The sequence below is a fragment of the Ochlerotatus camptorhynchus genome, unplaced genomic scaffold, assembly GCF_037179485.1.
Source record: "Ochlerotatus camptorhynchus isolate MF236.1 unplaced genomic scaffold, CSIRO-AGI_Acam_v1.1 ptg000137l, whole genome shotgun sequence".
Taxonomy (NCBI): Eukaryota; Metazoa; Arthropoda; class Insecta; order Diptera; family Culicidae; genus Ochlerotatus; species Ochlerotatus camptorhynchus.
The window spans coordinates 1587411-1709306 of record NW_027040627.1 but is presented as its reverse complement, the minus strand read 5'-3'; the positions used below and the strand labels follow the sequence as shown (position 1 = coordinate 1709306).

General features: G+C 38.7%; 2 protein-coding genes across 2 annotated transcripts; both read right to left on the bottom strand.

Moving 5' to 3' along the window:
- Positions 1–12064: 12064 nt before the first annotated feature.
- Positions 12065–96891, bottom strand: LOC135700506 (E3 ubiquitin-protein ligase RNF181). The gene is made up of 3 exons (XM_065221055.1): positions 96436–96891; positions 12384–12693; positions 12065–12305 (listed from the first exon to the last, which is right to left on the bottom strand). The coding sequence occupies exons 2-3, from the start codon at positions 12690–12692 to the stop codon at positions 12171–12173; spliced, it is 444 nt and encodes a 147-aa protein (XP_065077127.1). The 5' UTR covers position 12693; positions 96436–96891; the 3' UTR covers positions 12065–12170.
- fray (frayed) lies at positions 83003–96516 on the bottom strand. The gene is made up of 2 exons (XM_065221039.1): positions 96432–96516; positions 83003–85582 (listed from the first exon to the last, which is right to left on the bottom strand). Exon 2 carries the CDS (start codon positions 85408–85410, stop codon positions 83827–83829), a length of 1584 nt encoding a protein of 527 aa, XP_065077111.1. The 5' UTR covers positions 85411–85582; positions 96432–96516; the 3' UTR covers positions 83003–83826.
- Positions 96892–121896: the final 25005 nt, after the last annotated feature.

Here is a 121896-nt window from a genome sequence, read left to right as displayed (position 1 = left end):
GAACCCGCATGCAAAAGTTATGAATTGGTGCGTGTCTGATCTATTCTGGACAAATTATTTTTGTCGAGAAAAAAAATTCTATGGTTTTGACAGTTTGGATCACTGCACATTCAAATCGGCCGTATACAATTTTTGGGCGTAAGTCAGAATTAAGTGTCATGTCAGTTTGTCGGTGGGCTAGCTGCACGCATGCTGAGTATAGTCGCTATATTCATAGTCTGGCGGATAGAATCTCGGGAACCAATTGAACTGTCAAATAACGGAACCAATCGAGCAAATCACGATCAACAACAGAAAAGAGCACATCAGCTATTGCGAACAAAACTTCGGAAACCGTTTTCTCGTGATTCAAGGCTTGCCTACGCAAACTAACACTATCTTTGCGTTGGGGAAAGATTCCCCTATCCGGTGATGCCGGTAATTTGCGTTCGATTGTCGAGGAAAGAATAATCAACGTTTTGTTTATGATTGTTGATAGGACCTTTTCAATTGTTGGGCTACAATATATTGAATTGGTTCCGCTCTTTGATAGATCGAAATTCTATCCGCCAGACTATGAATATAGCGACTATAATGCTGAGTAGATAGAAAGAAGATTTATGACGATTCTGAAAATTTCCTGATGCTGCGCGATGCAATTAGATGCGAGAAATGATAGGAGATTTTTCGAAGATTGATTCGCTAGTTTGAGGATTTTTTGAGCATCTATAATTGAGATGTAGATGTGTCGCCCCCCTCGGAAAGAGGATGATGTATCCAGTATTTTACGAGCGCTTATGGCCGCCACAATTTGGCTGAGTTTTTGGTAGGGAACATAAGATTTGAAGCTTGGCTTGTGTCGTTTGACGTGTAAAACGACACAACCCAAACGTCAAATCATATGTTCCCTACTAAAAACTCAGCCAGATTGTGGCGGCCATAAGCGCTCGTAAAATGCTGGATAGACCAAGATTTTAAGAACCAGTTACACTAATCAATATATGGATAAAATTGGGGAAATATTGTCAATAATATTGATGTCATTATTATTGTCAATCTCCATATATTGAAGAAATCAGCCCAATGGCAGGCGCACAGGCAACATGTTATACGGTACGGTGACAGCGAGCCCAGCACAGATTCGGGTGAATCCAGTGCGTTCAATAAGGAAAATGTAAAGGAACACGGGATCAGTGACTTCACGGCACGGAAGATCGTAAAGGAAGATTGCGGGGCGAAGTCGAGGGCACGAAAAAAAAAACTCACCTGATTACCAACCGCATCCGGGAGCTACGAGTCGAACGATGCAAGAAAATCTTGAACATCCTTAAGCGAAAAAATCCGGTAATCCTGTTCACCGACGAGAGCATGTTTACCGTCGATCCCGTATCAAATTCCAGAACCAACCGGTATATTAGTTCTCTTCCGGTAAAAGACGTGGCGGACGAGCACAAGAACGTGTATCTGACCAAGCATCCTGCTAGCGTTATGGTGTTTGGGTTGGTGGCTTGACCCGGTTTTCATTCCAGAAGGCGACAAGGTCAACACGGAGGTCTACATCTGGATTTTAAGTAAGTATGTTCTTCCGTGGATCAAAGAACAGTACGGTCCGAAGCCAAACAAGATGGGGCTCCGTGCCACATCTCGAACCGCACTCAGAAGTGGTTGCAGGAACATCTTCCGTTCTGGGTGAAGGATATGTAGCCGCCATCCAGCCCGATCTTAATCCGCTGGATTACTCAATATGGCACGTCATGAAGGCCAAGGCCTGTTCTAAACGCCACCCTAGTACAGCAAGCCTCAGAGTCAGACAAACATTGACCCGTACCTGGAGAGAAATGGATCCAGACTACATTATTGGAACCTACCGTGCATTCTGGAAGCGTGTGGAGACCGTTATTGCAGCAAGTGGAAACTCGATCGATGATTAACATAGTTTAAGACTCTGAGAAACATTCCCTCTTTGAATAAATAAAAAAACTCGAAAACGAAATTTTTGAGATTTTTTTTAATTTTGACATTGTCTAATGGTGCAAACATTATCACGCATACGGTATATACCAAGGTTATGCGAATTAAGGTCGGCGCACAATGGATACGTTTTCAGGTTATTTGACAGTTAGCGCATGCATTACCTGTCAAAAAAACCGAAAACGTATGCATTGTGCGCCGGCTTTTAGGGTACGGCTAGGGTAGCCGCGATTCGCGACCAGTTCAAAAGAATCTTAATATTTATTATTATTCCTTGCGTGAGTCGCATCGCGTCGCGTGTTGCGTCTACCCTGACCACGGCCTTACTCAGCTTGTGGACAAAAGCAGCGTGGGTGTACGCTATTTCTAAACAACCCAAATTTCAGTAGGATCAACTTAAAGAGCCTGAATTTATAAAGAGACGACATGTCAAAATTGGAACAATCGATTATCTGTCAAAGTCAAAGTTATTCCTATCGAGCAGAAGACCTGTCAAATGGATAAGGTGTCGGCTCTTTACCCAATTCAGTCTCTTTAGATCTACTCATATCCATCAAAAGTAGGGCTACCCAAAATTGAGTAAATAATGCTACACACAAAGTAAACTCGTTGCTAAAATTAGAAAATCCATTGATATAATTAAAAATTTGCGTTGGTTCTTTTTGGAAGAAAGTCGTTAGCTTTCAAACCGAAAGTCAGTTAACTGTCAAATCAACAAGTTGCTCCCACGCTACTCTTAAAAGTTGAAACTTTCGAATTGAATTGTACTACTGTCAAATGAAAATGTTAAAATTAAAAACGGATTAAGTTTGCTTCAAAACAAACTTTTGGTTTGAAATTGTTGTACAGTTGAAATGACAGGTGTCATTTTGAATTAAAAAAAAACAATAAATTTTAATTTAAAGACAAGCATTTTCCTCTCATTTTTAACTTTATAACCGTTATTTATTTTTCTAAAGGGAAAAAAAACATAAAATTTATTATATTTTTTTAATCTGTTCTGCAGATTCTGCTGCTCTGTCATAACATCCTTCAACTGATAAAAAATTTCAATGCTTCCATACCGTTTGTTCACACGAGCTTAGTGGAGCCGTTGCCATTGATGTACCCAACGCTTCACCTTGTCCAAAGATCTCCCGTTCAATACAACATCTTGACTCGCATTCTGGTCCCATCGTCCGGTACTATCTTTTTCTTCCTGCGAAACTGTTATGCCAACAGCATCGTTAGTTTTGGCCACCTTTATTTCTTCCACCCGGCTGATGTTGAAGAAATCCAATCCCTGCATGTGATACTTTTCCAGCCGGAAGATGAATCGTTGCACCAAGATCAACACGGAAAGCAGATCGATTCATCATTTGGTATGGAACTGTAAAAGTAATCGGATCGTCCATTTTGAAATCTTTATCATACATATGAATCGTTTAGCTTCTTAAGCCATTCGCAATGCTGAGTTTCAAAATTGTTTCAAACTACTCGACAGTTCAAAAATCGAAACTATCAGAAATGAAACTGCAACGCGATCAGTGCAACGTACAGTTTTAAAAGGTGTTTGGTATTGATCCCTGCGTTTGTTTGCTTCGATGATTTTAGCACGAGTATGAACCTGATGGCCTTTGAAATAATTTCTTAGCAACCTGGTATCATAAGAGAATATCTGAGAGACGTGATATACGGACAGTAGAAGATCTTCAGAATAATTGATCTACCAGAAGTATTAAAAAAAATATCCAGCGAAGCTTTTGAAGTTCTCTGATCACCTGTAGATCTTTGGAAAAAATAGGATGTCCTGTTTTCCTGAGAGAATATATGAGAGACATTATTTGAACTGTTGGACAGTTTGGGATCTTCAGAATAGTACCTGACCAACCTGAAGACTTGGACAAATATCCTGAGTACTTTATGGAGATCTATGATCACATGAAGGGTTATGAAACAATTTCTGAATCGCTTAGTATCATAAGAGAAAATATATTAGGAATGTGATTTGGATTGTTGATTATTCATGGTCTTTGGAAGCATTTCCCGGGGAACCTGGTATCGTGAGCGAATATTTGAGAGACGTGATTTTGGTGGACAGTTGAAGATAATCTTGATTGATATACTTGATCAACCAGAAGACTTGAAAAAAATATCACGAGAAGTTTTGGGGATCTCTAATCACCTGAAAGTCTTTGGAATATACACACTTAGATTTTTTCGCCGAGATGGGCACCACCGAGCAGGTCGGCATATTATGTTGCTGCATCTCAGTGATAAACCTGCCGAGATTCAGCTAACAAACGGGAATTTTGCCGAGATCTCAGCTAACAAACATGTTTTTTGCTGAATTTCCAGCAAAATAAAATGCCGAGCTGCTCGGTGATGCCCATCTCGGCAAAAAAAATCTAAGTGTGTATGCTGAGTCACCTGGTATCATGAGATAATATCTGGAAGATGTGATTTGAATGGTTGGACAGTTTGAAAGAGTAGTACCTGATCAACAAGAAGTCTTGAAAAAGTATCCAGAGGACTTTATGTAAATCTTAAAATACATGATGGTCTTTGGAATAATTTCTGAGCTGCCAAGTATCATATGATAGAATATCTGAGAGATATGATTTGGATTGTTCTTCTTCTTCTTCTTCTTCTTCTTCTTCTTCTTCTTCTTCTTCTTCTTCGCATTTCAAGCTTATTGCATATCGCATATTAGCTTATCGCGTGCTCTCAACTTAAAGGGCGAACACGAAATTATTGCGACACATTCAACAGGGCATAACTTTTTTACCATTGGGTAAAAATCAACCAAATTTTGAACACTTTCTCATTGTTGTGTATTGTGTACATGCTGTCAAACTCGAAGTCGTGTTTTTCGATTCAATGAAAATGGAGGTGAACCAACGCGAGTTGAGAGAACAAATTCTTTCCAAACACCTGGAATTTCTTGACCTGTCGCACCGGCAGTTGGGAAAAATGTTGAACATTCACCATTCAACCGTCTCCAGAGTGTTGAAGCGGTTCCAGGAGCGGTTGACGTTGGACCACGGCAAAGGAGCTGGAAGAAAACCGGGACCGGAGAACAAAAAGACGGAGGGAAAGGTGAAGCGGATGATTAAAGTAAATCCCAACGTCTCAAGCCGTGATTTGGCTAAAAAGATCGGCATGTCGCAGAGCTACGTCCAGAATGCAAAGAAGAGAGCTGGACTACATACATACAAGGTACAGAACTTCCCAAACCGCGATGAGCGGCAACAATCGACGGCTAAAACTCGAGCACGGAAGCTCTACGAGAAGATGCTGACAAAATATGGCTGATGTGTGATGGACGACGAAACGTATATAAAAGCCGATTTTAAGCAAATTCCGGGGTTGGAGTTTTTCACCGGCAAGAGCAAGTTCGATGTGGACGACACATTTAAGAAGAAGAAAATGTCGAAGTTCGCCTCCAAATATCTCATTTGGCAGGCCATCTGCTCTTGCGGACTGAGGAGTGAGCCTTTCGTGACATAGGGCGAGATCTACAAATCTGAGTGCCTCGAGAAGCGCCTTTTGCCGTTCTTGCAGCAGCACGACGAAGCTCCGCTATTTTGGCCAGATTTGGCATCATGCCACTATTCTAAAAGTGTCCTGGAGTAGTATGAGGCCAATTCTGTCCATTTTGTTCCAAAGGACATGAATCCACCAAACTGTCCGGAGCTGCGCCCGGTGGAGCAGTACTGGGCAATAATGAAGCGGGAACTTCGGAAGAGCAAGAAGACAGTCAAAGACGAGAAGGACATGTTAAGAAAATGGAAAAAAAAACTGAGAAACTGGTACCGGATGACACTGTAAAGACTTTGATGGAGGGCATCAAGCGAAAATGCGTTCAATTTTACACTCAAGGCTCTATCGATTAACTTTTCTTTTGATTTTTGAAGTAAATATATGTATAAAACTACCCTAAAATTTTGGTTTGATTCTAAACATTATAAGAAAATTGGCATGATATTTTCGGTGTCGCAATAATTTCGTGTTCGCCCTTTAGTGTTCTAGATGCACTTCCACAGTTATTAATTGAGAGCTTTCGATGCCTGTACCATTTTTGCATTGATATGATTGTGTGGCAAAGTCCAATCATACTTCTATGCCCAGGGAAGTCGAGAAATTTTCCAACCCGAAAAATTCCTAGACCGGACCGGGAATCGAACCCAGCCGCCTCCAGCATGGTCTTGCTTTGTAGCTGCGCCTTTACCGACTGAGCTAAGGGATTGTTGGCCGTGAAAATATTCACAGAACGATACCTGATCAATCTGAAATCTTGAAAAGGTAACCTAAGGCTATCACCTGATGGTCTACGGAATAATTTATGAGCAACCTGGTATCATGAGAGAACATATAATAAACGTGATTTGAATTGATGGATAGTTGAAGATCTTTAGAATAATACCTGATCAACCTCAAGTCTTGACAAAAAAAAACATAAAGAGGACTTCATAGAGATCTTAGAACAGCTGAAGATTCTTGGAATAATTTCTGAGCAGCCTGTTATTATATGAGAGAATATCTGACGCAAAGTGCTTTCTGTGAAGATCCATAAAATTCACTTTTCTCTATGAAGTTCTTCGATTTTTTGTGAAGCTCTTTGTATTTTTATGACGTTCCCCAAACTTCTCAGAAGATCCCAAAACTTCTATAAAATTCTCGAATTTCTTTTAAATACTCTCAACTGCTATGAAGTTCTCTCAAGATTTACGATATACATTTTTTAACACATCCAAAGAAATTTGAAACAGAGCTCGATTCGTGTTTCAAACCTGCTCAGAAATAAAACAGAATAGTCTTTTTTTATGTTTGTTAATTTATTTGATAAGGCTCAACCGAATTAACTTTACAGAGCCGAGGATTCTTGGTCACTATACAATACATCTTAAAACTATAGTCAAAAGGTACAACACAATAAACACTTTATCTTCCGCTATCCAAAAAGCCTCCTCCATCAGAACTGGAGCCGCTTCCAGTGGTTTCATTGTATGGCAGTTACGCCATCGTGGGGCAAAGCGCTTCCATTGCAGCAATGGACGCAAAACGTGGTCAGCACTCACACACTCATCACGAAACGGTTGCTTTCCAAAGTCGACGACGCATCGACCGAAAGAACTGCTGATGAAGAACAATGAGGAGGACCACACAATGGTTGCTGCCGTGAAAACAGACGATCGCGTAGCACACATCGAGAGTGGCCTGCTTTTGTCGACAGCCGAGTGAACACTGATAAAACAGAATAGTCTAGCAGTTGCGAATTGGTGCAAAATAGTGCTCGAATAATGAGACTGCTACTCAGCATCAGTGATGCGTGCTGTCAACAATGTCAATTGACGTAAGATATTAGTCCAGCACTGAATTTCACTTCCGACATTGATATTCGTAAACAGCAAAAATAAATTTTAATATTACATCCAAGAGGATGTACTTCAATCTAGTAGAAAATCACATGTAATTTTTATGGCCACAACATTAAACAAATGCAGTAAAAGCAGCGTAATGTCAGATCATATACATATCAATGTTGCTGATTGATGAGCCGCGATTTGAAACCGACAATAATCTCCACGGGAGAGAACTACAAACCAAAACTGTCTCTGTTCATCAGTCACCTACCGCTTCAAGAGAAGAGCGAAAGAGTGCCCTTAAGGTTTACGCCTTTATCCGTTCATTCTATGAAATGCACAAATCCAAGCCGATACCGAGGAAACTCGGGCACTGAGTGAGTGCCGCTCGAGTTTCAGGTGGCTTGAATCACTGATTGACTGAGTCAATGGTTGAGCAAGATTTTACTCGTTATTATGTACGGATACGGAGACACGACAAAGAGAGAGAAAGGAAGTTTCTTTTTCTCTCTGCCTGCCACAGTCCGCGTTCTGTTTCATTGGTGAAACACCTAAATTTTGCTGCGGGGAGGCGAAATAGTTTGCAACAAATGGATGGTTTTGCGCTAACGAGGCAACTTGAGTTCAGTGAGGGAAAGATGGTCACTTTCTGTTTTAATTCAAAAAATAGTGTCGCATAAAATTGAATGTACTAAAATTAGTGCTTGAGCTCACGAAGTGCTCTGTTTTTAATTTATGAAATGTTGCCCACATGCAGAGTTTATAGTTACCGGAAATCCGTATATGTCACGATGCAAATCAGGGCTAGAGATTGTTTTTGGATTTATAAACAATAATAATTAAATAGGGGCTCTTCATTAACTACATGGACTGTTTTGGGGGTTCTACACAGTTAACGTTTTTAGTGCATATTTTTATTGAAAATTGTGTGAACTGTGGACATTTGCCATATCTCTTGTCCTATAGATAACTACAGTAGTCTGGGGGCAAATAGATCACCGGGGTAAAATTGATCACAATGAGATGTATTTTTGGTTAGCTTATAGTATATTTTTGGTGGTAGATATCAAGACAATCATGATAGCATTTCATTGTGAGACTCCAATAACTGCTTTGACGAGTTTTTCAAAACATACATGTTTTTCTGCATAAATTTCAGATTTATTGAAAAGATGTAAAAAATCATCAAATTTCGTCATTCAAACAAGTACAATAGAAATTGATGCCACTGCACAGTGTTGCTTTTTGCCGTTTACGTGCGCTTTTTTAATAACTTCTCAAACATTGATTTAAGAGGTATAGTTTGTTCAAAGATGTTTTTGCATATGTTAATCCACTTCTTTTGATGTAGACGGTTTGGTGATTAATCTACCTTAAAGTGAGATCGAAAAAATATTTTTTTATCTGATTTAGATAGAGACTTAACGTCTTGCATAAAGTTGTAGCAAATGTTATTTTAAGCAACTTTGTTTAACACTCAAAATTTCTAGCTCTTATAAATTACGAGATATGTATCATTTTTCGTGAAATGCGCCTTTAAATCATACTTTTTAATATAACTGATTTTCTAGGCATCCTACAATTTTAGTTTCTTCTACATTTATATTTTGCATGTTTAAACACATGCTTTTGCTGAACATTGTAAATAATTATCTCTTGAAACAAAAAAGTTATTCTTGAATAATCGATATTTTTAGGGGTATTTGCTCCTCAAATAACTATTTCCGGCGCAAATTGGCGCAAAATTCTAGGAAGGATTCTGAATCTATACTTATTTTACTGCCGAAAAGTTTTAAAAACATGTGGCAGCACGTGATATTTTAGGTGTTTTTTAATAACTAAAAAACTCCTGCAAATGTCTAATTTTTGAATACACTGGAGTCGCTTTTTACGCGGTTTTTTTTACACGGTTTTTTTCACGCGGTTTTTTTTTGCGGATTTCGGAATTTACACGGTTTTTTTTTATCCGGATTTCGGAATTTACGCGTTTGGTTTTTTTACGCCGATTTCAGAATTAACACGGTTTATTGTTATACACTAGAGTCGCTTTTAACGCGATTTTTTTACACGGTTTTTTTACGCGGATTTCGGAATTTACGCGATTTTTTTTACGCGGTTTTTTTACGCGGGACGTATCACCCGCGTAAAAAGCGACTCCAGTGTACATATTTTAATTTTAAAAGATAGCATGTTACAATGTTCAGCAAAAATATGTATTTTTTTTTCCTTTGGTTTGTTTTTTCCGTCGATCTTGTTTTCCGTGCTGAGCACCAATGCTACCGACGTGCCAGGAAGGCAGCTCCCACACCTGGACCCTACCTATCGACCCATCAACTCATGAACCGGGGACCAACGGCTTTACTTCCCATCCGGAGGAAGGCGTGATCAGAGATGTTATGCCTCAGAACATCCCGGCGGCGCCTACTGGTATTGAACCCAGGCCTGCTGGGGTGAGAGGTAATCACGCTTACCACTACACCACCGGCGCCGTTTGAATATGTAATTTTGTATGGCAAACAACTATGTAGAATATGTTAAATATACAGTTTTCATTTCGGTGGCACTCTTGTTCCATCTGGCCCTATATTACCCGCCCCCTACGTAATAATAAGTAACGAAAAATCACCCTTTCCCCACATACGTTACATAATTTGTAATGCAAATCATAAAAGATTTTTTTATATTTCTTTTTCAGTTTTAAAAATAATTGTTTCTGTACTTACCCGAATGAATAATTTCAACATTCTCATTCTCATCCATGCATTGTGCGTTTATTGCAAAAATGTGGCGACCCCGACATGACACTGAATCTATTTTCAGGTTCAACAGTCGCCCCTATGCACGCTTACTATAAAGTTGTTTTATTTCCCTTGCCCCTTTATCAACGTACCCAGGTACATCTGCTTCAACAAACATGTAGACTCACTCTAACTCAATTTGTCTCTATCAGCACACTCTGACTCAGACCTCGAGTTAGAAGCATGGTGAATCAGAACGACTAAGCTCAATTACTGAGAGAGAGAAAGTCTGGTTAGATGAACACATTCTCAGCATTTGTCTGTTCTCCCACTGAGTTGAGTCGGAATATTTTTGTTATTGCCTCTGTCCTATTCGTAGTGAGAGCCTGGATGGAAAGTGAACATTGTGAGTTGTATCTCTCAAATAATGGTACTGAGTTTTCATTGATGCGAAAATTTGCAACATTGATACATATATATAAAAGTTTCTCGAATTTGGTAGTTTCAACTGCGAATATTTTCAAAATGAATTGTTTTTCTTTGGTTTGAAAGTTTTAAAGTTTATGTAATTTTAAATGTTCATACTTTTAAAATAAAAATTGAACAACTGTCAAAATCACCTCTTGAAAAGCTCATTGTCATGGTCCAAAAATCCAATAGGGCATAAAGTATGAGACACTAGAATCAAACCGCAGAAAATCAATCGTGCATCGTGCAGTTCCGGGAACCGATTCCGGTACCGGAGGCAATGAGAAAGAATAAAGTTTTTGCGAAGGTAAGATTGCAACTACTGTCTAGATATTTTGAGGGTGGTTTTGAAAAACAAGATGATTATTTTCCCGATCGCCAGCATATTAGGACGTTAGAGCACACTGCAGAGATGCTTTCGGTGGCTATCAATAGCGTTTGCAATGTATCGCTGGAGGGATTACAGATTCCGTTCTTTTCTATAGGACACTGGTAAGATTTAGCCGCACCAGGTTTCGCTGCTTATCGTCGGCCAGCTGTGAAAACAAGTTGTCCATCGAACAATCATTTAACGGTCAATTTAAAAGAATCGTAGTTGGTAGTACCGCCACGTGTGGCGCGCATAGCTAGTTCCCTTGCGTTTGACGTTTACACACTATCGCCATCTGTTCAGTGTACTACCCACCACAGTGTACTCAACAGATGGCGGTAATGTTTTAGCGACGATGTTTTATAGTGAGACATATTTAATACGTTATGTCTGCTTGTCTGTGACATTACTATCCATATGAATATCACTAGGGAATAGATGAAAATCTCACTTTTATCGCAACAAATCAACTTTTTTTTTATAACCGTTGCATTGCTTTAATATTACTGATGTGTTTTCTAAAGATCGGTACTCGATTAGCTGGAGTATATAAGAAAAATGTGGTAGAACTTTGAATAGCAGTAGTTCCTTTACGATGTCAATGTCATTTGTGCACTGATATTGAGGCGAATGACATTGATATTCTAACTGTGTGAACTGATATTAACATAATGTGTTTAGTGAAATTCAGCATTTTGTAGGTACTGATATTGATATTGCGAACGGCTTATGCTTTTTGCAGTTTACTCACCTAGTTGATCTCATACTTAAAGTCTGTAAAACAACAAAACACTTAAAATCTGTAAAATGCACTTTTACACATATGGATGTCACCTGTTAATAACTCTGCGCTCTCTTGACGAAACATGGCTTTTTATTCAAGCAACTATTAAAAAAGAATATCAGACTCTAAAACACAGTAAATTTGTATTCAGGCGGAAAACTGTGCCTTCGATGAGAAAACTCATTGTTTTATGACACTCTATGCGTGTCTACAGAGAATTCTGATCCTACTTTATCGATTGCTTAAAGTAAAACTAGGTTTCATCAACTGAGTGAAACGTTATAAACAGAAGAGCAATTTGTAGAAAAAGAGCATGCCAACCCTGCGCATTCACGTTAGTTAAATGAAGTTTCGGAATTTAAAAACAAGATATTTGATTTCATTTAAATCTATTCCATTATATCCTTGATGCCCACAAATTGAAACGTACTGAACCCCATTTTAACCCTTGATTGAAATGTATGTGTGTATGCTTTGTTTAGAAAACTCATTAACACCCAAATCTTAAAGTTAATTCAACCATACATAGAATTATGCAGATCTTCAATCTCTTGCTCCCTTCGAGCTGCCCTTTCTCGAAACTTCTTCTGCTCTTCATAGTTTTCATCATCGGTCAAAAGTTCTTGTCGGCACAAGGGACAACTGTTTGTCTGAAGAAAAAAGAAAAGTAAAAGAAACAATAGACAATTGCTTAACAATCGAAGCTTGCTTTTCAAATAGTCACTCACCTTCTCCAACCAAGGCAAAATGCAGGATTTGTGGAAGTCATGCTTGCAGGGCAGTACCAAAAACACCTCGTTCTCGTCTTCGTTCGGCTTGATACAGATGGTACACCGTTCGTCGTCCTTGGTCACGACCTTTTCCGGTAGATTCTTTACCACTTGCTTCGAGGCGGGCGGCGGCAGCGATTCCGATCGGAATTCATCGGAAAAGAACCCGTTCTGCTGCAGGAAGCGAACCATCAGCATCAGCTGGTGGTTTTCGGTTTGTTCCGCAGCGATCGGTTCGCATCCAAGTTCATCGAAATAGTCCGCCATGCTGTTAAAGAGAGACAGAATTAAGAAATCGAAACTGGTTGAATGAAATTATTGCAACACCACTTGAAGAATGCAAGTGGCAAGGACATCAATAAAGTGATCAATTGACCCAAACGGAGTGTGATACGACAAATGAGGCGTATATAATGGTACCGTTGATGGTAACGGTCACATCCAATTAGACGTATACTTCAGATCTTCAAAGAGCGCACCTGAAAAGGGGGGTGGATTGCAATCACTGTTTAATTACACACATCCGCGCTCGTGAGTGTCTCACTTTCATGCGTCATCAAACGCACAATCGGAAAGGAAAAGGAACACGTCCAGTGCTGGTGCAGTGAGGAATTAACGGTCCGTGAAATATCCGGCGAAATCGTGATTGCAACTATTAATCAGCGTAGTTTACAACTTGCAGCTGGAGCTACAAATTTTCTCGGTTATGTAGCACATCCCACGAAATGCCATCTGTCTAGTAGGTTCCTACAGTGGACTCTCGAGAACAGGGTGATTGTTTTTGTGTCAGCGTGCAATTATCCTCGTCACCGTCCATTCTGGCCGCGTGTGTGCAGAAACGATAGATTCCGATTGAAACACATATGTAGGTACGTCAGAGACAGAGCGACACATCCCCCACGATCATGCATAATTAGTACGTGAATTGCGACGTGTCGTGGATGATAGCGAGCCTAGCGCTATGATTTTCGCGTTCCACGAGAGCTTTGTATATACGGAATGGTGGCAAATCAAACATCAACGGGCAGTGAGCTCACAGCTGTCGCGTCTAGGAACATGTTCGGCTATATTTTTACAAAAAGCTGCAAAACTATTTTCCTTGAAAGCGCCAACGAGCGATTTTCGGACGAATGGTCTTTTGCGTGCACTTTTGCCACGATTGACAGACAATGTAACATTAAAATTTCCCCAACGAGTGCAGTAGTGTCATCTATGATTAATTGCTATCCTCGGTTCGGAGTGTCCATTCCACATATCCCGCTGGTGACGGGGACGGATTCTTCTATACGTACAGTCAATCGAACCGCAACAGTCAGCCACGGTGCTGAAAATGTTTTTCGAAACAAAGGATAGTCCACCAGATTAGGGCTCGATTTACCATAACATTGACACTGATGATGGAGGACGCGGTTTAGATTTAGGCACATATTCAATTACCACTGGTGTGCACAAGGAGGGACGCAGGGAGCACAACCGGGTGAACTGTTGATGATGAATTTACCAGGTATTCACTTAAATGTTATTTGGTATAAACATAATTGAGTACATTGGAGTAATTCAAAATATCGATTTTGCTCCACCAAGCTGATTAGATTTCAATACAGGTCCTGTTAATTCTCCCAAAATTTGAGATCATTTGGAAGCGAACTCATACTGCACAGGTTCTTTGAAGGTTATATGGTAATTACTATGGGTAAAGCACAGAGAACAGACGTTGAGTCTCGAACTAACTTTCTGTAAAAACTTGTGTAAAGATTCATATTCGACTTAAGCGCCACCAACGCTGACTTCCCTACTTAAAAACCTTCTTTGACAACATGATGGCTAAGTGCCGGTAGGACCGAGTGGTAATTTTCAACCAAAAATTTATCAATATTAGCGCCCAATTGGTCGAAAGTGGAAAATTTATAGAGGAAATCAGGAGATGCTACGTAACGGCGACGTTCCCACTTATTTCTACACAAGTTTCTGGTGCAAGTTGGACGTCTGTTCTCGTGGGAAAAGTGAACTTTTTGTTCTCATCGTTCTAGCCTTTCGCTTTAATGATCTACGAAAAAGATTGCTATCTGTGTTAATGTGAAATTTTCTCAGCTGCAATTTTGTTCAAGACCACATTTGAATTGAACGTTTGCACTTCTCAGTGCTAAATATTGCAAATGTTCTACCTTGTTCGATTCTCATTCCTCTTCGATCCTTGTTTGGACCCTACCTGAGGTAGTCCTGCTTGGATATCCATGCCCTTCCCACGGAACTTTTGAATTTCGTTAAATTCAAGTTTTCACTTCAAATTGGCCGTCGCGCAAGGGTAAATGCCGTGTTTTGGTTGAAACCTTGGACTGATTCAAGCTCCTTACTAAGAAGCAACACATTTTTTTTCATTTACGACACCAAAACTGAACGTCTGTTGAAGGTTGTCTTGAAGGGTCTGTCCAGTGGTTAATCCCTGGATCAGGTCAAAGATGAATTGACAAAATTTTTGGAGTTGAGCTAGTCCAAGCAATCAAAATGAAAATTAAATCCCGTTCTGGTGATTCGCGCTTCTGGATTTTTATTTAGTTCACTTCAAGTCAAGTGAACTAAGCAAGGTTAAGGTCTTAGAAAAAAGCTAGCCTTATACTCCATGTCCGAGTGAAGTGAGAACACTTCAGGAAGACTGGAGGAAATTTCCGAAACCTCATCAAGTGCCGTAGGTGCCAGGAATGGGGTCACAGAACAAAAAAAAAATGGTTCATGCCAACTAAATGCATGAATTTTGGTGATTCCTCTCAGGCAAAAAACGACTGTCCTGTGAAGGAAGATCGTAAGCAATTTAAATGTTCAAATTGTGGTGAAAACCACAAATCCATTTTTTTTTAATGTAAGACTCGCAAAGCGATCCGACAATCTCGTTCTAAGCGACAGGTAGGAAACGATCCACGTTCCCGACCAGATTCCTCTGCTGTTAACAACGGTAAGCGAGGAACAAATTCTACATTCGTATCCGTAGGTACAAATAGCTCCCCTGCTTAAAATTCATCATCTATACCTGTTGCCCTCGCTGCTAGCAATGTTCAGCAAGTAAATGGAGCTACCTATGCTGCTATTGCACGGGTAGAAATCAAAATACTAGACGTATCAAACATCAAATTCTTTCTACGTTTGACCCCAAAGTTTTTGAAACATTTTCGCCATTTTAAAATCCGGTTCACCATCTTGGATTCCAAAATGGCCTCGGACATCGATTTTCGAGTTCTACCAATCAAGCCCGATCCATACCTGATGGTACCAGAGGCGTAATTGTCATATGGTCGCCGTCTTCAAATTCAATCCACGATATTGGACTCCAAAATGGCGTCGGAAATTGATTTTCCAGTTCCGATCGATAGAAACCTATATTGCCCGATTTCAAGGATATCATTGTCGTCATACGGCCGCTACAAAAGTTCAAGGAGCCATAACTTTTTCGGATATCCATGAAATATTCTGAAACCTTGATTGCTGATTATTTGTTTGAAATATATCGTGTTGTATCGCATATGAATTATTACTGGCAACACGGGAGCTGGGGTCAAAAAAGTGTATAGAGGAAAAGAAAAGAAAGTATAAAATATTATTTAACCAAATGGTTGATAGTGTTTTGTCGTAAAGAAAGAAATCGTTTCTTCGTGGCCTTTTCCGGTTACAACATTTGGCGACGACCTAAATCGACGGTGGAATCGAATAAGGATCGTTTACAAACGGATGGTGATTGAATTCGAGTGAGAAAAATCGGTAAAACGGAGGAAAAGTTTTGCAAAGGTAAACAACAGTGAGAACAACAGTAGCAAACAATGGGAAAGAAGAAGTGCACGAAACGGACTGGAAAAACAGTTCCTTCGGAAAATCGATAATCCTGGCGGTTCCAACATCCAGAAAATCGACCCGGCAGACACCTGTACAGTATAGTGTCGATGGAAAAGTGGAAGCGGAGTTTTGTTATCTTTTTGGAGGTAAACAATGTGACGAATGCAGCTCTCAAGCGCTCCTACCTGCTGCATTATGCCGGTAGTGACGAGCAGGGCATCTTCTTAAATTTGCGGGGAGTAAAAGAGGTGACGGTTCCGAATGACTCGGACATCTACAAGCAGTTAGTCAAGCTGTTCGATGATTACTTTCTTCCGCTTCAAATGCTTACCGAGAGAACGAGCAAGGAAGCCTCTGTGAGTATAGTGAGTGCCTGCAAGAAAACATTAAGGAGCAGATTGTTGAGCGAGGATACTCAGATGAGTTGCGAGCGAAGATTCTTACCAAGGGAAACATGACGCTGGCTGAATTCCAAACTATCACGGTTGCCAAGAAGTTGTTTACCTACGGCGGCCCCAGGCTTTCGATCGAAGGATTGTTCATCGCAGAAATATCCACTAAACAGTCTTCTATCAGCGACAGGGTGTACGTTGTGAAGGAGGGCGGTGCGAATCTTCTTGGGAGAAAAGCAGCCACCAAACTTGGAATCCTGAAAATTGATACCTACATTTGTGCTCTACACTCGGTGGAGAAGATGATCGGAAAAGTGAAAGGTGAGGTGGTCACTGTTCAAGTAGATCCTCAGGTAAAACCGATTCAACATTACTCATAGTCGTGTTCCTGTCCCGCTGCAACCAAAAGTAGAGAAAGAACTTGAAAAACTGCTAAAGGAGAATATAATTGAACCGGCTCCTCGTGACTCGCCGTGGATATCACGTTTGCTAGTTCGACCGAAGGCATGTAATTTGCTTCGCAAAAATGGCTACTTCCGATATAAGCGTCTTACATTCGGAATGAGTTGTGCATCGGAAGTTTTTCAAAACATCATAGAACGAGTGCTAGTTGGGATTAAATGAGTAATTTTTTTTATTGATGACTTCATGATCTTTGGACGTAACAATAGGAGCACTACCGGGCACTGCAGGCCGTTTTGGATCGCCCGAAAGATTACGGAATAACAATGAATGAAAAGAAGTATGAATTCCAGTTGAGCAGTGAAGGAATCAGTCCAGCAGAAGAGAAGGTGGGCACCATCCGGTAACCCTGAAACGGTTGAAGAGCTGAGGAGCTTCCTTGGGCTTATCAACTATCTTGGTATGTTCATACCAAATCTATCTACCTTAACTACGCCTTTGAGAGAGCTGTTGCACAAAAATGCTCGATTCAAATGGGAACGGCAACACACTGATGCTTTCGAAGCGGGAAAGAAGGTGTTAGCAGACCCGAGAAATATTGGGTATTACACACCTTACGACGATACAATCCTGATATCAGATGCCAGTCCTTTTGGTATCGGGGCAGTTATGTTGCAGGAGATCTGCTACGTTAGCAAGGGCTTATCGCCCGCAGAAAGAGCTTATGCGCAAAATGAGAGAGAGAGAGAGAGACGTTGGCGCTTGTATGGGCAACTGAGAGATTTGAAACATATTTGCGTTGTTTAGAATTTATGTTGGTCACCGATCATGAACGACTGAAGGTGATATTTGGTTCTAAAGGAAAACAGTGTCCAAGGATCGAACGGTGGGCGCTGCAGCTGCAATCGATGAGGTACAGAATCGTCCACGTCTCTGGGAGAGTAAACATCACCGATCCTTTGTCAAGGCTGCCGAGATTTGCAGAGTGTTCCACATACGATCAAAATTGAGGGTCGATGCTTCTTACCATTTTGGAGTCTGCTAAACCAACTGCTCTGACAATTAAGGAACTGGTTGAGGAAACAGTCAACGACATCGAGCTTGCTGCAGTCAAGGAGGCGTTGAACACAGGCCGATGGCTGGACAAGCTGAAGCAGTATTTTCCGTTTCGCGAAGAACTGGGAATTGTGAATGCGATTGTTATGAGGAGTGACCGAATCGTAGTACCGGTGAATCTACGCAAACGTATACTGGCTCACATTGGGCACTCTGGGACTGAGAGGACGAAGCAACGGATCCGGGGCAAAGTTTGTTGGCCGAACGTTGACAATAAGGTGCAAAGGGCAGTAAAATCAACCAGTGGAAACTGACGATTTTAAATAGGCTCACACTGGACTAGGCTATCGGTCCCAAGTTCACCGATGAACGTACCTCATTTGTTTTGATTCGCTATGAAAGTTTGACAGATAAAATGAGGGGTTCGTGGATTTTCATATGTTTCGAGGGGTGCATCGATTAGCTTGGGACCGAAGATAGTACCATAGCTGAGCCAAAAAGTTGAGCACGTTTCTTCGGAACCTTCTGGTCTTAGAGTTACCTCTATGGTAAAATCATATCTGGCATGTTAGTTGGTTAGCAATTCGTCACCCCCACAACCTATGTCTGTAAGGGAACTTTCACAAAAGCCGTGGCAGGTGCTTGCAATGGATATGCTGGGTCCACTTCCTTCGGGTGACTCCGTATTAGTTGTGATTGACCTGTACAGCCGTTACCGTATAACCGAGGTTCTTCCACCAACAACAACCACAACCTATGACATCGTTGAGAGACTGACTGGATAAAGTGTTCATGAGAATGGGGCTGCCTGCAGTATTTGTGTCGGACAACGCACGGAACTTCTCAAGTCGAAAAATGGAGGAATTCTGTAATACTTTTGGGATCGAACTTCGGCACACTACTCCGTACTGGCCGCCAAAACCGCTCTATTTTGAAAACACTGAGAATTGCCGAGCTAAACGGAATTGATTTGAAGAAGGATTTGCATGAGACTAACTACGTCTACCAGCAACTGGTCGTTGGCCAGCAGAATAGACCATGATAAGATCTATAAGCATGGGGCATGAAGTAGTTCACCTCCTCGTGGTGTGCCCTGGAAACGTTAATTATCGAACCCAAGGGAGAGATATTGCGGCTAAACGAACTACCGCAGAGAAGCCCTGCACAAACCCTCGTTGTGCAAAGGCAGGAGTGACGCCGGGTTCTTAGTGCTTAGCACAAGCAGCTGGTAAGCGGTCACATCTGTCCTAAGCTACCCTGTTGGACAGTTGGCTGGCTATCACGTCTGCTTAGAACCGAGGCGAACAACGATCAACGAACAACAAGAGGAGGTTGAGAAGCCCTGCACAAACCCTCGTTGTGCAAAGGCAGGAGTGACGCCGGGTTCTTAGAGTGCTTAGCACACGCAGCTGGTAAGCGGTCACATCTGTCCTGTACGGGCCCTGGACAGTTGGCTGGCTATCACGTCTGCTCTAGAACTCAGGCGAACAACGAACAGCGAGCAACAAGAGGAAGGCCCTGCACAGCTGCTCACTGTGCAGTAGCGAGTGTCACGTCGGACACAACACCTAGTGATGCGCCATAGCGCAACCGGCCCCCTCCCATGACGTAATGCTTTCGGGCGGTTCCGGGGAGGGCAAGGGCCTAGAGCACAGGGTAAGGTTTAGTGGGTCGGGAGAGCTACTTCTCCCATCCCCACACCCTGAGTTATCTTCTCAGGTGTCTGGGAGCAGATTCCCCCCTGTATAAAAAAAAAAAAAGATCTATAAGCAGTCAGCAAAAACCTACTTTGATACTAAACACAATGCTCAGCAGTCGGGTCTTCAGGTTCAGAATTGAGTCTTGATGCAGAACTTGTTGCCGCAGAATAAGTTATCATCGATGTATCTTCCTGAGCCAGCAGTAGTTAAGTCAGCGGTGCCGGTGGTGTAGTGGTAAGCGTGATTACCTATCACCCCAGCATGTGCTTTAAGTTTGACTGACATCCAAAAAAGTTACAGCTCTTTGAAATTTTAAGCGACGAATCAAAATTGCGTTGTTGTATACATACTTATGTCCGGTGCTTAGATAGATATATCCAGTAATAACCCAGATAATTGTCCTCAAATAAATTATAATGATATTTATGCAGAAAACATATTTTTTAGTTCAGAAAATCGGTTCCTACAAATCACATAAATATTGCGCGAAAGAAAGTTTGAAATTTTTACTAAAAGTTTATGTTCTACGATTTTGTCTGTCCATTGTGTCCATTTCAGAAAAATTAATACTTTTGATGATCTTTCAAATAATCATTAGGACTTAATTTTTAGTAATGAAGTTATTACCATTTTTTTAATTTTTTTATTCAAGTTTGTTATTTTTTTTCAGTGTGTTTTTTTCTGTAAAGGCAATCTAGTTTCCTACAACTTTGCCTCAGGCGTAATTTCGATTAGATGATCCGTTTTCGTGCTATGATTTATTGAACAATATCAAATACACCTTTTCAAAAAAATTGGCGTGGGTCAAAATGACCGAATCCCAGCACAATTTCAATCTTACACTCAGCATTTTTTTCACTTAGATGTTACTTTAAAACATACATAGATTTTTTCCATCTAGTTTTTCATCATATATGTTTACTGTAAGAATATTAACCTTAGGTTGTAAGTTTGATTAACCTTGTGTTTAGTTTGTATTTTGTACGTGTGGGTTTTTTTTTCAATGTTTGTTTTCAAGATGAATAGAAATAATTTCATGCTTTAGGATTAATTAAATAGTTGTATCGTAAACCACATTTCAAACCTCTTTCTTCCCTTTTCCCATCCAAAAAGTTGTAAATCTCCACTAACCCCGAGACAACCGCGAGTACTAGGTCCAGTTCCTTTAACTTTAAATATAAGACAGTAATAATGTATAACGGAAAGGATAACTCGGCTCTGTAAAGTTTATTCGATTGAGCCTGTACAAATAAAGTAATTAGTTAAAAAAAATCTAGTTTTTCATGTAAATTTTACGTTTTTCATATGTAGATCGGTTTGAAAGTTCTAATTTAAATTCCACATACAACTCTTATAGGTAGTATAGGCTTTGGAAGTAAATTTCACTTTATTTTCATGTAGCATCTAAGTGAAAATTACTCAAAGTGAAAAGACCTTTGCCCAATCCACTAGAAAGCAACATAGATTTATGGTACTTTCTAAGTAAATTTTATTATGTTTTCACTTAAATTTTAGTAAATTTCTTCCAACCATCGTTGAGAATTTTAAAATTATTTTTCGAAATAATAAAAATTGTATTGTTCAGAAAGCTGATCATATGTCTTATGTGTCCCAGCTACCTCCGGCAAGCTGCACTTTCTCTGCCAACCCTAATAAACAAATACCATAAACGAACTGTATCCCGGATGGGTAAACTATCCCACAAATTGTTTGGATGATACCCCGAACACGTCGTTATGCTCTCTTTTATGTTTATTTTTATTAGGGAATCTTTCGGGTGAGATCATTCCTCGTCCATCGATTCCTTGTTCTAAAACCATACCATAAATAAATGGTGTATCATGACAAAAATAAAACATCATACATATCAGAAAATTCAACAAATCCAATGGTATTTGTGAATTCAGCAACAACTCGTCAAAAATGCACCGTCCGGACGCCATGTTAGGTTTTGTTTGTGCCATCACCACTCAGAAATTTTGACACTATAAATTCATGTAGAATCTAAGTGAAATTATCTTACATGAAATTCACTTGAAACTTATATACATTTATCTAAGTTTCAAAGCTTATTACATTGCTTTTAATAAGATTTGTAATGAATTTTATTAACGTCATGTACTTTACAGACAATTTTTAATATCTGAAGGTTACGTGTTTTTTCCAGTGAAATTTATGTGACAAATTTTTTGAGTGTACCTATAATTTGTGTTGCCATCTCTTTTTCTCTCACTGAAATGTTAACCATAATTTAAAGTTAAGTGGCGCTGCTCAAATTTTGAGTAGTTACCCGAATTTTGGGTAAGATTGAAACAGTGTATAGCGAAGATTTATGCGAAGTTTCATGGAATTCTGAGAGATAACATATAAAATTTGTTTATTTTTTAGGCCTGGAACTGCTCATAAAAATATTTATTTATATTTCTCAGTTCAAACTTGGGAGTCAAACAATCTTGTCAAACAACGCTGAATCACTTCCAAATCATCCCTCTAACGCCCTTACTCGGCATACGCCTACGTCATCCTCCGTCCGGCACTGAGGGTTTTCTGTTCTAACAAATTCAACTTCCCGTTTGGGTAAGCTTTCGCAAAGCGAAACCAACGCGACGTGACTTGGTGGATCCGCAGCTGGACGGTTGGTGATAATTGACGCGTGGTGTTCAAAATGATGACACCATCAAATATTACTTTCCCTCTAAAGTGTGCGACAGCGCTCAACACTTTCGACGAGAGCAGTGGAATAGTTGTACCACTTCGTTCCATAGCAACCGTAAATCGCACACCAAACCTCAGGTACCGTGGAAAATTCTTGCTGCAAGCAGAAAAACTTTTACAACCCTCGCAAATTTGCGCTGGAACGTTTCGCGATGCCAACTAACAAGCCATAGTCGTCTCTTCCGCGATGCGAAGGAAGCGACCACGTGGTCGAGTCGGTTAGCCGAAATTGAAAGCAGTTTTTGGAAAATGAATTAGTTCCAGCCGGTTTCATTGCACCGCTTTTTGGCTTAGTCAGAGAACCAAGCTCCGATCGACCGACCGACCGACCAACAATCCATCCCATGATGGCCATTCAGTCTGTACACGGGACCTGATGCAGCACTCGTTCATGAAACCGGTTGTCCTAGCTCGTTTTGATAAATTTTATCAAACACAGTCGAAATTCAATAGTTCAATTATCTTCCCTCAGTTCTCAGCCCTCAGCCCAGCCAGGTTTCATCCAGGGGGGAAAAGCACATCCCAATTGTATCCATCCATTTTTGTGGGGCCAACCAAATGTGTACTAAATTAATTAAACAATGTATTGTCCTCTTTTACGGCAAGCGCGCATATTTGGTTGGCCACCAGCACCAGCGAGCGTTCACATTAGGCAAGCTGGGCCATTTTACAGAGAATTGTCACATCACTACATAATCAACCGTAAACTGGGCTTTTGGGGGCGCGCTTTGATCAGTTTCCCAGTCCCAGGATTGGATATGTATGGAGGTGGTGATAATGTGGCTCTCATCAGTGATTGACTTTATATTCGCACGGTGTTGGTGAGTTTAGTTTGGATAGTGCGGTGCTCCTCATTTGAAGTGACAATTTGCACTTTTATTTTCGATTGATTTCGGACGGCATTTGCTTTGCTCTGTCGGTAGTGTTGGTGAGTAAACAAAATACCGGAATTTCAGCAGCTCGCTCTGTGAAGTAGCACTAGAAAATAAGAAGTAGGTTTCCTTTGACTTTGACCGAGGAAAAGTACCTAACAGAGTGAGGGTACACGGGGTGTTTGCGGACCAATGGTATAAAATTTTTATATTAGGTTTAAGATCTTATTTCCGTAATACTAAGCACAACCCGCACTTTACCTCTCTTTTTCGAACGGGTTTGAAGAAAACATTGAATGTTTCTATCAAAGATGACTTATACATTCATTTACCTTTCCGTACGTATCGTTGGATTTGACGTCACAAATTGTTGAGATATTGGGTAACAATTTAACACTGCTTCTTGCTTCCAATTCCGTCATTGAAACTCGTAAGTTTCAATTTCATCCAAACACATTGAAACATCATTGGATTCACTGGCATTCAAATCCAATAGAATAATTAAAAAATAAAAAAATCCAATAGTCAAGCATGAGTCAAAAAAGTTGCGCGTCTACCAAATTAGATTCTAGTTTCAACTTATTTTTTCATAACAGGTGGAGTCGGTTCTTTTTCTTCGACTCCGACTCCTTATGCTCATAGCTGCGTCCGACTCCTAAGCCTTGGAAATACCAATGAAAATTGATTCCAAAGCAGTGGCGTCGTCCTAACCTCAATCTATTTCAATTTCAATTTCAATAACTCTCCAAACGTAAATTAATAAAACAATATTGGTTTCAATGAATACAAACCCGTGAAAATAGAAGACTCTGAGGACATAACATATATGGAATTCGATCAAAAATCGACCCCATTTCAGTGATTTTAAGTGGTATAGTAGGACCTCGATCTGTCAAACTGATTATACCAGCTGTAAAATGAGAAAGGAGATCAAGGGGGTAGTCAATTATATTAAAATAATCCTAACGAGGTTTTTGATTCTATGTCTTCTTAGAACTCTTGAACTCATGTCTTTGTATTGCCTTCACGCAGCATAACATAAATTAACGTTTGCATAAACAAGTTGATATTTTTTGCCGATTTTTTAAGCGATGACCTGCCACATAACAATGTAATTTCAAGCTGCCATGTGTTAACTGTTTACAATTCAGTTTTGAAAGCGATACGCATTGCTTTTTTTGTAATTTTGACCAGAACTGGAGAAACTCCAAGCGAATACTTGTTTATTTCTTTAAATTTGCGTGGGTATTTTTTTTCTCAATTTTCTATCTTTATGATAAACTTAGATAACAAATCTATCCACCTTTTTCTCATTAAATAGCTGTGGTGGAACTTTTTCTTCTTGGCATTAATTCGTAAAACAGACATAAATCTCTGGATATAGTGTTTTGAGCTGACCTTGCATCTTTCCATTCGCAAGAATTTTGCAAGAAGAACAAAATAAATCGAGCTCTTATCCTGTGACACCCAAGGTTTCAATCCTCTCTATGTTTCTCAATTGCGTACAATTGAATGTTTCTGCTCAAATCCCAACACAAAGATCTACTGACTGGTTATCTACAATATGACTGGTTTACAACGTGCTTGATTAACTTCTGTACGACTTGAAAACACGCGTTAATAAATCCTTTGATAAGCCCCCTGTGCTCTAAAGCTCGTCTAAACAAGAATGGCCGCATTACCTTGACAAGTCGCATTTTCGGTCACTCTGTAACTATTTACTCCTATGGAAAAATGCGAACGTCAGTCTGTGCATGAAATACGACATTTCCTTAACCTTTCACATCACTCTTGAAAAATCCCATCTTAATCTTTGCATAAAGTGGAGTGAAAAGAAAAGACAAAATCCGCTATTGAAAGCACAGATTGACAGATTGGATTTTATCATAGGAGTAAAGAGTCAATGACGTTTATATAAGGTCTGGGCCAAAGGGCTTATTGGTGTTAGTGAAATGTGCAAATGGTTAGTGGTGTTCGTATTATATTGCAATGTTAATCTTTTTACACGAAACAGCTGTTGGCAGTGACGTATTTCTATCTGTTCTCAGTATGTTGGCAGTGACGTATATCTATCTGTTCGCAGATGTTCAGCAATGTTTACAACATTTTTGCTTCTAACACCAGCAAGCTGCCTGTTGGCCCAGACCTTATATAAATGTCATTGGTAAAGAGTTACAGAGCCGCACTCAACGTCAATACTTACGCGTTATTTCAAAACTACTAAAATTTGGGGTAAACTATGTTGGGAGTGAAAAATTAACAAATGGACAACATTGGCATGGATCCGACCGACGTTGTTCAGTTGTTAACCTGTCACTCCCAACATTGTTTACCAATTTTTTTATAGGTTCAGTTTTGATCGGTGGATTTGACTCAAATTTGGGTAGTTTTCAATTAGCGTGTACAGAGCATGCAACCAAATATCTGCTTTTCTTTCATAACGACCAATGTCACAAACGTAAACACTGACTTTTCCACGAATTTCTTGAGAAGGAAAACTCGCTCAAGATGGCCACCACGACGGTTGTGTATAGGGAAAGTCCCCATAGCTAATATAATTGCTGAGTTACATGGATTGGCTTTGAATTACAAGATGTTTACGAAAGAAGCCATTGCTTACGTTTACGACATTGGCCCACATGAACGCTCAGTGTCGAATCACGAAAATTTAATTTTGACAGATCGATGTACGACTATACCAGTTATACCACTGAGGCAACACAAAAAAGAGGTCAACTTTTAGTCATCAGTTTTTCATGAAGTTCCACATATGTTATGTGCCCTGAGCCTTTTGAAATTGATTTGAATGTAAGCCTGACTCTTAATAACGTTTTCAAAGTTATTGAACAGGTAAAAAGTGATTGTTTTCAAGCTTATCGGTATTTATCGGTATTCACTATTTTAATTAATTTAATATTTTTTCAAACTTTTGGACTAAGATCGAAAAATGTACTTTCCATGTAAGTCGAAAGAAATTTCCGGGAAATATTTGAATTAGTCTCCTAATGATACCGAAAAAACTTTCAGAGAAAGTATAAAAAAGATGTTGTGGATGAAGTTTGAAGGAAGTTCTAAGAAATGTCGGAAAAACATCCGATGAGGATCTTCCAAGACAAATATTGAGAAACCGGATGCCACATCCAGAGGAAGCCAGAAAAGTTTTAGAAATCGGAAGCCAGTCCCAGGAGTAGCCATTTCCATAGGAAGTCAGGAGAAACTCAGAAAAACCTTCCAATAGAAGTCGAAAAAAAAACCTACGGCGAAACTTCCAGAGGAAGACGAAAGAAGCTTCTGGAAGAACTCGATAGATGCATCCGGTAGAACTTTAATTGAAATTCCTGGAGAAGACGGAAGAAAATTCCAGGAGACAGTGGGAGAAACTTGCTAAGGTAGATTAGAAGAAACTTCTGGAAAAACTCGTACGCCAGAGGGCTTACGGGACAATCGAAAGATACGTCAAGGATGTTTTGAAGTTCTCTGATCATCCTCGGAACTTTCCTCATTTTTCAAAAGTCTCTGGAATTTCTTGAAGAATTCGGAACTTCTTTAGTGCTTTTATTGTTTTAAATTAATTCTCTGATCTTCCTGATTTTTTAATTTTTTTAGGTTCTCCAATCTGCCGATAAAAAACACAGAACTTCCCTTAAAATGTTCTCACAATTTTCTTATGTTCATGTCACTTTCCTTACGTTTCCAGAATTTGCATGAACTTCTGCTGAAGTTTTCGGAAATTCCCGAACCTCTTTTAAAATTTCAGCAATTTCATTGAATTTATATGTCCTGATGTTCTCAGAGCTTCCCTAAATTTATCTAAATTCCCCTGAAACAAATAAAACTGTTCTGAAAACCATTAAATTTTCTTGAAGTTAATTGTACTTGTAAAGTTTTCAAAATATTTCGGTGTTCACTGGAGTTCCCGGGTTCTCGAATTTGAACAGAAGTTAATGAAGCTGTCGTTAATTTATCGGAACTTACTCAAAAGTCTGACCAATTCTGAAGTTTCAGAACTTCTGAAAAGTTCCTGCAGTTTTCCTGAAGCTAATGGAACTGCAATAAAACTCTGGAAGCATTCCTGAAGTTCCGAGAAAATTGAAAACTGACGGAAGAAGAACCTTTCGAGCGAAGCCAGAAGAAGCTTCCAAGGGAAGTCAAAATAGCTTTCCGGAAGGAATCGAAAAATAACTTACAGGGTAAGGTCGACGAACTTTTCTAGAGAAAGTTGGAAGAAACTTCAAAGGGAAAATTCAAGAAATTTCAGGAAGTTGAAAAATCAACATTTTGATGGACCTATTTGTTCACTGAATAAAAGTATTTCCCGATTTCCAGGAATTACCGAGATGAGCCATCAGCTGGTTCTCGACTCCTTGGTAGCCAAAAACGGCGAGGAAATGGAAGTATTAGCCTAAAGAGTATCAAGAATAAGACATTTTTAAAGGTGAATTTTCAAAAAGATAAAAGTACTATAGTTTCCTCTGACAGTACAGGGCAGGCAGGCAGTAATTATTTTGATTATTTAAAAAAAAATCGGTTTAAATCGGTATTCTGAGAAACCTTATTTGAAAATTGGTATAAATACCGATAAATCGGTATATCTGCCAACGCTGGCGAAGCCACTGTTCAAAAGAGATGATTCTTGATTTTGTATCGTTTATGTGTTTGATATCACGTAACATCTGAAAAGGGCCTATTAGTAATCAAAACTTGTAAGCCAATCACACCTCCTGATAGTATTCTTGGTTTTCGTAGGCGAACTTCGAAAAGGGTATTACAAGTTTTGTTTACATAAGTTGATTGGCCCATTGGCACGGTATTAACAAGCCGGAGGCGGCGGGTTCGATTCCCGGTCCGGGCGAGGAAATCTTTCGGGTTGGACATTTTCTTGACATATGATTGTGGAAGCGCATCTCGAGCCCTAAGTTGAGAGTCGGCAAAACGCTCGCAAAAGAAGCGTAAAAAGCCTAGAAGAAGAAGATAGAAAATCTCGACCATACACGGCGATATAGTGTCACCAGCACTAAAGCGAAGTAATTTTGGTCGCCAGTCTGACTATCGTTCCTATTTTTTTTTGGCCTGATCTAGCCTCTTGTCACTACTCCAAGGACGTTCTGCAATGGTACAAGACGAATGGGGTGAATTTCGTGTCGAAGGATCTCAATGCCCCAAACTCATCGGAGTTGCGGCCGATCGAAAGATACTGGGTTACAATGAAGCACGAACTCCGTAAGCATCCTAAAGTTGTCACTACGGAGCAAGAAATGTTGAAATGTTGCAATTTAACTGTGGACACCCTTTACTGACTCCAAGCATCTTCCTAATACGCTTTAAATTTGCATTTTATTTTATCAAATGTTAAATTCAGTCCTCTATATCCGTAAACACGCGCGAGACTAAAACCTTTATAGGAAAAAAAAAAACAACTACTATTAAATCAAAAATCCATCATCACCATCGTGGCAAACAAAATAGTTTTTGCAGTGCTACAATATTTTTTTAAAAAGTCGTTATGACAGCTATCCATACAAAATAATTCGTTAGAGATAACTACGTCAAGATACAAAATTTCTCAATTCATATAAAAAATCACTGGATAACGGCTCTCCAAATAATTTTCTGAAACTTCTTTTAATATTTCTATACAAATCTCGCTTGAAATCTCCTTTGAATTTCAATGCGTCTCAAATCTGAAATTTTTTGAAACTCTGCTCAGAATCTATCGGTCTTCCTCTGAATTCTTCTAAAATTTCACTTCGAATGCTTCTCAGAATTCACTAGAAATTGTTCTCCGAATGCCTTTGGTAATATCCTCGGAATTTCCTTGAAACTCTTGTTGGTAATTATATCCTCAAAATTCGATTGCCTCGGTGTTGTTCAAATCTCTTGCAATTTTCTTTACAATCTACTTGGAATTCTCTTTAGAATCCACATGAAATTATCCTCAAAACTTCCTTGGAATTTGTCCCAGAGTTATTTAGGAACTATCCTCAGAAATCAATGGCCTTAAAGTTCTTTCGAATCAGAACTCTCTTGACATTCTTCCCAGAACTTATTTGGGATTACGATTGGACCTGGTATCTTCTTCACAAACGTCATGGTTTATTTACATACTTTATTTAGGAGATTTTTACCCTAGATTTTTTAGGCTAGTTCATCTCCGTAAAAGGTGGGAAGCCTTAGAAAGAAGTTCCACGGGCACATTGCTTGAATATCATGCTACTTCAACATTTCATTGTCTACTTAACTAAAAGTATAAACAGCTAGAGTAGATGTACCAGTTATGGCTATACGTTCCTATTATGGTGTGTTCCAATTATGGTCTATGGGAATTCAATAGGCCATAACTGGAACACACCATAATAGGAACGTATGGCCATAACTGGTACACCTACCCTAGTACAATAACACAGTAAACAGCATACGAAAAGACAGACTAAAAAGGTACAAATTAAGAAAAAAAAAAACAAAAAAGGAAACAATAACAAAACATAGCTCCACTGTAGGAGGTCTGTGGGAGCCCCCATCCAGTGGAGATGTCCTAACGGCCGAAAGAATCGATGGTGCTAGATCCGGAAATATAGCTTTGCCGCCTTCAAAAAGCGCAGTACAGCTGTTTGGGTTGATGGCACGTTCTGTCGTTTCCGGCGGTATTTGCTGGAATAGCAGCGGCTTTGTTGGCAATGGTTGCGTAGATGCGGTACCGGAAAGGGAGAGTACCGGCTTCGACACAGCTGGCATCGGCTGGCGTCGAGGGCAGGATACCGAAGATTATGCGCATGTAACTATTATACACCGGAGCGATTGTTTGTATTGCCTTGTCGGTGACGATGCAGGTCAGCTCGAGTCCATACATGCGATGGCCCGGGCAACACGGAAACTTACTTCTCTGTTGTTGAAGCGGTGGGGACGGGAGATTGTACAGATGATGTTGATTCTGCTGCGATCGGTCAATGACAACCCCGAGCAGTTTCACAGTTAAATTCAGTGGGATGGCTTGATCACCGATGTCGGTACTGGCAAACGTGGCACCTAGCGTTCGTTCCAGCAGACAGCTGAAAGCTTTTCCAAGCAGCCCATCTGGCCACGGCGGAAACCCCTGCTTATGCCCTGATCCTCGTTCGTCCCGGAGTCTGACCTGTGGCTACGATTAGCACGTCGTCTGCGTACACGAAGATGTAGATGTAGATGAACCTTGAGGAACGCCAGTTTTCTCGTAGAAAGTGCGGGATTTTATATTACCTACCGAGACTCGAAAGAATCTGCTAGTCAGGAAATTTTGGACAAAATGGATAATATGGCCGCTAAGGTCCCAGCTGACGAGTTGCTTCAGTACTGTACGGTTGAAAGCTTTCGTAATGTCCAACTCCATATGGGGACCGTTATCCTTGGTGTCCTTGAGGAGCGTCGCAAAATACGTGGATGTACCGTAGCCTTGCTGTAATGCGTGTTTTCGATGGTCTAGAAGTCCGCCAGCTTCGAGAAACTGCTTCAGGCGTCGGTTGATCATCCGCTCGAACACCTTTACCATGCAACAGGTGACACACGGCATGGAATTCTTTTCAGAATCACAATACATTTTTACTCAGAACTGTCCTTTAATTTCATCTGGAGCTTTTTTCTTTAAAAAAAAAACCGTGAACGTCGTAGTTACTACTACATTACGGATCATAAGAACTAGTGAAATTGCACAGAGAACCACATAGATGAAGCTTGGGATTAGATAAACTTTCCTTTAAAATATCGTTGCATACAAGTTCGATACAATGCATAGAAACGTCAAAGTGATCCGATGCCAGCGCTGTAGCCGAAAATTCGCGAAGCTCATAATATTTAAACTGAAAGTTAAATGCGTGTACGACGATTAAATAGAAAGAGTTACGTCTGTTTATCTGTGCTTAAACGATTCCAATTCGGGTCCAAATTAGCCTCGCAAAATTTTTCAAACTATCTTCAGCAATGTTATAGCTGAGAAAATTTCCTACAAGAATAGCTATCGAACGTTCTCTCGGAACAATATAGCATAAGGGTAGAAGACGATGAACAAAAAGTTTGCTTTACCCATAGTAATTCCCATTCAAGCTTTTACCAAACAAGTTCAGCCTAATTAGGATCCGATTTGGAACCGTTTAAGCACTGGGGAGCAACAATTTAAATTTTTGGATCAGTCTAATGTACAAATTCACTGATCTTTAACAGTACCGACCGAGTTTACGTCTGCATCTCCACAACGAGCCGATGGAAATGGTTTTTGCACTTATTGGCCATCAGATGTCACCAGACATGGGCAATCATTTACATTAATTTGCATTCATTTGCCTCTAGCTTTTTTCGTCAACAGAATTTCGTAAAATGATGTATGAAGCTTTTGTAGGTTTTAATATTAACTACAACTTTTCAAATTGGTATCTCTTATGAATGTTGACCGAGAGCGGACAGAACCAACCATTGTTTTTCAGTGAATGTAATTACATTCACTGAAAAACAAAAACAAGTTCTGCCCGCTCTAGTTCGTCATACATACGAGATACAGATTTGAGATATTGACAAAAGTTGTAGCTAGTATCAAAACATAAAAACGGTTTTACATCGTTTTACGGAATTTTGTTGATGAAAAAAGTTAGAGGCAAATCAGTATAAATGAATGCACGAAATTAATGTAAATGATTGTCCATGCCTGGATGTCACTACTGTTGTTTGTGGCGACTTCTGCCGGGAATTTCGCATACACTGCTTTCCGTTAGTTGTTCACAGAGGACAGAGCAGTCCACAATCCTGGAAATCCCTTTCACAGACTACAAAATAGAGTACCTGACAGTGAAAAACGTGACTGGTACCTCTATATATCCACTTAGATTCACATCTGACACATCAACTTATATCATTCTCTGCGGTACTGTGGAGGATGATAGAAAATGCAACTAACTCTTAATATTACATTTTTGGTTTGCGTGCAGTAAATTAACAAGTTGGGCCTCGCTTAGCTCAGTCGGTAAAGGCGCAGCTACAAAGCAAGACCATGCTGGAGGTGTTTGGGTTCGATTCCCGGTCCGTTCTAGGAATTTATCGTGTTGAAAAATTTCTCGACTTCCCTGGGCATAGAGTATGATTGTATTTGCCACACAATTATACTAATGCAGAAATGGTACAGGCATCGAAAGCTCTCAATTAATAACTGTGGAAGTGCATCTAGAACACTAAGTTGAGAGCACATAATAAGCTAATATGCGATATGCAGTAAATCATCAAGTAAATTAAAAAAAAAAGTCCCAAAGAAGGAGTTATTTACTATCTCTATGTATTTGGCCACGTGAATTCTTGATTGCTGTTTGTAATTATTGGAAATAAATAATCTCTCTTCTCCAAAACATAATTTTATCGATACATACCAAGGAAACAGCGCCATCTCTGGGAAAATTATTTATGCAGGGCTGTTACAAGATATTCAAATTTTGATCCACGAAATACGCGACTTCTTAAAAGAATCCGCGACTTCAAAAACTAATCCACAACAAATAAAAACTACTTTCATTGCTTAAAAATACCATTTGTATTATCACTACATGGCATTTCAAGCTTACTGCTTATAGCATATTAGCTTTTTGCTTGCTCTCAACTTAGACTGACTTGGCACAAACTATTCGAAGTTTATGTGGAAATTACTATGGGAAAACCAAACTTTTTGTTCATTGTCTTCTACCCATTTTCCATATTTCTTTTTCGAAAATTTCTATAACTATTCTTACGGAAAATTTTCTAAGCTACTTTGCGGAAAATCGTTTTTCAGCCAAATGTCAAATAAAACTGTTATTATTTGTTTAAGAGATTGATAATCTTATGACATGATCAAGCAGCTGTTCTGTGGGCAACACTGTATTCTGCAGTGTGAGATAGTAGCCATGATATTTGTGCTCTATTCTTGGCATCAGATACACCAATGTTGCCTGCTGAACAGTTGAATGAGCATAATCATAAGACATCAGTGACTTGAATCATTAATAACTTTTGTTCCTTACATTTGATTGAAAAGTGGTTTTTAACAAAGTTGTAGCTGAAAAATTGCTTCAATCTCTGCTATCATTTTTAAAAGCATAGTGATGTGGTGAATTGTTAGATAGATATGAACAAAAACATAAGTTTTCCCATAGTAATTCGCATATAAACTTGAAATGGTTTGTGCCAAGTCAGTTTCTTACTAAAGTAGTTCAAGTTTTGGGAGGCTAAGCAGGACCCAATTTGAAACCGTTTAAGCACTGTGGAGCGAAAATTTAAAATTTTGCATCAGTCTAATGCTCATCAACTTACAAACACTCAAAGAACGCCGCAAAATTGCAATGCTTTTTTCATCAATGACATTATTTCACATCGCATAGAATCATCAGACATACTTTCACAATTAAACTTCTACACACCCTGTCGGCATCTAAGAACACGAAAATTATTCTCAGAAAAATCACACAGAACAAATGACGCAAAAGAATGGCCCATTAAATCGAACAGTATTATCTACTCTGTGAAGCTTTTTTATAAACATGAACATTATTCGAAAAGTTCAGGAAAAGCCTGTAAAACGCAGGTAATGAGCAACATGAGTAGATACCCTGCATACGAACCAGTTAACTATTACTTCAATTTCATTAAATAAACTCAAAAGAGCAGATAATGAAGGCATAAGATTTTTTTTTAATTCTTTATTTAAGAGATTTTTAGCCTTAGGCTAGTTCATCTCTAAGAAGGCATAAGAAGCCGCAATAATTTTAAATAACATTGTTAGATAAACAACAGAGATGCATCATTAATATTGACGGCAAGTTTAGGGATGGTTCCATTATTCTGAAACATACTGATTTGTAACAAGTTCTCAACATCAGTTAGGCTAACTTTGACATAAAGTTAAGTTAAGTTAAGTTTTCTTTATTAGGGAGGCTTTCAGTCTGAGGCTGGTTCGCGTCCGCTTTGACATAAAGTTATGTTAACTGCCATAATACCAAATCTCCAAAATACGTGTCGATGTTGTGAAACAGCACTCTTGTCCCGTTGCCGTGAAGCGAGCTTGATCGTAGCATCGCCACGCATTTTGCAAATTTCAATTGCAATAATGCATTTCAATTGAATACTGCATTTCCAGACTTCAATTCCAGTATGAATGTTTAAAGTGTAAGCATCTGAATCATTATGTATTGGTAATCATACTTCAAAATATTTTACTATTAATAATGGAAAACTGGATGAATTCACAAAAAACTGGAAGATTTCAAATTTAAACCCTTTGCCTTTACTGGATGAATCCACTTTAAACTGGCATCACTGCTCTGTACATTATATCATAAACGGTAAAAAGAAAATCGTGATAATTTTTCCTAAAATTACCAAAAACAATTCTCGCCATTAAAATTAATTCCGCAATTTTTGTGATAGAACAAATTTTCGCGATATCATTTAATGTTTCCGCGATTTTCGTGACTGAAATTTCAAATCCGCGACAAATCCGCGAAATCTGCGAAATCCGCGTCTGTTGTATCATCTCTGTTTATGGGAACCACTGAATTACTGCCACGGGAAGAATAATTGTGTTAGTGGCAGGATTATTTTTAGATCGGCATTCACTGTGGTAAGTGATGCGATCAGATCAGTAAAACAGTGGACTGTTTTTATATCTAGTGGTGATATAATAGCAATGATAGCATTTTTTTCCGAATTGAAGCACCCTATTGATGATCATAAACTTTCCATTAATGGGTTTGAAAAACATCTTCAACTTCCACAGGTTTACTGGAACGAATATCAATGCCACTACTAATTATGATATCCATCATAATCAGGGTATTAATGTGTTGGAGTCAGGTGAAGTTACACTCACATTATGGCATATCACAGTGGTATTTTTTTTTTACGGTGTAGGTAGGTAAGTGTCTGATAGCGATCGATCGAACCGATTTAAAACTATTTAGATTCGCTTCGATTGCATTGTCCATGAGAGTCGCCGAAGCGGACGGCCCCGTGAGGTAACGTTCCTTCAATTTAATCCATTTTACTGCACACTCCAGCTAAATTCTGTTGGGAGTGGAGAACACGAAATGGGACGGAGCAGCAGGCAGAGGTTAGGAGGACACAAACATCCCATAGCGATGCGATGATGGTGGGAAAAGTGTCACACAAAAAACGTAAACACCAGTCGTGCAAAATACACTTTTAAATCCACGTTGCACCGCTTTGGCTCCGGCCAGCCAGGCCAGCCAGCAGCGACAGAAAAGTGACAGCTGCTGCCGAGAATTTCTCCCAGATAACTAATTAAAACACTTTTTTTTTTCTACTGCCCGGCTTCACCCCCGAGCCTCACGTGCCACCCCCTACGGATGTTGTTTGATATTTTGCAGCGCTTCCATCCGCGTGAGAGATGGTTCATCAAAAGTGCATGTGGATCATTCGCGCGCGCGGCGACGTCCCGCTAATATGTCCATCGGACTACGCTAACGACGACTACCTACGACGAACGACGCCGGTACAAATTAAAAATAGTGGCGCGCCATGGCCCAAAAACGAGCAAAAGAAACCAAAATCCGTACATCCCAATCCCGGTTGTTTTGTCCGACCCTTGCACCCCGATCCCGAGAAATCCAAAGGGAGTAAAAAACCTCTCATGAATCGCTTTCAGATCAAGTGTGCAAATAGAATGATAAATGTTCCGTTTGCAGGACGATTTTCACCTCAATTTTACACGCCGGTCGCTACTGTCCATCATCAGTCCACCACCGCCACCGACCGCCATGGTCATCAGAGGATCTTTTTTTTTTAGGGCCATAGTAGGCGCTGCGAGCGGCCGGAGTTTGTTTGTAGTCTAATTAAGGAACGCAGTTGGCCAAGCGTGGTAAAACTTGGGTAGCGTAAATGTACCTACAGAGAAAAATGCACACGGATGGACCGAGGAAGGTACGACCTGTGTAGTAGGTGCAATCCGTGCAGTTGTCCAATGTTGACAGATTTTTTTTCTCTTCTGTTTTAAGTGGAGGTTCAAGAGAAAACAAACACGCTCGTGTCAACTGCATGCTGCCGTTTTAATCTTAAGAAGCAATTATATAATAATATAATATAATGTGATCTTACTGGTTATACACTCAAAATCAAGTTTAGCACTATGCAATTGGTCATACAAAAGTATATGACATCTTGTTTTTTTCTTTCGGAAAAAGTTCAATAAGTAGATTTGAAGAAACACTTCAAGTCTCCTTATCCATTCATGTATGAGTTAGGTAAAGGAGTGTGCGTTTGACTAGTACTGTCGCATTAATGGCCCTTCGCTCATTTTCAACTTCCATTCAATTTTCACACTGCCGTACTCTAGCAGAACTATCAACCTACTCTCTTCAGAACTTTCTCTAACTAATAAATTATCACGCTAAAGCTTCATTGAACAATTCTAGTAAAACGCTCCTACGTGACTACCCCTTTTCAAACAGCTTTTCTTTGAAGTACAATGAATACCGAATCAACTGAAAGTTGGCACATTTGTAGTCAAAATGTTGATCTTTGAATCACTTTTAGTTACACTAAATTCTGTTCAAGACAAAGACATTTGGGTTGGTTACGTTATTTAACTAAAATTGGTCTTGAATTCTAATGTAATTCGATTCCTCCTTCTTCCCTTAGGGGAACATGCTCGGAAGTGGCCAACATGGTCCTGGGCACTTTATTTGATTGTAATTGATCTTGGTTTTAAATTCTAATGTAATTTAATGTGTCGCATGATGGGTTTCGAACCCAGTCTCATCCCTGGGGGCACCCGGAACATCCCCGAATGTGGACAATGTGGCACTGATAAATTTATTTGACTAAAATTGATCTGATTTAAGAATTCTAATGCAAGGCTGGTAGCGATAAATGCTGTCAAAAATAATGATTTTAGTGACCATGTTGAAGAAATAAGTGACTTATAGTTGAAAACCCGAATTTATCCACCTATGGTGTGATCAGACCCTTCTTACTTATTCAAGTTTATTTATTTTATTGTCATTATCAGTGACCAAGCCCCCCATCCCCCGTGTCATCCAGTGACGCTACGTCACTGCCTGGAGGTACCCGGAATATATCCGGGTGTAGTCTATTTGGTGAGGCTACCAATCACCTTATCATCGTATTTTAATGTGATTTAATGGGTTTTAATTCAATTCATATTCAAGCAACTTCCCCGGGGTACCCGGAACATGTCCAAGTGTGTCCAATGTGGTCTGGAACACTTAACACGACTTGCATTGATCTTATTTTTGAATTCTGTAGTAATTTGATGTGTCGCATGATGGTTTTGTTACGTTTTCCGTTAAATCCAGCGTGAAGGCCCATATTCACCGGATCTTATTCCGGCCATATCTCCGGAACCGGTTCACCGATTCCAAAACCGTTCAAGATTCGTTTCCCTTCTGTGAGGAGATAGAATTCTCTGTCTCCGCTTAATTTTTCGTCGAGGCCCACGGCTCTGGTACAGATTAATTCCACAATGTAATATCGGAAAGGGAGCACTCCGATTTCAATACAGGCGGTATCGGCTGGTGTTGAGGGCAGAAGTCCAGCCGCAATTCGTGTTGCCTGGTTATATATCGGTGCTAGTCGGGTGACGACCGAATCGCTGGACGCACAGAGGAGCTCAATTCCGTAGGTCAGTCGGCTATGAACAATGGTTCTGGCGGTATTGAGTACGATGGCCCTGTTGCTCGTTTTATGCTGCCCGGAGAGGGAGCGGAGGATGTTCAATCGTGTTCGACAATTAGTCCTGACATCATTAAGGTGGGTGCCGAACCGAAAGTTCCGGTCAATCGTAACCCCGAGGATGGATATGGTCTTCTTTCTAGGGATAGTGTGGCTGTTAATTTTAATTGGTGTCGGAAGTGGTCGGTGGCCAAGGCGGCAGACGTGGGAGATTGAGCTCTTTTCAGCAGATATCTCAAAGCCGGTCCTAGCGACCCATCGGCCAACAGCGGAGACCGCAGCTTGGAGCTTTATCCTCATGGCCTTCAGGGTCTTCCCTATGATTAAATAGTAGCAAAATGTCATCCGCATAGACGAGAATGTAAATCTCCTTGGGGAGCCCCATAAAGATTCCGTTCATTGCCACCAGGAAGATGGTCACTGCAATTACGGAACCCTGGGGAACCCCGGTTTCTTCCCGTCTGGTGCTGGAGCGGTGGTTCCCGACGGTCACCTGGAAGGTTCTGTCCTGCAGGAAATTCTTTAAAAAGTAGAGGATATTTCCTCCGAGGCCCCATCTGGCTAGCTGCTGTAGTACTTGGGGTGTCCAGGCTCTGTTGTAAGCTTTGGCCAGATCCAGGGAGGCCACCTCGACGTGCTGGTCCTTACGGAGTGCCTCATGTACTATCTGGCCAAGACAGTTAAAGTATGTACCAGTTCCGTGCCCCGGACGGAAAGCATGCTGTCGGTGGTCTAGTAGGTTGTTCCCCTCAAGGAATCTTGCTAATCTCCGGTTGACTAGACGCTCCATTATTTTGCTGCAACAGCTAGTCAAGGAGATCGGCCGGAAATCCTTCGGTAATAGTGCTGGACCGAGGTTTTTCGGGATGGGAACGATAAGGCTATGCTTCCAGGAGTCAGGCAGCCGATGACCCGTCCATGCCTGGTTGAGAAGCTCGAGAAGGGTTCCTTTGTGCGTGGGTGGGAGGTTCCGCAGCATCAGGTATCCAACCTCATCCGGTCCGGAGGAGTTGCCTTTGGCGTTTCTGAGGGCAAAGTTTAATTCATCCATGGTGAAGGGCCTGTTAATTGTGAGTGTATCTTCGTCATCGGGTATGGTCACGTTCTCGATGCTGAAGGTGGAGACGTCGTTACGGTTCCTGAAATCATCGTTGTAGGCCTCAATGCAGGACAGCGACTCAAAGTAGTCGCCGAGGAGGTTTGCAATTGTCTCTGGGTCTCGGGAGAGTCCATCCGGGCCCCGGAGGGCAAAACCTCGGGCACGTCGGTTTCCTCGGATAGCGTTGATCCTCTGCCAGATTTCGGTGCATGACTGATTTGGGTTAATTTCGTCCAGGAAGCTTTTCCAACTCGCTTCCTTTGCTTCACGGATGGTTTGACGGCATTGGTTTCTGGCAGCTCGGTAGGCTTCAATGGCTCCCTCCTTTTCGGAATGTCCGTGCGGTAGGCGTTTGGCCGTGCGAAGGGCCTTGCGCCTGGCTTTAATTGCCGCTTTTGTCTCAGGCGACCACCAATGCAAGGGTCTAGGCCCGGGATTTGACCGGGATTTGGGGATAGCCAGATTCGCTGCTCTAATAATATTTGATGTGAATTCCTCCAGGCTATGCGGGGGGTTCTCTTGGCAAATGTTTCTGATGGATTCGTCGTAGCGCTCCCAGTCGGCGCGACCGTATAGCCATCTCGGGCGACGGGAGGTTTCCGGAGGGCTATCGTTCACCGTGATTCATGAAATTATTTGAACTGCCCTTTGATTGTCTGATCTGTCTTGATTTTGTCGGAGTTTTCCTGAAGCTCTCAGCTCTATCGAAAATCTAGGTTCTGCTCTGAAATGAATGGAATTCTTGTAAATACCTTTGAACTTCTCTTGACTTCCGTGAAGTTCCTGGAATCTTTCTAAAGTTTTCATAAATTCTCTCGAATCCCTTAAATTCTCGGAATATCTCAAGAGTTTTTTTGATTTTTATAGGACATCATGGAACTATCCTGAATTTGGCTATACTCACTCTTATAGATCTTTAAACTGCACCAACAATCTGAACTAAAATTACAGGAACTGCCCTTAAGATCTCTGAACTTCTCCAAATATCTTCAGATCTAGCTTTTATGAGGTACTTAAAACCTCTTAAAAGTTTTCACAACTTTACAAAAAGTTCTCTTTACTTCGGAAGTACTCTTGGTAGCGGTAAAATTCTCTGAAATTCTAGGCACTTCTTAAGGGGAAGTTCACCGCTTCGAAAAAAATAATTACGTTTTAATTTTTCTAAAAGTATTGAAAAAAAAGTATCAAAAATCTAACATTTTTTCTAATTTTTTAAAGAAAATTCACGCGCAAAAACATGTTTTATAAGTCATTATGGCATAAAGTTGGACTCAAAAAACCACAAAACATCAACTTTTCGGTTTTTCTGAGAGTCCAATTTTTTTCATGATGGGATAGAAAAAAATTTTTTGCATGTAATTTTTGACAAAAATTTAAGGAAGAAACTGATTTTCTTGGATTTTTGATAATTTTCCCAATATTTTTAGAAAAATAAAAACGTACCGAAAATATTTTTTTTAATTTTTGGGCCGGTGAGCTTCCCCTTAAAAGTTCCTGTAGTTTTTCCGAAGCTAACAGAAGTGATTATTAAAGCTTCCAGTTAGTTACCCATATTTTCAGGATGTTAACTTCCCGTATGTTCTCGCAGCATCAGAAATTCTCAGCATCTCCTTTCATTTCTCAGAACTTTTGTAAAGTTCCTAAAATTGTTGTGAAGTCAATGGGACTGAAGATCTCTAACCGATCATAACGTTAATTACAAACTTCAAATATTTTGTTTTCCCTCAATTCTGTCACATTGAAATTTTTTAATATTTTAAACTTGTGCATGGAAAACGAATCTTCAGAAGATAATATTTTGAGGTCTTTTTTTTTCCTTGATTTGTTTTCCGTCGATCTTGTATTCCGTGCTGAGCACCAATGCTACCGACGCCAGGAAGGCAGCTCCCACACCTGGACCCTACCTATCGACCCATCAACTCATGAACCGGGGACCAACGGCTTTACTTCCCTTCCGAAGGAAGGCGTGATCAGAGATGTTATGCCTAATATTTTGAGGTCTTTGAATACTTCAAATTAAATAAATGTTAAATTTCAACATTTAATTGATTTCATTGTACAGCTGATTCTTTAAAACTGATTATCATGTTGTTGTACAAAAAAGCATATTTTTAACACATCTAAAAAATCTAAGAAGTGACTCGCTGCCAGCCCTGCTAATGTGATTTTATGTGTGGGGTTTGGATCCAGTCAGCAACTGGTCTCTTCTCATGGGGTACCCGAAACATGCCCGGAAGTGGCCTACATGGCCTTGGACACTTTATTTTACTAAAATAGATCTTGTTTTTGAATTCCAATGTGATTTGATGTGTTTGGCAACTCTGATTTTTGTGATTATTTGTTTGTGATTTTGCAAGAAAACGAAGCGTGATGAATTGATGTATCCAATATAAAATAACTGCCGCAGCACCTAAGTTCAACCCACATAAATAAATAAGGCCAAATCAACCAAATCTGATCCAAGATTCGGGCCGTTTAACATCAACAAAACTAGGTTCCAAAGCTCAATGGCGTTAATAATGAAACGGTACGACAGCGATAACAACTGCGAGGCAGCGGTGAAACTGTTCAATCGGCTGCAAGCGGAGGACGGCTACCTCAAGATTAGTGGGGATTTTGAAAAAAAATTGATCGATTTGCTCGAGATGAACAACTACGAGGTTCCGAATGCTGTTCCGTTGTATGTCAAGAGGAAGATTTGAAGGGTTCAATGATCGGGTTTAGGTTGTAAACATATATATAATGTTAGGTGCGTATCTATTAAATTGTCTAAGAATATTAAATAGGGTATCATAATATTTATTGAAAGAATAAACAGCGTGAGCGATCGGTGGTTCCGTAGATCGCCCATCCGGGGAGGTAAGGTTTGGATTTTAATTATGATATTTATCTGGTCACCATGTGGAATTGACCCATGTGAACCGTGATTACCGATATTGTCGCTATGGGAAACGCCAAGCAAGTGTTGGTTGCAAAAGTGGATGACCCTGAGCGTGACCTAGTTATTTCTGTTGCTGGTGATGATTTCGGCGCTGGTATTTATCACCACACTTTAACAAAGCAGGGAATTGGGCGAAGTTCTGGCTGCAAGAGACATCCGAGCAAAGTATATGTTTGTCTTCTATTCCGGAAACTGATCGTCTAGTCCGATGGATTTGTCAATTTTATCCTGAAGCGTAGATCAACGGCTAAAACCTTAGCAACTAATAGAAAAACATCAGCAATAACAGTGATGCCATTTTATGTTATATTCTTAGTCATACTTGTCAAAGTGTGCCCTAACGAGCCGATTATTGTTCCGTTATGTGTTTCGGCACAGTGTGCTAAGTTGATTACTCCTTGTGTGGATGTCATAATTTAATCATCCCTATACATTTTGAACATGAAAATGTGATTATTGCGTCAATTAAATCCGATTGAAACCGTTTTTTAGCTCGAAGAAGCGATAAAATGTGTTAAAATAGTGATCTGAGGCATGGCGTCATTATCTAGAGCACATTCAGATGGTCGAAAATATGTTCCAAACCTGGTCGAACATATGTTTCCACAAGTGGCTTGAAGTAAAAAAGGTGGACCAAAATGTGTTTCAGTTTGTTCAATATTTGTGATATTTCCTGCTTATTTGGTTTTCAAATTGCTTTGTACAACGATTTGTTTTGACAAAAACATTCAGCTCTTTGTAATGACCTGATGAATTAACCATTTATTGTAACAAAGTCATACTTTTTTCCAGGGTGGCCAGTGAATTTTCATTTAAAAACTCCCGGTTTTCCCGGTTCAAATCTTAAAAATTTCCCGCTTTTTAATATTAATATTATTTATGATCAGAATTCAACCAGAAACAGAGTTCTAAGAGTGTTCTGGCGATAACTTCAACCCTAGTGCAAAAAATTCATCACATAACTCCAACAAAATTGATTGCAAAAAAAAAATGCTGATGATTAGAAAGAATTTTTTTAAAATACTTCAAGGGATTTCTAAATAAAATTTCGAAAGATTTCTGCTGTTTTGAATAGAGTTAAAAGAAATTTTTGAAAAGATTTTCAAAAGAATCAAAGTCGCCGAATGGGTTCAACGGAATTCAAAGAAGGATTCCAATTAAATTCTCTGAAGGGGTTTCAAGTAAATTCCCCCGGTCCAAGGATGAGGGGCTTGATGATGATTTGTCAAGTGTCGCTATGATTTTTTTTTGCAATTTGTTAAAATTTAATTTTTCTTCAGTTCATTGATTTGAACGGTTCAAGCGAGTTAATTTCACGGAGCCGTAAATTTTAGTTTTATCATAATTTTAATATTAGCATAAAATAAAATAGTAATTTTACATTCGCTTTTGTAATGCTAAGGTAAATAGTTTGCTTTGAGTGTAAAGTTAATTTATAAGAAACTTCTAACAGTTTTTTTGCACTTCGAAACTTGACGGGTCATACCTCAAACATAGTAGCAGTGACAGTGTCGCATGTCCTAACAACAACTGCCTGCGACTAGTGTTCGAGGGGCCGACAGGGCTGAATACGGGTCAATACTAACAAAACTCTAACACTAACATGACCCCGAAACTAACGTTCATCCATTGCACTAATAGTTATAATGTAGTTGTACTATCCTAATAACCCATCTATCACAGACAAACAGACAGATCACTCGCAGGTTGTTCATCGAATACGCATTTGACGGTCAATTTGAGTGTTTTTGGTTGGTGGTGCCGCCGCCTGTGGCGCGCACGGTCGGTTCCCTTGCGTTTGACGTCTGCACACTAGCGCCATCTGTTCAGCGTACTATCCATCACATGATACTCAACAGATGGCGGTAGTGTTTTAATGACTATGTTTTGTGGAGAGAAATATTAAATGTGTTATTTCTGTTTGTCTGTGCATCTATGTTTCTTTTTCGTTGTTTGTGTTTGGGGGGGGGGGGGGGGGTTGGTTAATGTAACCAATACTAAAACCTAACCTTTCTCTCTGTTCTTTTATTCATTTTCTATATCCCTTCACCATCACCCCATATCCCATCATTTTGACGAGAGATGAGTTACTTGCATTGTGCATACCCAAGTCGTTCTACAGGATAATATGCTGAGCGTGGTTCTATCACAAAAACCACGCAGGAACGCAAATCGATAGAGCTGAGGAATAATGAGGTAAATTCTAAACAGTATTTTAAAGGAGCCAACTCTAAGCAGGTAATCATAGCAATTAATAATCAAACAACAATGAAAAGGTAAGAATTAATTTATTTATTTTAAATACAGTAATGACCCGATTTTGTCAGCCCCTCCGCGCTTCGGACTTTTTTCTATCAATAATTTCACATAATCATAAATCTAAATTTTTCTCATTCGTCATTCGTTAAGAGGGATATTTAAAGTATACTTTGGTGCAATAGGTTCATGAAGATTACTGAAAAAGGGCATGGGTTTTGTAGAACATTGGAAAACATTTTCAAAAAAGGGGGCTGACAAAATCGGGACATTACTGTATTCCATTTACATTTACATGATTTATCACATATATATGGTCGTAATCTAATACACAGTTGATCACAATACGAGCCTAAAAGCTGCAGTGACCTAGTGAGGACCATAGCTCAAGTCGTCTGTTAGTATTGTGTATCACATGGAGAGCCCAACCGAGATGCTACCCTACTAAGACTGCAGTTGGTCAACTCTACAAAAAAAGAAGGGGTTTCATGTAAATTCCAAAAAGACTTCAACGGTAATTATTAAGCGGAGTGTTTCCTGGTTAATTTTAGAAGAATTCCATGATAATTCAGAGCAGTATTACAAGTTAATTCTGGAATTCATATCATGAGAATTTTGAACAACGAAAAATTAAGACCCCGGAAAAGAATAATTCAATTTCGGTTTTTGCAAATATTTGTATCCAAAGTCCAGCATCTACAATATTTTCTTTTAAGGACCATGTACTTTATAACAGTTGGAGACGAACCAGCCCTAGGCTGAAAGCCTCCCTAATAAAGATAAATTAATTAATTAGTTTATATCTGAAATTGAAACGACAAAAACCAATTTGCAATATTGCTGAGTGATTAAATTCTAAAAACAATAAGACTTAAGAAAATTATGCAGCAAATAGAGCAAGACAATCATTTGGTAATGGATCACTCTGTTTTAATGGTTTATTCTGATATTCTGGTTTAAAAATTTGTTCCTATGGCAATTTATTTTTCCCGATTCCCTCATCGAATTCCCGGGTTTTTCTCGGTTACTTTTAAAATTCCCGGATATTTCCCGATATTCCCGGTTTGCTGGCCCGACTATCAAAGAACAGTACCAAACTAAAATGTCATATGACAGTCTCGATCATACGGCATTGTCGTCGAAGACCGTCACGTAAGCCTATGTATTTTAGTTTTTCTCATAACACTAGTTTACAGCATATTTGAATTTTGTACGTTGATGGTCATTTCCAATGTAAAATCGTGCGCTGAATCCAAAAATGTACACACTCAGCTAAGTTTTGCTTGTTCGGTAATGTATTACCGAAAATATTCGGTGAACGAAGAACATTACAGATTTTTCGGTAAGCAGATTTAATTTTACTAATTTTCTGTAAAGTTTGAACGAATCTCCGGCAATCCGATTGTAAAATTAACGAACTCAGTGAAAAAATTACAGTACAAACTGTAAAATGAGACAAACGCCGAATTCGGTGAAAAACTACCAAACATACCGCAAATTTCAAATCAGTTTACCGAACTCTTGTAATTTCTGACTGTCATATCCTGAGATCTTTGTTTATAATTTAATAGTGAAAAGTGGGACCGGTATACTCAATGGCACAAATGTTAATGTTTGGTGATGGACAAGGTATGGAATGGAATTCTTAACGAAGTTGACGTAAATATTCCACAAGTAAATGATTGCTTAATAAGCTCGATTTTTTCCAGGCCTCAGCGATATTGTGTTTTTCGGGCACGATCAGACTCCAGCTGATGTTTCCGGATTGCATTGTGACATTGAAAAAGTTGTTCGAAGGGACAGAATCAGCGAATGAATGACATTTCTTATGATAAAATTCTAAACTTTGTAAGGAGAATCCCGAAATTATTACAAAGCCATAATAAACTATCAAATATTCACACAGCAATAGTTTTTAATAAAAATAAACCGAATATATTATTTAAATAAAAACAGATTGAATATTTTCGTTTTACGAAACAGTTCGGTAAAAAATACCGAACCGTTTGGTAAAAAACAACCGAAACGTTCAGTAATGTTGACAGTTCATCGAAAAAATTGTTTACGGATCGTTCGGTAGTCTTTTCGATTACCGAACTGATTACCGAACGTTCAGCTGTTGAAAGTTCGGTAAAAAGTTACCGAATACGGTAAAAATTTCTAAGTGTGTAGTCATACAAAATCTCAGTAGGATAGTTTTCTAGATACAGCTAAAAATGAAATTTTACCTAAAATTTGAAATAAGAAAACTAGAGCAAAACAACTGTTTTTTTAGCGGCACCCTAACTCAATTCAAGAAAATAGCTCTTAATCGGTCAATTTAAGAGATACACAAATGTTAACAAAGCTGCTTGAAATTAGGTCACCTATAACTTTGCCGAAGAATGTATACCTTAATTTCTTCAAACAAAAAAGTTAGATTTTTTATTTCAATGATAATAAGAACCACCCTAGAATTCATTATCATAAAAATAAGGCCCTAAATATAAGGAACAACTTTGTAGAAGAGACTTTTTGTCTAAAATTTCAATTTCAGGCTCAAAACTTATTCTTCCAGATAAATCTTCTCTCTGGACCACTGTGCAATGATGCATGCAGGGGTTGAAATCGTTGACGTTTTTTACTACAATCGCTTTATTGTCGGCATATTTTTAGTAGACAAATGTTAATAAATCTTGATTGGCGAAAGATATCGACAAGCTCTAGATGCAGCAACAATTTGCGCCTTCAAAAGGCCTAAAAGTTATTTGGAGACATCTTTGCTGAGAAATTTGAAATAAGAATACTAGAGCAAAACAACAGTTTTTTTAGAGCCACCCTAACTCATTTCAAGAAAACAGCTCTTAATCGGTCAATTTAAGAGATACAAAAATGTTTTTTTTAACAAAGTTGCTTGAAATTAGGTCAGCTATAACTTTACCCAAGAATGTATACCTTAATTTCTTGAAACAAAAAAGTTAGATTTTTGATTTCAATGATAATAAGTAACACCCAAGTAACCAACAAGCAAGCTAATTCGCCTTTTTGAAATATAAGACTGATACACGGCTAACATAGAGCATGATTAGCTTTATATTAGCCACATATTAGCCTTATATTGCTAAAAGACGAATTAGCGGGCTTGTTGGTTACTTGGGTAGAATTTATAGTAGTTCAAAATTTCAATTCCAGGCCCAAAACATATCCTTCCAGCTAAATCTGCATTCTGGACCAATAACAACTGGACATATAAACTTCAAATGGTTTGTGTCAAGTCAGTTTCTCACTAAATGAGATCAAATTTTGGGAGGCTAATCAGGACCCAATTTAAAACCGATTAAGGACTGTGGAGCGAAAATTTCAAATTTTGCATCAGTCTATTTAGTATCCACAAATCGGCCTCTTTTAAACAGGTCGTTCACCAACTTTGAGTAAATTACAAAACCAAACCTGAAAATAAATTAGTTTCCGATTTTTTGAGCGCCGATTTCCTCTCCTGCAGTGCAAGTGGGAATTTTCCTTTCGGATAAGAGATAACTAAGCACAATATTTGCTTTGCCTACAACCCTCTACCTGCCGGGTACGCTCTGGTCTGGCTCTGCGCAGTTCGGGTTCAGTTATTGCTGTTTCAGAGTCACCGTAGATGTACTTATTCGAATTCTGATATAACAGGTAGAGCATAGAGAGCACACGTGTCGCCGCGGATTCGCTTTTCGGTGCGGTTCTTCCCCGATTCGGGAAAATTAACCTGAGAGTTCATCGTTCGGCGATGGCAAAGTACCAAACGAGCAAATGAAAGTTAGTTCAAAGGTGGTATAAATGTATCGAATTTCGATGTTGGGTGGTTTTATGGAGAAGAGTTTGCCCTCACACCTATTGAAGTACATATAACACACTCCTGAAAGTGTCGGGTTCAATCGTTTCGCTATTGGGAGCACTTTACGAGCAATTAATTGGTCGGGATGTTTGCATGTGCGGTATACAAATATGCAGGTAGGTTTCCAGGCCAATTTTCTGGACGATCAAATCTGCATCAGAAGCAGCGACTCGGGTTTGTTTACTATCTCTCTCTCTCTCTAGCTCTCAGCCCAGAGTGTAAACAAACTTCCGCAACGATAGTTTTACACTCTTGGTAAACACATAGGCCACGGTCGATTGTAACATTTAGAAGCGGTTGTTACATCCAAGAATTACAACAGTTGACTGCAAACGGATTCGCTAGACAAATGCCTTTTTAAAAAAAGCATTTTTCTGAAACCGCACCCTCAATGGTTTGTTCGCCTTCGTTGGTGGACCATCCGTCTGTCTGAGACGAAAATAGATGCGCGATTTTCGACAGTCGACACACATCACACACATCAACAGTGGAAATGGCGCTTAAATTTATTTCGCGGCACTTGCTGCAGTTGAAAGAGCAGCAATCCTCGTCATCATCGCTTTGCAACGGATGAGCGCCAATCTGAGAGATGTGTACGTATGTTTTGTATGGATGGACCGACCACCACCTGCTAGTCCTGCTACTACTCGGTGCCTGAGAACTACTTTCGGTGATCTCGGTCTCTCTCTCTCTCTCTTTTCTGTTTTGGCTAAATTTGAACAATTTGGACTAAAATAACAACACTGTACAACCCTGTTAAACTAAATTTTTGTTTTCATTATGAAATGCTTAGAATTACAAATTATCGCACGATCCCTCACACACGATTAGTGGACATCCAATTGGTATATCAAGAATACCTCTAGGAAAATTGCAAATGGTCTATAAGATTATCACACTAAGATTTTTTACAGTATTCTGTAATTTTTTTTATCGAACATGGAACAGCAGAACATTTGGTAATCGGTACGGTATTTTTGTTTTGTTTTAATGCAAATCGATTACCGGTAAATGGAATAAAGATTGTACTCGAAAAAAATGTAACACTTTATTTTGTGTATGTCTTTTCATTGCATGGGTAAAAATTGATGAAAATCTGTCATAATCTGTCAAGTGGTTATCGTGATGGTTTCCAAACAAGAAGTGCTTCGACAAAAAATTATGGCTACGGTCGTGGAAAATGTCCCACAGGTGGATCGCGAAACAGTTTGGAATCGACAATTCGACCGTGTCCCGTGTGGTAAAATCGTTCAAGGAGACCCAGACGACCCAGCGGAAGAAAAGCGAAGACGGTGAGGGATTACTTCAAGCGCAATCCAAACCTTTCGATTCGGGACGTGGCCAAGAAAGTCAATTCTTCCGTCTGATTCGTCCAAGAGCCAATGAAGCGGGCCGGACTTCATGTCTTCAAGGTAAGGAAGGTGCCTAACGAGTTATTGTGCGGTTGGAATCGCTGGAGGAGGAATTGTATAAAAATGACTAGAGAAAAATAAGCATCAGTAATGCGCTCCCGGATATATTGATTTGGTGAGTACGTTCCAGTTGAAGATTGTTCTTATACCTCAATTGCATTTTCGAGGGGACGTTTGATGGTCGGTTTGGTGTGGCTGGTGGCTCACCCGCGCGTGCGGTGCCGCTATCAGGTAGGGGAAAATTTCCCCTATTTGATGGTGGTCTTGTTTGCGGGGATGACCTCGATCGCATGAAGCATATTCCTTGAGTTTCTACGGTTAGGTGTCTACGAATAATCCATTATGATTTTTTTCAAGTTGAAGCATGATTCGTTAAGAAAATAAATGTCGCGATCGAACATGCAAGCTTGGCACTTGACCGATAAGCTTTTGTTGTGTTGTTAGGTGTGTTCTTAACATGATCATGAGGGCTGTGGTTGAAGACAGACGGTAGTCACGGCGGGTCGTGTTTTATTGTGGGGTTTGGTGGTTTTGACGACGAAATATGAATGAGAAAACAGTCGTTTTGAAACGCAAATGAGTTCGGTCGAGATAGTTTAAAACATGTGCAATTTGTGTACGCTGGTGAAAATCGGCAAGCGTGAAGAAAGGGGCATGGTAGCCCAAAAAGGTGAAAGTGTTATGGATTCTGTTCCCGTCTTATGTAAGGACCAAATCGAAACAACGAACGGCGCGTAAAAGTAGAATTTAGAGAAGGTATAAGCGAAGGTATAGCTTTTTTGTCGCTAGGTTTAAAAGATCATCGGTAGTAGATACTTATCCTTGTGTAAAGGGCACCGGCGTGGAGTTTGAGGTTGAATAAATCCCAGGTCCTATTATATTATTATTATATATTCCATGATAAATATTTAAAACAGGATCAAAATACAACTGGAAGAAGCAACGTAACATCAATCGATTTTCTCTAATGTATGTTTAACGTAGCAGTTCGGCTTTAGACTTCGTGCGAATAAGACGTATAAATTGAGAGTGCTACAACTGATAGTATTGAAAACAAGTGTATGGGTTTCGGCCCAGTTGATTTTTTTTTTTGTGAAGTAGTGTGACGGTATTCATACCGCGGAAAAATGGCGGAAACAGAACTGAGAAAGAACTCGCTCCGGGTTCGTTTCGAACGAGGAAGTCCAGAACCAACGGATGCGGAAATATTCAGATTTATGAAGACAAAGATGATGCTGAAATGTGAGAAATTGGTGTCTATGTACAAGGACAGAAGTGAACTCTCTGTGATCATAAAGTTCAAAATGGAGGAAGACTTGAAGAACACGCTGAGGAATTTGCCTGGTGCAGTTGAATTCCAGTACAACAAATACGAAAGCACCACAGTTAAGTTGTCTGCTGCGAATGCTGTGGTGAAGTACGTGCGGTTGTTTAATCTGCCACCCGAAATAGCGGATCAGGAGATATCTGCTGTGATGGATGGGTTTGGAAAAATCCAAAGGATGGTAAGGGAAAAATATGCGGAAAATACGGGTTTCCCAATTTGGAATTCTGTTAGAGGAATCTACATCGAGATCAAGGAAGGAGTCGAAATACCCGCCATGCTGCAAGTGCGTAATTTGCGTGCGCGGGTGTTTTATGAAGGGCTAATCAATAAGTGTTTCATTTGTGGAAGCGTCGAACATCTCAAGGCGGCGTGCCCTCAGAAAAAGTCCGTCAACGAGAGGTTGCAGCCATCCGAGCAGGAATCTGGGCAGTCGTCCGAGCAGTCGGTCGGGAAATCGTCCGGGCAGTCAACGTACAGCGGTATGCTGAAGGGTGAAAACAGATGGGTCAAGCAACAAAGATCGAATGTGGAAAAATCAACGGAAAATAAAGCTATGGAGACGGATAAGAATAAGGGGCAGCAAGGAGAAGGGAGCGGAATGGTTAATCTGAACCTTTTGTTCCCAAGGGCACCGCCGCTACAAAAGCCAATCGTTTCTGGAGAAGAGGGTCACAAGGATGGGGAAACAAGTGGGGAAATTGTGGTTGTGGAGCATACAACTACAGTTGCAGATCAACCTCAAACTTCGGAGATCGCTAAGCTAACCACAACGGATGAAACGCAACTCACCGATTCGGTGGCTCTCACACAAGATACAAGCGGGGAAGGGGTGAGTTCTGGTAAACAACCAGAGGTGCCGTTCACTAAGGTCACGACGAAAAGAGGGAGAAAGCAGGCAAAGCAGAGGGGCGATAAACCGAATGAGCGCTCGGATTCGGAGCAATCGACTACAGAGTCTGACCACCAAGACATCCGAACCTTGGTGGTACCATCGTTTAAAGAGCCGATTAGTGATGCACTGGATCGGTTCACTAGAAGCAAGACGAAACACATCAAGTTGAGCCAATCAGGTGAGTCCAAACCAACTACCGATGCAGACATAGAGATTCCAGACCATGACGAAGATCCGAAGCAGCAGACTATTGATTTGAAATAAGATAATTTAAAATGAACTTTGTTTTGAAAATTGGTAGTGTGAATCTTAACAGTAGCACAACAACAGTCAACAAGTTTTTATTGAGGGATTTTATTACTAACAATGATATTGATATACTTTTCTTACAAGAATTATGCTATACCAACTTCTCGTTTATTCCATCTCATAATGCTCTGATAAATATAGCTGACTATGGCTCTGGGACCGCCATTTTGATAAGGAATACCTTTACTGTATCTGAGCCGTTATTTGATGCGAATGGTAGAATTTCTTCAGTCGTCGTAAACAGTATCAACTACGTTAACGTGTATGCGTATTCGGGTTCGAACAAAAGAAAAGAGAGAGATAATTTGTTTTTGAATGATCTGTCTATACATCTCATAGCGAATTCGTTTATTATTCAGTTCCAACCTGGATCGGGTATCAAGATTGAGTCTGCTTGTTTTCTGACAAACGTCAGTTTGCTCGTTTGTGTTTAAAACCTAGCTCAGGTTGAGGTTCACACTGACAAAAAGTTCGGTTTCGCACTGGGTTGGAACTGGTGTTAACCCCGATAATAAACGAATTCGCTATCAGTAAACCATGCGTCTCCACTAATATTGTGGGAGGAGATTTCAACTGTATTTTGAATTCATTTGATTGTATTAGTGAAAATAAAAACTATAGTACAGGGTTGCAGCAGATCGTGAATCTGATGAAATGGAAAGATGTAGCTTTGTTTCGGAAACAGAATGTTTTCACCTTTTTCAGGGCAGGCAGCGCTTCTAGACTTGACAGGTTTTATGTACCAGCTACTTTTATCGGTAGTGTCAAAGAAAGGAAGCTCATCTCTGCTTCGAAAAGTGAAAAAAAATCAATGTACTTTAGAAAGCCACCTAGCGGTGGAAAGTACGCTTTTTACACGGAAAATATAGTTAGCATTATACCAGTTTTAATGACAGGTATAAGTACAGCTTGACTGCTTTAGAGCGGTTTTATAACAAACGAAATATTTTTCTACCAATACAATTCATTCGTATAGTAACGTATACGGCAAAGTAGAAAACCGAAAATTCCAACACGGGCCAATTAACCACTTCATTCGAGCAGTTAAAATGACGTTTACTACCACTTGAACTTCGTAATAGAAGAATAAAAAAAAATTCTTCTAGAATAACGAGAAAAGTAGCCGAAATTTGTGTGTTTTATAAAAAAAATAGTAATTTGTTGGTCCTGTTTTGTGAAATTGCTGGTAGAAAGTCACACCAAAACTGCTTGACAAAGTGGTCAATTGATTTTACTCTCGATGTGTATGTAAAACATAACGTCGGACAAAATGCGCTGTATTCGCACAACGTTGTATTTGTACAATCTGTCGAATTGAAATATGCTTATGGCGGTAACCCTCAACGAGTATTGTCATTCCACTTGGAAGCTGTAAGATAAGACTCGCGAAAAAAAAAATATTTCTTTTGTTTTATACGTTAAACGCATCATTGGGTGATTACAAACAAGAAAAAAACAAATCGATTTTCACAAGTCTGATTTTCCCGAAGGGCTATTCCCTGTTCTTGATTATTGAATCGAAAATACGAAAGTGAAAAAAAAAACACAAAAATTCATCATTACTCATTACAAAAAAAATAAAAAACAATAAAAATGTAAAATTGGAAAAAAATACATAAATATTTGACGAATAAAATAAATACACAAATATTCGCTACTGACAGAAAAATACTAAAAATGCGATAAAACTGCCAAACACAGACAAATGCGAGCTCAAATCACAAAAAAAAATGCATTAAAATATATTATTGACGTTCTTTCACTGCCTGGTAACTTTATAGTACCCATTCATGTGTAGGATTTCTCCCATTTTGTGAAAAACACAATTATGACGGTAAGCTCCAACTCGGATTAACTTTTAAAACCGTCCCTGTTTGGATGATTTGCAATTTTTTTTCTTCTAAGAGTCGTGTTGATCAACTCTGATGTCAACATCAAAGCAGCAAGACATTCTTGATCGGGATTTAATCCGAGGATAATAACGGTTGGAGCTAACCACCATAAATGATTAATAAATTGCCTATTAATCAGTAACTGTAATCCACAAATGAGTAAAAATTGTTCATCGATGGATAACCGAGTGCATAACACATACTAATTCATGAGCTCGTTCACGAGCTTATTAATGGAATATGTGTGATACAAGTATTTATCAAACTGCATGTAATTTTACTCATCACTGAGTATTTTATAGTTAGCGTGTGATTAATGCATTTGTCAAACAGAACGCGAGACAAAACGTCGAATAATATCAAAACAACAACATATTTGAGTTGTTGTCCTCGGTTCCAGTATATGTTTCGAATTAACTTTTAATATCGTCCCTGTTTGGAAGATCTGTCAAATTTTGGTTTAAGATAGAAATGATCAACACCGAAGTCAACACCAAATCAACCTTACACTCTGGATCGGGATTTAATCCGAGGATAGTACCGGTTGGAGCTTACCGCCATAACTGATTTCAATACATTCATTCAAGAAAAATACACTTTTGTTTTTTTAATGTAGACAAAATAACTTTTCCTATTAAAATACAATATAATACATTATTACACAAAATTAATCCAAAATACGCAAGTGAATCGCCTTTCGGATTTACCAGCTTTCAAGTGGTCAACGTCAGTTTGATTTGGTATCGACATTGGTGTAAATCAATACAATCATAAGCAAACATTTAGCAGATTTTCCTAACAGGGCCGGTATTAAAAGTTAATACAAGTTGGAGTTTGCCGCCATTAATGTAGAATTGGGATCTTCTCTCGCTTCTGCTCATACCAAGTTTGAGATCATGGTTACCAATTTGGAATCTGTTAGCTAGCTTTGAAGAAAATATATTTGTTTCAAAAGTGTGACGGTATTTTTATTTCCAGTTTATGGAAAAATATTCATGGAAAAATTTTTTACAATGCAATAAAATTTAATTATTACGTTTGAAAAAGAACATTATTTATGTTCAAATTTTAAGGAGGAGGGAGGGGGGTCTGGAAACTGTGACGATCCATACAAAATTTTCTGGCTTGACAACTTCCCACTTCGGTGTGAAATTTTTAATGGATCTTACCGAGGGGAAGTCAGCTTTCCTTAGAGTACCTCTTGTATTCAGATTTCTCATAGTTACTCTGGATTAATCTGGTTTGCTGCGAGAACACAAATAACTGAGCATATTGTTTTGGATCCTGACCCTGCAGTTGACAGTCCATCGACGAAAAGAAAGCACTATGAAAACAAAAGTCTAACTACACAAAGGAAACGATCCTATTTCTAGTCTCGGTTCTAAAAGTTTATTATTTTCTCTTGTAAATAACAAAAACAAGATGAAACATAATTCTTAGTTTGAGTGGTGGTAGTAAGAAGATATTTCTAATTAATAATAATAAATTGAAAAGTTAGCAAACGTCTTATAAAATGCTCTACAACCTACTCTACAACATTAACTGAAGGGTGATTTTTCACAGCGATGAATGTGCTTATATGTATATTAAAAAATATCAAACGTCGCTTCGACGAAACTCTCAGTACTCCCACGTAAACTAACACCACTTCTCTGATGGTGGTGTTGGTTTGCGTGGAAGGAAGTGGTGAGCGTTTCACCGAATTTTTGTTTGAGTTTTAGTTTAAAAAAGCGGTTTCGTCGTTTTGATGGAAAAGCATTCTTTGTATTCGAATCAATTTGAAATTGCTTTCAGTGTAGAACTGGTTTGACTTTTAAATTTTAAATTGTTTCCAGTGTAAAACTGGTTTGACAGCTTCTGTTCCTGCTGCGCTAGCGGGTATTTTTGTATTTGCATCAGTTATTTTTTTACAAAATGGGACTAAAAATTTGCGCCATTCCCCGCTGTTATAATTCCGCAGCTCAGAATGATATTTCTTTTTATTCTGTCGCAAAACGGTAAGTAATCCGGTAATCCGTTTGCGCAGGCAACATATTCATATTGCTTAACTGTTTTCTAGCAACATTGAAAATCGTGAAAAATGGCTGAAAATTATTAGCAGAGCAGAAATCAGCGAATTGAATTTGTTTGTCTGCTCGGATCATTTCGCCGACGTTGATTTTGTCAATGCATCGATGAAATCACATGGGTAAGTGAAAATAATATAAAGTGAAAATACCACGGATTAATCAAAAGAAATTGCACGCACTATCGGAAACAACTTGATATGCCATAGAGATTGCTGACGTTTATCGTACACACACTAGGTAGCGTATACGTATACGAGAAATGTTTTCATCGGGAAAAAATCTTTCAGAGCTAAAAATTATCCCGATGAAAACAAATTACTAATGTCGTTTTCGTTTTTGCGGTGTAGCTACACCGGTGCTACACTGCCGAACACCGAAAAAATTTAGGGTGTAGCTATCGGTTGCACCTTTGTTAACAAACAAATGATGATGAACTGTCAATGACTCGCACTTATTGCTGCTTACACTACACCGGTGTAGTGTAGTAAAAACGAAAACGACATAACACAATCATACTTTAGCAATCTCTATGTTGATTTATTAGTGATGACAGGTGGTACCTGGTATAATTTATTTTATTCAAGATAAATACAGATCGTTCCGTTTATTCCGATCAAAGTGAAATCAATGTATGCTGTGCAGTGTGTGTGTTGAACACGCAGTTGTTAAACAATAAACATTAAAAGTTTATCTCATCTTCAACTTTATAAGGCGGCGTCCATTTATAACATAACGCTAAAAATAAAAATATTCTACCTCCTCCTCCTAGAAAATTAACATCGCTCATAAGCTTCTTCAGTGGTCTTATTGCACCTAACCCGCATAAACGCGAACCATACCTTGACCTTACCGAAAATGGTTACAAATTGTTTATAATCCCTGCTAAACTTTAACTGAAATGGTTATGGAACTTTACATGAACGTTTGTGTGATAAAGTTTTAACCTTATATTTTGGTTTTTTGGAAGTGAACCTTACAAATAATGGGTTGTTAAGAACCATTACCATTCAAAATTCTTGTTTTCTTCATACATTTTCTGAAGGAATACTATATTAGAACCTTTTTACTTATGGTTTGATAAAGGAGCTTATCGAGAATAGCAACCGCATCAAGTAATATGTTTGCCACTGAATTATTAACGAAAGACGAAGTCGATGAAGAAAATAAATCAAAATCACTTGCACCCCGTTGCCTCTAATCCCCTCATTTGAGAGCAAGCGTAAACTTCTAGTTGGGGCATAATAGCCAAAGAAGAAAAAGAAGAAGATTACATTTTTTTCTTTAAACCATTTGGCACAAATAGCATGAAGCATGTTTGCAAAACTGTGGTTACTCAATTAGAATATCGAATGAATCCAGAAATTAATAGATAAATGCAGACAGGACCTCTTGAAATGTTAATCTAGATATGGCCAGCATATGCATAAATACAAAAACTTGTTTGTACAAATTTTTGTGAGCTTTAAAACAACAGTTCGTATTAAGCAGGATGAACTGTTACGCTAACGGTCATTTCAAAACGTAGTCAGAAATTATACCGTTTTATGTCAGATTAAGCTGGCATAAACGAACACGCTGAATATAACATGATTGAAGGAAGAAAAAATCGATGTTGATTTTTCAACCGTCAGAGTAAACACTTTCTGAATCAGCGTTTGTATGAAGTTGCTATTCCTTTCTTTGGTAGTGTGCTCGATTTCAATACCGTTGCGGTTCCCTTTTCGGATCACTGTGGGATTTTGATGAAGATTCAAGTTTCAAAAGATGACGTTACAGGTAGGGGTAGAGGGTATTGGAAAATAAATACAACGATACTTGCAGATGAAGATCTTTCTATCCAATACACATTCGCGTATGAATCGTGGAAGGCTAGGCATGTCTATGTGGCCGATGTTAATAAATGGTGGAATGGGGTTTTTAAACTTAAAAGTCGCCAGTTTTACAAAAATAAAAGCTGGGAGCTTAATTCAAAAATTTCGAGTGAAAAAAGTTATTTCTACTCTAAATGTATCGAATGGATGGAAAAACAAAGAAAGGGAGAGGAAACTTTATTGGATATTGGTGTAATTAAATCAAGATTAATTGAACTGGAAACAAACAGGCTCAGACACTTGAGTAATCAGATAAGCGATAGTAATATTTTAACAGGTGAATTGATGAATATGTATCAAGTAGCCGCACAGGTAAAAAAACAGTCTAAAACAAACATTCTCAAACTTCATCATGAAGGTTCAGATGTTACTGATCCCAGTCAACTTAAATCGAAAGTACATAATTATTTCTCAGCCTGTTTCAGTCCTATAGATCAAATTAATAATGCTAACGAAGAAGAGGATCCAATTAAATATTTGTCTAAAAAATTAAGTCATGATGAAGGTGCCAGACTAGTACAGCCCATTACTATTGAAGAGTTCAAAACAGTCCTGGAAGAATGTTCCAAAAAGAAGTCTCCAGGTCCGGATGGATTAACATATGAATTTTATATGAAACATTTTGAAGTGATAAAAGATGACTTGCTGAAATTGTATAATTCATATCTTTCCGGTGCCTTTAGGCCAAGCAAAGGTTTTGCGGATGGGATAATTACATTAGTTTCCAAAAAAGGAACTTCTTCAACTTCTTTGGATGATTTTCGACCAATTTCGCAGTTAAATTGTGATTATAAAATATTTACGAAAATCATTGCCAATAGGATCATGAATTGCCTTAGCAGTTTATTAGGGAGCGGCCAAACAGCCTGTTTAGCTAATGCATCTTGCGTTAATAATTTGAAAGATTTAAGGAAAATTCTAACGAGAGCATGCGAGACCATAAGATTTAAAGCTTGTTTGGTAAGCATTGATCTCAATAAAGCGTTTGATCGTGTTAATCATGCATATTTGTGGAAAGTTCTGAGAAGTTTCAATTTTCCTCAGCAGTTAATTGATTGTATAAGAAATTTATATGAAATAGCTTACTCTCGAGTCTTAGTAAACGGTTTTCTTACAGATGAAATTAAGATAAATAAATCTGTACGACAGGGTTGCCCTCTAAGTATGGCACTGTTTGTACTTTATATTGAACCATTGATTAGAGAACTAAATGAAAATATTTCAGGATTTTTTATTTATGATAGATTTATAAAAGTTATTGTTTACGCCGATGATTTTAATATTGTTATCCGTACGGATCAGGAGTTTGACTTAATGCTTACCATTTTTGAAAACTTCTCAAAGTATGCAAAAATCAAAATTAATTTGGTTAAATCAGGATACATGAGGTTAAACAATGTAAAACTTGGACCACAGCTGATAAAAGAGGTTGATTATTTGAAAATATTGGGTATCCAAATACATAGAAGTTGGTACATTACAGTAAATACCAATTACAATGCAATTATTAATGATATTAAACGCACTCTTCAAATGCATTCAGTTAGAAATTTAAATATATATGAAAGATGCAGAGTGCTGAATACATTCATTCTATCAAAGCTCTGGTATCTTGGTCAAGTTTTTCCTCCATTGAACCGTCATATAGCACAGATAAAATCCGCTTGTGGTAAATTTATTTGGCATGGATACATTTTTAAAGTAGAGCGTAACCAACTTTACTTGGATTTTTCGAAAGGAGGTCTAGGTTTAGTTGATCCAGAGTCAAAACTTAAGGCGCTCTTCATTAAAAATATAATGTATAATTTAGATAACGAAGGAAACTTTAGACAAGAACAATATTTACTTGACCTCAAAACACCGATGAAAATTACCAAAAATGCAAGAGAATGGATTGTTGAGGCAAAGGAACTAAAAGAAAAATTCTGTTTGGAAACGACGAAATTGCTATATGACTATTTTGTTGATTCAAGAAAGGTTATTCCCAAAATAGAAAGTAAAATTGATATTGATTGGTCTATAGTATGGGCAAACATAAACAAAAATTTCATTTCTATGCAAGATCGTGCAATGGTTTATAGTTTTGTAAATGATTTGATACCCAATCAAATGAAACTCGTGGCCCACAATATTAGAAGTGATGAACTATGCAAGAGATGCGGAGAATTAGATAACAATAGACATAGAATAAAAGAATGCCTTGCTTCTAAAAAAATCTGGGAGTGGTGTAGTCAGATAATAAGATCACGCTTTAAGTTTGAAGTAAACGACATTGAAGACATTCTACTATTTAAAATAAATGAGCGTTCGCAAAAAAGTAAAGCAGCGCTTTGGCTAACGATGAGGGTGGTCGCTTTCAATTTGAGAGTGACTGAACCATCTTTGTTTGTCTTTAAAAAGGAATTAAGAGAGATAAGATGGAACAATCGAGTTAGTTTTGGAAAACAGTTTGGAAAAAGTTTGAATATTTGTTAAATTCTAGTTGTGCTACTAATGGAAAGCTAAAAGAACAATGAACAAAATGTTAGGCTAAGATAGGTTAAGTTAGGCTAGGTTTCCCTTCCCTGTGTGTGGGTGTTTGTAAATATGGATGTATGGATGTATGGGTGATAAATAATGAGTGGAAATGAATGAGTGTACATGAACGAATGTATACTAACCCCGAGTACGCCGCGGGTAATCGGTTTCCCAAGTTAACGTAGGTTTTAAGTTAGTTTAAGGAAAGTTAAATTGACCGACACAAGGAAAAAAGATAAATGAAGAAGAAGAACAAAAGGTGAAAGCTGTCAAACCGTTTATTGTAATATGTAATCATTTTCTTCAATAAAAAAAAAAAAAAAAAAAAAAAAAACGTTTATCATCAGTTGTGGCTGGATTTGGTGAGTTTGTTCCAGTTGCTTATACATTTGTTGTCACTGATCTAGATTTTCACGCGACGTGCGTAGTTCGGTTGTTGCGATTAGATGCCTATGTTGAGTTTGTAATTTCGGAAAGGGTGTATTCCAGGCCTCTATTGAAAAAAATCGTGGAGGTGCCTGGCAAAGGTGTTGTATCCTATACGAGTGGTGAGTTTCAGGTTCGCTGTTGTCGTCGTAGGCGCCGTCGTAGTCGCGGTGGTAGTCGCCGTAGGCAGTACCGTTAGTATATTTAGCTTTAACAATCATTCGCTGAAGCTGTATTAGCGTATCTCTGTTGTTCTTGCATACCGGGTAAAGGCTTTATCGGTCGTGGAGTGTTGTGGTTTTGAGATGGTCGATGACCCTGGAGGGATCGGTTTTGCTTAATGAGCAGAGTGTCATGGGTTTAATCCCAAGCTGTCCCACAACAGAATAAACCACCATCGTTGGGTTCCGAGAGCATAAAGCGCATGAGCATGAATTTCGGAAAGGGTGTATGCGTGATCCAGTTTGGAAGACATTGTTGGCTGCTTTCAGAGACGTCGCTTCATTTGAATAACTTTTTGTTGAGTCGGTCGTAGATTGTGGTAATGTAAGGGGCACGCTGGCTATAGAGCAACTATTTTTGCTTAATGAGTAGAAGATCATGGGTTGAAAACCAACCCTCATTAAATTACTAAGTTAATATATCCAGGCCTCTATTGTAGAAAATCGTTAATAACAGAAATTGGAGGAACGATTCAGAAAAGTAATAAGTATATTTAGACAAATGTGACGTACGCCTGAATCGGCTCGGAAGACATTGTTAACTACTTTGGATGATTTCATTTTATTGTAATAGCTTTTTGTAACCGATAATGAACGATCGTAGCTTGCTGTGATGTAAGGGGCACGGTGGCCTTAGAGCGACCATTTTTGCTTACTGAGCAGAAGATCGTGGGTCAAAATCTAAGCATCTTTACATTACTGAGTTGATACGGTCGCGTCATTTGCTTAACAGGTTGGTTGGTTGTCTTTGTTAAGGAGATTTTGCTAGTCACAAGCCGCATTCATATGGTTCTTTGCGCAAATTTCGCTAAATATGATCAATCACGGAGTAGCAACTACTGATATGTATGGTCGTCAATGCTCATGCTCATGCTCAAGATAAGGAAGATGCTTAACCGAACCAGGAAGTTGTACCGCGAGCTTGGAATCAAAAATATCTCCAAATGACAAAATGACAAGCGATCAACGAACCGAATGATATCGCTATGTCAGAAGTGGAAAGCAATAATGATATAATCTTCTTCCTTCTTTTTCATGACAAGCAGCCCGTGCGACACAACTCACTCGGGGCGGTAGAAGGAAACGAGCAAATTGTTGGCAAGCTGCTTCACGAAGTAAACCCGAAGATGATACACGTGTGTTAATCTGGGGGGGACGTGCTGTCAAATCAGCCTACTGATCATCTTGTATGAAACTGGTTCCAAACGTAAACAAACGCTGTAGGTTTCTTATGGCTTGTTTACGTTTGGAACCAGTTATGCGAGGTAGGCGACGATTGTTCGTATATGACAGCCCCCTCCCCCCCCCCCCCTTGGTGTTAATGGGATTTTTTTTTATGTCATTTCTTGATTCTTCATATCAAGCTTTGTCCTCATCCGTGTATATTGCAACAAAGCAGGCAAGCAATATATCATTATCCTTCTACCACTCGGATCGAGCTATGTTACAGAGCGTGTTTGTCATGGTAGTCGTAGCAACCGTTTTGTCTGTATCGTTGGTTGCTTTATGTGTTTGGATTCGCTGACCGCGAGTGATTGGTGTAGCCGAAATGCATCGTAATGGACGACGAGACGTATATTAAAGCGGAGTTCCGGAAGAAGAAGGTCGACACCTAGTGTGGCAGAATTAAGAATTAATCGTTTGTGGCATACAGAAGCATTATGAAGGTGATATGTGTTACTATGGGAAATCATCATTAGACTGGCCCACATTTATATGGGAAAATTTTTTTTATCATTTTTTTCAACGAGCCAACCCCCAGATTTGTGCCATTAGGTGAGAAAACCACTCTCTGAAAATTTCAGCTCATTCGGATGTATCACGAGCTGGCGCTTTTGGCTACATTTGACTACAGTTCATATGGGGATTTGGGTTGAAATGTATGGAAAAATGACATCCATTCACTCTTTCATGCATAAAACTGGTTCAGCAAACTAGATCTAGCTTAGAATTTCAACACATGTAGCTTAATATATAAGAAACAACTTTGCTGGAGACAGAATCATGATACCAGTTATTATTATCGAGAAATTCATTCTTGAATTTATATGTGCATTTTGTTCGTATATTGCAACAAAATACAGGCAGCTTATGATTACCACAAAAAAATAAAAGGTCATATTTTCCACAGGCCAACATCCAGACTCGTGTCAGTAGGTGAGATAACAGCTCTCTGAATGTTTCAGCTGTTTTTGACGTAACACGGACTGGTGCTTTTGGTTCAATGATTATATCCCAAGTAACACTTGAACAGCCTTTCTGGCTTTCACACTGATTTATTGTGGTTTTATGACGGCAAAAGCAATCTTTTTGGTTTAAATACAGCATTCAGTAGTGCAACATATTGTTGGTTAGCAGTTCAGAATTTTGCTGTTTTAAAAACCTTTCAAAGTCGGACGATGAAGTCAAAACGGGTCTGGTTTTAAAAATAAATTTATTGCAGAACTCTATCTCTTAATAAAACTGTGAAGTTAGTCAATCACAAAAATCATTTTTTATTGATGTCATGACAAAATGCTCCATAAAGGTGTTTTATCATTATAAAAGCAATCATAAAACCGTTCGGTTTCAAACGGGAACAAAAAGCATACATTGTTGCTTTTTGGTGTCAATAATTAATTAATTAATTTATCTTTATTAGGTGTCAATAAGTGTATCACAAAAACCCCCACTGTTTCCAAATTAAACTAAAAATATGGTTAGAAACAGAGAAAAAAATAAATCGAGTGGGGCTTTTAAATGCTGAATCACAAGTAAATGCTGATGGATAGTCGAGTAATAATACTAGCGATAGTAGGAAGAATAATTCTAGCGATACTGTTGACGGAAGGGACAAAGAATCCAATTCCAGAACTTCCTGGGATGTCCAGCAGCTCCTTCAAAACCGGCCAAAAACAACAGAGCAGGCGACTGAAAAGAGTGAAGTGCATGCGGTTCACGAAGCACTGGTTGTCGCAGTGTAAAACTGGGACTGCGGAATACTGCCGACGGAAACTTCAGAAGCTGTCAGTCAGCTGGAAATTGGCCACCTTCCGAACCATACCAGTAGTTTCATTCGGCGAAAGAGTTTACCCTTCGGAAAAAACCCATGCAAGCACACATAAAATTCCTCGCAATATCCGGAGAAGGGAAACTTTTTCTGAGGTTTCACCTGTTCCAAGTTACGTAGATATACTTCCTGATTAACTGCTTCCGATGGATGATATTTGCCCTTATCGAGGACGCAACTTGTGGATCCAATGCTGGAGTAGAACCTAGTTGCAATAATCGCACAACAAAACTATCGAAAAATAAAAAAAATTTGACGTTTAAATTTTTCCAGGCCACTTTGCCACCATAAAACTAAACGGAATAGGTTCATGCGAAATTGCTTCAAATTAACGTCATAAATGCAGCATTAAAATATTTTGCATTTGTTAGGGATTTCATGAAAGAAAAACAGCTTTTTTACAAATGGATTATGGAAAATTAATGTTTATGCAATTGCAGGGCTGGTAGCGATCAATGCTGTCAAAAATAGTGATTTAAGTGACCATTTTGAAGAAATAAGTGACGAAATAGTGACTTATAGTTGTAAAAAGTGACTAAAAAGTGACCTAGGGGTAGAAATCTAGTCGTTCTGATGGCATACAAAATATGTAAATGTTTGATGTTTTAGACTTATTCAATTAGATTCTCATAAATACCTAAATATGTAAGATAGGAACCCTTAAAGCGAAAGATTCAATAGAAAGTTTATGACTAAACCTCCAAGCTTCTACTACCTGAAAAAAAACCTGAAAAACCGGGAAATCTCAGGAAATTTTATTTTTCCTGAAAATACCTGAAAGGAAAGTTTCAGGGAATCTTATCATTATTCAGGAAATTTAATAATTTTTTTTCTAAGTATTCATTTTAAAAATCATTTAATATTCCTAGTTATTTTCATTCACACATTGAACTTTATAGATCCAGAATGGATTAATTTTCAGTAACAAATACATTTTTTAAATTCAGAGGTCTAAAATATTATTTTTTTGGTTCTAGTTCTAGAATATGCACATTTCCCACTAATTTTATAAATTCTGAACTGAAAAGTTATAATACTTCAAGAAATTTTCAAGAATTTGGAGTCAAATTTCTTGCACAGTTTTAAGGCTCATGGAATTTCATTATTATTTCTAAGGACCTCATTCCTCGGGAGTTCTGGGAAAAAATATCTATGAGAAAAACATCAACTGCAATCTGCTTTCATGATAGTTCTGAGGAATTTTAGACTTCATGTGAAGCCTAAGCCGAAGATAGTAAGCTCCAAGCGAATGTTATGAGAAATCTGCGTTGAATATGTAATGGACTATTCTGAGGTCTTCATAACTACTTGAAAGTTCCCAAAATATTCCTGAAGTTAATTAAATTGCTTTGAAGTTCTTTTGAAGTTTGAGAAACTAGCTTGATGCTCGCAATACTTCTGATCATTTTTTAAACATCTCTAAACTTTTTCGAAATTCTTAAAGTTTTCACATTTTTTTCCTGAAAAAATCTAAAAATACATAAATTTCTTAGAAGTACTCTGGAATTTATTTAAAATATCGGTGCTTGCTAAAAGTTCTCTCTTTTTTTAAATAATGGAACTTCGTTGATGTTCTCTAATCACCTTAGCTAAATTTCCGAATTTTTTTAGATCTTGAAATTTCCATGAAATAGCACCCTTGAAATACTCTCACATTTTCCGGATGTTCATATAATTTTTATTGCGTTTCAGAAATTTTCTCTGAGCAAGCCGACGTTTCTGGAAATTCTGGTTTCTGCATTTTCCATGAATTTTTTTTTGAACTGTCCTTTAATTCTCTGATCTGTCTTGATGTTCTCGGAGCTTCCCTAGAACTCCCAACTCTAATGAAGATCTCGGTTCTGCATTAAAATAAATGGAATTATCGTAAACACCTTTAAACTTCCCTGTAATTCTCTGGATTTCTGTGTAGTTCCTGAAATATTTCTGAAGTTTTCATAAATTTTTTGAAGGTTCTCTGTACTAAATCTTTCGGAACATTTTATGGGTTCTTGATTTTATTTCAGCACATCTGAATTAAAACTAAATCTGAAATCTGGAACTATCCTGAATTCGTCTAAACTCACGCTTATAGACTTTTAAACCAATTCAATAGTCTGCGTTAAAGTTTCGGGGCCTTCCCCTTAAGACCTCTGGAATTCCCCAGATAACTTTTTTTAGATCAATAGAACTTCATTTAAGATTTCACATTTTTGTTAGTACGAAACGTCAAGACGTTAAAAAAGTTGTGATCTTGGACTTATTAAAAAGAAGTGTTCAACTTCAATATTTAATTGATTTGTATGTAAAGCTGTTTCTTTAAAACTGACTGTCGTGTCTTAAAAACGTTTGCGTTACAAACATGTTTTTTTAAAGCATTTCATAAATAGGATTCTTATTATAAACCTGGAAATTATCCGCCAAAGTTGTGAAAAAACCTGAAAAACTCAGGGAACTTTATTTAGTCAAATGAGTGGATACCGTGTAGATAGAGAAGAACGTTTAAAAAAGTTTAAAATAGTGACTTATTACAAGAAAAAGTGACTTTAGTGACTTGGCCTTAAAAAAAGAGACTTTTTAGTGACTGACTTGAAAAAAGTGACCAAGTCACTAAAAAGTGACTCGCTACCAGCCCTGCAATTGCCACGTTGTTATTATTCCATTTGTTGTTTTTACTATCTTCGTTTTTCAAGATGGTTTTCCTTAAAAATAACTTTATGCTCATCAATTCATAAATGAGCAGTAATAGAAATTACAACAATCATCTAATTATCTTGACTGGGTGCAATGATTAATATAAAAAATAACTATATTGTGTTTCCTAAATTAAAAATAATTAGTAAAATCAACGTTTCCGAAGGCGGACTTATATTTTTCAATCTTTCGAAGCTCATTTCACATTAGATTTAATTTGTCACGTAAAAATAGACCACAATATGAGTTTCGATAATTTTGCGAGGAAATTTATGAGGATTTTTAACAGATTTATTTTTGAACAATGAATTTGGTAAAATCGGATGATATTTATGTATCCCTTTATATCTTGAATGATACTTTATTTTTAGTGCGCTTATCAAGCGCCAAAGGCAAATCGAACGAGTATTGATGCCAAATGGCTTTTATTGTAGTTTTAATAAAGATTTCAAATGATTCAGCAAATCAATCTTGAAGTGCCTCGAAAATATGCCCTTCAAAACCTTCTCCAGGGTGGACCAACTAGACAGATTGTAGTCTTAATGAGGTTTTTGGGGATGTAATAAAGGCAAAGCTGTCTTGACCAGGGCTTTATGAACGTTGTTTTATATTAGCCTTGTAGTACTGCATAAGGCCTAACTACTACTTGGGATAGCGGAGTTGGTTAAAATTTTCATGTACAAAAGCGAAGATCTCAAAAAAAAAACTTACCGGATTCATGATGCAGTTTTGGGAAAAATTGTTACCCGTTGTTTGAACTACAAGTTTTGAAAATCTGAATCAAATCGAGAATAACGAAACTTCTTAATGATCGATAGAGTGTAGGAGTATTATTTTTTCATGTATTTTATACAAAATCCCCATACAAAATTCAAACTAAAAGCGCCAGCTCATCCTACAACCAAATGGACTAAAACTTTCAGAGAATGGTTTTCTCACCTAAAGGCTCAAATCTAGAGGTTGGCCCGTGGAAAATTTGGACTTTTATTTTCGTGGGCTAGTCTAATAATCATCGTTGCAAATATGAAGAGATTAAACATAACCCTTTTTTTTCCTTTGGTTTGTTTTTTTCCGTCGATCTTGATTTCCGTGCTGAGCACCAATGCTACCGACGTGCCAGGAAGGCAGCTCCCACACCTGGACCCTACCTATCGACCCATCAACTCATGAACCGGGGACCAACGGCTTTACTTCCCATCCGAAGGAAGGCGTGATCAGAGATGTTATGCCTCAGAACATCCCGGCGGCGCCAACTGGTAAACATAACCCTTTGCTACAGTACCGTCAACCTCCATGTCCATGGGGAGGGAAAATGCAACAAATTTAATTGAACCTGTTACGTATCCGACACAGACAATCAAATCAGTTATGTAACTTGTATTTCCACAAACACTACATCATACACTATCCATTCGTCTCACGACACCCGATCTTTGTAAATATAATTTTAGTATGGTATAGACAAAGTTATAGTATAGTATAGTTAGTATAGTTTACTATCTGTCCGAAAGAACCCCACTAAAACCGTCGGCCTACGTTCCTACAAACCTTAATAATGCAAGATCAAACCTAGTATAATAAGTACAGCAGGAACAGAAGGAGTAACTGTTACTATTCGAACAATGTCCATGAAACTCAAGTTAGCTATTCCAGGAAAAAAAATGTTAAACGACTATCTACCATCCCAATCGAAAATTATAGGCTATAGGTTCAACATGAGATTCAGGGACATTATTCGTTCAGTTACAGTAACTGGGAAGAACGAGAAAATACTTAAGTTAAAACTGATTGATTTCTCCTTAAAAAAATTTCCTGAAAGATTATAAAAATGTCTTATAGAATTTTTAACTGCACTACTGAAAGAGGTATGGCCTCTGGAAAATTTTGTAGAACGATAGTAACCCACATTTTACCGTGCAATGACAGCAACAGGTAGCTTGACCAACATATTAATGAAAAATTTAGTTGATTACCTTTCCAACGGTATAAAAACTTAGAATCCGACAAACATAATTTAAAAAAACTGTGGACTTCATTTTCAGTTAGGTGCTCCAAAGGGTTAGTTTCTAATGCGCATAGCTGTTCTGTTCCACCATGTAAGAGTTTGAACAAATTTCAAATAATCTTTTTCGGAAAATTAGATGAAAATGTAAATTTATGTAGCAATTGGTTGGATATGGGAATAAATTCAAAATCTTCTCCAAATAAATGATAATGAAAGACTCAGCATAAAAAGTGAATAAACCTGTCAATAATTCATTCCCATAATAAAGCAATCCACCCTGCACGGGAATATGTATTTATGTTCCGCCACTATAATGGATCCATAACGACCTGAAAAATTATGTTACAGCATAAAACAATTTCTGCAATGTCCCATTTGTCATCACTACAACGATTTATTTGTGTGCGTGCACTTTTAGCACATCCGTTCTGCACCATCGGGGAAAAAAAGAAGGCTAACGCAATAACGGCGAGCCCTTTGCTTTAACGGTGTAGCAATTTTTCCAAATTAAAATCACGCAACCTTTTAACTCCCCCTTCCCTAGGCTAGGCATGCACTAGAATGCACATTGCCACCCCCTCGGTTACCCCGTGCTGCTGCTGTTGTTTGGTCACATTAAACAATAGAGTGCCGAGCAGCAGCCAGGGACACTTTTTTTTCCTCCCAAAACTGCATCATGAACCGAAAACCGAAGCACGCAAAATTAGTCAGTGTTTTATTTAGCGGCTACTTCTGCCTTTTTCCGTTTCATTTTTGATTACCCTGCTGGATTCCGTGATGGAACTGTGCAAGAGTGAATCGAAATTACAAATAAAAAACTCGTGTTTATAACAGTGATTTTTTTTTTTTCGTTTTCGTATGGTCAGATTCTGGAGCAGTTTTTTTTAAACTTTCCCTCTCACTTTGTAAATACCAGCTCCGGTGATGACGGTTTGCACCACGCGTTCATCGGGTATGAGGGGTACAGCGTGCATTGGTTTATATTTATTTAATTTTAATTAATACTGTCTTGCGTAGATTTATGTGTATATATGGCGAAGGAATCTGGTCGGAGAAAGAAAGCGCACGAGTGTCAGGTTCAACGCCTACACGTGAAACGGCAATTCAATACTGGAAACGTATGCTTGCATGGCCACTGACTGGTATTACCTAGCAGTTTGGTGTATTCCATGTGGGATGTAAACCTCGCTGTAAGCGATTCAGTGTTGGACAATCGATCATTTTTGGCATGAACTCAGACTCGAACGCACTTGTTGGCCTCCATCAAATTGACGATTGGGGCTAATAGTGAGTAATGAAGTCTAAAAATGAACGTCTGTTCAAATTACGATATTGGTCATGGAGTAAAACAGTATGGCGCATCCAAATTACATCAGCTCAACAAGAGTAAATCTATAAATGTCCTGGACCAACTGAATATGAATCACCGATGATGTTGTGGACAAGTGACAACACGCAAAACAAACGGCATGAACATCAAATGTAAGGCTCGATTTCTTACATCCTCTGCTTTTATTCTTACAGCTAAATGTAACGGCAGCTCTTACCATGGACTGTAGCGTAAAAGCAAGTTTGCCCAGAATGAATATTACAAGCTGAACATTGCATTAGGTCCTAAGTAACATTGACAGATTCTTTTCGTCGACTTTCAGCACACAGATCGATAAAAGAAGCTTTTATCTAGCATCTAATACGACAAACACGACAAGAAACGGTTATGTGCTCAAGTTATTAGCGAAAGAGAAAGTCGACGAAGAGGATCGATCAATGTTACTTAGGACCTAATGCAATGTTCAGCTTGATTTTCGTGTAAAACGATCACGAAATTATTTTCTAGTCGCGGAGCATTTGGGGAAACAAACTTTGTTTGAAAATTAGGCTATCATTAATACATATTACAAAAACCTTCCGACGACCACATTACAGAATCTGTTCATGGGTGAAACATTAAAAATGTTCTATACTTTGTATGCAATTCTGTTATAGAGTGATATTTCCCGGCTGGGTGAAGTATTAAATTTCGTGTGAAGGCGAGGGAAGTAAATTCAGTTGACTTACTGTGCAGTTGAACGGACCCAGATAAGCCCAGAGACTTGAGTTGAGAGCCACGCCTCGAGCCACGCACAATGCATCAGGATCTGCTACGTTGCGGCAAATCTGAAGTTTAGAAGGTGTTAGTAAATATAATAATCTTTATAACGCAGGGCTGATAGCGATCACTGCTGTCAGAAATAGTGATTTAAGTGACCATATTGAATACATAAGTGACTAAATAGTGACTTATAGTTGTAAAAATAGTGACTAAAAAGTGACCTAAGAGAAGGCGCATCAAATAAATGTTTGATGTCTTAGACTTATTCAATTATTATCTCATAAAGACTTATGTACGATATGAACCTTTAAAGGGAAAGATTCAATCGAAAGTTTATGGTCAAACCCACGGTATTAGTCACGGTGTCTACTAACTGCAAAAACCTGGAAAACCAAGAATCCTCAGGATTTTTTTGTTTCCTTAAAATACCTGAAAGTCTCAAAGAATTTAAAAATTGTCTTATTAAGAATATTTTAAAGAAAATAATGAATTTTAAAATACACTGAAGTCTTTTTTTACACGGTTTTTTTTACGCGGTTTTTTTATACACGGTTTTTTTTACACGGTTTTCCACGATTTACACGGTACGTTTTTAACGATTTCTCGACAATGATACAACATATCGACTTGATTCCAATCACATTATCCGTTTCAAGCTATTTGTAATCGAATGGCATACTTAAAAAAAAATCACAATTTTTGGTGTAAATACAGAAATTTTTTAAATATGTCTATATGGACCATATCATGCTTTAATTACAAATGGCATCAAAATCCGATTTTTTAAAAACATTTAAGCATGCGAAAAATCAAAATCTCGTAGGTTTTTTTTTACACGGTTTTTTTTTACACGGACCGTATCCCCCGTGTAAAAAAAGACCTGAGTGTACAACCATTTAATTTTTCTCATTATTTTCATTCACACTTTGAACTTTAAAGATTCACAGTCAGGGCGTCACAATATCAGCTTCAATCGACCAAATCGATGGGACGAAGAGACTGCTGGCTTTCTTTTTCTGTTAAAGTCGAACAGCTTCGCAGCATTCTAGAACCTCAGTCGACGTGCACAAACAAATGTTCAATCGTTTGTCTCTCTTTCTACCGTCGCTCCATTGGTCTTCCTTTCAAGCTTCGGTGAAACGGATGAGCGAAAGAGCGCTCGACTTTGATAGTTTTCTCTTTCATGAAACACATCAAGAGAGGTTTCATGACGTATATGACGGAAAATGAAATAACAAATTGCTTTATCACGTGAAAACACGTGAAGATTACACGTAATATTTTTAATTTATCTTCCATCCATATATTTATCTAAAAAAATGATCAAAAACGGGACATAACGCATTTTAAACAAATTGAAAGAGCGGTGATAGAGTGTTCGTGAAAGGGGATTGAAAGCCATAATGAGGTTCGTTTAACTAGAAAATCGATGTTAGTTACATTGAAAGCGATGAGCAAAGCAACGACGAGAAGTTCCACAGCCAGCCTTTCCTTCTAAGCGTTTTGCTTATATTTTCGTTTCTTGCTGATAGTCTAGCTAGGCGTTATAGAAATGAAGCGTCGAACACGTATGTATGAGAGAAAAAAAAAACACGAGTTCATTTTAGAGCTTCGAAAATGTAGAGCCCTGTTGACAGTGGATTAATCTTCAGTAAGAAATATTGTTTTTTGGTTTCTGAAGACCACTGTCCTTCTGTGAAGTTTCCGAAGTTTTTCTAAATTTATGGAACTTTTGTGCTTCCGCAATTTTCATTGAATTAGAACGAAATAATTAATATAGTTCTATGATTCACTGAACTTCTCAAGATTTATCTGAAGTTCATAAAACTTCCCTTAAATTATCTACACTAGTTTGAAATTTCTTCAATAGTCTAGACTTTCCTGGTGCCTGAACGATTACTGAATTTCTTTAAAGTTCTCTTGACTGCCCTGAATTTATCAGTATTTTTCAAGAACCCGCAACTTTACTGAAATTAATTAATTTGACTTGAAACTTCAAAAATATTCCTTAAGTATTATAATCATTATTAACATTAGATTTTCCCTGAACTTATGTATACTTACCTGAAATTTTCTAAATTTGTTTAAAAACTCAGCAAATTTTCTGATATATATTCATGATTCCCTGACGCTTCTGACGTTTTAGGATCAATCAAGGAATTCTTGGAATACCCTTTGATTCCATGGAACTCCTTGTAAGTCGGTGCAAATTTGCTTAAGTTAATGGGATTATCCTGAAGCTGTCTGATCGTCCTCGAAGTATTCGGAACTTCGCTGAATATCATTAAACTATCTAAAAATATCTAAATTGAGTTCTCAGGAATTTCTTGAAGATATCGCTGCTTGCTAAAAGTTCTCGATTTTTTTATAAATGGAACTTCGTTGATGTTCACTAATAAACTTAGCTAAGTTTTCGCATTTTTTTAAGTTCTTTAAATCTTTATGATATAACACCCTTAAAATAGTCTCACGTTTTCCGGATGTTCATAAAATTTCCAGGAACTCTCTCGGGAGGTTTGCTGAAGTTTCCGGAAATTCCCTGAGTTTCTCGCAACTTCTTTAAGGTTTCTACAATTTCCTTGAAATTATTTGAACTGCCCTTTGATTCTCTGACCTGTCTCAATATTCTCGAAGCTTCCATAAAGCTTTAAGTTCTATTGAAGTTCTCGGTTCTGTTCGGAATTAAATAGAATACCCGTAAACACCTTTAAATTTCCCTGAAGTTTAAAGAAGTTTTCATAAGGGTTCTCGATTTGTTAAACAGCACATCATGGAACCATCTTGAATTTATCTAAATTTACGATTATACATTTTTAATCTATCTAGCTTTTCTGAGGTACTCAGAACTTCTTAAACATTTGCACAATACCCCTCAAGTTTTCTAAATTTTTCAAGTTAGCTTGACACCTGTGCAGTTCTCTGAAATTCTAGGAACGTCACTTATGTTCTTGCAGTTTGTTTATAGAGCTTCACTGAAATTCTCAGCATTTCCTTTCATTCCTCAGAACTTCTCCAAAGTTCCTACAATTGTTGTAAAGTTAATGGGACTGCATTGAACATCTATAATCTTTCATAAAGTTAATTACGAACTTGAAATAAACCATTTATTTTTTTTACTTAATTCTGGCACTTTGAATATTTTCAATATCTTCATTGACATTGACTTCAAAACTTCAAGACATTGAATATTTATAGATCTTGGACTTACTTACTTGGAAAACTCAGGTAATTTTATCCAGAAAAATGAATAAGACATCCTGTATATAGAGAAATACGATTAAACGTCACAACGCAAAGAATAATCAATCTTGAAATAAATTCACGCTAAGAAAGTTGTTATAACGGTACCAAAATATCCATATATTTTTTCAAAAAATGACACAGTTACAGCCTTCAAAGTGATTATTGTTTATTAAAATTCCGTATAAAAAGTACTTTTTGTCATACATAACAATACCAGAATGATGTTTCGGAGGCATACTTTGTGCAGATGTTTTATCTACATCTACAAGAATCGAATTTGGCCAAAAAATGACAAAGTCATGGCAGGTTGAATATTCTTTAAATTAAGAAAAAAGTAAGAGGTTGTATCCAAAACACGACCGTAGATTTGACGCAGGATTACGAAAGGTAGTTTTGATGTCACAGCAAAAGTATAGTTTAAATTGAAGTCTTAACTCGTTATCAGTGAAAAAGTTCGATAGGTTGAAATTCGGAAGCAATTTGAGAGTTCTGTTTGTGAGGTGCTCTGTCGGTGTCCATGTAGTACAAGCCAATCTTGGGCGATATGTCTTGGACACAAGCAGTCATTTGTGGTCCTGAAAAGGACCGAGGGGTTGGAAGCTTGGAAGCCAGTTTAGAACAATGCTGTGTAAATTTGACCTCGATGTTCTTGGAGATGATAGCGGTGCGGAAATGAAATATGTATTAGGGAAAACGCATCAATCACAGAATCTGAGCCTACCGGACGGAACCTACGTTTATGCTTTTTGATGCAAATTTTAAGCCTCTTCTATTAAGAGAATGCGGCAAGATTTTTTTTGGCATAATTCTCTTAATATGAGGGGCTTAAAATGTGCAACAAAAGACATAACGATAGGTACGGTCTGGCATGCTTAGTGCTTGGTATCAATATTCGGCGACTGTGTTAGGGAAACCACTGTTCCCATCACGGAAACGCCTCGTTTTCTGATGTCAAAATTACGCATTTTCGTGCACAAAACGCACATTCGAAAATAAAAAAGCAAAAATTTTTCTAGCGTCCTGGAGAAAACCTTACGAAGGGTTTCTGGTTATTTTAAATTCGGTCGTTAAGAGAATTTGTATGTTCCACTTCAATACTGGGTACTGGGTACATTATCAAGGCGAGCGAACGTTCAATGAAAATTAACTCTTAAACGTCAATATCTTATGGTGCAAAAAACCGTTTTGTCGTTATGGTTGAATAATGCTGAGCTATTAGGGTGTTCGACACGGATGAGGCTGACGAGCTGTATGTTGTTTGAAACGAGGGTGACACGCTTGGCATAGATGGCCCACAGTGGCTCACGACGAGCAACTGAATCCGATCAGCGGTTGAGGGCAGCCTTGATAGCTAGTTGCTTGCGGGGAGCCTTTCGTTGTCTACTGGAGAACACCACCACTCATCACACACGCGGAGATTGAATGAACAGCGTTCGTTGAGACCGGATGGAATTCAATTTTGAAATCTGTGTTAGGGAAAGCTCTTTTCGCTGGCAATCGGTGACCATTTTATTATCATAGCAACACTTGCACATTCGTGAAAAGGACCGTTTTATCGTGATGATTATTAATGTGTTCAACACGGATGGCGAGCTGTATGTTGTTTGGAACGAGGGTGACACGCTTGGCATAGATGGCGACTCACGATCCCGATCAGTAGCGGTGAGGCTTCTTACTCCTTCTTCGGTGAATGCCTTCGTCGGTTGACAAAATGAATGCAAATCGATATTAAAATTTGCAGTTCCTATCATAATGAAAACTCATTTTGATTTCAATTGTCGCGACAGAAGTCTGATTTCATATTGTGCTTTCATTATGCAGTGAAGACTTTTTAAATTAAAGCAACTTAATTTGAAGTTCTGCTGTTAATTTCTTGTTTAAAATTTGATTTAAATTCATCTGTCGTTAAACTAACGATTATTGTTTATTTGTTTTGTTTAACACATTTTAGGTCATTCGTGACTAGCCCGAGGTGACATTTGAGCTCAAATCTTTCAGCGTGAGAAGCATGAATGCTAACCATTTACGACTGGCCCGTATTCAGTCAAACATTATGAATGCAAAATCAGTAATCAAATTGATTTCATTGAAAGCAGAATTAGTTTTTCGTTTGATGCAACAGTGTAAAATGTTGATCTAATTTTTGCTGTGTTAATGGATGTTCTAAATAAGTTACATCATAACAGCAAATTCTGATTTCAATTTGAGCTCTATCTTTGCTCGGGTGGACGGTCATGTGGGCTTGCGGGCAGTCTTTTGTTGTGTACAATGTTTAACGCTACGCGCCGAAAGCACTGCTGCTGCTGCTGACGACCGACCGAACATCACCACACACGGTGGTTGAATAAGCACCGTTCAGGGAGACAGGATCAAATTCGATTTTGAAATCTGTGTTAGGGAATGCGCTGTTTACAGGTAATCGGTGATAATTTTGATCGCTATTGCAACAGTTGGACATTTGTATAATTTTCAGTAGTGACCTATTGAAAATTAATAAACTGTTCAATTTAGCAGATTCGTAGCAAAATTTCTAATCGATTGGTTTGAATTGAAATCCATCCGTTATTGACAGTGTTATATGTGGTCAAAACCTGACCACTTTTCGTAATGCGGTCAATTTTGGTTTTTTTAAATTGCACCCCCAATATGTTGCCAAAAGACGTAATCCTACGTCAAAGTTAACCAAAAAATTACGTAAAATTCATACTTGGTGCAGTTTTTTTTTTAATAAACAAGTTGCACAACCTTTTAGGTGGTACAAGTCCTAGACCATTATTTTAGAGTATTGCCTACATATTGACCGAGATTTGGGATTGATTTCGGCGCCTCTTACTCTCAGATGGAAGTAGCACCAACCGGTGGAAACAAACGATTTTAAATTGGCTCACTACTTGACTAGTCTATGGTCCCAAGCAAATCGATTAACGTACCCTATTCTAGTCGAAATTCTAGTACTACACTATGTTTGATGATGATGATAAAATGAGGGGTTCGTAGATTTTCCTATGTTTCGAGGGGTGCATCGATTATCTTGGGACCGAAGAGAGTACCAGAGCTGAGCCAAAAAGTAGAACACGTTTCTTCGGGACCTTCAGGTCTTAGAGTTACCCCTATGGTAGCACTATCTCCAACAATCGAAAACTGTTCTGGCCACGTCCTTGCACAACTGCTGAGTATGGGACGGATTGTTAGTTACTTAAGAGAGATGCAGAGAACTCTACGACCTCTCATAAGTGTCACAGGAGTTTGGTGTTTTTGCTTAGTGGGGAGGGTAAATCCTATAGGATACGTTGTTAAACGTTGCTGGCAGATTTATAACAGCACAATGGGGATAGAGTGAAAAATTTCAAGGAAGGGGTGGGCCTGTGATTGAACTCCCGGACCTTCTGCTCAGTAAGCAGAAACGGTAACCAGTAAGCTCCGAGCCCGTCTACTCATAATTGGTGCAGAATTAGACAGATATTGTATTCTACAAACATTCCAGGAATTTAGTTATGAAGAGAATAGCTTGAAGAGATCCAAAATTGATAGAAATATGATATAGGGGAAACAGTCCTATTGTTGCGATACGTTAGAAGCATACACAACAATAGGCTTCTAACGATTCTAACGTACCGGACTGTTTCCCCTAGTTACTATGATTATTTCTCGATGAACATTTCAAATGGTCCTATTTGCTTTGATCGATTCTCTTCATCGACTTTCTCTTTTCATAACTACTGCTACGCAAACAGATTTCGCGCTAATTCTACCACATAGTTTGATAAAGGAGGTTCTTATCTAGCGTCCAAAACGTCAAATACAACAGGGAAAGGTTTTGCAGCTGAAAGAGAAAGTCGATGAAGAGAATCTATCAATGCAGATAGGACCTTTTGAAATGTTTATCTAGATCTTTCGTTAACTGTTCTTTCACTCTAAAAAATCTTCGCGTCCGATTTACGTGAAATATCACGTACCTGATCTGTATTCAGAAAATCTCAAATGTTACGTGATGTTAGTAACTTTGACCTGCATTGCATGTCATGTCCACTTAAAATGTTGGTGAAATCGACCGCATATTCACGTAAACAGATTTCGTGTATTTGTATTTGGGACTTCGATATTTCCGCAAAACGGGATTTACGTGATTTTCAGGTACGCAAACAAATGGCAGCTTGTTGCAAATATTGGACGGTAATTTGATTCTTTTACATTAATTGATTTATGATTATATGTCGCATTTTTCTAGTTTTATAATTTCAGACGGTGGCATTAGCATTTTGAGTCTGCAAACAGTTGATAAAATTTTGTCAGAAATAAAAAAAAAAGCTCATACACGTTTCTACCTCATAATAATCAATTAGTCAATAATTTACAATTTTATGAGTAGATATAAGCATTAAAGGGTGATACGGTCAAAATTTGGTCAATATCAACTTGACGTATTTCTTTCAATTTTGCATTTAAAAAACCTGAACACCCCTCATTTTGAAGGAGTGTGTGTGTAGAATGTTGCTCCTATTTTGATTTTGGAATTCACTCTTCAGTTGTCAAAATGCCGTCCAAGCAAGAAGAGCAGCGTATCAAAATTTTGCTCGCGCATCGCGAAAATCCGAGCTACTCGCACGCAAAGTTGGCAAAATCGCTAAAAGTTGCCAAATCAACCGTTACAGATGTAATTAAAGTGTTTGGGGAACGTTTGTCGACAGCCAGGAAGTCTGGATCGGGGGAAAATCGAAAACCGGAAGCCGCTGAGACGACAAAGAGAGTTGCCGGTAGTTTCAAGCGAAACCCTAACCTCTCTCTCCGAGATGCCGCAAATAAGCTGGGTGTATCGTCTACAACCGTGCATCGAGCCAAAAAACGAGCCGGACTATCGACTTACAAGAAGGTAGTAACTCCAAATCACGATGATAAACAAAATACGACGGCCAAAGTGCGATCCCGGAGGCTGTACACGACGATGCTGGCGAAGTTTGACTGCGTGGTAATGGACGACGAAACCTACGTCAAAGCCGACTACAAGCAGCTTCCGGGACAGGAGGTTTATACGGCAAAAGGAAGGGGAAAGGTAGCAGATGTTTTCAAGCACATGAAACTGTCAAAGTTCGCAAAGAAATATCTGGTTTGGCAAGCCATCTGTACCTGTGGCTTGAAAAGCAGCATTTTCATAGCTTCCGGGACTGTCAACCAAGAAATTTACGTGAAAGACTGTTTGAATAAACGTCTGCTGCCTTTCCTGAAGAAACACGGTTGTTCCGTACTATTCTGGCCGGATTTGGCATCTTGCCATTACGGTAAAAAGGCCATGGAGTGGTACGCCGCCAACAACGTGCAGGTGGTTCCCAAGGACAAGAACCCTCCCAACACGCCAGAGCTCCGCCCAATTGAGAAATACTGGGCTATTGTCAAGCGGAACCTAAAGAAGACCAAAAAAACTGCTAAGGGCGAGCAGCAGTTCAAGGCAAACTGGCTTTCTGCGGCGAAGAAGGTGGACAAGGTGGCTGTACAAAATCTGATGGCAGGGGTCAAGCGTAAGGCCCGGCAATTCGGATTTGGAAAAGCGGAAGCCTAACTGAATATTTTTCCTGAATTTTATACTAATTGAACTTGAAAAAGAAATTTAATTTGATTTTTTAAATAAACGATTTCACCGATTTACACGCGTTTTCCCTTGACCAAATTTTGACCGTATCACCCTTTAATTTCAACACGTGGATTTTATATTTACCCGATAAAATTGCATAATATTGACTGCTTTTATATATACGTTCCATTATTATCATTCAAAATTCACGTACAAATTACGTGAAAAGTATTTTAAACAAAACGGAATGTTACGTAAAAGTTACCAGTTGCCAGTAGTTTTCACCCCGATTTCACGTAAGCATGTGTATATGTATGTGAAAATCAGGTCTCATTTACCTGAATAATCACGTAGATAATCGAAGCTGGATTTTGATCGACTACGTGTAATTCCGGTAAAAGTTACGTGAAAAATAGGGTGGACGAAAACCACCTATGTTTTCACGTAAATCGGACGTGAAAATTTTTCAGAGTGTTGGTTAGTGCATGCCGTAGTATAGAAACACAAATTCATAGAATTATATTGAATAAACTGCTATACAACCAAAACTAGTCATACAAAGGTTGTATAAATTGTTATAGAACATGTGTGTTGTAATGAGTTATTCGTTTTCGATACAGTTAAATCATACATACTCACGAGAATCCTCTTTCAATTGTGATATTCTGCATCATTCGAAGCGTTCTGGAACCTCTCCAAAGACGCACCCTCTCATCAATAAAAGTAGAACTCACATGAATCCTCATTTCATTCTGGTGTTCTGGATATTTGGAAACATCTGAGATCTCTTCAAATATGCGCCTTCACAGCAATCAAAATAGGTCTTCTTAGTGAGCAAAACGATCAATGATAATACCGATACGGATACGGATAACACCTCTAAAAATTATGTTTCAGTTTTGTTATTTTATATTTTTTCGAGGTTTTCAACCCAGTAAATAACGTTTTCTCAAAATTTCGAAATTATTGGATAATACTTAGAACTTTGTCAACACTTTGAACGTTGCTAAGTCAACTGATTTGGATGATTTGTATGTTTGAAAACCAAACATTTAAGGCCCTCTTACAATACCTGTAACCTATGAAAAAATGTTCATGAAATATGAAAAACCAATATACTTTTTATAAATGCATACTGCATAACATACTGAAACAGATCGAAAAGGTCACATGTTATAGATTCTATGGGAAATCCTCTCTACTTACTTTAACTAATCATGTTTGTATTACTTCATGGGTGAAGTTAACGATTTACATAGTTTTAGATGCTTAACATGATGAGATGAGGAGATGAAAGTACAGAGTTGATAGTTCCGCTAGTGGAACCGACTTGAGTGTAAAACAATCGATAAAACTGTTTCCGCGCATCGATGGTATGTGAGCAAATCGGCAATCATCTCTTTTTGCCAGTGGTGGCGGGGGGAGATACTCCTCACCATCCTTCCCCAATAGGGGAAGTTTAGTAAAGGAGATGATAAACCCGGTTCGTGCCTTCCTCGAAATTGTCCTTTGTTCGCTATCTATTCTCTATATACAATTTTCACACTGCCGTACTCTAATGGAACTATCAACTCTATACTTGCATCTCCTCATCTATCGTATAAAATGGCCACTTTAAGTCTGATATTGACGTTAAGCATCTCCAATTATCTAAAACTATAGTTTCATAAGCATTTGCGCACAGCTAATAGCACAAATATTGCGTACATTGTGCATTATGGCTATTATGCTCTTCAATATGTACAATCATTACGATCTTTAGGAGACCCTGTTGTTAAAAATCGACATTGAAAATGAGGGGACACCATTTTTAATGAATCTTTGGTAAGGGGTACGCCACTCGAAAAAGGTTGACAACCGCTGATGCCTTAGGCAATTAGTGGTTTTAATTCGCTTCAGACTATTTCGCTTTTTGCTGGTGCCTAGGGTGACTGGCCCCCTCCAGATTTTTTTTTTGAGATTCCAATATCAAAACTTTGAAATATATAATTCTATAAAACATTCTGGAGAGTGCCAGGCACTCTAGGTACCCCCATTAGCCACGCCAATGAAAGCCACTAATGTTGAATACACGGGCCTCTAATATACCTGCAGTATTCAATTATCTTTCGTAAGTTATCTCTTTCTTGTTTTTCAGCAACAAATGTGTGACGCATTAGCGTAGCTCCAATGATCACATGAATTTGCTCTCGTGGAAGCTGCCTATTCGTCATCAACTCGTATTCTAGGAGACAACACCTCAAACCGCAGCCTTTAAGAGATGGGTCATAAAATAGACGAGATAAAAACCGCCCGCGGAGATGTTCGCGACCAAGCTCGATAATAATGAATGCTTTTGGGGTTACGTACCGTCATGAAGTTTTGACAATGTATTTATGGACGTACTTTCATTCTAGTAATAATATTTCAAGTTACTTGGACTAAAACTGTAGTGAGCAATCCTGACTTAGTACAAGACACTGAAGAAGTCTGGACATTGTAGACGAAATACGCGTATCTGTCAGGATAAGCAAATGAGGTAGTGGAATTAAATGGAAATTACTAATCCTTCTCTCTCTCTCTCTCTTTATACTGTAGTGAGCATTTTTGTCGGTAAATTTGGAAGATCCATTGGACCTTCAACTGCAATTTTCCACGCTTCGTTGCCATATGAAATGATATGTGATTAGAAACAGGTGGTGTAGCTCATGATTATTCCAATACATTTTGGGGTTCCTTAGCAACTCAAGCTCAATTCGATTTCAGCGGAAACCTGACACGTACTCAAATTTGCAGAACAATTTATTTCACCATTAGCATATTTAACCCATCAAGGAAATCCCATCGACAACGCAAGTTTTTTTTTCCAGCTCTCTCGACATCCTCCCTCGTGCCAAACATCAAAACGCACAGCATTCAACACCGGTCTTGCCAAAGCTCATTTACGGTTCTCGTAGCGTAAATATTCATGAATCTTCATTCCGATCTACGTCAATGAGCTCGCAGAAAACACCTTCGATCCATCCCAAAAATGACCACAGTGACAACCACTGACTACCGAACCGATCGATGTCGGTAAACACCGCTTTGCTCACATGCTCTTACGCAACACTGATCATTTTTCAATGCACACACACACACACACACACACTCTGAGACAGATAGATAGATACCTTGAAGGAGAATTTTCGGCATGATAAAAAAAAACCTTCAACCACACACGTAAACGGTACTCGTTCAATATCATCAACTAGATGCTGTTTTTATTACCTCTGGTATTTGTTGCTGTTGCTGGTTTTTGTGTTTGTTTGTTTTTTTGTTTGTTTGATACCACTTTGTTATTTTTTCTTCTTCTAACTTCAGGAGGGGTGTGACTCGACATCTACCGCTAAAATCGCAACTGCGCGCTAGTCAAAAAGTAGTCGTTTAAAATACAAATCATCTTTATTTCTCTTTCCGCGTATAATATCCATCATCGTCCCATGTGCTCGATCGTCTTCGCTCTGATAAACGTAAAACTTTTCGAACCCGATTTGTTTTTTTGCTTTTCGATATTTTGTTCTTCTGACGATCAATTCGTTTTTCTACTTTTTTTTTTATTTCTCATCACCGATACACTCGCGAGAATCCGATAAAGGCTACTTTCTGCATCACTTGTTTGCTTTAATTTAACATGAATATATATATATTTGTTCCAAGAATAGTGAAGATGGTGTGAATAAAAGCGCGAACTTTCGTTGGAAAATGCTAAAGCACTAGTTTGCCCTAGAATTCCGAAAAGCAGCAGGGTTATTTCATGCGAATTGGGTTTTGCTTGCCTTAATTTCTCTTCGATAGGTTATATATATATTATTAAATCTAAATAACTTGCTATTTATTGTTTTCTTCGTTCATATTAAAACTATGTAAGAAATCGAAACACAGGGAATTTTTTTCTTTTCTCCGATATATAGAATGTTCTGTTCAGCTCACGATCGTACTGAAACGCATACACAAAGAAACAGGCACGCTCACACTTACGCGAAAAAAAAATAGATTTAGAACAAGTCACTTAAGTTAGTCCGTGATGGAAATCTGTGCGAAGCCGATCAATGATTTTTCGTCCGGTTGCTCGCCGCTGCCGAAGCCGGAGTTCAGCTGGAAGGTGACAGTTTTCACCGAGCTCCGCTGATCGATCAGCTTCTGCAGGTTGGCAGCCATGACGACGATGTCGCGCCCGTCGACGAGACCAGCGCCGACCAGTTCGGACGCAATGCCCTCGGCCGAATCCTTGCCGACCGCGAACTCAAACCGGATGTCGTTCAGTTCCCGGTTGGAGTTCCGCATCCGTAGCACTAGATTGATGGGAGGAAGGTCGTCCAGATTTAGACCACCGACGGCATTAGTTATGTCGGTGTTTGTGGCTTCCGAACCGGTTGGAGCCGTCACGGTTACCTCCGACTGTTCGGAGGCGTCTTCCGTTTCCGAAGCGGAGGAGTCCATTTGTTCCAGGCGGTTCATGGGCCGCTCCTCGGATTCAGAATCGGAGGAATTCTTGCCATTATCTTCCTCCTCGGAAGACCAGACCCATTCGCCGGTGACGGTACGGTGTAGACGACCGGAAGCACCCGGTTGTCGTTTGGCAGCCTTGTGAACTCGAGTGGCCATGGATGGGCCAGTGGCCAAGAGGGTTTGCGTGAGATATTTCCGATCTTTCGCTTTCTTGAAGAACGGATGCTTTAGCAGTTCGCTGGCCGAAGGACGTTTCGATGGTTCCTTTTGAAGACACTCGACGATCATCTTCCGGAAAGTCTTTCCATAGGCTTTGTACTGATCTTTCTCATCCGCACCGGTGTCGATGGTCGGTGGATCGTTCTGGAGGGTCAGCATCAACACCTTCATCGGTGGATATTTATGGTACGGAGCCGTTCCGGTGGCCATCTCGATCGCCGTAATGCCAAACGACCAAATATCGGCCTTGAAATCATAGCCATGGTCTTGCTCCATGACTTCCGGTGCCATCCAGCACGGCGTTCCCACGAAGGTATGCCGCACTTTCTGTCGCGATAGATCCCGTCCCGTTGCAAGCCAAGCACTCACACCGAAATCCGCAATCTGCACGGTTCCTTCATCCCCAAGCAGAATGTTACCAGCCTTGATATCTCGATGGATCTGTCCGTTGCTGTGGAAATACTCCAGTCCTCTCAGTACTTCCTTCAGTACCGTTGCTATCGTGGCTTCGTCAAACACTCCGTGTTTACAGTTGACTGTCTTCATGCGATGTTTGATGATATCCAGCAAGCTGCCACCTTCCAGCAACCGCAGTACTAGCCACAGTTCTTCCTTCACCACAAAACTGGTATGATAGGTTACGACATTCTCGTGATTACAACTGCTCATCGCTTGGATCTCCTTCAGCAGCTCATCCATGGAAGTGTTCCACTTCTCCAGGTTGATCCGCTTGATGGCACATTTCTCGTTGCGCGGTAGGCAGTAGGCTCCATGCACCACGGCGGTGGCTCCGACACCTATCACCTCCCGTAGCTCGTAGTCATCCTTGCTGTTTGGCCATGGCGTATTCACGGGCGCTGCCGGTGGCGCCAGACTGGCCGACGACGCCGATATCGAAACCGTTCCGCTGTTACTGCTACCGCTGGCCATTGCCGATATGCTTCCTCCTCCCGCAGAGAGAACTGCACTCACCACACTCAACACGCGTCCGTCCGGATGCGATCGCGACGTTCAACTAACAGGAGCAGCCAACTGTTCCGTCCGTGTGCGCAACCCCACTGTAATACCTTTTTGCTCTCTTTCTCCTATGCCGCTTCCCTTGCTGGTGCGCGGTGGTTCAAGGTTGAATACGTCCCGAGGAAGAGTGTGAGCGAAAGAGAGCCGAAAAAAGAGAGGAAGAGAGAAAGAAGAAACAAAAATCAGTTTGACCGAAAACACACTTCATCAGTACGCGATGTTTAAAATGCTTAAATTAATATGCAGGCCGACACGCGCTAGTCGATTACGCGCCGCGTGCACCACGAAGCAAATCATGCTGTGCGACGGAAAGAGAGGAAGGGAGAATGAGAGCAACAATCAGAAACAACTTTCCCGAACCATTTACATCTTTATTATTTGAGCATTTAATTAGCGCTACCTACATAAACTGCCATCTACGGAGGGTGGATGGCAGCGTGCAGAGCCCGTTAACATGTTGTAGGCCTCGATCTGCTTCAAGTAGCTTGACCGACGCATTCTTCTTTCTCTCCAATAGCCCAATACGCACTCTCATCTATACTTCATGCTCTCTTTATCTCTCACTCTACCTTCCTAACGCACTTTCCATGACGACCAGCAGCCCAGCAGCTAGCTAAGGTGGCGCAGGTTCATTCATTCATGATGTACGCATTTCTACGCACTAGAATCAATGAATGCAGTGCAATCAAGCTGACGGCAACCGTGTTAGAAGCGCTTACACTCATTAATACCCTTATCAAACAAAGTAAACACAGATATAGTAAACAACAGGCACCTCTCTCTACAAAGAATGCAACATTATTGCCATTGGACGAGACACCTACTACCCCATCTACAGACTCAGTCCGTAGATGGCTGGTGTTTGTATTGACGTTGCAATCGCGCGGTGATAGTGGCGTCGCGACGACGGCACCTAGACAACACTGTGACCGACTGCGGTGGTAACTGAAAAGCGAACGTGTGGGTTGGGTGATAAGATAAGCCAACCGTGTCATCAGGTTGTTCGCTTCGGGTCTGTTCAAAAGGGTTTACCTTGAAATATGGTGAATCGCCGAGGATCCGGCGTGACACCATCTTCTCTTACTGAAAAAAAAGTGGTAGGTAATTAAGGTGCATTGTGCCTACTACTTTATCGGCAGTGCAGGTAACCATTTGTATTCATCACGTTCCATTCGTCCGTCCGCCTGTGTCCACGGAGTGTCGGTGGAGGAATAATATGAAACATCGGAATTACACAGCGATATGGAATGAAGAGAATGCCTGCTGCAAGAAAGGAAGGAAGTGCAGCGCACAGAGGAAGTGAAGAGCGCACGATGAAATAAAACTAAAAATATTCGATTTTACTGCATTCGAAACAGTGACGAAGAACGTTAACGATTGTTCGATTTGCCTGTTTGAAGGGGGTGACGATTTGGAATGGTTGGCACGGGAGCAGAGCTTAGGGCAAACTGGACACACTTGATCCCCGCTTCAGACGGAGACGAATCCAGCAGAGCCAAACTGACTGTCAAAATATGGAGCCAAAAGGACAAACGTTTCGATTGTAGAGAGTTGACATCACTTAGCATTGCACTATGGTCGAAAATGCGAAATTTCACGACAACAATCGATACCTCACAAATTGAGCACTCCAGAGGTTTTGGCATCTTCGGAAGAGTTTGTCAATAAGGAAAGATCTTCCTTTTGACGTGGGTGGTGATTAGAGTGGTCCTCTTTTTTTAAAGTTACGTCTTTCGGAAACAATTGGGGTGCAATTTCAAAAAACAAAAATCGATCGCGGTACAAAAAGTGGTCAGGTTTTAACTACTTATAATTGTGTCAATAGTGGATGGATTTCGAATCTAAACAAGCCAATCAATTGGAAATTTGTCTAACAATCTGTTTCTCAATTTTCAATGTGTCACTATTGAAAAATTATCCCTAAAGTGGTTTCCCTAACACAGTCATGCTTTCGTGTAGCCGTGACAAAGGCTGGAAACCTCTGTCCAGTTACGACAGTACCCAGTTCATGTCTTAACAGTGGCAACCTTTATTTCAGTGCGTTTAGATGCGTCATTTCTTCAAAATGGCTCATAAAATTAGAAGGGAAAATCGCGTTAAATTAGTGAGACCTGAATGTGAAGCTATCACTGAAGCTCGTCTTCCGACAATACGGGAAGGGCTAACTACCTCTTACTACCAGCATCGATCCGCTGGCTCCAGTTAGATTGAGAGCTAGAAATATCGCTAAACAGGTGCTGTAGAAGAAATAAAAAAATACCGGTAGTTCAGGAAATTGTCACGGCTACACGAACGCAACTGGTTTATCGCTACCTGTAATGTTGCCGCTGCTGTTGTTGCTGTTACTGCTGCTAGTCCGTCTGCTTCAAAGTTCGTCACAAGAATGACTTCATTAGGCTATATTTATAGGTAACTAAATTTCCACTTGTTTCCAAAGCACTGATAGTTGCCATGGAATTTCCCCTAACAAACCAAGAAGATTTCCGGATCAGGCCTACTTGTGCAACGTCTACTTTCAATTGTTTCACGTTTTACGCTAAATTCTACGCATGACACCGTTGTCCTATTTATGAAGAAAGCGAGTGAGAGAGTGACTATGTAACATACTGTTTTATGTTCACGTTCAGCATACGTGTGCGAGTATCTTGTCATGGATTCATGGTGATACCTATGGAGCGTACACCAAGGTAGCGTGTTCACCATGGCATGGGGAGGTTGCATACGCTATCATTCTTTTAGGGCCGATGAGCGACCTCTCAAGGCTGGTAGAGCTGATTCGATATAATAGTAGTGACTTTAGTGACTAAAATTACGGAAATAGTGACTTGTAAATACTAAATAAGTAACCATTTATACGGTACCATAGAAATTCAAATACGGTTTGATATTGAAATAAACTTTTTATGTCATGGAACTCAATATCAAATTTAATAAATTCCTCTAATTTAATCGAATCTCACAACGGAAACTCCTGTGAAGAGTATTTGAAGTGATTTGAATAATTTACTTTTGCTTACTTTATACATGATGACTAGCAAATAGTAATTCCCATTTTTTGATCTTGAATTTGATTCTGCGTTCGAAATTTCTAAATATTTGATATACCTAGGTAGATAACTTTGATAATTTGCTATGAAATTTTCACAGAATTTCTTCAGAATGATCTCAATAACTTTTTTAGAATAATTCCCCTTCTCTTAAACTTAGAAGCAAATAAGTTTTTACAAACATAATATTGCATTCTTGAAATTCTTTGCAGAACAATCAACCAAATTCTTGGAAATTGGATCATTTTCGTAGTTGGAAACGCTTAACATCAAATATCAGAACTAAAGTGGACATTTTATACGATAGATGAGGAGATGAAAGTAAAGAGTTGATAGTTCCGTTATAGTGTGGCAGTGTAAAATTTGTATATAGAAAGTAGAAAGCGAACAAAGGATACTTTTGAGGAAGGTAAGAATAGGGTAGAGCATCTCCTTTACCAAGCTCATCCGTTAATGAGGGATGGTGAGGGGTGTGGGTGTTTCCCCCTGCCACCACTGGCAAAAGGGATGATCAGCGATTTGTTCATGTACCTCTGATGTGCGGAAACAGTTCTATTGATTGTTTCACACTCAAGTCGCCATCTGACGTAAATAACTACCCGATTCGTACCTTCCTCAAAATTGTCCTTTGCTCGCTTTCTACTTTAATAAACAATTTTCACACTGCCGTACTATAACGAAACTATCAACTCTATAATGGAATCTCCTCCTAGGTCGTATAAAATCTCCATTTGAAGTCTGATATTTGACGTTAAGCATCTCCGACTACGTAAATAGTTAAATTCACGCATGAAGTAATAACACATGATTAGTTAAAGAAGATTATTTTCGATTTTTTATTGATTCTTTTAGAAACTCCCTCCATAAATCCATCCTTAGAATTTCCATGCAATTAACCTCAGAAGTTTCATAAATTTCTGCTTAGAATAATCTTGGACTTCTCCCTTGCATTCAATTCGTATTCTCCTTAGAATCCCCATAGTATTTCCTCAGAATTCTCAACACAAAAATCCATCACAAACTTTGAAACTCTTCTCAGAATCCCTTCCTCAAAATTCGATTCCATTTGAATTCTTCTCGGAATTTATTTCGAACTATTTAGAATTCTCTTGAAAGTATCGTCAGAAATCACCCCAGAATTCTTTTAGAACTATCCACAGAGACCATCTTTGGAGTTCACGGGATTTTCATGGAATTTTCATCAGAGCCATTTGAATTCTTATTATAATTAGACCTAGAATCCTCATCCAATCATCATAGAATTCTTCTCAGAACTCTCGTTAAAATGCACTCTCAATTACATTAGAATTATTTCCAAAATTGCTTCGGTGCTGAATTTTGAGTCTCTATTAATTTAAACAGTAATCAAAAGCGACGCCCATATGTGTTAAGCCAAGTTTTAAGATTTAATGCAAGAAATCGGTCCTCAGAACAGGTAATTTTACATGAGACTTTCGTAGTCTGTACTTTGGCATTCTTCTCTGATATATCTTGGTGTCTGCCCTAAAATCCTTTAAAATTCTATTTTAAATCGAAATTGAAGACATTTCCCAATAGTTTTCCTGGTGTTCTAACGTTTTGCGATTCACTGGTCACCCTGGTTAAATTTTCAATTTTTTAACAGATATGTATATTTTGTTAAAACTACTGTACACTTTCTTAGTGCCAAGTACTCAATTTAAACATTTTGTGAAAAAGTGACTTTAGTGACGTTTTTTAGGGAAATAGTGACTTTAGTGACTTTTAGGTGTAAAAAGTGACTTTTTAGTGACTGGCTTCAAAATAGTGACCAAGTCACTAAAAAGTGACCTGCTACCAGCCCTGCCTCTAAACGTTAACGTACAAACTTTAAATTTTGATATGTTTGTTAAACCAAAACGAACATTTTAAGAGGTTGAATTTACAAATTGGTCCAATTTCTGAAAATAAGGGACTGAAAATAAGGTGTCTACTATCTGATAAAAAAAGGAAAACCGAGAACTCTCAGAAATTTTTGTTTTTGCTGAAAAAAAAACCAGGAAGTCTCAGGAAATCTCAGGAAATCTCATCATTACTCTGGGATATTTTGAAGAAAATAATGCATTTAAAAATAATAACATTTAATTTTCCTCGTTATTTTCATTCACACATTGAACATTATAGATCCAGAGTGGATTAATCTTTAGTAACAAATAAATTTTAAAAATTTAGAGGCTTGAAATGATTTTTGTTTGTTTCTGAAATATGCACATTTCCCACACATAACAAATGAACAGTTGGTGACCAAAACTGTGTATGCCAAGCATGGTTTTAAGATGTATTAGAATCCTCGGCTCTGTAAAGTTAATTCGATTGAGCCTCATCAAATAAGTTAATAAACAACTCTAGCAATTCCTTTGAAATATTCCTCAAAATTTAGTAGGAACTATCCTCCGAATTCAATTTTCTTTTAATTTTTCTCGGAATTAGCTTAAAATTCTCCTGAGTAAGAAACCCTTTGGAAAAATTCTTAGAATGTGCATTGAATTGATTTTAGATTTCCTTGTGAATCTCACTCCTTCCCTTTGGAATTCTACTCACATCGAATGCCAACAATTAACACTTCATCTTCCGCTATCCAATAAGCCTCCTCCACCAGATCGGGAGCCGCTTCCAGTGGTTTCATTGTATGGCAGTATAACCAACGGGGGGCAAAGCGCTTCCATTACAGCAAGGGACGCAAAACGTGGTCAGTACTCACACACTCATCACGAAACGGTTGCTTTCCAAAGTCGACGACGCATCGACAGAAAGAACTGCTGATGAGAAACAATGGGGAGGATCACACAATAGTTGCTGCCGAGTAAAAAGACGATCGAGTGATACCTATCGAAAGTGGCCTGCTTCCGTCGAAAGCCCAGTGAACACTGGAATTGCGAGAGGTATTCTAAGTATATTCTGGTGAGATTTTAAGCGAGTTCAGTGAAGCGTTCCAAGTAAAGTTCTAGAATAATTCCATGAGAGTTTCGGGAGAATACAAAGCAAATGCTGAGGAGATCTCTAAGCGAATTTTCAAAGAGAAATCTCCGTTCAGTATGGAATGAACTATTCTGAGGTCTTCAGTACTACTTGATAGTTTCCAAAATGTCCCTAAAGTTAATGCAACTGCCTTAACTTAACGTTCTGTTGTAGTTTGAGAAACTTGCCTGATGCTCACATTACTTTTTATCGAATTTTTAAACTTCCCTGATCTTTTTCAGACTACCTAAAGTTTCCTCAATCTTCATAACGATCATGGATCTTCTCTAAAGTTTTAACAATTCACTGAAGTTTTTCTTAAAAAATTGTGATTTCTCTAATGTTTTTCCGTACTGAGGTACTAATGCTACCGACGCCAGGGAGGCAACTTCCACACCTGGACCCTACCTATCGACCCATCAACTCATGGACCGGGACCAACAGCTTTACTTCCGTTCTGAAGGAAGGCGTGATCAGAGATTTTATGTCTCAGAAAAGCTCTTTAAGGTGAAAGGGCAATCACGCTTACCGCTACGCCACCGGCGCCGCTTATTTCTATAATGTTATCGGAACTGCTCTGAGGTTCTGTGTTCGTTATTGAAATCCTCAAAAATTCTCTAAAGTTTTGGGAGTTAGCATGAAGCTTGTTGTACTGCTTAGATTTTCATTCAAGTGTCTGAACAATGTTAAAGCTTTCGTGAACTTCTGAACTTATGTGAAGACATCAGTAATTTTCTTAACATCTCTGATCTCTGAAAATCTGGGAACTTCTTAAAATTTCTCGCTAATTTTCTGAAACTAATTGAACTGAACTCTCCTTGAAATTCTTGTTATGTTTGGAGCTTACTGAAGTTCTCTGAAATGCTTCCGCATTTTGCTAATGTTCACGAAAATTCTTGAAGTTCTCAGATCTTCCCTTAAGTTTCATAAACTTTTATGAAATCCTCGAAATGTTACAGAAAATCTCTGCACTTCTGTGAAGTTTTCAAAGTTTTTCTGAAATTTCTGGAACTTCTTTAAGCTCCCGTAATTTTCTTGGAATCAAAACGAAATAATCAATATAGTTTTATAATTTTCACTGAAGTTCTCAACATTTTTCTAAAGTTCATGGAACCACCCTTAAATTATTGACATTAATTGATAACTTGTTGAATAGTCTATACTTTCCTGATGTTATTAAAATTGCCCAAAATATTTCTTTCGTTAAATAGAGAACTGTTCTGAATTACTCAGCACCCGCAACTTGACTGAAATTAATTGAATTGACTTTAAGTTTCCGCAATTTTACTTAAGTTTTATAAAGTTTAAAAACGCTCACGAAACTTTGTCTTAAATCACTAATTTCCCTTGAACTTTTCTGGACATTTCTGAAGTTTTCTATGCTGTCCTGAAGTTCTCTAAATTTGTTTAATGTTCCGGCAAATGTTCTGATATATATTCATGAACCTCTGAAGTTTTCGGATCACTCATAGAATTCTAGGAATATCCCATAATTCCACGGAACTCCATGTAAATCGCTGCAAATTTCTTTAATTTAATGGGATTGTTCTGAAGTTACCTGATCACCTTCGAAGTACTCGGAACTTCACTGAATATCATGAAACTATCTAAAAATATCTATTCTCAGATGTTCTCTGCAATCTATTGAAGATATCGTTTCTTACCAAAAGTTATCGCATTTTTTAAAATTAATTGAACTTCGTTGATGTTCTCTAATCAACTTAGCTAAACATTCGTAATTTTTTAAGTTCCTGAAATTTCCATGATTTCTCTCGGAGCTATGCTGAAGTTTCCGGAACTGTTCTCGGAGCACCCCTGAAGCTCTCAAGCTATTGAAGGTCTCAGTTCTACTCTGAAATAAAAGAAATTCTCGTATACAGCTTAAAACTTCCCTGAAATTCTCTGGACTTTTGTGAAGTTTTTGAAATATTTCTGAAGTTTTCATAAATTCTCAGAAGGTCTTGTTCTTCCCTGAAATTATCGGAAAATCTTCGTTTTCAGCACACCATGGAGCCAGTGACGTCACCTTAACCTTAATCTATCTGTGCACCAACTCTCAAAACATAAACAATTATCAAAATATTGCTTGCAATGGATAAATATCGAGTTAACTAGAAGATTAAGTGTATTTTTCAACCGATTCGAGTATGAATATGGCATTTAATCTGTTTTTGAAAGTTGGTGCACAGGTAAAAAGTGAGGTTACACGACGCCACTGCATGAATTTTTCTAAAAACATGCTTATAGATCTTTCAACTGCTCCAAAAATCTGGACTGAAGTTACGGGAACTGCTGAATCTCTAAAATTCCCCAAAGACCTCTAGATCCAGCTTTTCTGAGGTACTTAGAACTTCTTAAAAGTTTCCACAATTTCCCTCACGTTCTCAATTTTTTTTTTAATGTTCTCTTTAATTCTACGAACTTCTTAAAATTTCCTGCATTTTTTCGGAACCGCTTTGAGCTAATTATAAACCTAGATATTATCCTTTAAAATTCTGGAAAAACCTGGAAAACTCAAGGAATTTTATTTAGGCAAATGAGTAGACACCCTGTAGATAGAGAAAGGCGATCAAACGTTAGAAAGGCCTATAGACTATCAGATCCTACACACTGCAAAAATAATGAGCAATCTTGAAATAAATTCACGCTAAAAATGTTGAAAATAGTGACTGATTACAAGAAAAAGTGACTTTAGTTACTTGGCCTAAAAAAAAGTGACTGTTACTAAAAAGTGACTCGCTACCAGCCCTGAACAGCTTCACTGCTACTCCGTCACTAAACATGTTAACCTCAGTTTCCTTATAAAAATCGTCAACAATCAGAAATATTTCAAGGTCGAAGAAGAACGTTTAGGCAACTTCAATGCTTAAAGCGACTGGTAGATGGTACACAGTGACTTATAGTTTCAGAGCAGATGTAAAAACAAAAAGATTCAAGGTTAACTAGGGGAATTTACGTATTCTCGTCAGTCTAAGCAGCGTCCGAACTTCTATTAGCGATTTCTCAGCGTCACACACATACATGATGCATTGAGAGGTTTGTTTGTTGACATTTATCTGCTGCTTGCTGTTCTACCCATTCCAATCGACAGAATTGATAAAAACGGGTTGAACATGTTTTTACAACGCTCCAAACTTCTCAGGTGAGTGTGACTATTGTCGGCAGTCTCTTTTTCTTCGGCACCCTTTCCATTTGAACTGCGTGTTAACCAGCTGTTCTATTATTGGCAACTCGAAATCAGCCGTATTTTGTAGCGTGTATATTTAATTTAAAGAAAAATATGGCATAACAGGATTGCACAGTCGTAAAAATGTAATCTGATTGAAGCTGAAAAGTTAAGGAATCGGCTTAATACATTCAGCGAAGAGTTTTGATGGTAAAATACTGCGAAATTAACGTTTCAATTTCGGTTGCCGAAAACAGTCAATGGGTGCCGGAACCATAATTTACCCTAACTAAAATCCCGGATATAGAAAAAAACCCAAGATTCGGGGGAATTCGTACCAAATTTTACTCCCAGGGAATTCGAATTAACCTTTCAATAGTCGCGCCAACTTTTGTAACACAAACACTCGCGCGTTGTACAAAATACAAGAGTATATTATTTTGACCTTGAGGGCCCGTCATGAAACCTGATATTCAAAAAAAAAAAACTTCAAGTAGGGGAATTTACGTATTCTCGTCAATCTAAGCAGCGTCCGCACTTCTATTAGCATTTTTTCAGTGTCACCCACATTTATAACGTGTCAGTTTGTTTACATTCATCTGCTACTTGCTTCTCTATCCATTCCAATCGACAGAATTTTTCAAAACGGTTTGAAAGCTTTTTTACAACGCTTCAAACTTCTCAGGTGAGTGTGACTATTGTCGGCAGTCTCTTTTTCTTCGGCAACCTTCCCATTAGAACTGCGTGTTAACCAGCTGTTCTATTATCGGCAACTCGAAATCAACCCCATTTTGTAGTGCGTATGCTTCATTTGAAGAAAAAGCTGGCATTACAGAATTGATCGGTCATACAAATATAATCAGATTGAAGCTGAAAGACTAAAGAATCGTTTGAATACATTCAGGGAAGTGTGTTGATGGGAAAACATAGTGAAATTAACGTTTAAATTTTGGTTGCCGAAAACAGTCAATGGGTGCCGAAGCCAACATTTACCCTATTGATTCATTGGACATGGGTATTAAATTTCACGTTGAGCACGTCCCAAAGTCACAAGGGTTTTCATTTTTTTTCGTGATGTACTTTGTACAACGATGCGAGTACTGAAAGATCAATGAATGACAATCGGGGTAGTCCTACATCCAGCTAATCACCCCGATCCCATTGACTCCGATACGGACGAAACATCTCAACATTTTGAACATTCATTATAGGGTAGGGACATATCTTATTGAACTATTTTAGGGTCCATTCCATTGCGGCTGTTCTCTGTTCGAAGCGGTAACGGTTTCTGTGTTGGTGAATTTCATAGGCTGTCGCAACGCAAACATTAAGGTGACGACAGTCCAAGTGCGAGAGCGAGGGTACACCGCGGGTGGCGGCTGCGCTGCTATAGCTCTATAGCTCTGTTGGCTTCAATGGATGGAACCGGTGCTATGGATGTGTATGTGTATTTGGGGGGAGGCGATGAGAACGATTATATTTGGGAAAAAACATGTATAATCGCTATGTTGGAAATTTTTTAAGCTCTATTTTTCCTTTACACCGTTTGCCCGTGTTTGGGACAGGTTCTCTATGGAATACGGACTATTTTAACCAGACGGACTTAACCTCACAGCCGCCGTCGTCGCCGCTTCCCACTCGTCTCGAAATCCGCAACATTCCTCTCTTACCCAGTGATTTGTTGTCAAAAAAGGTCAGAAACAGGAATGGAATTCTGATGAAATTATGTAATTTAAAAACGAAACGTACCTGCACACTAAACCTCGACTGCTAACGCCTGATTCCGAGATCGAATTAAAATTAGCCAATCACTTCTGGGTCGACTGGATAAAAACACTTCGAAAATCAATTCCTCCACGAAGTTTAACTTTTTCAATGCACTAAATCACGACCGATTTTTCCGATCCGGATTGGAGAAACACAAATCCGCACTTGTTTGGCCGATGGAAAATGCACTCAAAAATACCGATTGCGTTTCAGGCAATTTTTGCAGACTTTCCGCGAGACGAGAACCGAAACTGTACAGCTATTTGCACACAATTTTCATAGCGCCACGGAAGCCACGACGAGGGCAAATTAGTCGACCGGAGCTGAGCAAAAATTTGTGACTCTTCTGCCTTTTCGCTTTCAGAAGCTGATGACGATGATTCGTGTGTTTTTCTTGACTTTTTTTTCCTCCTGCCTGAGCTCTGGTGTGACGACGACGTTTTGTTATCTCCTATTTTTGTTTTGACGTTTCTCTCTCTGATGGCAAACGGAGTCGCCAGGCTAACCCTGTCCAACTATGTTCGTTGATGCCGTCGTGATATAAACAGGCAAGGCAATGTGAGTTCGTTGTCTCTTTCGATCGCCCGCTGTTTAAAAGGTTTATGGAGTGTGACGTCAAACTCCGTCATCGATTTAAACAGCCGAGGAACAAAATAGACGGCAAATTCTTCGAGCCTCACCTGTTTGCACTAATTGCGGGAGATAGTAAGTTGAGCGCCAAGTTAGCCCTATTGATGGCGATGGCATTGAACGCACTCTCATCGAGGAATGTCGTCGTAGTGGCGCGGAGGATTTCTTCAACCGAACACGTGATTGAGAACCATGTGATACTTTTTTTTTCTTATCTTTTTAGGTGCTAAATAGGTAATCCCTGGCAATTCCTGTTTTCATATTTGCGCATTGATATTTTCCTACTGAAGGCTACGAAAAATAAATTAAGGTGCAAACATGCAGTTCAGGTGCAAACGTGTATTGATGGAATCGATTATTCACTGAATTTAAATAATAAACAGCTACCACATAGGAAGATACCAGATGGGAAGATACTCAGCCAATAGGTGGTCTTATTGTTATTTTCTATGCGCATGTTTTACCACTTAACATTTTTCGGGCCCGCATCTGGCGATCTATACGAAGTTCAAAATGTATCAAAGTGTTTGCTGTAGAGAAGCAAACAGTTAGATTAGTGCCCCTGAAAACAGATTTATGAAATCTTGTCCTAAAGCGTATTCGGAAGGTAAACGTGTTAATTAAACGGGGCCTCCCTTAGCTCAGTTGGTAAAGGCGCAGCTACAGAGCAAGACCATGCTGGAGGTGGGGAATGGGAATGGGTCCGATTCCCGGTCCCGGTCTAGGAATTTTTCGGGATGGGAAATTTCTCACTTCCCTGGGCATAGGCGTATGATTGTAATTACCACACAATTAACTAATTAATGCAAAAATGGTACAGGAATCCGAAAGCTCTCACTGTGGAATTGCATCTAGAATACTAGGTTGAGAGCACGCAATAAGCTAATCTATTTGGTATCCCTAGACTCAACACATAAATCACATTTCCGATGGAAAATATCTATTAGAAATTCACATAACATTCATGTGATCTCATAATTAGGAATCGCACCATGAAACCCCATGACCCTTATGTTCATTAGTTTATGTGATTTATCATATAGAATTCATGTGAACATGTAAATGTTATGTGAATTTCATATAGAAAACATTAATTTTGTTATTGAAAACAATATAATTTGCATTCCCAATGGAAACTATATGAAAACTTTTTTCAGTGTAGACGAATGCACGGATCGATTTGATTTCACTCACTTGAGTAAAAGTGGCCCAAGCTGGGGGCAATGTTTACTAATCATGATCACTAAATCCATCTGTGCAGTCGTCTCTTATCATTATCCAAAGTTGTATTTTTAATTTGAAACTAGTATCTTTTAAGAGAGAGAAGGCGATGAAGTCGATGACTCAATTTCGTCAAAAGGGGATTTTTTCAAAAGTGAGGGCTCTTCCAAAAAAACTTCTACAATATGAGAAGATTAGATAGAGGTGATAGGTGAGTGAAATTTTTATGGATTTTTCCTGGTTTTCCAGGGTTTTTGCTCGGAAAATTCAACTCACTTTTGAGTAAATCCACTTTTGACGAAATAAAATCGACTCGACTCAATTTTGATTCGATCTGAACGACCGTGTGTTGGTTGGGTTATAAGACAACTTTAGTGAACTTTTCAGAATTTCCATTAACTTCACGGCGAATGAGAACGACCCAAATTTGAATTCAATTCAATCATAATCGCCAAAAGTGCAGGAACTCAGCGATGAGTAAATTTACCTCATGGTTTACTGTGGAAAACCTGCAAAATCTGCTGGAAAATGAGGGAAATTGACGAAAATTTTACTCAGTCTAGAAGTAGTACCAATATAGACTGAGTGAATCCAATCTTTACTTTTCTCATATTTGAGAAGTTTATCCTGGACAAACCTGCAAAAAACGTAAGGCAAATTTACTCATCGCTGAGTTCCTACACTTTATCTGATTTATAAGTTAACTGAGTTCCAATCTGGGTTGTTTTCATTCGCCGTGTTCTTTGAAGTTCCAGAAATTTCGATGAAGTTCCGTGAACTTCTCTCAAGTTCCGAAAACGACTCTCTAGTTTCGTAAAATTTCCCGATATTCCATGAACTTCTCCAAAGTTCCGTGTACTTCTCTGAATTCTCAAGAATATAATTGAAATTTATATTTCATGTTCTTCTCATGAACTTTTCTGAATTTCGGTAAACTTCTATGAGCTCCCTTGAATTCCTTCGCAATTTCTCTGTAATTTTGCATGATCTATTCTAAAGTTTTATCAATTTTCTTCCATTCCGGTAATTTCTCTAAAGCTTCTTGAAACTTCTCTGAAGTTTCAATAATATATCTGAAGATCCGAGAGCTTTTCTGGGAAGTTCTCTAAAGTTCGCTGAATTTCTCTCGGAACTTCATTTCAGTTCTCTCACTCAGCAAAACAAAAATTTTAAATTGACGTATGACATATTGATGTAAGAACAAAAAGCATGGATGTAGATTGGTTCGCAATTTTTGTGTACATCGTATAATTTAATATTACACAACTCACTTATGTGCAGCAGTTTTGATTTCAAAAACTTTTTCTATTAATTTATCTTGGAACTTCTCTCTAGATTTCTCGGAACTTTTCTGAATTTTTCTCGGAGCTTATCTGAAGTAGTTTCGGGACATCTTTGAAGCTCTCACGGAACTTCTTTTAAGTTCTTGTACTAAACTAAACTTATACTAAACTTGTACTAAACTGCTGCTTAGAATGTATCTTTTTAATGATTCATTCTGAAAGTTTGGTGCCTTAGAAAAAGCTGTTTATTTTTCAAAAATATGAAACTCTTACAAAGACGTCAACATTTTAGCTGCCATAGTTTTACAAATATTGTTTTTTTTTAGATTAAAAGCCTTTTGTACACTTAACTATGTTTTTTCTCATCAAAAGTTGTCGTTTTTATATTTTTTACTGACGTATTCCAACAAAACTTGAAACTCGTTCCTCGTGGAAAAGTCGTACGTTCCCTCACTTTCATATCACACAAAGCCGGGATGGCAGTGAATCTGAAATCAAAAGCAATGTGTTTGGACACATGGCCTTCTGGTGTAAGATTCCGGGAGTTCGAAGATACTGGTATAAAACGGATTTTTTTAAAAGCCAGTTCTATTGAACCCACTACCATCGTCATCATCCGAGATATCAAATGCAAGAAAGTAGGCGCTGGTTCCAGCCCTGCAGAGCCGGTTTCCTCCGGCACTTTCTCGTCAGAATCCTCAAGGCGCCCACTCCCTTACAATTTTTTACCAGAATGTCCGTGGATTGAGTTCATCAGCTTGTGACTATGACGTCATCGCACTGACCAAAACGAGGCTCGGCAGTGACGTATTGAACTCAGAGCTCTCGTCCAAATATGTGATTTATCAGCTCGATCGCATCACATCTCAACTGCTACGCGGCGGCGGTGTTCTGATTGGCGTTAATACCTTGTACAGACATACAAAGTTCACTGTTGTACTACCGTTGTACCATAGAGGTAACTCTAAGACCACTGGGTTCCGAAGAAAATCATTATTATTTTTGGCTCACTCAGTACCAGAACAACGGTCCCAAGCAGTCCCAAGCTATTTCACTCACCCCTGCATGTTCTGCATGAATCCACACACCCCTGATGTTATCTGTCAAACTTTCATAGCGAATCAAAACAAACATAGTGTAGTAATAGAATTTCAACTAGAATAGGGTACGTTAATCGTTTGCTTGGGACCAATAGGCTACTAAAGTGGTGAGCCAATTTAAAATCGTTAGTTTCGTATTGATTGTTGGTTGTACCATAGAGGTAACTCTAAGACCACTGGGTCCCGAAGAAAATCATTATTATTTTTGGCTCACTCAGTACCAGAACAACGGTCCCAAGCAGTCCCAAGCTATTTCACTCACCCCTGCATGTTCTGCATGAATCCACACACCCCTGATGTTATCTGTCAAACTTTCATAGCGAATCAAAACAAACATAGTGTAGTAATAGAATTTCAACTAGAATAGGGTACGTTAATCGTTTGCTTGGGACCAATAGGCTACTAAAGTGGTGAGCCAATTTAAAATCGTTAGTTTCGTATTGATTGTTGGTTGTACCATAGAGGTAACTCTAAGACCACTGGGTCCCGAAGAAAATCATTATTATTTTTGGCTCACTCAGTACCAGAACAACGGTCCCAAGCAGTCCCAAGCTATTTCACTCACCCCTGCATGTTCTGCATGAATCCACACACCCCTGATGTTATCTGTCAAACTTTCATAGCGAATCAAAACAAACATAGTGTAGTAATAGAATTTCAACTAGAATAGGGTACGTTAATCGTTTGCTTGGGACCAATAGGGTACTAAAGTGGTGAGCCAATTTAAAATCGTTAGTTTCGTATTGATTGTTGGTTGTACTGCTTTAAGCTAGTACCACAAATTGTACTTTTTGAGTTACTAGATTAAAGGAGTACAACGGTACTAATTTGTTGTTTGTAGCTGGTTCCACTGGTTAATGCCGACAGTTTAGAGCAAGTCACTGTGTGTGTGTGTGTGTGTGTGTGTGTGTGTTTCGTTGCCAATACAGTCGGTCTACATATGTTGCGTCTACATAAGGCCAAACTCAGACCCCGGCATTTACTTTTATCATGCATATTGTGTCCAACAAGTGTGTGCGCTTGCTGAAACTACTGATACAGTCATAACTTTGGGTGACTATAATCTGCCTACACGGAGAAATAATACTACCCAAAATTTGAGTTCTTTTTACTTAATATTGACTTCAGCCTCTCACTTGCACTCGTTATTGTTGTCAAAAAAGGAACAAGAGATTCGACCACGATATAGTTCAGCCCAATAAGTTACTTTTGAGTAAATTGCATATTCTCAAATTTACGTGAATTAAACTTAATTTTGGGTAGAATATACTTAAGAGTAGGTAATTTTTTTCTGGTGTTAAATGGAAACTACTATATGCGATTTACTCAAATTTGGGTTATTGGGCTGAACCCCGGAATTGAGGGAAAAGTACTTAATTTTGGGTAGTTTTTCATCTCCGTGTAGGCTCTCATGGGTAGATTACTTGACCTGGCTGTCGTTAGTGATCCTGTCAGAATCAAATGTGGAATTTCAAAACTCCACACTCATCATAAACCTTTTATCGTAAAATTTGACTACCTTCGTACTAGAGACGACGTTGGAGAAGACCGCTGTTATTACGATTTCAACTCCTGCAATGAGCCCTTCATTTATGCTCGCATAGAATCGATAGAATTGACGACATTTCTTACTGATTGTGACGTTAACGTTGCTAATTTCCGGTTTTATGGTGCCATTGTCGACATCACCCACGAATTTACTCCTATTCGACGACATAGTCTATAGTCGTATACGCGTTCACTATAATCAACGATGGTGGACCCCTGAACTTGGGAACCTCCGAAACAGATAACGAAAAGCCAGGACTACGGACTGAGGAAAACAAGCGATTCCCGAGCTGGAGAAAATAATTAATTAATTAATTTAGCTTTATTTAGGAGGCTTTCAGCCTTAGGCTGGTTCGCCTCCAATGGAGAAAATAACTAATGAATAACTAGAATTAGTTATTCATTCGTTATTTTCTCCTGCTCGGGAATCGCTTGTTTTCCTCAGTCCGTAGTCCTCGCCACAATTGACCTGATTCCACAATTTGGTGTTGATCAGCATGACATTAGAGGCAAAATACCAAAAAATAATACCAATAAATTGCATGCAAAATATTTTGTAAATAACAAAAAATATATTTGGATGCCAAAAGAATACCTTAGTGGTATTGTTTTGGTATTGCATTTGCATAATTTGTTATTAATATTGTATTGTGGGAACATTTTTTGGTATTATTTTCTGGTATTTACCTCTAATATCAGGCTCATCCATACCAATTTAAAGTATTGAGATATTCATTCCTTCTCGGGTTACTTCGCGACATAAAGGAGTACTACACCAGACGGCTGCACAGAGTTTTCCATGAGTATGTATTGCGCAAAGAGTAGGATGCTAAGCGGGATCCATCGTGTTTCTGGACCTACATAAAGAAACTTCGACGTAATGGCGGTGTATCCTATAGGGAAGCTCGTGCTGAAGGATGTTTTTACGACTACCTCATTCTCCGGAAGTACATCGTGACTTACAAAGCAGTAGGGTAGGGCGCTACTTCGTCGTAATCCCCCTTTTTCCTTCTATCGATCAGAAAAGATCAATAACATCAATGATTGCACCGTGCACAAATCAATAATAGGTTTGTTCCGATGCGTTAGTTCATTAGCTACAACATAAATCCTATTAGAGCGCATTCACAGTGTTCACTCGGCTGTCGACAAAAGCAGACCACTCTCGATGTGTGCTACGCGATCGTCTGTTTTCTCGGCAGCAACCATTGTGTGGTCCTCCTCATTGTTCTTCATCAGCAGTTCTTTCGGTCGATGCGTCGTCGACTTTGGAAAGCAACCGTTTCGTGATGAGTGTGTGAGTGCTGACCACGTTTTGCGTCCATTGCTGCAATGGACGCGCTCTGACCCTCGTTGGCGTACAGCAATTTGCCATACAATGAAACTACTGGAAGCGGCTTCAGTTCTGATGGAGGAGGCTTTTTGGATAGCGGAAGATAAAGTGTTTATTGTGTTGTACCTTTTGACTATAGTTTTAAGATGTATTGTATAGTGACCAAGAATCCTCGGCTCTGTAAAGTTAATTCGGTTGAGCCTTATCAAATAAATTAATACACAACAAAAACTATTAGAGCGCATTTAAGGAATATTTACGCTCATTGTTCTCAAAACAAAAGAAGCGCTCCTAACGAATTCCGTTTTTCTACGTTTATCCGTAGTACGAAGAAAATCTAATGGCTTTTCAATGCGTTAGGACGGAATTGAAACTCGTAGAACGGACTTAGAATCAAGAAGCAGTATTAGATTTTAAACAATATCTCAACAATTTGTGACTCTTTATCAAATCTAATGGTACGTACACTGATAAAATTTCAAAGATTGTTTTTATGTCTCCCACACATGATTTTTTGCAATATGATGAACAAATGATATCTATGTGTCGGACACATACTTAATATGTGTACACATAAAAGTCATGTGTAACCACACATACTATTCATTTGACTCATAAATTTCATGGGTGCTTCTGGGTGGATTCTGTTTATGTGTGGTCACATGCAAATCATTTGGAATTTTACATGGAAGTTCGTCAATAAAAATGTGTGGAATTCTATTAGTGTATGGAAAGGTGAATAAATTTGGAAGTCATCTTTGACAGAAATACTCCATTTTTTGTTTGAACTCGTTCAAAAAAGAGAGGTAAAGCGCGGGTTGTGCTTAGTAGGACAGAAATTGGATCAAAAACCCTATGGCTCATAACACCTGCCGTTGAATGAATCTGTTGAAGAAAGTTCTTTCGCCTGGGGATTCTTCTAAAGGCCCTGGTCCTGACAGTTTGCCGCCAACATTTATTAAGCAATTTGCTACATCCCTCGCTACACCCGTGCCGATTATCTTCAATCGATCGCTAGTTAGTGGAGTTTTTTTTCCACTATGTGGAAGGTCACGTCGATGACGCCTATACACAAAGTTGAACATTATAGCGGGACATCAACACGGTTTTGTCAGGAAACGTTCGTCAACTCGCTGATCAACTCTATAAGAAAACGATGACAAGTTGATGTTCGTGAACGATCTGTATTCTTCTAAACTTGTGTTCGCCGATGACATAAATATTGTTGCCCCCTCAATCAAGGGAACAGAAACAGGGAATCAGCACCCTTTTGCACTATAGTCGCTATATTCATAGTCTGGCGGATAGAATTTCGGGAACCAATTGAGCTGTCAAATAGCGGAACCAATCGAGCAAATCACGACCAACAACAGAAAAGAGCACATCAGCTATTGCGAACAAAATTTCGGAAACCGTTTTCTCGTGACTACAGGCTCACCTACACAAATTAATGCTATATTTAGGTTGTGGAAAGTTTCCCCTATCCGATGATGCTGATTTACCTTCGATTGTCGAGGAAAGAATAATCAACGTTTTGTTTATAAAAGTTGAAAGTACCTTTTCAATTGTTGGTCTACAATATATTGAAATGGTTCCGCTTTTTGATAGGTCGAAATTCTCTCCGCCAGACTATGAATATAGAGATTTTCACGTCTGGTTGTATTGGTGCACTGAAAATAAAATTTCGTTTATACAACGAATTCGCTCGTTTGTTCTACGAATTTATTCGTTGTTTTCTGCAACGAAATGGATTTGTACATTGTATGAAGCTAGTTTCGTTAGAACTGCCACACTCGCTATCGCTACACCCAACCAGCGGTCCACAAGTGTTGGTTGTGGAAACCGAAAAATGTGGAGTGTGTTAGTGAGGCTGGGTAAAAATAACTTCATCATTGGAAGGGATAAATATGACAAAAAATAAAAATAGGCTTCAGACCGGACTCGTCTCATATACCTTGCGATCGTTAGATCTGTGCGTTATCCATCGCTCTATCTGTGCTATGAGAAATGGCAAAGCTAAAGACAAATAAGAAGCACTCATGCAGCAATACTTCGATTTCTCTTGCTTTTTCTGCTGCTTCCATGTATTTTTTTTCTCTAACATAAAACCACCGCGACGAGTAATTTGATTTATTGTGGTAGCTTGCATGTATTGGTCAAACCGACAATATTTCTAAAAAAAAATATCCCATCTCCAACACACAATCAGCACTTTAGGAGACAATAAGCGAAGTTGTTGGTTTGATTGTACGAAGATGTATTTGTATATTATACGAATAAGGCGTAATATTGACATTGCGCCAGATGACAGGAAAAACGAATGTTTCGTACCATTTATGAAAGATGTGTTGTATGTACGATATTCATTTTTACGAAACGGTTTTCAGAGAAATAACGAAAATACATTTTTAGTGTGCGATATGTGAGAGCGTGTTAGTGAATATCCGAGGAAAATACATACACGGCGAATTAGAACTACTTAAATTTGAGTTTAGTTCACTCATAATCGCCAAAAGTGCAGGAACTCAGCGATGAGTAAAATTTGTCTCATGGTTTCCTGTGGAAAACCTAAAAAATCTCCCAGAAAATGAGGAAATTGACGAAAATTTTATTCAGTCTCGGAGTAGTACCAATAGACTGAGTGAATCCAATCTTTACTTTGGGGCTGTCCATAAACTACGTAGACAGATTTTTCTCCATTTCCAACACCCCCCTCCCCCCCGTAGACAACCGTAGATGTTTAGCAACTACCTCCCCCCCCCTACCTGTCTACGTGGTTTTTTTTTCCAATACTCCTAAATACGCTGAAAACCGAAAAAATAGAATTCTTCTGAAAAACAACAAATTCAAATTTTTATTTTTATACGTAGATATAACTAAAATATAACAAGCAGAAAAACTCAAGAGTAAAGTAAGAAGTAAAGAAATATAAAAAAAAAACAAAAAAAAAACCTTAATAGTGACTCTCCATATAGTCTTCAACAAAAGGTTGCTCAAACCAAACGTTGAAATTGTCAATCACCGGGAACTCCATGTCTGAATTATTGAACAACATTTAATCAGGAGGCAACTCAACAGAAACGTTATCCAGCCAGACAACTTCCATGACATCTGCTGGGCCGTCAACCACACAAAGCACTTCCTCCGATCGCTAATTCAATATTTTAAGTGGCCGTGCCTTGAATTGACTGCCAATCAGTTTGTGGAAGTTTTTAATGTGAGCTGCCACATTGCTCTTTGATGCAAAGTATAGGCCATATACAGTGCACACGCGTCCTGGAAAAAGGTAAACATTAAGAAAATAATCGATACCGATTGTCGTTTGGGCAAATCCAGACCAATGAGCTTAAATCGGAATTTCAGACTCGACCCTTTCAGATTACCGTGAAACTTTGCAAATTGTTCGCTATGGTAAATCATTAACACTCCCGATAAAAAAATTGGGGGTACCCCCAAATAACATACCATTTAACGTAAAATTTCCATTTTCTGTGTGAAATTTGAAAGATATCGAATGAAATTTACTTCGTAAGTATTTGGATCCATAAGTTTTGTAAAATAAAACTTCACCTAAAGTTACATTTTCCCAAATTCACATTGAACAATCATGACTGATTTTCTCAGAATTTGGTTGGCCAAATTTTGAAATTAAAGTTGTAATAGCACCCTTATTGTATACCCATCAAGCACCGTTCATGATTTTTTTTTATTTTGAAAATATTTTAAATAATTAAAATAGTTAATTATGTCATCGCTCACAAGTTTGGAGTCACCCTAAAAAAACTGAAAACCTCGTACTTTGATAATTTATAACTCATTGTAGAAATGACGTTGTATAGACAAATTATAAGAAAATTATCTCATCAATACATTCAAATAGCAATCTATCTATCTGAAAAATGTTTTCAACGGCATTTATCACAGTGGAGGAAAATCGAAAGAAAAATCAGGAAAAATAATTCCTTCGCCAGGTTTTATGAAAATTTTCTTATGGTTTAATACATCCTTGAATACTTCTTATCTTTCAGTGGTAATACTAACGACCGGCCATAGGATCTCTAAGAAAACTATCATTTTCTTGTTTAATGATTTTCTTAAAATGGCCCATAATCGTCCATTATTTTTTCCGATAATTACTTTAAAACGGTAAAAGATACCAGAAATTTGCACCAGTAAAAGATAAGAAGTAATGTACAACGGGGCAAGTTGAAACGGTATTTTGAAACTTGAACTTTAAGCCTCTCTGGAACAGTAATTCATTTAGATACACCAGATGTTTTTACACCAACAGTTTCATGAAATAGTTTTCCAGAAGCATATTTGTTAAGCATACAATAATAGTGTGTATTATTTCATGGTACCCCATATAGTGGGGTTAGCTGAAACACTTATTATACAGCAGTTTAACGATGAAAATTGTAAAAACAAAATCCTTAAAACACGTTTATTCATGTATAAAATAACCCTTTGCGGATATTATAAACCCCTGGCGGGATTAAAAGTATCTCCCAAAGTGTACGGTTTATTTTTTTCCTTGTCGGGTATTTCCATCACTGCGACCATTTTTCTGATCTATTGTGATATATTCCCCATTTTTTTTTCTTTAGCCATATCAAGATGCCGTATCACTATTATTAGGAGTGATCGCCATCGCTTGACTAATAGCATTATCCCAGCACGGCATTATACTTCGAATAAAGTGCACTGCTGTACTGGGAGTTGTTCCCCAAATGTCAAAGGGTTTTATCAGCCCCTTGTCGAAGAACTGACACCTTTTATTGAAAATTGCCGGACAGTGGCATAGCAAATGTTCCGAGTCTTCCTTTTCTATGCCACAGAAGCGACATACATCACCTTGAAGTTTTCCAATCAGCTTCAAGTGATAACGGCTCAGACAATGACCTGTTATAAGACCTGCATATGTATATACTAAGATCTTTCTTAGAAAGTTCCAGGATTTTGTGGGTCACAGAAATGTTTGGATTAATGAATCGCTTCGAATGCCTAGCAATAGAAGTGTTCTTCCAGTTTTCCTCCTTTTTTGAAGATTCCCACGCTTTTAGCCCCATTCTAAGAGATGCAGCCGATAAGCCACAAAAGGGCTCTGGCCCAATGAACTTATGAGAAGATCCGAGTCTTGCTAGTGCATCAGCTCTTTCATTTCCCTCAATCCCGCAATGACCAGGAACCCAATATAAGTTGACTTCATTATGACAAGACAATTTTTGAAGTGATTGAACACACTCCCAGACAAGCTTTGATGTACATGTCGCCAACTTTAAAGCATTTAGAGCAGCTTGACTGTCGGACATGACGCATATATTTGAACTCTTATAGTTTCTACGCAAACATATAATGGAACACTCTAAAATTGCTTGGATTTCAGCTTGGAACACAGTTAGCCATCTGCCCATAGAAACCGATGTTTCTATCCCTGGGTCAGTTACTCCTGCTCCCACTTGATTGTTCAATATTGAACCATCTGTATAAAAAAAAAACAATCGATCCTGGAAGAAGAACCGGGCCACCAAATTGCCATGAATTACGCCCAGGGTCAACTACTTGAAAAAGTCGATTGAAATTGTATCTTTTCTCCATCCAGTCTTCGTTGTTCCTTACTAGAGGGTTGATACTAACAGTTTTTAAAATCCTAAGATGTCCTCTAAGGTCTCCTTCAAAGAGTTTCACTGACCTTTTAATCCTTAGAGAACACTTTTCGGCTCTAATTGTACAAATTGATGCAATGGTAGCATATAAAGCAAAGCATCCAATGCCTTCGATGGTGTACTTCTCATTGCACCTGTTATTGAGAGAGTGGCTAACCTGTGGAGTTTTTCTAACTTTCTCTGAGCAACACTTTCTTTTGTTTTTGGCCACCAGACCAATGCACCATAAGTAATCCTGGGTTTCACAATTCCCGAGTAAATCCAATGGATCATTTTCGGTTTCAGTCCCCACTGTTTACCGAATGTTCTTTTGCATATCCATAGAGCATTAGTAGCTTTGTTTATTGCCTGCTCTAGATGCATATTCCAATTAAGTTTACTATCGAGGATTACTCCAAGATATTTGACAGCATTAGAAAGTTCCAAAAGTGTGCCTTTCAATCTTATGTTGTCTACTGAAAATTTCTTCCTTCGCGTAAATGGCATGATAGTAGTTTTAGAAGGATTTATGTTTAATCCTTCCCTATCACACCACGATAAGACAAAATTTAAAGCAATTTGCATTCTGTTAGCGATAATACAATCATATTTGCCACTTACAGTTATGACTATATCATCTGCGAAGCCAATTATTTCGAAGCCTTGGGCTATTACATTTTTGAGAAGATCATCAACTATTAAAGACCACAATATGACGTCTGAGACAAAATTGTAGGAAAAAAAATGCTTTGCAGAAAGAATATAAAAGATTCACCAAATTAATGTAACTTTTGGTACAAATCCATAAAAGTGTTAAAAACTTTAATAACAGAAAATGACCCTCTTCAATATTTTTGAACCATTTTTATTAAAAAGCATACTCAAAGTTCTATTGTATTGTGAAATTTTCAAGTTGAACACTTAAAAATTGGCAAAAATCATGGCACAAATTTAAGACTGGTTTTTCGGATTTTTCATGCGGGTTTTTCGTGGATTGCTGAGATGATTTACTTATGCCACGGATACACTTGTATGAGAATCTATGAGCATAAGCATTATTTGTATAATAATTATGAGCACTTAGCATAAACTAGTAATCCTATCCTATATATATGTGACCAAGATTACCAATGCATTTTTTTCAAAAACGATTTTTTTAAGTCAATTTTTGAACCGCACGGCCGATTCCAAAGATCAAAATATAAAATGAAAGGTAATTAAAAATGCTTCTTAGTAAAAATATGATGATAATACTCTACTTGTCTTTTTTGATTTATGTTAGCTATGTATCAATGGATACGTATGGTAGTCTAGTCGCTAAGGAGTATTGAGTAAAAACCCAAAATTTGATAACTTCCAAAAATATAATTCAAAACCGAAAAAAAATTTGCTGATTTTTTTAAATTTTGTGTAAAAAAGAGAGAATATCTATTCGTATTACTATGTCCTGTGGATTTCCTATATACATGGAACTGTTATGCGAATAGCGGTGGTATCCACAACCTATTTCCACTTATCTCCAACTCTTCCTGGGTCTCTCCTTAAATGATACTGCCAAATAATTTGAATATCCAGCTAATTTGTCAAATCTTACTTAAGGCTCACGCACATTTGTTTCGTTTGCGAAGCGTTGATGCAAATTTGATAGTTAGACAATAGATTGAGCTTTTATTTTGCAGGAACGTATTACAACCGGATCAAATGTGCGTGACACTTTATGCATTGTGCACCGGCCTTCAACCGTTTGCACTAAGCGAAATGGAATCCTTTTAGATGAATTGGAACAGCATTTCGCTGCTGATCTTATATTTTATTCTAACTGCATAATACCACAGATAGTGGTCATTTGAATTTCATAGACTTAACAACTAATCAATAATCCAAAAAGGCCAATAATTCGGTCAGCTTCTCATCCTGATTTATCCAAAACTGAATTTAGGCACACCAAATTTTATGCAATTCAACTGTTTATTCCTGTGGGTTATGTTTCCTCATAATGTTCAATGATTGGGATATTTTGTGGTTTTGTTCTTGATCTCTCAATGAAAATGTTCTATTCGGAATAAATTTGTAGATGGAAGCATCACAATAGTAAGCGGCTAAATACATAAAAAAAACTGTTCTAATAAAACCACGTAGACAGGACCTTCACCCCTCCCCCCCCCCGTAGACAAACGTAGACATTTTTGGAACCCCTCCCTCCCCCCTAAGTGTCTACGTAGTTTATGGACAGCCCCTTTTCTCAAATTCAGGAATTTTTCCCTGGAAAATCCTGGAAAAACCTGGAAAAACATGAGGCAAATTAACTCATCGCTGAGTTCCTGCATTTTTGGCGATTATGAGTGAACTAAACTCAAATTTGAGTCGTTCTCATTCGCCGTGTAATAAATCGATTTGACAGATCTACTTTCATACATTTTTTAGGTTAGCCAGAGGAAAATAATAAACAACTTTACACGGCGTTGCCCCCGCTAGTGTGCGTGCGTTAAACGTCACTAATCTCTATAGCGACTATATTTTGCACTGGTGTTTATTGAATGGCATGCAGGTTCTAGGCGAGTAAGAGAGGTGACACAGTCGGAAGAAGTGTTAGTTTGTTTACTAAAATGAACCGCCCATTTTGTTATGGCAAGTTTTGGTATAAGAAATGCTCCTCGTGTTTATTAGCGAAATTTACATCAAAGATTGATTGATTGCGTAGGAAATCAGTTTAACACGGCATTTGTGACCAGCATACACCTTCCGGTCGTATGAAACAGGCCAAAAACTGTCCAAATCGGCAGATAAAAATTTTTGTTTTGAATTTCTGTATGGCAAAATAGTGAACTTTTCGTGAACATTAACGGCAAAGAACTCACCAACACTGGGAGACCGTGAGTTCCTGCCCACCTGTCATTTCCCATCTCGATGCAGGTTAATGTCACAAAATACTGTGCCATATGGCCAATGAGAATAACTCAGAGAGAAAGTCACTTCTACTCAGAGGTGTGGAGAATTATTTTAAAAACTGCTGGTACCGGCCGGTACTCACCGCTGAGTACCTGCAGTTTTTAGAAATTTCTCGTACAACTCTCAAGTGACCCTCGCTCTGACCGTCCTGAATGAACTATTTCCATCTCTTCATGGTGGTTTGTTTAAAAGGTAGTTAATAAATGGAAGCCTCGCTCTGAGTTATTCTCATTGGCTATTCATATTTTTCAAACGTTTACTCGAGCCCTTTCGATATGATTATAAGACAGTACACAACAGTTTGCTCCGAGTTCATACGGTTTAAGATTTGGGTGTTATCATTGACCCAAAAGTCACATTCAATGAACACATCTCTATGATAACTGCTAAAGCGAGTAGACGAGAATATCAAATCAGTAGCAATTTTACTACTGAAATTGGGGAACAGAACATCAAAAATGCTATTAGTTTGATTAATATAAGAGGTACAATATCTAAAATAACATCTAATCATCTATGGAATCATAACTGAGTAATAGCATAGAGGTAACTCTAATACCCTGGACAGACTATGGCTTATATCACGTAATATAGGCTGGCTTGCAATGAGCACCCATACATCTAGTTTTCACTGGAAATCCTATGTATGAGTGCTCATTGCAAGACAGCTTATATTACATGATATAAGCCATAGTCTGTCCGGGGTATAAGACCAGAAGGTCCCAAAGAAACGTGCTAAACTTTTTGGCACAGCTCTGGTACTATCTTCGCTCTCAAGCTAATCGATGCACCCCTCGAAACATAGCAAAATCTACGAACCCCTCATTTTATCTGTCAAACATTCATAGCGAATCAAAACAAACATAGTTTAGTACTAGAATTTCGACTATAATGGGGTACGTAGATCGATTTGCTTGGGACCAATAGGCTGTTTTTCTTTCCTTGATTTGTTTTCCGTCGATCTTGCTTTCCGTGCTGACGCCAGGGAGGCAGCTCCCAAACCTGGACCCTACCTATCGACTCATCAACTCATGAACCGGGGACCAACGGCATTACTTCCCTTCCAAAGGAAGGCGTGTGATCAGAAATGTTATGCCTCAGACCAACCCAGCGGTGCCGACTGGGATTGAACCCAGGCCTGCTGGGGTGAGAGACAATCACGTGGGACCAATATGCTAGTCAAGTAGTGAGATGATTGATGGCAGTAAAGTTCACCCATGGCAGCCGGTGGCGTTGTCCAATTCTCTGATGGTTCCGAACGATACGCCGATGCTTGAGAGGAGCGAAATATGATCGATGACCAGACGTTTTCCATCTCCGCCAACATGTGCTGCGTATAGAAAGGTAGATATGATTTTGCCGATATTATCGCCCCTGGGCGACTGTGAGATTGCAATTCCAATTTTCAATCAAACACAATTTGTTCTAGGGAACCAGTACGTACTGCCAACTGACTGACTGGTCGAGGAGATAATCCAACCAACCGAGAGCAGATGTAAATGCTGCTCTTCCGGAATGCACTTTAAAGTCAATCACCATTCCGGACAGCGACCAAATCGGAGGCTCATTAATGAGGTTCATTTGTCTGACTGGAATTTGAATATGGGACAAATGAGGGGCGTTCTATGCCGAAGTGGACTGGGTCGGAGTAACTGTGGTGACGCGTAATGTTGCAAAAAAGGAGCGTGTAGTGCTCACTTGTATCGTTTGAGTCCTTGCACCAGGGTCGATTCTGTCTGTGGAGCGACGAATGCGAGTATGCTGTTATATTTAATGTGTTTATTTTCGCATGGTTTCTGTGCGAAGGGAGCATGGGTTGTTGCGGTGTAAAATGTAGCCCTCCACTTTCCAACGCAGCGAAACTCACCCCACTCCAGGGAGGGGTGTTTGGCACTGATAACAATGATGCCTGTGCTATGTATCACTCACACCCTATCCTGCGTGACGCTTGCTTCCTCACTTCCTCGCGTGGCGTTTGATTGCACACTTCTTCCCACTACCCGTACACTTTTTGCTTTTCATAGATCGGTCTATTTATAACACCAAGCCATATACAGAACAGGTCACAACTTGTGGACCCAATTCAGGGCCACTTGTTGTAGCGGTATAAACGCAGCTCGCCGTTGTCGCATATTTTTGACCCTGATTGATTGTTATCGTCTCGACAATTGTTGATTTGATCTTTCTTCTTTTTTCCTTATCGTTCTTTAATAATCAATAGTAAGTTTATCTAAAATTTCTAAATCCCTAAGGTTTGTTGTATAAGGTGTGGTTTAGTTAGAATACGGAAGCAAAGTTTATTTTATAGCAGTGCACCCAGAGGTTGGTTTTGGAATGTTTTGACAGCAGTTTGGGGCTACTATTTCGGCTCCTCTTTCAGTACTGGAAGACGGGAGATGAAAATTGATCTTGCTCATCCACGTCGAAAATCCGACGACGCATCATTTCATATTGCAAAAAGTTCGCGTCATTTGGTGTAAAATAGCAACAAGAATAAAATGACGCGAGCTTTTTGCTATTAGGCTCCGCAAAGCTACGGAAAATGAGCCTGGAAAATAAGCGCATTATATAAAAAAAGCGTTTTGCAATCTGAAATGATGCGTCGAGAAAAACTAAATTTTTCGAAAATATTCTGTGTAAATTGAACCTTAACCCACACAAACAGACATAACTTTTAGAAGAAAATTCTTCAAAAAATATCGTCAAGCATATTTTGCTTGCACACTAGCATCATAGAGGTAACTCTAAGACTAGTAGGTCCCGAAGAAATGTGCTCAGCTTTTTGGCTCAGCTCTGGTATTATCTTCGTTCCCTAGCTAATCGATACACCCCTCGAAACATAGGAAAATCCATTAACCCCTCATTTTATCTGTCAAACTTTCATAACTAATCAAAACAAACATTAACGGCGCCGGTGGTGTAGTGGTAAGCGTGATTACCTCTCACCCCAGCAGGCCTGGGTTCAATCCCAGTCGGCGCCGCCGGGATGTTCTGAGGCATAACATCTCTGATCACGCCTTCCTTCGGATGGGAAGTAAAGCCGTTGGTCCCCGGTATATGAGTTGATGGGTCGATAGGTAGGGTCCAGGTGTGGGAGCTGCCTTCCTGGCACGTCGGTAGCATTGGTGCTCAGCACGGAAAACAAGATCGACGGAAAAAAGAAACCAAAGGAAAAAAAAAAAACAAACATTGTGTAGTAATAGAATTTTGACGTTAATCGATTTGCTTGGGACCAATAGGCTATTCAAATAGTGAGCCAATTTAAAATCGTTAGTTTCCACCGGTTGCTAGCAGCCCCTATCATGCACATTCCGAAGCATTGCTTTGCAATCGGAGCATCCCTCGTTTATGCAATTTTTTGACTAGTTGCTTTTCCCTCGTTCTGTCAACGCGTCAGCTGTGTTGAATATAAACAAAACAGATGGAAGTCAGTGATGTCGGTTCTACGAAATTTTCCGTAGGTCTATATAATTGATTGAATTTTGCAGAAATATTTATCCGTAGGAGAAATCAAGGAAACAAGTTTTTAAACGTGGTAATGCATCACTAATGAGCATTGGCGTAGCTGGACAATTTATCTGGAGGGGGCCTAGATAATTCTGGAGGAGGGCCTAGATAATTCTGGAGGAGGCCTAGATAATTCTGGAGGGGGATTGGCCCCCCTGGCACCCCCATTAGCTACGCCAATGCTAATGAGTGCCCTTTCTACCACCGCTCATCACTTTAATGATTACAAAGCAAACAATATGTATCAATCAATGTTATTCATGATTTGTTCACAAATTCTGTGTTCATCGGACAGTGTAATATAGTATTAAACAACAAGCGGAATGACCAATAGACTGTTTGGGTGTAATATGCAACAATATTTTTCTATATTCTTTAGAATAGTATGTGGTGCAGTAATGTCCCGATTTTGTCAACCCCTCCGCGCATTAGACTTTTATCATTAAATAATTTCATAAAATCGTAATTCCAAATCATTCTCATACATCTTCAAGATGGGTGTTTGGTAAAATTTTGTCCAATAAGACCACTGAAAAAGCGCATAGGTTACGTAAAATATCAGAAAATAATTTCAAAAATGGGGCTGGCAAAATCAGGTCATTACTGTATACGTCTCCAGTGGGATGCCTTGGTTCCCTTATCATTATCAAGAGCTGACATGTACTAATATGATCAGAAAATAACTGGCATCACTGATAAGTTCGAAATGTACACAGAAAAACAAAACTACCCACCGCTTGGGTTTTTTAAACTCAAATTTGAGTTATTTGACCTCTGTCCGTTTCATTTCCTCTCGCTATTGTTGTCAAAAATAGAACGAAAGATTCGACTCAACCGTCTAGTTCCGTACAAGAAGCCAAAATTGAGTAATATGCGATATACCCAAATTTGAGTTAATTGAACTTAATTTTGGGTAGAAAAAATTGAAAATTACTTAGCGATGGGTAATTTTTTTTGCCGTGCTTAAATGCAAACTACTTTGAGCCGGTTTACCCAAATTTGGCTTATCGTACGGAACATGGGAGATGAGTGAAAAGAACTTAATTTTGGGTTGTTTTGAATTTCTGTGTAGTGGCTTGCTTAACGCTTCAGTGGCGCCATCATGACAAATGCAAACACATTCCCAACTAAAACCTTATTTGCGAAGAATGTGATGTTGAGTGTTATCGAGGGGGACGACTCTATCTACGCTGCAGGAAAGATTGTGTTGTGCTGTGGCTAGCTGCTTGCACGCTGAGTAGATAGAAAGAAGATTGATGACGATTCTGAAGATTTCCTGCAAAAAACTGATGCGCGATGCAAATGTATGCGAGAAATGCAAGAAGATTTTTCGAAGATTGATTCGCTAGTATGAGATTTTTCGAGCATCTAAAATTGAGATTTAGATGTGTCGCCCCCCTCGAGTGTTATGCCTGTTTGTCTGTGCTAAACCTTTCAGTACTCTCGCCAACTTTTGAAACATGAGCACTCGCGCGTTGTACTTTGTACATCACGTATGAGCTGTCTCGTGATTAAGGTTATAGCAACAATCAATACGAAACTATCGATTTTAAATTGGCTCACTACTTGACTAGCCTATTGGTCCCAAGTAAATCGATTAACGTATCCCATTCTAGTCGAAATTCTAGTACTACACAATGTTTGTTTTGATTCGCTATGAAAGTTTGGCAGATAAAATGAGGGGCTCGTGGATTTTCCTATGTTTCGAGGGGTGCATCGATTAGCTTGGGACCGAAGATAGTACCAGAGTTGAGCCAAAAAGTTGAGCACGTTTCTTCGGGACCTCCTAGTCTTAGAGTTACCTCTATGGTTATAGCACAAACGAAGTGACAGACGACTAGCTGGCGAAGAAATCCATTAAAATAATGTGGTTCACTGTAATAGAATTTTCTTGGAAGCTTGTGCCATCATCCACCAGATGGGTTAGTTTTTTTGTTTTGATTTGAACAAAGTTGATTTTGTGTACAATGATTCTTTGACAGTGTGCAAAGAGTGTATCATTTTGTCATTTTTTTTTTATGCATTTCAGTTTTGAGTAGGGTGAAAGAGATAGAACCAAAAAATTCTAATACATTTGGTGAAAATGCTAGCACAATCCAGTAGTAGTGTTGCCATGTGGTACACTGAAAAATTGAAATAGCAGGTTAGTCACCAAAGTTTTCGAGCCGCTCCGTCTGTCACTTCGTTTGTGGTAATAGTCTTGGGCAAATTTTTTCAGTAGGTCTAGGACTTTTGGTTAGTGGTCAGAAGTTCAGAATTCTCCCTTCACGGCGCTAGGGTGCAAGTGAATTCCCTGCATATGCTATATCTTGGGATTCGCGCCACAAAGAAGGTTACATTCTTCGGAAACATTGTTCAGTAGGACAAGGAATGTTGATTGGTGGGCAGAATTTCAGAATTTTCACACTAGGTGGCGCTTGTGATCATGTTAATTTCTTGAATATTCTATATCTATGAATCCACGCCATATAGAAGGATATCCCTAATAAACAAATACCATAAACGAACTGTATCCCGGATAGGTAAACTATCACTCAAATGGTTTGGATGATACCCCGAACACTTCGTTAAGCTCTCTTTTATGGTTATTTTTATTAGCGTACAGTCTACGGCTAAAATATTCAGTAGGTCAAGGACTGTTGTTGGTGGATAGAGGTGCTAGTATTTAAGTGAATTTCCTGAATATGATATATCTTGGTACCTTTACTATATAAAAGGTTGCAGTCTTCGGCAAATTTGTTCAGTTGGTCAAGGACTATTGACTGGTGGACAGAAGTTCACAATTTTCTCACTTCTTGGCACTAGTGTGCAAGTTTTTTTTAAATACTTTATTATATAGATTTTTAGCAAGTGTGCAAGTGAATTTCATGAATATGTTATATCTTGGGATCTATTTTCTCATTATGCTATATCTTAGCATCCAGGCCATATAGAAGGTTACAGTTTTGAACAAAGCTCTTCGGTAGGTCAAAGCTTTTTGGTTGGTGAACAGAATTTTCTCATTGAATATGCTACATCTTGGGATCCAACCCATTTAAAAAGCTTCTGTCGTCGGCACTAGCACCACGTAGTGAGTAAATTCTGAACTTCCGAACAAATTTTCCAAAGACAGAAACCTTCTTTATGGCCAGGATCTCAAGATATAGCATATACAGGAAATTCACTGGCACACTATTGTGGCGTAGTGAGAAAATTCTAAACTTCTATCCACTAACCAAAAGTTCTTGGCAGGGTTGCTTCCTTGCTATAAAAAAATATGTTTCGGAATTAAGCAATCATTTGATGTTAAAATGATATGTTGTACTAGTAAGTAACAAGAAGAGGGTGTAAAGTATGTGTTTAACTCATAAAACCTGTCAATTTCACTTTCAGAGCGCCACAATCAGCGATCTTAGTGAGCGCTCACGAGTCGTAAAATCGCTGATTGTGACGCACGGAAAGCAATATTGACAGATTTTATGTGTCAAACATATACTTCATGACCTCTTCTTGTAACTTACAAGTACTAATTAGCATTATACTATTTCATGATTTCATAATTCCGAAAAACATTTTTTTATAGCAAGTGAGTGGAAGTAACCCTGGTTCTTGGCTTACTAAACAAATTTTCTGAACTCTATAACCTTCTATAAAGTCTGATATAGTATATTCAGGAAACTCACTTGTACACCAGCGCCATGTAGTGACAACATTCAGAACTTCTGTCCACCAATTAAAAGTCCGCGAGCTACTAAACAAATTTGCCGAAGACTGTAACCATTAGAGTGATGCAAAATTTGAAATTTTCGCTCCACAATACTTAAACGATTCCAAATCTGATCTTGACTAACCTCTCAAAATTTGAACCCATTTGGTGAGAAACTGAGATGGCACAAACCATTTGAAGTTTGTATGGGAATTACTATGGGAAAACCAAGATTTTTGTTCATGTCTATCTAATAATTCACCATATCGGTTTGCTTCAAAAACTTTCAACTGTGCTTGTAGGAAATTTTCCCAGCTACAACTTTGCTGAAGACTATTTTTTGATTAAATGCAAAGATCGAAAGTTATCAATGGTCCAATGCGCTGATGTCTTATGATCATGCTCAATCAACTGATCAGCAGGCAACATTGGTGTTTCTGGAGCGTTGAATAGGACACAAAAATCATGGCTACTATGTCACACTGCAAAATACAGTGTTGCCTACAGAGCAGCTGCTTGATCATGTCATAAGTTTATCAATCTCTTAAATAATTAATAACTTTTTCCTGTCTCGTTTTACATAGAAATGATCTGCAGCAAAGTTGTAGCTGAGAAAATTTTCTATAAGAATGGCTATCGAACTGTTTCGCAGCTCAATATGGAAAAAGACTAGAAGGCAATGAACAAAAAGTTGAGATTTCCCATAGTAATTTACATGTAAACTTCAAATGGTTTGTGCGAAGTCTGTTTCTAACCAAATGAGTTGTAACTTTTGGAGGCTAATCAGGACCCGATTTGAAACCATTTAAGCACTGTGGAGCGAAAAAGTCAAATTTTGCATCAGTCTAGTAACCATCTATATGTCCAGGATCCCAAGATATAGCATATTGAGGAATTTTGCTTGCACACTAGCGCCATTCAGTGAGAAAATTCTGAACTTCTGTCCATCAACCAAAGGTCCTGAAGACAGAAACCTTCTATATGGTCAGGATCATGAGATATTCCAATTTGAAAAATATTATGGCAAACTCCCATAATGGCTTACTAAAAGTAAATTGGCCCGCCAGTTGCGCGCCACTAGCATTCCTATAGTGTTGGGAATCGAAAATCTTTGACAGTGGTTTGTTTACACTTATATAGAGAACAACTGGTGCAAGTTTGATCAAAGTAGTCGATCGCGTTCAGAAATAACGTCATATGGAACTCGAAACAAGAAAAAATATTGTGTACAAACACCTGGAAAATCCGGACTGGTCCGGTCCAAGCTGACTAAAGTGCTGAAAATGCCGAAAACAACAGTTTGTCGAGTGCTCAAAACCTACAAGGAAACCTTGATTGTGGAAAGGAATCAGCGGACCTTCGAGAAAACTGGAACCATGGATCGTCAGCTGCGCAGCAAGGTGTTGAGGTGCGTTAAAGCCCACCCTGGTCTTTCGATCCGAGATGTGGCCAGAAGGTGCAACACCAACTGTCAAACGGTGCGGAACATACTTGCCATGAAAGGATACAAGTCGTACAAAGCCAGTTAACATCCGAACCGGTACATGAAGCAGAATACCGTGACCAAAAAGCATGCAAGGCTCTTGTACGACCGTGTTTTGACGAAACAACTTTGATCGATGACGAAACATACGTCAAACTCGATTTTAAGCAGCTTCCCGGTCAAAAGTTTTACATCGCGACTGGACGTGGGGATGTGCCGGGAGGATTCGCGAAGAAGGCCATGATTTGGCAAGCGATTTGCAGTGGCCTGAAAATGGAACTATTCGTCACATCCTCAACATCCCAAATTTACTCTAAGACTAGAAGGTCCCGAAGTAACGTGCTCAACTTTTTGGCTCAGCTCTGGTACTCTCTTCGGTCCCAAGCTAATCGATTCACCCCTCGAAACATAGGAAAAACCAATAACCCCTCATTTAATCTGTCAAACTTTCATGGCGAATCAAAACAAACATAGTCTAGTACTAGAGTTTCGACTACAATTGGGTAAGTTAATCGATATGCTTGGAACTAATAGCAACCGATGGAAACTAACGATTTTAAATTGGCTCACTACTTGACTAGCCTATTGGTCCCAAGCAAATCGATTAACGTATCATATTCTAGTAAAAATTCTAGTATTACGCTATGAAAGTTTGACAGATAAAATGAGGGGCTCGTGGATTTTCCTAGGTTTCGAGGGTGCATCGATTAGCTTGGGACCGAAGAGAGTACTAGAGCTGAGCCAAAAAGTTGAGCACATTTCTTCGGAACCTTCTGATCTATGAGGAAAACAATGCAACATCAGTAATACGTCTCACTGATAATTTATTCTTGGCTTGAGTCCGACGACCACATGAAGTGAAACAAAAACATATTTTCTGATGTGGAAAAAGTTGTGCCACCAACGATGGCTGACCCCATTGCTTACGTACGGTGGAGACATCTACAATTTGTAAGTGGGTACGTGAAACTAAGGTTTTCTATCTAGATACTCAGGGGTTGCCTTCTCATTGTTTATGTTAAGGATGGATTCCGTCACGTGTAAAATTAGTTATTTCTA

Coding starts and splice junctions, on each gene's coding strand:
- LOC135700506 (XM_065221055.1), bottom strand. CDS start 12,692: ATGGCGGACTATTTCGATGAACTTGGATGCGAACCGATCGCTGCGGAA. Junction 12,306..12,383: donor TTTTGCCTTGGTTGGAGAAG/GTGAGTGACTAT, acceptor TTTTTTCTTCAG/ACAAACAGTTGTCCCTTGTG.
- fray (XM_065221039.1), bottom strand. CDS start 85,410: ATGGCCAGCGGTAGCAGTAACAGCGGAACGGTTTCGATATCGGCGTCG.